The sequence below is a fragment of the Lepidochelys kempii genome, chromosome 4, assembly GCF_965140285.1.
Source record: "Lepidochelys kempii isolate rLepKem1 chromosome 4, rLepKem1.hap1, whole genome shotgun sequence".
NCBI lineage: Eukaryota > Metazoa > Chordata > Testudines > Cheloniidae > Lepidochelys > Lepidochelys kempii.
In genome coordinates this window covers 134,839,778-134,983,956 of record NC_136383.1, presented here as the reverse complement: position 1 = coordinate 134,983,956, position 144,179 = coordinate 134,839,778, and the positions used below count along the sequence as shown (strand labels likewise).

Below are 144,179 nucleotides of genomic sequence, written 5' to 3'. Positions count from 1 at the left end.
CTGTGTGTGTGTGTGTGTGTGTGTGTGTGTGTAATCTCCAAGCAATTGTTCCAGGCTCTCTGCAAACTCAGCCTTCTGCTATTGGGTACACTCTATTCCCATTTTCAGGGTTCTCCTTGGCACCATAACAGCTACGACTTTTTTTTGCTTTATATGAAAGCTGATATTCTGAAGAACCAGTCTGCAACTTGAGAGAAGTGCCGATGCACCATCCCACTGTGTACCAGTACAAGCCGAACCCTGCTCAGCTGCCTGCTTCCCTGCCATGGGGGTGTGTGACTTGATTAATTCATATTTGTCAGGCATTACTATACATTATTAATAACTGCAGCCAGCTCCCTCAGCATGTAGTCTCATCAGCACTGATGAGCTAAACAGGGCCAGGACTGGTTACTATTTGGATGATGAGTCTTCACAAAAGCCAGGCTCTGCAGGAAGTGATGCTGGTGATTTAGGAGCTCATGACCTTTCATCCAAGTCAGAATGGAGCCAACCTCCCACCCTGCTGTCAAGGGATACCAGGCTACTGGTGATGCTATCTTTTGAATGAACCATTCATCTGATTGCCAGACCACACCTGTGATCACTTCAGATGATGCGCTTTATGCATGTAACGCTGATGCCCCTGAGTGGGTCTATAGCCACTGGAATCGAACCTGGGACCTCTGGATCTTAGTGCATGAGCCCTGTGACATAGGTTGCCATTCTGAGGTACAATGTAACGCACGTATACATCCATATAGGGTTGTGATATGTCATTCAAAGCATACCATATGAGGTATCATATGAAAGGTCATTTTATACCTATTTGGACAGAACAGGTTTCAGTGGATATCATTAGTGTGTATAAAGTTATGAGATTTTTGCTGTATAGTTGTTACTGAAATATGTAAGTTTGCTAGTGACATACAAAGGACCCCTGCCCAGGAGGGCGCTCCACGACCATTAATCAGCAGCGGAGTTGTAATCAAGCCATTTACAATTCAGTGACAGTTGCCCAAGTCCACACAATGGGAGTTTACTCCATCACTGTGGCTCAGCAAAGTTCAGCGGGACACGTCTGGACAAGTGTCTCCCAGGCCCATGGATAGAAAGTATAAAATAAGGGACAGTTGCAGCATGCCTTTGCCTTTCTCCTCCCCCACCTACACTGGAAGCAACTGGAATGCTGAGAAGACGAAGGGCACCTGAGGTGACTGGCCCAGGTTTAAGGGGAAGCCTGTGGGTTAAGAACTGTAACATCCACTGGGGTGAGGAAAGTGCTGCTCTAAATACTGCCCAATGTAATAAGGTTTGAGATTTAGATTGTTTGTTTGTTTTTTTTCCTTTGGTAACTTCCTCTAATCTTTTATGCTTGCCACTTATTATCACTTAAAATCTAGCTTTCTGTAGTTAATAAATCTAGTTTTATACTTTACCTAAAACAGTGTGGTGTGATTGGGGAAACCCCTCCTCAGGTACAAAAGCTGCTGCCTGCCCTCTCCACGTTGGTTAACTAGTCAAGCCATGCACCCCCATGGCAGGGAAGCAGGCAGCTGAGCAGGGTTCGGATTGTACTGGTGCACAGTGGGATGGTGCATCGGCACTTCTCTCAAGTTGCAGACTGGTTCTTCAGAATATCAGCTTTCCTATAAAGCAAAATAAAAAGGCCGTAGCTGTTATGGTGCCAAGAAGAACCCTGAAAATGGGAACAGCGTGTACCCAATAGCAGAAGGTTGATCTGAGTTTGCAGAGAGCCTGGAACAATTGCTTGGAGAGGTGTGAGCTGCCCCTTTCATCTCAGTGAGGGACGGGGTGGATTGGGTCAAACTTAAGCTGGTTGGGCATTTGACCAGGGCAGGAAGGTACAGTTCAGGAGTGCAAGCCTGGGGAGCTGGGGGAAATTGGCTGAAGCCTCTCTATTGATAGTTCCTGAGTGGCTGGGAGAAGCATTCGCGTAACTCAGCTGAGTGTGTCCCTGATTGTGGATGACTGTGTAAGTGCAGGACCTACCAGAGGTTTGCAGCTTGTTACAGTGTGAGAGGGAGCCCAGGCTGGTGGGACAGAGGGCTCAGGGGTGCCCCAGTTCTAGGTTGCACCCCAAGGACCCTGTCACAAGCCCTACTAGCTGAGCTGAAAGACCCAGTCTCTCAGCCAAGGCTGTAGTAGGCTTGTCAGTCTCTAGGTGGCAGGGACAGAGCATCACACAAGTAGGCATGGCTTATGTCCACAAGCAGGTGCGTTTTTCCAGGTGTCCTGAGCAAATTTCAGTTTAGGTAACTTTTGCAATCTGTCCACCTAATCTTCCCTTGCATGTTTAACCACCTCCTGTATGCTCCACTGCCTGTCCTCAGCTGTTACTGTGTGTTGCTGTTCCACACCAGAAATGGCTGCACTGCAGGGCTGGGAGAGAAGTGTTGTCTGTATAGCTTGGCAGATCGCTTTGGGGAGCAAGGTGTGTGATATTTACATGAGATCATTGCTCTTCTCTGCTGGTGAACATCACATTTCTCACAGCCCTGGCTTGGGGCAGGCCTGACAGCTCGCCTGGCTGAAATGTTGGCGAAATGTGACGTGAGGGTTTAAGTACCGCATTGAAACATGCTGCAAAAAATCCTTCACAGGGAGAGAGGTTTTTAAAAACTGCTTTAAAAATTAATCTGAATGCGTCTCCCATCCAAGTGAGCCAGAGTCGTGGTGGCAGGTCTGGAGGCCTCCGTCGCCAGCTGTCCAGCTATCCTGGCTGTCGCAGCAGTGTGCTGTGATATAAAGGGATATTACTGAGCACAGAACGATGAACGAAGCTGGCCCCATGTTGCTCTTTGGTAGAAGGGCCAGGTGCTGGGGTGCCTGTGAGCGACTGGTCATGTGCAACTATCCCAGGAGCTTTGGGGGCAGTGGTGGCTGGCCCGGGTCCTAGCTCTCAAGCTCAAGGAATGAAAAGGCTTGAAAGGTCTGAGCACAAAATGCCTGGGGACACTGAGAAGTTCCCGTTTGTGGGGAAGGTTTGACTTCTACCCTGGGGGTGTGGAAAGAAGAGACCTGGTCTGGGGTTGAGAATCTTGGGGTCGAAGGCTGAGCAGCACACTAGGTCGTATTAGAAGTTTTGTTGATTTCTTATCTCCTTTTGGACAATAGGGCAAATCCTCCCCCCCCCCCCCCTCAGGGCAGCTATTCCGTACAGCAACAGACCCTGAGTGCATTTCACTGGGGCGAGGCAGCGGGAGAGTGCAGAATTGGATCAGTGTGACCCAAGTACTGGATCCCAGGGCGGAAGGTCCACAGCCACTGAGCTGTGCTGTGTTGCATCCCTGTCTTGAGGGTGGGACTTGGGGAATAGGTCAGGGGAGAAGCTGGGACATCATCCCCCCCCTGAGCACTCCCCTCCCTGCACTCTCGAACAGGCACTAGAGTCGGAGAGGCTACGGCAGCCTGGAGGGCACCTCGGCTACCTTGCAGTGTGGGGATGAGGAGCCCTGACCCATGTGAGCATCCTCAGCATGATTCCTGCTGGCTCAGCGTGGGCACCAGACCAGGATCTTACCCAATAAAAGCTTTAGTTGTCTCAGTATTTTGCTGCCGGTTCTGCCCCTGTGGTTGAGCCCCTCCTGGACTACATGGGACATAATGGAGAGGAAGGATAGGCCTATGCTGAGGGTGTCAGCTGAAGAACATAAGAATGGCCATACTGGATCAGACCAATGGTCCATCTAGCCCAGCTTTCTGACTTCCCACAGCAGCCAGTGCCAGGTGCTTCAGGGGGAACGACCAGAAAACAGCAATTTCAAATGATCCATCCCCTGTCATCCAGTCCCAGCTTCTGGCAGTCAGAGGTTCAGGGACACCCAGACCAAGGGGTTGCATCCCTGACCATCTTGCCTAGTAGCCATTGGCAGACATATTCTCCATGAACTTAGGATTTGGGAGTCCCTGCTCTGCCACAGACTGCCTGTGTGACTTTGGCTTAGTCTCTCCGTGCCGCTGTAAACCAGGGACTATAGCACTACCATGAGTAGGCCTTCGTATGTCTTCACTTAGCTCCACCCGGGTGGGAGCAGCCATGTTGGAAAGAACAACACAGGCTACTGGGTCTTCACTGGTCCTGTGCTCCCCCATCTCTGTTACTAGGGCTTCTGGGGCACATCTCATGGGTCTTTGTGGGACAGTAAGCTGAGCTGCTCTGTGATTCTTTCCCACTGAATTGTGGGAGAAGGTGTCAGTTCTCCAGGGCGCCAAGAAGGACAATCGGCACTTGAGTAGTTTACCCTGGGTCCCCACTGCAAAGTGTATAGGTTACCAGTACCACCTGGGCTTCAGCCTATACCCTACCTAGCCTGGGTTGAAAACACCTCCATACACAGGTGAGAGGATACTGTGTGTGGATGGGAAGGGGGTTTGGGGTAAAACCCATGTTAACTCAAGACACACACACAGATACTACAATAATGATGGCCATCTAAAGACCTGACTCATTCTATTCTAGTTATGGGACACTGAATTGGGTCCTCACGCCAAGCTCTGGTCAAACTTGGTGCAAAATTTCACATTCAAGCTGGCCCTGCAATAAAGTCGAACTTCCAAGTTTGACGCTGGGTATCTCCTATTCAGAGACTGTAGGTGTTTCACCGGCAGGCTTGCTAGATGCTGCTTTGCGAATTTACTCTGAATCTCTACTCCAAGGAAAACATATTGTGGTAGATAATGTACTCGGTGACATGCCAGGTGTCAAAACAACCCAGTATAGTGTTGCTGAAAGCCTCCACTGCTACGAAAGGCAAGTACAGGGATCACTGTTCACTCATTCGCAATCAAAGTTTGGTGGCACACCATTGTAATTGAAAGGGGCTTGTGAGCATTCAAAATACAGGGGGGGTGAAAGATCTCCCCTGACATTTTGAGGTACTGTTTAAAAGGAGAGGACTCCCCATTCCTGTCTGCTTTCTCCTTGAAGGTTCTGTTTTAAACAAGGTGATGTGCAGCGTTGTCATGAGCCCTGCCTACCTTCATAAGAGCCTGGAATGGTAGCTTGGGAAGTCACTCCTTTCACCAATGCTGTGTGATGTAAAAGCTGCCAGGTGGACAGTTGTGGTAGCAGAAGATGATCTGTATCAGACCATCGTATCTGATCACCTCACAATCTTTAATGTATTTCTCCTTGCAGCACCTCTGGGAGGGAGGGAAATGCTATTATCCCCATTTCACAGGTGGGGAAACTGAGGCACAGATCAACTGAAGTTTTGTCTTCACTAAACAGAAAAAAGGGTGTTCTTCATTTGCGTTAGCTAACTGTGGTTTTACCTTGGTGTGCTAACTGGTGCAAAACCAACAAACTGCCTTGTCATCACTAAAGTTTAACCTCAAGGGGTTTTTTTTGGTTTTAAAAAAAAAATCCAAAAAATAAAGTGAAGACAAGGGCTTATCTACACCTCGAAATTTACCAAATTAGCTATGCTGGAATAATTTCCCATGTAAATTCTTAGTGGAATGGCGGGGGTGTTATACTGAAATAACTTTTGTGGAATTTTGTTTGCAGCGTCACTGTAGCCGTGTTGGTCCCAGGACATGAGAGATAAGGTGGGCGAGGGATATCTTTTATTGGACCAACTTCTGATTGGACGGGACAAGCTTTCAAGCTCCACAGAGCTCTTCTTGAGGTCTGGGAAATGGAACCAGAGGGTCACAATACAAGGAGGGACTGGTTGTTATGCATAAGGGGTTAACACATGTTGCAAGAAACCACTTAAAATGAAATGGGCAATTAACACCTCTTCAGTCATAAGTAGGGTTGCCAGGCACTGCTGACTGGGCCACTAAAAGTCCAGTTGGCAGCGCAGCGGGGTAAGGCAGCCTCCCTGCCTGCCCTGGCTTCGCACGGCTCCCGGAAACAGCTGGCATGTCCGGCCCCTTGGCATAGGGGCAGCCTCGGAGGCTCAAAGCGCTGACTCCACCCCAAGCGCCGGCTCTGCGGTTCCCATTTGCCGGGAACCACGGACATTGGGAGATGCAGGGGTGGTGCCTGCAAGTGCAGGCAGCGCAAAGAGCGCCCCCGGTCCCTCCGCCTAGGAGCTGGACAGGCCGTCTGCTTCCGGGAGCCGCACAGAGCAAGGGCAGGCAGGGAGCCTGCCTTAGCCTGGCTGTGCTGCCAACCGGGAGCTGCCTGAGGTAATCACTGCCCAGCTGGAGCCCCAGCCCTGAGCCCCCTCCCACGCCCCAAACCTCTCATCCCTGGCCCCACTCCAGAGCCTGCACCCCCAGCCGCAGCCTGCACCCCTATTGTAATTCAAGCTAGATAATCAAAGCTACATGTCTACACTGCTGCAATTGCACCTCTGACTGCAGTGTAGACGTGATTCACAATGGGGGCGGGGAATGAAATTCTAAACCAGTATCCCATTCAGGAGCTTTAGGAGCTCTAGGCATCGTTGTTCAGCACAACATCACTTAGCACAAAAGGACACTAATGTTCTTGCCACCCGAGTAGGGTAGGCTACTATCATTCTCCCCATTTTGTGGATGGGAAAATTAGCACTGAGAGATTAGGTGACTTGCCCAACAGACCGTCTGTGTCAGCCAGGATTAACTCTGGCATTACTGGCTTCCCATCCTGAGCTCAGACCTCACCTCTCTAGCATGGAGCTTGCTCTCTGCCGCAAGATTTTTAGATGTTAAGGCCAAAAGGGATCATTAGGATCATTGAGTCTGACCTAACGTAGGCTAGAGAACTCCACCCAGACTGACTTGTATAAAATCCCACCAGGGCTATCCAAGAGCATTCCAAGCAGCATTAGCGTATGCAGTCCCAGGTGCTTGAGAACTGCCAAACAGAGGGCACCAAGGGGAAGTAATCATCCCTGTGCTATTGGCTCGGCTCTAGCTCTCTTTTGGTGGCTGAAAGGGAATTGTATTCCATGTAATATATGCTCAAATCCAACATGAATGTTGCCCACCTATATTATTAACCAACCTTGAATTTATATAGCATAATGTACAGAAAACCATGTTAAAATTGTAAGCTACACTTTAAATTCTCTGGGATTTTTCCTGGTCCTGTTTACAGGCTAAGGGGCTTTGTAGGGAAGTGTGCAATCTGGGTCTAGCAGCAGAAGAGCCAGTCTTGAGTAAGGTGAGGTGGGCTGTGCCCCTTTGCCTTAGGGAGCAGCCTGCTTTGTCTCACTCTGGTTTTGGTAACTGTGTGGATTTTAAGAAATGAAGAAGTGTTCCACTGCAACCTTCCAGAAACGTAAAACCAGGAGACTGGACTAGATCTACTGAGATCCCTTCCAGTCCTACAACTCTCTGAAATTTGGTTCCTTTAAGAAGCCTGGATATTAACAAATCAAATCAAACAGCAGCACAAATGCACATCTTCTGAGGGGCTTTGTTCTCCTACTTACTGAGTCCCTTTGTACCAAGTGGTGCTACCTTCTTTCTGAGGAAAAGGAAATAAAACACACATGTGATTTAAAAAATACAAACAACCTTAGCAGTCTGTTCAGCCTTTCTAAACTGAAATGCTTTGTTGGTACAGCTATACCAGCTTATTCCAGTTCCCCAAGCGAAATAAGCTATCCCAGCAAAAGGACTTGCTCATCATTTGACATTATAATATTACTATTTGTATGTCTGTAGCACCTATGGGCCTGGTGCAAGAGCAGGGCCCCTGTATAGACACAGAACAAAAACACAGTCCATGTCTCAGAGTTTACAATCTAATACAGTAGCACTTTGGATCTCCAGTTTGGCTGAGGCCTCTTGGTGCTGTACAAAGAGGGTGAAATCCTGTTGCCAATGAAATCAGTAGTTCCCTCTAATTTCATTATGGTCAGGATTTCACCCCTGTATCTTGCAAGAGGATGGCTGATTCTTCCTCACGGTTCTTCAGATTTGGCTTGTTCCCTTGGGTGTGGGTACAGTGATTCCCCACGTGATGCCTCCTCTGGATCATTGGACGGAGTGGACAGACGACTCATCCCATGGGTCCAGGACTCCTGTGTGACCAGCAAGTGTCTCCGGCGGCACCTCGGTACATGTTGTTTCCTGAAAAGCACCTCAGGAGATCTCGGCGTGTCAGTTTCACTTTTGACGCTCGCTGGGACCCGTATCCGTTGCAAGAGCCTTGAATTCTCCACCACACACTGAGGCCCTTGGCAGGGTGGTCATGGTGAGACATCCTGCCTTGCCTTGGCTTCCATGAGCCTCATTGACATCCTGCCTTGCCTTGGCTTCCATGGTTCTCCTCTTACCTCTCTGACTGTTCTTTCAGCATCTCTTCTTCTTCCCCACTTTGGAGCCTCTTGGGGTTTTGCCCCTGTATTTGTGTGGGCCAGCAGTCAGACAGCATCCGTTGGTGGGGTTAATTCAGAGGGAAGCACACCACCTCCTAAGTCATCAGCATTGCCTGCCCGCAGCAGCTGACTTCCCTTGGGAGTCTCCTACTCCAGTGTTGACGAGGACTGCTCCTGTTTAGCTGTGTAAGATCGCAGGCAGGGTAGCGCAGCTAGGGACTGTGAGTGTGGGGGTGGGGGAATTGGTGCAGCAGGGCAGGGAGTTGAGGGGGCCTGACTGGGAAATAAACAGCTCTCTTCCCCTCTGCTGCTCTGACTTTTAAAACCTCTTCTGTGCGTAGCCTTCAGCACGTGTCACTCTTCGCCCACACCGCCCCAAAGATAAAAGCAAATCGTCCAGATCATATTGAAAAGCCATTTCTCTGCTTTCAGAGACTGATAAATTAAAAGCTCCTTGGCCTCGGAGTGCAAGGAAGTTTCCCCCCACAGTATCTCAGATCACATTAAAGCATTGACAAGCAGCCACTTTGTGCTTCACTTAAAAATTAGCCAGGAGCAAAAATGTTACTTAGGGTGGAGGAGGAAACTGCCTTTAATTGGAACTTGCTCCATGCTGAATTGCTTTTGACAATTAGTTTTCAATTAGCAGTTCTCTAGGTTTGGGTTCAGCTCTAAAAGACAGTCTGTGAAGCGAAAATCAAAACTTTTGGCCTATCTCGGAGACATTCAACTAGATTCAATTTTCCCATTATTGAATTTAAAAATAACAGTGCTTTTGTTTTTCGCTAGCATTCTTCCCACTAGGACTGTGAAGCTTTTTACAACCCTCAGCCAATTTAAGCCTCACAAATACCTCTTTGAGATAGGTAAAGAATATAGATAAACATTCGGATTACTTAACCTGCACCGATAGTGAATCCACTTCTGAGGTAGAAAGTGCAGCTTTTCAACCACTCTCAGCAACACTGCACAACTGTTTAGGATAGGAAGTGAAGGAATGACTGAAACTGCAGGAGGAACGTAATGAGGCCCAATCTGTGTGGACTCAGGCCATGTCTACACTACAGCGGTTACAGCGTCACCATTATGGCATTGCTGCTGTAGTGCTATAATATAAGTTTCCCCCCCACCCCCACCCCCCCTTGACAGAAGGGTTTTTTCTCTCGATGTAGGTAACCCACCTCTCCAAGAGGCAGTAGCTAGGTCGGTGAAAGAGTTTTTCCATCAACCTTGCTGATTCCACAGTGCAGGTTAGGATAGAGTTTCCATTGGTCCTTCAATCTCCATCCAGGCAGATTTTTGAAATACGAACAAACGTCCCTGATTTTTCCTTGCTCGTCCTTTTTCCAATGTTGATTTTTGTAGAACGGCAATTCCCGACGTGCCCTAATAGCGACGTGCATGTTTACTGGTTTGCCACCCCTACGTCTGTGTCACCTTCAGAGCTGGGCGGCTGGAGAGTGGCGGCTGCTGGTTGGCCACCCAGCTCTGAAGGCAGCGCCGCTGCCAGCAGCAGCGCAGAAGTAAGGGTGGCCTGGTGTTGACTATTGAGTTGCAGAAACGGATCCTGCTGGTACAATGCAAAATATGTGCCTGAAGTTGTAATCAACCACTGCTGAGAAAGATACGTTCTACAGAGAAATATGCATGAGCACAACAGGAAGAAGCGCAGTAGGAAAGGACTGATTGCAAGTTAAAAGGTCCATTTAAATTTGATATACATTTATTTTTGAGGCCATTACAGTTGTTGTTCATAAATATTAGATATTCAAAGTAGAAAGAATCTGTCCCCTCTCCAACTCTCCCTCCCGCCGGCAGTGTCCTCCACTTGGCAATGTGATATATGGTAACCCTAGGTTAGGTCAACCTGTGTCACATGGGGATGAAATTTTTTAGAGCCCTGAGTGACATAACTAGGTTGACGTAAGTTTTAGTTGGAGACAAGACCTCAGTTATACATTAATCATAATATTATAAGATTGGAAGGGACCTTGAGAGGTCTTCTAGTCTAGTCCCCTGCACTCATGGCAGGACTAAATATTATCGAGACCATCCCTGACAGGTATTTGTCTAACCTGCTCTTAAAAAATCTCCAATGATGGAGATTCCACAACCTCTCTAGGTAATTTATTTCAGTTCTTAACTACCATGACAGTTAGGAAGTTTTTTCCTAATGTCCAGCCTAAGCCACCCTTGTTCTTGTCCTATCCTCAGAGGTTAAAAAGAACAATTTTTCCCCTCTTCCTTGTAGCAACCTTTTATGTACTTGAAAACTTATGTCCCCTCTGTCTTCTCTTCTTCAGACTAAACAAACCCAATTTTTTCAAACTTCCCCCATAGGTCATGTTTTCTAGACCTTTAATCATTTTTGTTGCTCTTCTCTGGACTCTCCCGTTCATCCACATCTTTCCTGAAATGTGATGCCCAGAACGGACACAATACTCCAGTTAAGGCCTAATCAGTGGGGAGTAGAGAGGAAGAATTACTTCTCATGTCTTGCTTACAACACTGCTGCTAATACATCCCAGAATGATGTTCACTTTTTTTTTTTTTTGCAACAGTGTTACACTGTTGGGTCATATTTAGCTTGTGATCCACTATGACCCCCAGATCCCTTTCCGCAGTACTCCTTCCTAGGCAGTCATTTCCCATTGTGTATGTGTGCAACTGATTGTTGCTTCCTAAATGAAGTACTGTGCATTTATTCTTCTTGAATTTCATTCTATTTACTTCAGACCATTTCTCCAATTTGTCCAAAACATTTTGAATTATAATCCTATCCTCCAGAGCACTTGCAACCCCTCATAGCTTGATATCCTCCACAAACTTTATAAGTGTACTCTCTGTGCCATTATCTAAATCATTGATGAAGATATTGAATGGAACTGGATCCAGACCTGATCCCCGCAGGACCCCACTTGATATGTTCTTCAGCTTGACTGAACCACTGATAACTACTCTCTGGGAATGGTTTTCAAACCAATTATGCACCCACCTTATAGTAGCTCCATCTAGGTTGTATTTCCCTAGTTTGTTTATGAGACGGTCATGTGAGACAGTATCAAAAGCCTTACTAAAGTCAAGATATACCACATCTACCTCTTCCTCCCCTCATCCACAAGGCTTGTTAGCCTGTCAAAGAAAGCTATTAGGTTGGTTTGACACAATTTGTTCTTGACAAATCCATGCTGACTGTTACTTATCACCGTATTATCTTCTAGGTTTTTGAAAATTGATTGCTTAATTATTTGCTCCATTATCTTTCTGGGTACTGAAATTAAGATCACTAGTCTGTAATTTCCTGGGATGTCCTTATTCCCCTTTTTATAGATGGGCACTGTATTTGCCCTTTTCCAGTGCTCTGGGATCTCTCCCATCTTCCATGACTTTTCAAAGATAATCAATCATGGCTCAGATATTTCCTTAGTCAGCTCCTTGAGTATTCTAGGATGTATTGTGAATGTAATTGTCTAATCTAAATATTAGAGTGGGGATTTGGCCAGGACTCTGTGATTAGCACCTTCATCTCTTGTAGAAAGGAGCACGCAATTTTTTTAAAGAGTCTTTAATCTCTCTGTGCCTCAATTTCCCCATCTCTATGTAACCCATGCCTGCTGGATGTGGTGCTCTGTCCCCCTCTAGTGGCACCTAGACCAGCTAGAGATTAATGAGTCTGCTACATCCTTAACTAAGAGCCACATGGCTTTTAGCTCATGCAGTAGAGACTCATACACTAAGCTTCAGAAGTCCCAGGTTCGAGGCGGCCCACCGATGACTGGGGTCTGTCGATGTTGCATATACATTTTGGAAACTGATAATTACCTACTTCACATGGTTTTGTGAGGTTTAAATAACGTATGGAAATCTCTTTGGCAGGCAGATAGGCAGAAGATGATATAGAAGAGCACAAAATTGTTGTCCTTCGCTACAATGTTAATGCTGCAGGAGCACAGTTTGAGGGGTTACCACTAGCCAGGCAGTGGCTGATAGGGCTTTTCACATAAGGTAAGTCGCTGTAGCATCACTAACTTCAAAGGAGTGATGCCGATGGAGCTGGGCCTGTAACCTTCCTGTTGAAGGAGATCCGAGCAGCCACTGGCTTCCTTTTGAAATCTCGCTCACATTTATTATCAAAGAGAAATGGAAGCAAAGCCCAATTTCTTGGCTGAATCCCCCGTTCAGAGACGCTGATTGGTGAGATGTAGCTGAGCCTTTCTTAATCTCATCTGCAGCTCCGAGAGGGAACAGACCAGTTCTTTCGCAGCCGGCAGAGGCCTTTCATAAAACAAGCGGGAGCTTCTCTTTCATCAGGCTAGATCTGACTGCTGAAAGCGAAAGCCATTTAAGAAGACAGTTTGCCTCCAATCTTGCCTCCTTTCCTGTCCCCCAGCAACTCACCCACACAATACAAGCAGGTGCCTATTTTTAGTTTATAACTGTGTGAGCCAACGGCACCCCTCTTGCAACGCAATGGACGTCAGCGGAGATGAATTTGGCCCCGGCGCGACAACGCATGTCCCGTGCCGAGACCAAAGCTGTGCGGCTGAGTGGTGTCGGTGTAGCACAGGGCTCGAGCGATAACCGGATTATTGCAGATGGAGTTATCAGGCAAGGACAGTCAGACCCGCTGGCTTTTTGCTTAAAGTGTTTTTTCTTCTCTCCACCATCCCAGCCTGCTGCCAGCCCTCACCCGCATCACTGCTGCTAATCCTGATGGAAGTGACTGGACTCGGCCCAGTGGCAGGCTTTCCTCTGTCCAGCCTGTCAGCTCTGGTTCCTGCAGCGTCAAGGACTGTCAGACTTGGGCTCAATTTACTGCAGGGCTCAAAGGTCAGAAACTCTTGCCGTAGGGGCCACCTGAGATGACGCTTCCTCCCAAGGAAGGCTTGTGGAGGAGGGGGCAGGATTCCTGCAGATCCCTCCCTCTACTGCCAGAGGGACCCCTATAGCCACAGAGCTGGGGGCCAGATTTGCCCCTCTGTGGACAGGACACTTGGACTGGGACTCAGGAGACTTGCGTTCCTTTCCCAGTGCTGCCAATAACCTTCTGTGTGCTCAGGACCCAAGCCCTGATCCAAACTTCTGCACTTTAGACTCCTCTCTATATTGGCAATGGCCCAAACCAGCAGCCCTCACTCGCAACATTCCCACACTTTGATAGGTGTTCAACCCCAAATCCGTACTCTTCTGCCTATGTTATCTCGAGTTTTCAAGGAAAAACAATGTGGTGCATGAAACGACCCCCAAACAGGGGGTAATACTTTGGCGGTAATAGAATCATGTATTTATATGCCGCAACTTTTATCCAGAATACTGTGAGGATGGGAATGCTTTATGTAACCCACACACCTTCTGGGTGTGGTGTTCAGGCCCATCTAGTGGCAGCAAGACCACTGAGGGAGAGGGAGGTAAAATCCCTCTTAGCCTTAGCTAAGAGCCAGTTGGCTTTTAACTCACGTGGTAGAGGCTTCTGCACTAAGATCCACAGATCCCAGATTCGATCCCACCCACCGACAACCAGGGTCTGTTGGCATTCCACTTGCACTTATAAAATACCTTTCATTCAAGCTCCCCTGAGCACCTTGCATGTATTAGTAAAGCTGGCTTCCAAAAACCCATTACCAGATCGGAAATATCACCACCGCCTTCTTTAGAGATGGGGGGGGGGGGGGAAACGGAAGCAGAAAGCTTAAGGTCGCATGGCTGAGTGTTGGAGGTAGAAAGGGAATGAGGGAGTGGTCGGGGGGGGGGCATAGTCTGTGATCGTGTAACAAAAGACACCTCATAATGCATATGCGCCAGGGGGGCAAAGGCAGGTTGCAAGGGCAATCTTAATTCTGGCATTTTGAATGCTTGACTCTGTAACCTTAAAGGGTTTGGCAGGTTTTGAATGTAATTTTCTAATTAAAAAAACAGGAAACTGAAATTCCAATAAGTAGAACCATATTGGCCCCTCCTCCCCCCTCATGGATCATTACCAGGATTCAGACCTATAGCTCCACAGCACAGACCTCTGCCGCTTAAGCTAACAGGATAACTGGTAGCAACAGCAAGCTGTTAACATCTGCGTGGAGCAGGGAAACAGATACACACTTGTCAAGGTTCCTCCCCCACTCTGAACTCTAGGGTACAGATGTGGGGACCTGCATGAAAAAACCTCCTAAGCTTATCTTTACCAGCTTAGGTCAAAACTTCCCCAAGGTACAAAATATTCCCCCCCATTGTCCTTGGACTGGCCGCTACCACCACCAAACTAATACTGGTTACTGGGGAAGAGCTGTTTGGACGCGTCTTTCCCCCCAAAATACTTCCCAAAACCCTGCACCCCACTTCCTGGACAAGGTTTGGTAAAAAGCCTCACCAATTTGCCTAGGTGACTACAGACCCAGACCCTTGGATCTTAAGAACAATGAACAATCCTCCCAACACTTGCACCCCCCCTTTCCTGGGAAATGTTGGATAAAAAGCCTCACCAATTTGCATAGGTGACCACAGACCCAAACCCTTGGATCTGAGAACAATGAAAAAGCATTCAGTTTTTTACAAGAAGACTTTTAATAAAAAATAGAAGTAAATAGAAATAAAGAAATCCCCCCTGTAAAATCAGGATGGTAGATACCTTACAGGGTAATTAGATTCAAAACATAGAGAACCCCTCTAGGCAAAACCTTAAGTTACAAAAAAGATACACAGACAGAAATAGTTATTCTATTCAGCACAATTCTTTTCTCAGCCATTTAAAGAAATCATAATCTAACACATACCTAGCTAGATTACTTACTAAAAGTTCTAAGGCTCCATTCCTGGTCTATCCCTGGCAGAAACCAGCATACAGACAGACACAGACCCTTTGTTTCTCTCCCTCCTCCCAGCTTTTGAAAGTATCTTGTCTCCTCACTGGTCATTTTGGTCAGGTGCCAGCGAGGTTACCTTTAGCTTCTTAACCCTTTACAGGTGAGAGGAGCTTTCCCCTGGCCAGGAGGGATTTCAAAGGGGTTTACCCTTCCCTTTATATTTATGACAACACTTTACCAGTGGGGGTCTCAGATATTTGCTGGCAGCAGGGGAATGCTGAGACTCGGGCGTTCTCTTGGGTCCCTTCCAGATTCTGGAGGGACTGTGCTGTCGTGGGTGGTAGGCCCTTTCCCCCCAGCTTGTGACAATCCCATTCTCCTCCTTTCCAGTCACTGCCCCCTGTGTTCTCTATTCCTGTCCAACCTCTGGAGCCTGCATCACTTCCCCTCTCCCCACCTTGCTCCTATTCTCTGGCTGTCCTCATCTCCCCACTTCCTCCCTCCTCCATGCTGCCTGGGCACCAGCAGCTGGAGCACTTAGCATACAGGAGAGACATGGAACTGCTCTAAGTTGTGATGCCCAGTTCCACACCGGCCCCCCAGCAACCAGGAGAAGCAATTGCATTAAAAATCCTCGTCCACTCCTTGCAGCCTTGAGATGGAGCATGCTCAGTGCAGATAGAATCTTCAGTGACTTAAGCTTCTAAACTCTGACAAGTCTCTCCTGAGCATGTGTGAACTGTGATTTTTTTTTCCTCCCCAGAGGCTCACACCTTGGCAAAACTGGGGAGAATTTTCACAGAAAAACCAAAAGGCACCTCCCTGACACTGGGGGCATAAGCTTCTCAATGAAATCATGGAGATGTAAGAGCTTCTCCGTGAAATATTGTTGGAAATGTTTCTCCTTGGGCAAAACAGTATATTTTCCCCTAATCTTGATCTCAGAAAAAGCTGAATCATTTTAGCTAAAAGTTAAAAAAAAGAAAAAAAAAATCACTGGGGCAGATTGCATAGAAAATTTTAGACCAAACAGGTAAAATCTGGCAAAGTTGATAAGCAACTAAAACCAGGGTCTTCTAAGGGAAAGCACTGGGCACCCTTAACTATGGGGATTGATACCAGCTCTGCCTATCGGTATGGTAGAACGTAGGAACCCTCATCAAGGATAAGATGAGAAACACAAAAGCCTCCGAATGCTCACAGTCTAGCGTCAGGCAGGAAGCCAGCGTGGGATGAACCAGATAAATGGGACAGGGGGTGGGGCGGGTGTTGCGAGGTGGTGTCAGATTGCTACATGCCACCTTGTCACTGTGCCTTCAGCTTAGCAGCGATGCCTCTCAAGAAGTCCCATCCACTTGGCCTCTTTGCTGATACTGCCATCAAAGATACAAATCAGGGTGGTGGTTTTTGCAACATGGACACTAGTCTGATGTAAAATGGGCCAAGACCCATTTCATATAAGCAGAGGCAATGCATCAGGGGGGTATACGGGGTCACATGTCCCTCCCCCCCACCCCAGTTTTGGTGCTTAGTTTGGGCTGAGCACACTCTGCCCTCACTCAGCCCTCACTCAGTCCCTCCTCCCCCCACTGTCGGCCGGCACGGGTCATCTCTGCACATCAGCCACAGAATAGGCTTCTGACGCGGAGAGCTGCTGATCCTTGATCGCTCTGGACTTAATTCAAGACTGAGACCTAGAGGCCAAAGGCACCGAATGCCATTAGCTTGAGCCAACCAGCTTCCCAGTGCTGCAGAGTTGTTCCCACTTTGTCAATGATTCAAGGATGGGAAGGAACCTATCATTTTGGCAACTTTCACTTGTGTCTGTGAGATCATAGGAGGGAAAGGGATTTTTTTTTTTTTTTGGTCTTGATTCTGGCTCCCTCCAACCATTGTGGGAGCCCAAGGGGAAACATGTCGTTAGCTTTCCTCCAGCTGAACCTTTTGAAGTTTGTCTAAAAGGCAGCTGCAGTTGGACTAGAGCCTATTGGATTTGGAGCAGGATACATGGAAAACACGGCCTGGGTTATACTGGAAGTCAAACTAGAAGATCAAAGGGGCTTTCTGGCCTATGAATTTAGTCCAGAGCTTCTGCTACTCATGGCTAATGAGTCAGAGCATGTGACTTGGAATCGGGTCTCCTGGGGCCTGATTCCAGACCTTCCCACTGTCCCAGGACTGTCTGGCTTTGGACTGTCCCCCAGAACCCTCTGTACCAGCTGAAGTGACCATCTCCCTCCTTCGGGGCTACCCAGCTGGAAGCAGTTTGTCCAGGGTCCCCTGTTCGATGGAGACCCCAAACTGAGTGGTGGTGTGATCTGGCGCATAGGGTCTTAGTGCCACTCGGATTTGTCCGGCCCTGCTCCCCCGTCTCCAAACCTACGTTGCGCTGCATCCTGCATCAGCCAAGCGAAATGTTGGGAGGTACGTGACTCTCCTTTGTCCCACACCTCACACTGACTTGCGTGTGACATTGAGACAATTGCTCAGCCTCTCTGTGCCTCAGTTTCCTCAAAAGGGCTAAGGCTTAACTAGTTCGCAGGTGTTGCATGGCTTAATTAATACCTGCAAAGCCCTGGCATGAAACGTGCTTTAAGATCAAAGACAAATGATCTGGTTGGCTTTGATCTACTTCCTGCTTTGACCACAGATGTGAAACGTGGCTGGGTGCTTCTGAAACTGAAATTCCTGCCCGTGACCTTGAGAGCCTCGCTGAGTCCTCCACCTTTTAGGCGCTAACCCGCTTTCCCCGCCCCCAGTAAGCAGGCTTGATTGGATGCAGCTGTCATGGACCCTCTCGCTTTCCTGAGAGTTTTCAGTGCAGGTTATGGTTTTCTCCAACCGGAAAAAAATCAATCTGATTTGGATTTAGTTTCAATCTCCTGACACAATGGAAGGTGGGAATGAGATGACTGCTCGTTTAAGGGCCTTTGAGAGAGGTATTTATAGCCAAAGAGCACAGTGTAGGTGAGAGACACACATTTGGGAAACTAGGGTCCTGATCCTGCAAAAACCTAGACAGACGCTAGTGTAACCATTGTGCCTACTAGGGAGATCTCTCTTTAAGAGACCTAGTGGAGAGAGGTAGGAGTGAGTTGTGTCTGGGTCACTGTTGCTAGGCAGATTTAGCACTCCACATCCCGAAGCTTCGGGAATTGGGTGTGGTAGTTTTGGGTCTGCTCCACTAGGTTCCCTGTGGCTGGGGTCAGACCCCATGAGGGTCAGCAGTCAGGGCAGCTGCTTTGCAGAAGGCCATGTGCCCTGTGTGGGCTGGGAGACGCTGAGCCCAGGAGCGGGAAGCAGGCTGGTGTCCCTAACGCTGAAGCATTTTGCAGTGATACTGTTAACCCTGTAGCCAGGAAGCCTGGGCGATGCTAATTATAGCCAGGGGAAATCGGGAGGGGAAAATAACTTCTTCTGATTTAATTGTATGCTTTGAATGAGGTTTTGATTTTACCCAAACTGTTCTGGTTACATTGTCTCAGCTAGTCTGAGTCACCGACTCTTCTTTAACTGCAGTAATGGGGAACGAGTCATTTCTAGTTTGCTAGTCTCGGTTTTGTATTTTCTTGTAACAGGGTTTTCTTTAAATCGGTACACGGAACGGAGTGGTGGGTTAATCAGTTCGCTAGCTGGCTGGCAGTGATTTCGGCACAGGAAGAGTCTGCCTGGATTCCAGCTGAAGAGCCCTACGAGCAAGGGGAGGTTGGGGGTTTTTAGGCACTGGAGGAGGGCAGTGAAGTGAACTCTAGCCCACCCAGAGGTTACACTAAGTTTCACTTATGTGACTAGTTCTCTTGAAGTCAATGGCTCTCTTGTGTGTGTAAAGTGAAGCATGTGCCTAAGTGTTTGCACAATCATAGCTTCAAAGACAACTATATTTCACTGTACCTAAATCTCACACCTACACACAAATCTCATACCTATATATCGTAGACAGAGCCCTGCGTGTCTCACACATGTGAAGTAACTAGAAATAAAACCCAAAAGAAGATAAAAAACGACATACAACGAAAAACTCACCCCACAGCAGCAGCTCCTGTCCCACGGAGGTGGGCCTGGCTCCCTACTCCAGGTGTTGTGGTCACAGCACCACTCACTCAAATTTGCCCCAGCCACACCTCTCCGCCATCAAGATGGCGGGGCAGCTGGGTCAGACCCAAGAGGCACTGTGACCCTGTGTGCTAGGTCGCAATGCCCGGAGCAGGGAGCCAGGCCCAGTCCTGTGGGACAGGAGCTGCCACTGTGGGGTGAGTGTGGGGCAGGCTCGCTCTGCAACATCTCTCCCCGGGCCTCTACCAGGGGCAGGACCCAATCCTCCCCTCTCAGAGCCTCCCCTCTCCTCTGGGAGCAGGACCTGATTTCCCCATGTCCATAGGGCCTCCCACCCCTGGGGTCAGGACCTGATCCTCTTACGCAGGGCCCCCCACCCCCCAGGGGAGGGGGGGTTAGTGGAAGGAGTTGGGGATCAGCAGTATTGCAAGTGCAAATGTTCAAAACTCATGAGATTATGTAAAAATGATAGTTTTGGGGTTCTTTTTATTTGCCTTCTGCTTTTTGAGCCTTCAGGGTGCACTGGGGTCACATTTTTGAAGCTTTCTGTACAGCCACAAGGGCTAGAAACTTTTTTTTTTCTTTTCAAGAATGAAGGGTGAAAGCATCCCATCTCCACTTGCCTCCAGGAGCTGGGGCTTTAAGGAAAACAAGAATTATCATGAGACTCATGACAAAGTCATGAAAGTTGTCAAGACTGGGAGGGGGGGTATGTAAGAATGGATAAAGGGGGGATTCCTGGCACTACACTGGGGATATGGGATGCTGGGGCTCAATGGGAGAGGGGAAATACTTAACAAGTGTTTCAATACCATGGAATAATGCCTAATAAAATGATGCAGTATAGATAAACTGGGAGTTCGACATTGGTTTTTATTGATATTTGAGGTATTGAATGAATGCAAATGTACTAAAAAGATATAAAACAAACATTTAATGGATAATAACAAGAAATCCCTGAAAAACAAAACAAAAAATGATTTAAAAAAATTAAAGAATTTCACGGGTGCAATCCTCATAGCCGAGCCTGCAGCCACCTCCATCAATGGTCTTACTGGCATTATTTAACTTACTGGAGCTGCCCGAGTGCTAGGCACTTTCCAAACACAAAGGAAAGCACAGTGCCCACCTGGCCCAGGGTTAAGGGCTTGTCTGCCCTGTGTGTTTGTACCACGGGCTAACAAACGCCTGTGAGCTCTCCTGCTGCAAAAAACAGTGATGACAAGGTACTTTACTGCAAGCAGGCTAGGCAAGGTTAACCACAGGAGGAGAGAAATACCATGGACCTTGCCTAGCTACTTTGTGGTAAAAACTACCGGGGCCGTGTCTCCAGCAGGATTTTATAGTGAGATAACTACCTTGCGTTTGTTATCTTGCTGTATAAAATCACCTTTATAAGCAGTGAAGAGAGAACCTAAAAAAGATAAAGCCAGACACAAAGTGCGTACGAAAGGGATCTATCATGCAAGCGAATGGATCCGTGTGCTTGCTGTAAGTGTGGCTGTTTCTAATTTGGCTTGGTTAGAAGTTTTTCAGAAACTCAGAAGCATAAGCAGGGCATAGCTTGGTCCAGTGCTTGAATGAGGGACCTTCCAGGACAACCTAGATGGTGCAGGGTAGCTCAATTTATATGTAACTAGAGAGCACGTCTCTGTGATGGTGGGGGGAAGGGCTTTGCAGGTGAATCTGGACCGGCATCATGTCCACCAGTTAAACACCCCACGGCAGCTTCCCAAGTAGAGGTGCTGGGTGAGATGTGAAAGGAAAGAGAGGTAGCTGGGGTTTGATTCGGACTTCAGCTCAGGGTCTGAAGTTGAGCTGGACAGAAGCTTTACACTGAAAACACACTTTGGTTGAAAACAGCATATTTTCTAACCTAATCCTTTGGTGCAAAGTCATTCCTTTGGGGCTTAAAGATTTTGTTTGTTTGTTTTTTCAATCAGAATGTGACGTTTTTAACCCAAAACATTTTGCTTCTTGATTTTCAAAAACCAACAGTTTTGTATCAGTTTGTCCTAGGGAGAAAAAAAAAAGTGGGAATTTAAATAAAATCACTCAAAATTTTCCAAGAAAAACAATTAATATTTTTTGACCAGCTCTAGTCTGAAGTAGCCCTGTGCATGCTATTCATCCGAACTGTCTTGGTGACAGGACAAGGAATCCATGCAATGGTAGATCCTCTGGTACCACTTCTACCCTCCCCAGAGGCTTCCCCGTCCATGCCCGTCTGTTCATTGCATGCTTTCTGCGCGTGGAGCTGGGTTCTGTGCCATGCAGGGATGCAGGACTCTTGCATACCACTCCCGTTATAAAAAGGTCGGCAGCCACAGAACTGGGTGTTGGATTTGCCTCTCTAGAAGCCAACAGACCTGGGTTTTAACCCCAGCTCTCCCACTGACCTCAATTTCCCCATCTGTGGAATGGAGATAATGACACTCGCCCTCTTTTGTGAAGCATTTTGAGCTCTGTGGATGAAAAGCTTCATCTCAAGGGCTCAGTACGGTTATTACTTCAAAAACCCTGTCATGTTTAAATAGCAGAGCCCACGTGCATAGTAATGAGAGGAGACTGCCCTCGCAAATAGTCCCAGCTCTTAGTCGATGATAAGAGTAAGATGCTGTTCTTTGCTAGCCACCATGTGAAACCCAGACAAAGGGGAACCGTACAGATATAAGTGCTCATGAAAACTGCTCCTTAAATGAGTTCTGGTAGCAAAGGGCATAGTAGCCTGCAGCCCACAATGTCTCCCAAGGATGTTAATCTTCTCATTACAGTCTGAGTCAAACTCTCTAACTTTTTTATTGTTTTATTATTTTGGTCCCTAAAGGTCAATCGAAATTGCTGCCAGTTTGGTGGGCAATTTATTTTATGGGCTACAATAACATTTAAATGGACCATAAAGACAAAACAAGAGGCTCAGTGTCTGAACATGTCTGGAGGCCATTTGTGTCTTTGGTAAGAAAGGCTTTGCTGTTCCAGCCCCCTCCAGTCTCCTCACTTTAATATGTTATCAGCCAGCCTAGCAGGAGATAAAGTGCAGCTTTGTCTTTGAAGTGTGTGAGGGGGCTGGGTGGGCGGGGGGAGATGATGGTTGGTTGGTTTGCTGCCCTCTGGAAAGGAATTACTTTGTTCAGTCAGCCTTCGAGAATGTGCCATTAAGGTTACATACAGTTAGAAATGTTAATACTTAATATTGACCTTGCTATTCATTGTACTTTTCGTTTCTCACTGTATTGTATGTGCGGGGAGTTCTGGGGGTCAGAGCGGGGGTCTGGGCATGAGCACTGCCCGGGCTATTCCCAGTGCTGCCAGGTTTGGAGACTCGCCATTGAGTAGTACCTTGCTCTGTGAATAAAGCCATCCGACTCGGGGGAGCCATTTGTGGACTAAAGTGTTACTCTCCAGGAGTAAAGGCAACAGAATCTGGCCTCGAACCTTAATTTACCCGTTGTAAAATTGGTGTTGTATTTATCCACCCCACAGTGGTGGTGCAAGGCGGAGGTAGCACGAGTAACGAGCTTTATTATTGCGTCGGATTGATAATGAGTGCACTGAAGGCGCCATTCAAGGAGAGCTCTGGTGATTAGCGCAGGGGTTCTCAAACTCTTTTTTGCTGGCCTCCCCTTTGAAAATATTTCAGGCTGTGTTGACCCCCCCCCCAAAAGTGATGCTCCCCCGCCCCTTCTATGGCACCCTTATTTCTCTGCTGCTGCTGGTGGTGATGCTGTCTTCAGCGCTGGGCACCCAGCCAGCAGCCATCACTCTCCAGCCAGCCCGCTCTGAAGGCAGCGCAGAAGTGAGGGTGGCAATACCACGCCCCCCCCTTGCAATCCCCTTTTGGGGACCCCCAGTTTGCAAAACACTGGATTAGCATGGTATCCTGGGACTTCGACTATGTGGGTTCATTTCTCTGCCCCTGGGTGACCTTGGGTAAGTCACTTAAGCCCAGATCCTCAAAGGTATCTAGGTGCCCAACTCCCAGGGGTTTCAGGATCTGGGACTTAGCTTCTCTGTGCTTCGCTGGGGGCTGCCGGCACGCCCCAGGCTCACAGGGTATTGTGCAGTCAAGAGGGGCACTGCGGGCCATGTTAGTTCCCGACACAGACAGGAGCCTGTGTGCTGCTTTTTGTACTTTGGGCATCATTTTAAAACGGCCACACAGCAAAACCAATCCCCAGCAGAACTCGCTCGGGGGGACTTCCACCACCCATTCCCCATCAATAACTGCCCTGTCGAGCCCCACCCTCTTCAGTCACCTGGGCAGAAAATGGCCCTGCAGCAGGTGGGGAAAGTCAGCAGTCCTGAACCATTCTGAGCCAAGCGCAGAAGCTTGTTCTACAGCTGAGGGCCACCTCACACAGAAGGCTCCGCAGCCCAGGTGCCGACTTTCAGCTTTCCCCGGGGGTGCTTCACCCCCACCTCTTCCCCCCCCCCCCACTCCACCCTCTCCCCCAAAGCTCCGCCCCATCTCTTCCTGCCCCCACTCTGCCCTTGCCCCCGAGCACGCCTTGCCCTCACTCCGCCTTCCTGCTCCCCACTCCTCCCTGTCCCCCCAGTGCCTCCTGCCCACCACCAAACAGCTGATCAGTAGCTGGTGGGAAGAGCGGGAGGAGCTGATTGGAGGGGTCCACCAATCAGCTGATTGGCAGGTGCCTGCTGATGGGTGCTGAGCACCCACTATTTATTTCTGTGGGTGCTTCAGCCCCGGAGCACCCACAGAGTCGGCGCCTAGGCTTGCAGCACACCCCTCTCTGTTAACTCCAGCACCTCTGCTGAGCGCTGACTGCAGCTGCAGGGTAACCCAGGCTAACCATTTGTTTCCCTCTAGTGACTAGACCACACAGAGAGATTTCCAAACTCCTGAGCCTGGTCCTTTAGCTCAAGCAAAATTCATGCTCTTAGGTCCCACATTCAGTCCCAGCAGCTGATCCATCCAGGAGTGTAATTATGTAACCCACTGCTTAGTGTGTGCCATGCACCCTCTATGACCTACAAAAGGTCTGTAGAGAGCTAGCCTTTCAGCTCGGGAGGCCACTGGATTAATATCCCTTGGATTGCCCAAGATGGCAGCTGCTATAATTACATATGTGAAGTGCTCTGAGATTGTTGCTATTTACACAGTGTGGTAAGTGTGTGTGGTGTCTATAGGCTAAAAAAATATGTGTCTGATCTATGCTAAATCAGACAAGTGAGGGCAAATAAGGAAAGGGGGCTGTGGGAGGAGAAGCATCCAGTGGAGGGCAACACAAACGATGGGGGGGCTGGAGCATGTGACTTATAAGGAGAGGCTGAGGGAACTGGGATTGTTTAGTCTGTGGAAGAGAAGACTGAGGGGGGATTTGATAGCTGCTTTCAACTACCTGAAAGGGGGTTCCAAAGAGGATGGATCTAGACTGTTCTCAGTGGTAGCAGATGACAGAACGAGAAGTAATGGTCTCAAATTGCAGTGTGGGAGGTTTAGGTTGGATATTAGGAAAAACTTTTTCACTTGGAGGGTGGTGAAGCACTGGAATGCGTTACCTAGGGAGGTGGTGGGATCTCCTTCCTTTGAGGTTTTTAAGGTCAGGCTTGACAAAGCCCTGGCTGGGATAATTTAGTTGGGGATTGGTCCTGCTTTGAGCAGGGGGTTAGACTAGATGACCTCCTGAGGTCCCTTCCAACCCTGATATTCCATGATTACAAGGGTGTAAGATCATGAGATGTGTTTAATGTACAAATGCATCCAGTTATCTCCTATCAGGAGATTTTCATTATGATCAATATAATATTGGTTACCTTTGTTTAACATTCTAGGGTTGGTATCCAGAATGAGTGGGTGAAGGTGACAGGGATAAGAAGCTTGCAAAGCCAAATGTAAGAATTAGAACTGGTCCACAGTTACAATTAAATATTGTTCTCTTTGGAGCCAGGACAGCCCCATGGTTAAAGGAGCTGTGAGGTGTGGGGTCTGTTCCCGGCCTGGCCATTAACTCACTGTGTGGTTTGCACGTTGATTGACTCAATTTGTGCATCTGCAAGAATATTGCAGTTCCTCTGTACAAAGTCAGGCCAGGGCTGCTCCTGTATCTCTGAGATTTCTGCTGCCCTGACTTTGCTGCCAGTAAAAGTTTGTTTTTAATGTGCCTTAAGCTAGAGATAATGGCAAACAACTGAGCAAAAGTTCTAGCACCAGTCAATGAGCTCTAATCTGTCAACCTGTGGGCGGACTAGACAATTTAATGATGGCTGCTAATGCATCACTACACAACAGCGAAGGTTGTTTCATCAGATCCGTGTTAGGCTCCCTGATTTTAAGGAACTGAGACCCAGAACTTTGCTCTGAGCTGAAACTAACGCTGCTCACGTCATGGTTTCCTTTACAGGACACGTTTGTGTGTGTGGGTACTCGGCCATTGACTGACACTGACAGTGTTTATTCGAGCATCCTTCACCCAGGAGCACAGGGCACTAGGCAAACTCTCTTTTTGTTCAAACAGTAGCAGCGGGTGTTGTTTTTACAGCACCCAAAAGTGGACAACGTATAGCCCACGCTGGGGTCTGCCTCCCACTTTAGTGGCTAGCCTGCATAAGAGGGCTGAGTCTGTTAACTGCTTCCCCTCAACAAGCTTAGTCCTTTAGCTCAAAGGATAAAGGCTGGTGCTCAGGTTCCAGCCCTGTTGTTGGCCCAAAAGCGTCAGTTACGTAGGCATTTTACTGAAACAAATAGAAATACCTGGCCCCTGCTTCCCAGAGCTGCCAATCTCCCCTGAGATGTGATGAGTGAGGGTAATAAACGGGAGGGGAGGTTTTGATGGTGAGGCAGGTTTTCCACCTCTTTTGGACGCTTCCCAGGAGCAGTGGCCAAGCTTTGGGCATGGCAGGAGGTCTGGGAGATACACTATGGTCACCCCCAGCCTCGTGCCAGGGCTTTACCTCCACACTGTTGGGCCACCTTTTCCCTCATTCTGAAAGATGTTCTGACTTAGATCAGATAGAGAGAGAGCCAGTCCAAATTGCCACCTGTCTCTCCCCTCTGGGGTAACCCCTGAAACCCAAACCTGTGGTACCTGCTATTGCCTTCCTCCAGTCTCAATGGCCTCCTCCCCCTTTCCTCTAAGGCCAGGTCTACAGACCTATATCAGTATAACTACTTTGGCTCAGGGGTGCGAAAAATCCACACCCCTGGGAGACGTCGTTACCTTCGCTGTAAGCATTACAGCGGGACAGCGCTGTAGCCGAAGACAACAAGCCTTAAAAGTCCAGCTTAGCCAGCCAGCGCAGATCTAACCTTGGAGCACTTTGCTCGGTCCAGCCTGGCAAATTAAAAACAAGTTCCAACAAGCTAGCTCTCAGTTGCAAAACAAGAACTTATCCCTCCCAGACGGGCCCGAAAGAAGTCAGAATATTTAAGCCTGGTGTTTCCCAGAGAGTGGGTGAGTTAAATCCAGGATGGCTAACAGACAGAAGCTGCATTTTCTCTTCTCTCTGGGTGGCGTGACAGCCACCCTCTCGGCTGACATACTGGGGACTGAACCAGGGACCTTGAAGCAGGAACTGCTATAGATTGAGCTGAAGAGCCAACTCTCTTTAGCCTGGGATTGTAAAAACCTCATACTGTCGTGGAGCAGCACAGAGGGTCCCTGTAGCACACACTCACCAGTGAGTTACATGTGCATTTGTCTTGAGAAAAAACAGGATCGAACGTTGGCAGCAAAATCTATGACCTACCACCTGAAATTGACTTTTGCCCCCACACAGGGACCTTTAACCCCATTTCAGAGACTGTCAGACTAGTCTATGTAGGTTGCAGAGCTTCTAGACAAGGGATTGTCTCTTACTACGGATACCTACAATGCCTGGCACAGGCCCCTGATCTCAGTTGGGGCCTATAGGTGCTACTGGGGTACAAATAATAATTACGACACCCGCTCCCCCAACAAGCTTCAGTCTCAAAAATCAAAGGACGCTACAACTGTATCCACCTCTCCAGGGGAGCCAGACCTCTGCCAAGCTTCTGACTTAGAATTTGCATTTTACAAGGGCAAATCTCCCTGCTCTGTGCAAGTAACAGGCCTATATAGGTCACCCTGTTCTCCACTTGCTTTTAGAGCCGTGGCTGTTCAAGTCACTTCACTTCAGCAGCAGCTTCTCATCAGGATGCCATCGCGACTGGCCATCCGTGAAGCATTCCCTGATCTTCCTTCTTCCATGGGCGATCTTCTGATCAGAAAAGCTCTTAGGAGAGAAATCAAAGAAGGCAGATGAATTCTGTCTTATTGAAGTGTGGAATGATTTGGATTCAGGTCAGACCGCGTTCTCTATCACACACCCAGCCCCAGAGTGTGAGCTGGGTTGGCTTGTGTTCTGAATAGGGGCCAGAGACAGGTTGGAAAATGACAACTTGTTTTATTCAGAGGGGGAGATTAGTTTGACTGAGAGCAAACTGGAGATGCTCTAATCAAGATGAGGGCACCACTCAGATATACTGCTATAAAATAATGCTCAGCTTCTCCTTGACTGGGCTGTTAAAGTGACCTCATGGAATGGGAAACTGAGGCAGGCCACAGCAGAGCCACACTCAGCTGCAAGGAGGGTGCTCAGGAGGTGAGAAGGCCTTTTAAAGGCTCGTGTAATTTAGGTTTGGGCCAGGCAGCTCCAATTAGGTTGAAAGTTTGGAGCCTCATTAATCTGGCAGGCTGAGTTGCATGCAATGATTTTGCAGAGACAAAGGATTGTTAAATTGTATCCCAGGTTGAAACGAGCAATGAGCAAATCAGCGATTTGGTCCGGGCTAACACCCAAAAGTTTGCATGCTGACTCGACCCATCTGAGCCTCTGGTGTCTGCAGATCTCTCTTAAATAACATTTCGTGCAGCATTTCTGCTTGCAATCCCAGCCAGAAACAAGCAGCACAGAAAAGCATACGGTCGCATTCAATCCCTGCAGAAGGCCCATCCAGAGATGTGCTTGCTTTTGTCATGGGCAAATTCCAGACTTCTTTGCACCTCTCAGGTAAGGCTCTAACGTACTGGCTTTTTGTAAGTGATGTTGCCATCTAGTGGCCAGCCTACAGAGAGGCTGGGGCATTTATAGTTTTCCTTTTGTGCAATAGCAATCAGCCATTGGCCTCGATGGAGCTGTATCTACGCACGCAGATTGAGGAGCTGACCCTTAGAGCTGAAGGATTTAGGTTCCAAGCCTTGCTCTGTGTGTGAAAAGAACAGGAGGACTTGTGGCATCTTAGAGACTAACAAATTTATTAGAGCATAAGCTTTCCTGGGCTACAGCCCACTTCATCGGATGCATAGAATGGAACATATAGTAAGAAGATATATATATATATATATATATATATATATATATATATATATATATATATATATATATATACAAACAGAGAACATGAAAAGGTGGAGTAAGAGGCTAATTAATTAAAATGAGCAATAATCAGCAGGAGAAAAAAAACCTTTGTAGTGATAACCAAGATGACCCATTTAGACAGTTGACCAAGAAGGTGTGAGGATACTTAACACGGGGAAATAGATTCAATACGTGTAATGACCCAGCCACTCCCAGTCTCTATTCACACCCAAGTTAAAGGTATCTAGTTTGCATATTAATTCAAGCTCAACAGTTTCTCGTTGGTGTCTGTTTTTGAAGCTTTTCCGTTGCAAAATTGCCACCTTTAAATCTGTTACTGGGTGGCCAGGGAGGTTGAAGTGCTCTCCTACCGGTTTTTGTGTGTTATGATTCCTGATGTCAGATTTATGTCCATTTATTCTTTTGCGTAGAGACTGATCAAACCGGAGAATGTACATGGCAGAGGGGCATTGCTGGCATTCTGTGTGTGAGACTCTTTTTTTTCTGTTGGTTGCAGCGCAAATGCTTGATGATCAGTTTGACCCTAAACATGTGCGCTAGAGTCATGAGCCTGGTAGGTAAGGCAAAGCATTCTCTGACCCACTTCAGAGCACTGATCCATATGTAAGTATGGTGTTACCAGCGGGGAACCAGTATGTAGAATTGATTAAGAGACCTGGAAGGTTTTGACAAAAGGGAAGGAGCTGGGATTTCCATTGGTGGACACCTCTTACCTGACCTCAGATACGCTGATGACAATGATGCTCCTTTGCTACAACCGCCAATGAAATGCAATGCAAATGAAATGCAACGAATGCAATGCAAATGAAATGCAACTAAAAAATAGTGACTGAGGAAATGGACTATCTGTGACCGTGGCAAAAATGAACCACATGCATGTTGACACAGAAAACAAAGAAAGGATGCAAGCAGACTCCATGATTAATAGGCAAGTTGTAGATGAATTCAATTATCTGAGATCATACATATCCACCCAAGGAGGCTCTTCCACAGAAATTGGAAGAAGACTAGGGATGGCTCGATCAGCCATAGACTCCCTTAGGAAAGACTGGGAAAACTGTGGCATCTCAAAATGTACAAACGTTCAACTGGTACAAGGCTCATTATTTTTCCACAGTGACGTATGGATGCGACCTTTGGGAAATCCATGCTGCTGATAAGAAAATGGAAGCTTTTGAGATGTGGTGCTGGTGAGGACTCTTGCATATCTCCTGACGGAAAATAAGATGAATACCTACGTGTGATGGGGTGAGCTCCCCACACTAGCCCTGCAAGAGTTGAGTTGGGCCAAGTGGGCCCAATCAGCTAATTAGGCTGCAAACTGAGGAGCTTTAGGCTGGAGGCAACTGGTTGGAGAGAGACTTACCTCTGCAGGAACAGACAGGGCCTATAAAGCCAGGTAGTGGGCTACAGACTGGAATGTTGCTGAGAAAGGGCAGTCATTCCCTGGGAGGAGTGTTTTGGGGCTGCTTGGAAAGGCTGCAGGAAGGCAGGCAGCAGTTACTCCTTGGGAAGAGGGTTCTTGGAGCTGGTACGAACCAGAGAGTACAAAGCAGTCCAGGAAAGGAGCAGTGAGGGCAGAGAGAGGAAGCCCAGAGTTGCTGAGCTGAGGGTCCATGGACTAGAATCCAGAGTAGAGCGCAGGTCCGGGTTCCCCTACCAGACACTGAGGGAGTAGCACCAGGGCAGCAAATGGGCAGACTGCCTAGGACAGTTGATGGACTGAACCCTGGAAGGGGAAACACTGAGTGACCTAGCCAGAGGTCTAAGTCACAAAGAGGATGCTGTGGGTCCTGGAGAAAGAGGAGCTGCAGACCACAGTCAGAGCGATAGCATGCAAACAGTGGAAGGGGGCATTAGTCTTGAAAACTTTTATCCCAAAGTGACCAGGAGGAGGCCCCAGCACAGTGGTGAGTGGAGCACCCCACGACACTACGTTAGAAATATTTTTGGAGAAGCAGACCCTGCTGTTGGAAATCAACAGGCATAAACTTATGTACTTTGGTCACATCAGGCGTGGAGATGGAAATAACCTTGAGAAAGTGAACATGGCAGAAATGGTGGTGGGTCATTGTAGCAGGAGACAAGCAGCAAGGAGACGGATAGATGGTGTGCAGCAGATCACTGGGAGGTCAGCTGAGGAATGCTTGAAGCTAGCAATGGATGGAGAAGGGTTCTGAAAACTATGCTATGATGTCACCAAAATTCAGACATGAATAAATGGACTTTACTTACTTACTTGGCTCAATGGCCAAGGATGGAGATGTTGCAGTGAAATGATCTGCCCTTAATCTTTTCTGTGCTCTACAGTGTGACCCTGTCTTTTGTGTTGGCCATTTGACGTTATGAAACATTTTGATTACTTTCTAAAATTCTGAGATTTTGGCTTCTCGTCCTGATTTGGGACAAAAACCAAATTTCAGAAATCTCAGGATCATAGAATATCAGGGTTGGAAGGGACCTCAGGAGAACATCTCGTTCAACCCCCTGCTCAAAGCAGGACCAATCCCCAATTTTTGCCCCAGATCCCTAAATGGCCCCCTCAAGGACTGAGCTCACAACCCTGGGTTTAGCAGGCTAATGCTCAAACCGCTGAGCTATCCCTCCCCACAGGATGGAAATTCTGTTTTTTGGTGAGCCGAAATTGAAACCTTCAAGTCAATATATCGCTGGTGTAAGGTGCCAGACAGGACAAGTGCATCTCAGGCAACAACGGGGCAAACTCTGGCCACGTCCCAGCCTGCCTTATCCTGACCTGGATGGATAAGCCACTGAGGGAAGTTCAGTCCCCCGGGCTCCCTCAGCCCTTGGAATCTCTACTGAGATTACCAGCAAGCAAAGGGGACTAATGAGTATCGGCTCTGTTGAACCTCTCTCTTCTTCCTAACTGAAGGCACCTCTGCTGTAAGGTGCTCTGTCTTCTCATGATTAAACAATTCCGAAAGTGCACAGTACCACCTGACTGTATCTACCTCATTTGTAGTGGGCTGGGTGTGGGAGGATCCATTTTAAAAGCCCATTTTCAGAGCGGCTGGCATGGTCACTGTTCCCTGAAATTGACATCTGAGGTATGTCTACATTGCAATTTAAGCCCAGGGTTAATCGTACACAAGTAAGCAGATCCTGCGCTTGTTAACCTAGGCTTGAGTGTCTACACTAATTTGTAACCCCAGGTTAAGAATTGTTGAACTTTAGATCCCAACTTGGGGCTTCAGTGTCTACACTGTGTTAATGCAGGCCTGAGTCCAACCACCGATATCCCAGTCTTCCCAATGCCCTTCCAAAATGAGGCTGCTCTAGCTCTTTATTTGTGGTGCCATGTGGGAAAACTTGGCTGTCCACCGAACCTGACTGTCCAGAGGACAAAGAAAGCCAGCCTGTGGGATTGTGGAATACTTTTGGCAGACTCCTAGAGCACGAATCTAGTGGTGCTGGGTCTACACTGCAAAGCGACAGGGTTCACTCTCAGACCCTCCCCTCCCATGGGGTCCTGGGACCCAGCCCTGGGTTAATGCAATTTGTGTGTAGCTGAAAGGAGGATTAGGCTTGAGAAGCCACAAACTAATTCCCACAGCATCCTAATTAGGCAGGTGTTGTTATCCCTTCTGTAAAATGGAGAAACTGAAGCACACAGTCCACTAGATTCAATTTGCAGGGCACTTTTTAAGACGTTCACAGGTGATGAATGTTTACAGATGCTGGAAGGGAAAACTGGCAGGCAGAAGAACAAGAGGCAGAAAAAGATCTTGGATGTGGTATCCTGGGTGGATCAAAAACTATTTATCCCCAGCGAGATTAGCAGACAGCTGTAGAATGGGCTACCATGGTTGCAAATCTCCAGGAATGGAGATGCCACATAAGAAGAAATCTCCCAGTCCTACAATCAGTCCACTAGATGTTGTTGCCCCTGGACCCCTCAGGCTGGATTTTTAAAGGTATGTAGGTGCCTAAAAATGCAGACAGGCACCTAGTGGGATTTTGCAAAGCATCTCTGTTTCCCATCTGTAAAATGGGGTAATAACCCTTTCTTTCCTTCACTCTGTCTTGTCTATTACAACCATAAGCTCCGTGTTTGTATGTGTGATGTTTGTACAGCATCTAGCACATTTGCGGGCCCCTGATCGTAATTGGAGTTTATAGGTACTACTGCAAAAAATATAATAATAATTAATCCTAAGTATATTGCAACTTTAATACTGGAAATGGCCATAAGATGGCAGCAGATTCAAAGCTTGGGAATTCATAGAATATCAGGGTTGGAAGGGACCTCAGGAGGTCATCTAGTCCAACCCCCTGCTCGAAGCAGGACCAATCCCCAATTTTTGTCTTTCTACTGCCCCAACTTGTAAAGCTACTTTTCTGCTATCAGAATCACAGCAGTAAAAATCAAGTGTGACTCTGTAAAGCGATTGCATAAAAGTGGGGCCTTCGTAGCTCTAGTGATCCACTCTGGTTGTGCAGTGATAGTCCGAGTTGCTGTCGTTGATACAGGCGGCAGCTATGGGAAGATCACAGAATATCCACACCTAGGAAGGCAGAGAATAGCGTTGCAATTGTGGTTTCACTTTAGGGCCCAATCCTGGAAAGTGCTGAGCACTTCGGAGAGGTGCTGAGCTTCCCCCACTTGGGTGTTGAGATTGCTCAGCCTTTTGCAAGAGTGAGTGGTAGAGAGGTGGTGTGGCCTAGTGAATAGCGCTCTGGACTGGGACTCAGGCTATATGGGGTTCTGGTTCCAGCTCTGCCACTAGCCTTCTGGGTGACCCTGAGTAAGTGGTGATGCTGCTCTGTGCCTCAGTTTCCCCCTCTGTAAAATGGGGATAATGATACTAATTTCCTTTGTAAAGTGCTTTGACATCTGCTGAGGAAAAGCACTGTGTAAGAGCTAGGTATTATCAATCCTTTTTATTAGCATGGCTCCAATGACCTGCCCTCCACTATACCATGTCATGCCTGAGTCTAACCTCCAGTAGGACTGGGGATAACTGGTCGGGGAAAATAAATTCCATGGCACATTTCAGAGGCTACACAAATACATAGTAATAGACCATCTCTTCCCCGCCCCCCAAAAAAAGTTTTAGTCTAAATAGTCAAGACAGACAAAGGCTAGGAGGGGAAACAGAGAGGGATAGAGAGATGGAGCGTCTTGCCCAGGTTCATATTGCAGGGGCAGGGGAAGAGAATCCAGGTGTCCTGCGTTCCAGTTCAATGGCCTGTCCACTGGACCAGACTTCTTCCTGTGTCTTCATCGTGCTGTCTGATTAGCCCTATCTCCCTTTATTAAAATAGATTTTGGCTGCAACTACAATCCACCTTTTCAAAGTAATTCTCCCACCATTGGTCTTGCACTGGGGGATGGGGTGTGTGAACCCACACAGGGTAGCAGGGGGTTAAGGAGCAGCTGTGGTCACAGGGGGCCACCCAGAGGTAGAGATTCAAAAGGCATGGCACCATAGGCGTTGACTTCCTTGCTTTCCCCTAGGTGCTCGACCCCCAACCCCGGTCAGCCTCCAGCCCCACCCCGACTCCACCCCTGCCCTGCTTCTTCCTGCCATGCCCCGCCCCCATTCCAACCCCTTCCCCAAAGTCCCTTCCCCAACTCCGCCCCCTCCCTGCCCCTATTCCAACTCCTTCCACAAATCCCCACCCTGGCCCCACCTCTTCCCCTGATCGTGCCGCGTTCCTGCTCGTCCCTCTCCCTCCCAGCGCGCCACCAAACAGATGTTTGGCGGTGGCCGGGGAGGAGTGCTGGGAGGTAGGTGAAGGATTGGGGATGCGGCGTGCTCGGGGTGGGAGGAGGAGGAGGAAGAAGTGGGGTGGGGGGTGAGGGGAGCTTGGCTGCCATTGGGTGCAGAGCACCCACTAATTTTTCCCCACAGGTGCTCCAGCCCCAGAGCACCCACGGAGTCGGTACCTATGCATGGCACAGATCAGTCAGTGCAAGAGAGTAGACTAGATTGAACTCAAGAACTGCAAGAATCCAGTGGGAGTCCCACTCCGCCTTGAAGCAGGCCCCAACTCGGAGCCGCACGCCACTGCAGATGACTCATGAGCAGGGAAGGGAATCTCCTGACCCCTTCCAGGGGGAGTCATTGCAGCGTATCACACAGTCACTCAGTGCCCACTTGTCTGCTGGCTGGGAGCATCCAGGTAGGGAGCTACAGCAGCAGAGCATTTTAAGTGCGTCACCCTTCCCCAGAAGAGAGCAGCGAGATGTCCTCTAGGCAGGCTAGAGTGGCTGCAGAGGAGCGGCCAATCAAAAGGGGCTGCTGGAGCAACCAATAAGGGGCCAGAAGGGCCAGATAAAAAGCAAGCAGCAGAGCAGAGTCTTCAGTTGCTGTAAAAAGAACAGGAGGACTTGTGGCACCTTAGAGACTAACCAATTTATTTGAGCACAAGCTTTCGTGAGCTACAGCTCACTTCATCAGACTCATCCGATGAAGTGAGCTGTAGCTCACGAAAGCTTGTGCTCAAATAAATTGGTTAGTCTCTAAGGTGCCACAAGTCCTCCTTTTCTTTTTGCGGATACAGACTAACAGGGCTGCTACTCTGAAACCGTTCAGCTGCTGTGTGGAGCTCGACCAGAGAGGATCAGGTGCCTGGGTGGCTGATGAGCAGCAGGACCGCGGACAGCTCACTGTAGAGAGCTCATCAGACAGAACTGAACCCAGAGAAGGCTGCCAAAGATCAGGTGCCTGGCTGGCTGGGTAGAATAGCAGCAGGACCATGAAAAGGTCAGGGCATGTAGGCTGAGCCCAGGGGACTGAGCACAGAATCTGGCCAGACCAGATGAGGGTATCAAGATGGGCCCTGCTGGTCTGGTTGCAGACTGAGCCCAGGGAGGGCTGTTGAAAAGGATATCACCTGTGGGTATCGAGATGGGCCCTGGCTGCATGGTTGAAGAAGACAGTGCCTCTGGGAAGAAGCCTAAGAGCTACGGCCCCATACCAGAACCGTGATATGAACTCAAGACTGTATACCTCAGAAGCAGGGACAGGGTATGCGGCTTGGCTGGATGGCTAAGTCACTGAAGACCTGCCGAGAGAACCATCATCCGCGGGGCACTCACGAGAGGCAAGTGCCACCCTATTGAAAGAACTAAAACCAAAAGCAGGCTCACACCCAACCAACCAGGGGGGCTGCCTGCAAGAAGTGGGAGCCACCCCATGAAAAAGACTGTGGTTGCAGGTATATTGGCCAAAGAAAGGGGGTGCTCATAAGAGACAAGTGCCGACCCCCTTACACAAGCAAATAAAAGGGAAAACACCCATCTAAAAGTCTAAAACTTAATCTATTAGGGCACAGTCTTTAAGATGTTTTTCCTCACCAATTACTCTTAGTCCAGCATGGCTGACTGTCTGTCAATCAGAACCTCCCACAGAATTATCAGAGGCCTGTTTCCCTTGTCTTCTGAGGTGAAAGATAATTTAGGGGTTCATTGCCCCTCTCTGGATAGTCCAATACACTTTTGAAAAGCATCTCTCAAAGTTTGACTCTGTTTCAAGAAGCAGGAAAGCTTCCTGGGAGCACAGCCTCCCTCTAACATTGATAGTTGAGTCATTACCTCCTCCCAGAGTTAGCTTGATGGCTTTGCTTCCCTTTTATGTAAACATACCTTCATTGGCTATGCCTGATGATGAGGTTGATTAGACAAGCAGTCTCCATGGGTCACAACTGAGAATACCAAATTCAGGACAAACTGCTGAGAAATAGGGCAGACACACCCCAAAACTGGTGGTTATTCTTCCATCAGATATACCAGACTAGCAACAAAAGTAAACTTCTGTTTCACCACACTGGCTAACAAGAAGACAGAAAAGCAGTCTCCTTAGGGATTCCAGTCCTTGTATCACCACTAAAAGCAGTAGACTTAATGATAAGTGGTTATTTAAAACCAATGTCATCAAACAAAGGACTCTTCTGATCCCAAAGGAGCAGCCGCGTACCCAGGTCAATATATAATTTAGGTGACTTAGATCTTACCCAATAATTATGCTGTTGCCAATCCTTTAGTATCTAATATCTAAAGGTTTATTTATAAAAAGAAAGAAAGGTGAGATTTAAAATTGGTTAAAGGAATCAAATACAAACAATAAATGCCAGGTTCTTGGATCAGAGTTGTAGCAGTGATGGAATAAACTCTGGGCTTGTTAAGTCTCTGGTTGCTTCCAAATCATTGCAAGGTCTTCAGTCCCTTGGTTAGAATGCTCCCATTAGTACAAGTTCATAGTGCAGAGGTTTGAGCAGGAAAGAGGCCAAATGAAGATGTTTCCAGGGACTTTTATAGCTTCTGCCAAGTGAAGGGAAACCCATTGTTCTAGTTTGTGGAAAATTACAGGTAACAAGATGGTGTTTGGAATCACATGGGCAAGTCACATGTCCATGCCTGCTTTGTTTAGTCATAGTAGAGGCCATTACCCATACCCTAGTTAAAACATTCACATGAAAGTCCATCCAGTGTGGATGGGCATCTTCCATTGTGGTCCATTGTGAGTTAAGTGTACCCGGATGGGCCATTCAGCTGGAATAGTCCTTTATGATGCGCTGGCTAACTACCTTGTGGGTGTTACCACATGAGCAAACACATTTGAAAGACAGGTACATAGATAATATTCATAATTTCAGATACCAAAATGATGCATGCATACAAATAGGATAATCATATTAAGTATATCGTAACTTTTCCATTTACACCTTACTTGACACACTTTGTACAAGATTTGTTGTGATTATATCACAGTGGTAGCAACAATGATCTACATGGTCATATTTTAATCCGATACTGTCACACAAGCAAATACACAATCCTTTATGATCCACACATGCTGACTCTCCAACCACCTTGTGAGCTTTGAAATATAGTGAGGCTAATGATAAAGTTGTATGAGAATTGGCAACAATGGGATTGGGCCCTTTGGACTTTCCCAGTCCATGTACTGACCATGTGTATGCAGAGCATGGATGCACTGTTGACACTAAAGCCAGGCAGACTGGCCTAAAGCACTGAGAACCACGGTGGTCTCTTTTTTTAAAAAAAAGTCTGCCTTTATTCTTAGAAGTTTATTTTTATTGACATCATCCACAGGATTCCCACCTGAACTTACTAGATATTTTTAATAGGCCAGTAGAAACTTTCTCCCTTTAAACAATTTTTCTATTAAAAAATAACTTTTCAAACAAAACAAAACATTGCACTGCAAATTTTCAGTTTGGTTGAAATTTTGGATGAAAAACAACCCACATTGGGAACTTTCTGTCCTTTCCCTCCCCTGCATTATATTTCCCCACCACCTCCACCCCTTTTTCAGAGGAAAGAAAAGTTTGTGGGAAAGGGAGGGAAAAAACAAAAAAAAGTTGTTTTCATTTGAATGGAAAGCCAAAAAAATCACCAAAAAACCTTGAACGAAATGAAAATGTTCAGATTTTATTTTTGGCAGCTGTGGCAGTTGGACCAAGCAATCCACCATCTCTTCAGTCTGTCTCCTACACCCAATGAATTGTTGCTTCCAAAGTAGTTGTCCTGTAAAGATGGTAATTAGTTGAAGTACCTTTGATATCCCAATGGTGTAGGACTCTTGATACAGCATAGATACGTGCCTTACTGCAGCTGTACACCAAACAGGTGTAATTCATAAAGTAAAAAAAGCTGAGAACTTAAAAATTGGAAGGCAGCAGACCATAAATCCCAGCGATAAGAACATAAGGCCATACTGGGTCAGACCAAGATCCATCTAACCCAGTATCCTGTCTTCTGATAGTGGCCAATGCCAGGTGCCCCAGAGGGAATGAAGAGAACAGGTCATCATCAAGTGATCCATCCCCTGTCGCCCATTCCCTGCTTCTGGCAAACAGAGGCCAGGGACACCATCCCTGCCCATCCTGACTAATAGCCATTGATGGACCAATTCTCCATGAACTTATCTAGTTCTTTTTTGAACCTTGTTATAGTCTTGGTCTTCACAACATCGTCTGGCAAGGAGTTCCACAGGTTGACTGTGCGTTGTATGAAAAAATACCTCCTTTTGTTTGTTTTAAACCTGCTGCCTATTAATTTCATCTGGTGACCCCTACTTTTACTGTTATGAGAAGGAGTAAATAACACGTCCTTATTTACGTTCTCTACATCAGTCATGATTTTATAGATCTCTGTCATATCCCCCCTTTAGTTGTCTCTTTTCCAAGATGAAGAGTCCCAGTCTTATTAATCTCTCCTTATATGGAAGCTGTTCCATACCCCAATCATTTTTGTTGCCCTTTTCTGAACTTTTTCCAATTCTAATGTATCTTTTTTTGAGATGGGGGACCACATCTTCACACAGTATTCAAGATGTGGGCATACCATGGATTTATATAGAGGCAATATGATATTTTGTGTCTTATTATCTATCCCTTTCTTATTGATTCCCAATATTTTGTTTGGTTTCAGAGTAACAGCCATGTTAGTCTGTATTTGCAAAAAGAAAAGGAGTACTTGTGGCACCTTAGAGACTAACCAATTTATTTGAGCATAAGCTTTCGTGAGCTACAGCTCACTTCATCGGATGCATACTATGGAAAGTTTAGAAGATCTTATTATATACACACAAAGCATGAAAAAATACCTCCTCCCACCCCACTCTCCTGCTGGTAATAGCTTATCTAAAGTGATCACTCTCCTTACAATGTGTATGATAATCAAGTTGGGCCATTTCCAACACAAATCCAGGTTTTCTCACACACACACCCCCCCACACACACACAAACTCACTCTCCTGCTGGTAATAGCTTATCCAAAGTGACCACTCTCCTTACATGGTGTATGATAATCAAGGTGGGCCATTTCCAGCACAAATCCAGGGTTTAACAAGAACGTCTGGGGGGGACGTAAGAAAAAACAAGGGGAAATAGGCTACCTTGCATAATGACTAAGCCACTCCCAGTCCCAAGCCTAAGTTAATTGTATCCAATTTGCAAATGAATTCCAATTCAGCAGTTTCTCGCTGGAGTCTGGATTTGAAGTTTTTTTGTTGTAAAATAGCGACTTTCATGTCTGTAATCGCGTGACCAGAGAGATTGAAGTGTTCTCCGACTGGTTTATGAATGTTATAATTCTTGACATCTGATTTGTGTCCATTTACTCTTTTACGTAGAGACTGTCCAGTTTGACCAATGTACATGGCAGAGGGGCATTGCTGGCATATATCACATTGGTGGATGTGCAGGTGAACCAGCCTCTGATAGTGTGGCTGATGTGATTAGGCCCTGTGATGGTGTCCCCTGAATAGATATGTGGGCAGTTGGCAATGGGCTTTGTTGCAAGGATAGGTTCCTGGGTTAGTGGTTCTGTTGTGTGGTATGTGGTTGCTGGTAAGTATTTGCTTCAGGTTGGGGGGGCTGTCTGTAGGCAAGGACTGGCCTGTCTCCCAAGATTTGTGAGAGTGTTGGGTCATCCTTCAGGATAGGTTGTAGATCCTTAATAATGCGTTGGAGGGGTTTTAGTTGGGGGCTGAAGGTGACGGCTAGTGGCGTTCTGTTATTTTCTTTGTTAGGCCTGTCCTGTAGTAGGTGACTTCTGGGAACTCTTCTGGCTCTATCAATCTGTTTGTTCACTTCCGCAGGTGGGTATTGTAGTTGTAAGAATGCTTGACAGAGATCTTGTAGGTGTCTGTCTCTGTCTGAGGGGTTGGAGCAAATGCGGTTGTATCACAGAGCTTGGCTGTAGACGATGGATCATGTGGTGTGGTCAGGGTAAAAGCTGGAGGCATGTAGGTAGGAATAGCGGTCAGTAGGTTTCCGGTATAGGGTGGTGTTTATGTGACCATCGTTTATCTTGGGAGACAAGCCAGTCCTTGCCTACTGACAGCCCCCCAACCTGAAGCAAATACTCACCAGCAACCACATACCACACAACAGAACCACTAACCCAGGAACCTATCCTTGCAACAAAGCCCGTTGCCAACTGTGCCCACATATCTATTCAGGGGACACCATCACAGGGCCTAATAACATCAGCCACACTATCAGAGGCTGGTTCACCTGCACATCCACCAATGTGATATATGCCATCATGTGCCAGCGATGCCCCTCTGCCATGTACATTGGTCAAACTGGACAGTCTCTACGTAAAAGAGTAAATGGACACAAATCAGATGTCAAGAATTATAACATTCATAAACCAGTCGGAGAACACTTCAATCTCTCTGGTCACGCGATTACAGACATGAAAGTCGCTATTTTACAACAAAAAAACTTCAAATCCAGACTCCAGCGAGAAACTGCTGAATTGGAATTCATTTGCAAATTGGATACAATTAACTTAGGCTTGGGACTGGGAGTGGCTTAGTCATTATGCAAGGTAGCCTATTTCCCCTTGTTTTTTCTTACGTCCCCCCCAGACGTTCTTGTTAAACCCTGGATTTGTGCTGGAAATGGCCCACCTTGATTATCATACACCATGTAAGGAGAGTGGTCACTTTGGATAAGCTATTACCAGCAGGAGAGTGAGTTTGTGTGTGTGTGGGGGGGTGTGTGTGTGAGAAAACCTGGATTTGTGTTGGAAATGGCCCAACTTGATTATCATACACATTGTAAGGAGAGTGATCACTTTAGATAAGCTATTACCAGCAGGAGAGTGGGGTGGGAGGAGGTATTTTTTCATGCTTTGTGTGTATATAATAAGATCTTCTAAACTTTCCATAGTATGCATCCGATGAAGTGAGCTGTAGCTCACGAAAGCTTATGCTCAAATAAATTGGTTAGTCTCTAAGGTGCCACAAGTTTCTTTTTGCCAATATTTTGTTTGTTTTTTTGACTGCCGCTCCACATTGAGTGGATATTTTCAGAGAACTTTCCACAATGACTCCAAGATCTCTTTCTTGAGTGGTAACAGCTAATTTAGACCCCGTCATTTTCTATGTATAGTTGGGATTAAAATGTTTTCCAATGTGCACTACTCTCCATTTATCAACATTGAATTTCATCTGCCATTTTGTTGCCCAGTCACCCAGTTTTGTAAGGTCCTTTTTTAGCTCATCGCAGTCTGCCTGGGACTTAACTATCTTGAGTAGTTTTGTATCATCTGCAAATTTTGCCACCTCACTGTTTACCCCTTTTTCCAGATCATTTATGAATGTGATGAATACCTTTTGTTTCCTAGTTTTTAACCAGTTACCAGTCCACGAGAGGACCTTCCCTCTTATCCCATGACAGCTTACTTTGCTTAAGAGCCTTTGGTGAGGGACCTTTTCAAAGGCTTTCTGAAAATCTAAATACACTATATCCACTTGATCCCCCCGTCCACATGCGTGCTGACCCCTTCAAAGAATTGTAGTAGATTGGTGAGGCATGATTTCCCTTTACTAAAACCATGTTGACTCTTCCCCAACAAATCATGTTAATTTGTGTGTTTGACAATACTGTTCTTTACTATAGTTTCAACCAGTTTGCCCACTTCTGAAGTCAGGCTTACCAGCCTGTAGGTGTCAGGATCACCTTTGGAGCCCTTTTTAAAAATTGGCGTAAGATTAGCTATCCTCCACTAATTTGGTACAGAAGCTGATTTAAATGACAGGTTACAAACTACAGTTAGTAGTTCTGCAATTTCACATTTCAGTTCCTTCAGAACTCTTGAGTGAATACCATCTGGTCCTGGTGACTTATTGCTGTTTAGTTTATCAGTTTATTCCAAAACCTCCTCTAATGACACCTCAATCTGGGACAGTTCCTCAGATTTGTCACATGAAAAGAATGGCTCAGGTTTGGGAATCTCTCCCTCACATCCTCAGTCATGAAGACCGACACAAAGAATTCATTTAGTTTCTCTGCAATGGCCTTATCATCCTTGAGTGTTCCTTTAGGATCTCGATTGTCCAGTGGCCCCACTGATAGTTTTGCAGGCTTTCCTATTTGTGATGTATTTAAAAAAAAATTTGCTATTACTTTTTGAGTCTTTGGCTAGCTGTTCTTCAAATTCTTTTTTGGCCTTCCTAATTATATTATTACTCTTCATTTGCCAGAGTTTATGCTCCTTTCTATTTTCCTCACTAGGATTTAACTTCCACTTTTTAAAGGATGCCTTTTTGTCTCACTGATTCTTTTACTTAGTAGTTTAGCCACGGTGGCACTTTTTTGGTTCTCTTTGGGGTATACATTTAAGTTGAGCCTCTGTTATGGTGTCTTTAAAAAGTTTCCATGCAGCTTGCAGGGATTTCACTTTTGGCACTGTACCTTTTAATTTCTGTTTAACTACCAACTAATTTTTATACAAAGAAAAGGAGGACTTGTGGCACCGTAGAGACTAACCAATTTATTTGAGCATAAGCTTTCGTGAGCTACAGCTCACTTCACCCTTTCTGAAATTAATTGTTACAGTGCTGGGCTGCTGTGGTGTTTTCCCTGCCACGGGGACGTTAAATTTAATTATATTATGGTCTCTATTACCAAATGGTCCAGCTATATTCACCTCGTCGACCAGATCCTGTGCACCACTTAGGACTAAATCAAGAATTGTCTCTCCTCTTGTGGGTTCCAGGACTAGTTGCTCCAAGGAGCAGTCATTTAAGGTGTCAAGAAACTTTATCTCTGCATCTCGTCCTGCGGTGAAATGTTTCCAGTCATAGAATCATAGAATATCAGGGTTGGAAGGGACCTCAGGAGGTCATCTAGTCCAACCCCCTGCTCAAAGCAGGACCAATCCCCAGCTAAATCATCCCAGCCAGGACTTTGTCAAGCCTGACGTTAAAAACCTCTAAGGAAGGAGATTCTACCACCTCCCTAGGTAACGCATTCCAGTGTTTCACCACCCTCCTAGTGAAAAAGTTTTTCCTAATATCCAACCTAAACCTCCCCCACTGCAACTTGAGACCATTACTCCTTGTCCTGTCCTCTTCTACCACTGAGAATAGTCTAGAACCATCCTCTCTGGAACCACCTCTGAGGTAGTTGAAAGCAGCTATCAAATCCCCCCTCATTCTTCTCTTCTGCAGACTAAACAATCCCAGTTCCCTCAGCCTCTCCTCATAAGTCATGTGTTCCAGACCCCTAATCATTTTTGTTGCCCTTCGCTGGACTCTCTCCAATTTATCCACATCCTTCTTGTAGTGTGGGGCCCAAAACTGGACATAGTACTCCAGATGAGGCCTCACCAATGTCGAATAGAGGGGGATGATCACGTCCCTCGATTTGCTCGCTATGCCCCTACTTATACATCCCAAAATGCCATTGGCCTTCTTGGTAACAAGGGCATACTGCTGACTCATATCCAGCTTCTTGTCCACTGTCACCCCTAGATCCTTTTCCGCAGAACTGCTGCCTAGCCATTCGGTCCCTAGTCTGTAGCTGTGCATTGGGTTCTTCCGTCCTAAGTGCAGGACCCTGCACTTATCCTTATTGAACCTCATCAGATTTCTTTTGGCCCAATCCTCCAATTTGTCTAGGTCCCTCTGTATCCTATCCGTGCCCTCCAGCGTATCTACCACTCCTCCCAATTTAGTATCATCCGCAAATTTGCTGAGAGTGCAATCCACACCATCCTCCAGATCATTTATGAAGATATTGAACAAAACCGGCCCCAGGACCGACCCCTGGGGCACTCCACTTGACACCGGCTGCCAATTAGACATGGAGCCATTGATCACTACCCGTTGAGCCCAACAATCTAGCCAACTTTCTACCCACCTTATAGTGCATTCATCCAGCCCATACTTCCTTAACTTGCTGACAAGAATACTGTGGGACACCGTGTCAAAAGCTTTGCTAAAGTCAAGATACAATACATCCACTGCTTTCCCTTCAGCCAGAGAACCAGTAATCTCATCATAGAAGGCGATTAGATTAGTCAGGCATGACCTTCCCTTGGTGAATCCATGCTGACTGTTCCTGATCACTTTCCTCTCATGTAAGTGCTTCAGGATTGATTCCTTGAGGACCTGCTCCATGATTTTTCCGGGGACTGAGGTGAGGCTGACTGGCCTGTAGTTCCCAGGATCCTCCTTCTTCCCTTTTTTAAAGATTGGCACTACATTAGCCTTTTCCCAGTCATCTGGGACTTCCCCCGTTCGCCACGAGTTTTCAAAGATAATGGCCAATGGCTCTGCAATCACAGCCGCCAATTCCTTTAGCACTCTCGGATGCAACTCGTCCGGCCCCATGGACTTGTGCACGTCCAGCTTTTCTAAATAGTCCCTAACCACCTCTTTCTCCACAGAGGGCTGACCATCTACTCCCCATGCTGTGATGCCCAGTGCAGCAGTCTGGGAGCTCTCCTTGTTAGTGAAGACAGAGGCAAAAAAAACATTGAGCACATTAGCTTTTTCCACATCCTCTGTCACTAGGTTGCCTCCCTGTTTCAGTAAGGGGCCCACACTTTCCTTGGCTTTCTTCTTGTTGCCAACATACCTGAAGAAACCCTTCTTGTTACTCTTGACATCTCTTGCTAGCTGCAGCTCCAGGTGCGATTTGGCCCTCCTGATTTCATTCCTACATGCCCGAGCAATATTTTTATACTCTTCCCTGGTCATATGTCCAACCTTCCACTTCTTGTGAGCTTCTTTTTTATGTTTAAGATCCGCTAGGATTTCACCATTAAGCCAAGCTGGTCGCCTGCCATATTTACTATTCTTTCGACACATTGGGATGGTTTGTCCCTGTAACCTCAACAGGGATTCCTTGAAATACAGCCAGCTCTCCTGGACTCCTTTTCCCTTTATGTTAGTCCCCCAGGGGATCCTACCCATCCATTCCCTGAGGGAGTCAAAGTCTGTTTTCCTGAAGTCCAGGGTCCATATCCTGCTGCTTACCTTTCTTCCCTGTGTCAGGCTCCAGAACTCAACCAACTCATGGTCACTGCCTCCCAGATTCCCGTCCACTTTTGCTTCCCCCACTAATTCTTCCCTGTTTGTGAGCAGCAGGTCAAGAAAACCTCCCCCCCAGTTGGCTCATCTAGCACTTGCACCAGGAAATTGTCCCCTCCACAGTCAATATGGGGATAGTTGAAATCCCCCTTTATTATTGAATTTTTTTATTTTTATAGCCTCTCTAATCTCCCTGAGCATTTCACAGGCCATAAGACTTTATTGAATGAACTGGTGTTTGAACTTGAGCAGATCTTTTAGAAAATCATCCACTCTTGATTCAAAGATTTCTAGTAATGGAGAATCCACCACCATCCTTGGTCAATATTTCCCTGGTTAATTACCTTGTCTATTAAAAACGTGCACTTTATTGCTAGTCTGAATTTATCTGGCTTCAGCTTCTGGCCATTTCTCTTCCCCATGTAGGTACCTAGACTGTGGTCAAGTCACCTCTTCAACCTTCTCTTTGTTAAACTAAACACCTTGAACTCTTTGAGCATTTCACTATAATGCATGGTTTCCAATCCTTTAATCATTCCTGTGGCTCTTCTCTGAACCCTCTCCAATTTATCAACATGCTTCTTGAATTGGGGACACCAGAATTGGGCACAATATTGCAGCAGCGGTTGCAGTCAGTGCCAAATCCAGAGGTAAAATAACTTCCCTATTCCTACTCAAGATTCCCCTTTTTATGCACCACAGGATCGCATCAGCCATTTTGGGCACCACAGATGATTATCCACCATAACAGTTGATTACAGTTGATTATCCACCATAATTCCCAAGTCTTTTTCAGAGTTGCTACTTCACAGGATAGAGTCCCCCATCCTATAAATACGTCCTACATTCTTTGTTTCTAGATACATCACTTTACATTTGGCTGTATGAAAATGCATATTGTTTACTTGTGCCCAGTTTATCATGCGATCCAAATTGCTCTGTATCAGTGATCAGTATCTGTCCCCTTCATTATTTACCTCTCCTCCAATCTCCGTGTCCTCTCCTAACTTTATCAGTGATGATTTTATGTTTTCTTCTAGACATTGGTAAAGCCGTGAAATAGCACAGGGCCAGGATCCTGCTACAAACACCTGCTCAGAGATGATTCCCCATTTACAGTTACATTTTGAAATCTGTCAGTTGGCCAGATCTGTCAGTTGGCCAGATATTTCTGAACGAACTCTCTCCTGACAGCTAGTTGGGGAGGGGGAGAGACTTCAGGAGCAAACTGTATTTACATGAACACACCTACTCTGCCTAGATGTCTAGCAGACAGGAGCTGTGTTGCTCAAAGTGGTCAACTTTGGCTGGTGTTGGTTACAGATCACGTTAGTACTGAATGCAGGGATAGTGAAATGTTATCAGTTCTTGTGTCTTTATTCTCTGAGTAAGGGGGAGCAGAACTGTGCTTAATTAATTTTTAATCCATTAAATATGTGCCATGTTAATTTTCTGTCATTCTAGTTTTTTAATCAAAATGTCCAGAGTTACTACTCAGATGAGACACAACAAGAGTCATAAGTAGACAAGGGCGTGGAATGAAAACAGATATTTCTGAAAATTCCTGGGAAAAAAAAGTGCCATGAACTTGTTGTTTGTTCTGTTGTTTCAGAGCTTGTTTGTATTAGCTGTTATATTACCTCTGCAGGATGTGGCCCTCCAGCTATCCTGCCCCCTCCCACCTCACATACACATACCTCACCCAGTATTTGTCCCTATATAAGCAGAAGGACAGACACATGTTGAACTGCTTTGCTGAACTGGGACCGAAATGAAGTGTAATCTGAGACTCCAAGGGCAAGTTACAACTATCAACACCACAGGGATGTTATGATGTAAACAAGCCGGGCCAATGGCCTCAACTGGCTGTGGGATTTATATAGGCCCAGATGTCTGGAAGTGAAGTTCGCGTGCAGTGGTATGATGCCTAGATGGGTACCTGCTTGGTGTATTACTCTGACGCTTAGCGACACAGGCATGGGAATAATCAGGGGACATGATGCAGCTGACTAAATAAATTTGAATGACAAGAATGAAAATTGTTTTCTAAATGAACCTTTAGACAGTCCTAACGTATTAATGGAGTTTGGTTTGAGCTCCCTTCAGGGCAAAGAACACACACTGAGGCATGTTCCCTGTAGTAGGCCAGTCTGTCCCCTTTCAGGGAGTAGTAGAGTTTGGGGCCAGCTGCCCCTGTTCCATGTCTTGGCCCCTTTAAGGAAACAGGTGTGTAAGAGAGCAGCAAACAAGCTGGGAACGGGGTGAGGGGGAAGGGGAGCAGGTGCTAATCAGGGAGCTCTCTCCTGAACAGGATGAAACCCAGCTTTTTGCTGACTTCTGGGGAGAGGAGAAAAGTTCCATGCAGTGGGCCTGCAACCTCCATACTGGTAGGTCAGGAAGCCTGCTTGAGTCAGTGCATGGCCCCATGAAGGAGGGTGTGGAATCCCTGCATCAGGGGGAAGGAGTTGTGGGACCAGGGCAGGAGAAGACCTATGAAAAAGATTCTCCCGAGAGGCCTGGGGCTGTAATGGGACTGGCAGAGCTTCCTCGCTCAGGGAAGGGAAAACCAGGAACCCGAAGCCCCGTATGGAGGATAAAATTGGAAACCCCGAGCGGGAAGGGTTTGGGCCTGAAAGGCCAGCAGAGACTGTATTTTACAGAGACTCAATACACTGAACCCCAGGAAGGGCACATTACTTAAAGTACTCTAGGTTGCCAACAAACTATTGGGGAAATTAGGAGGGCACTGTGGGCGAGGAGCCATGAGGGGGATATGCCATGGGATGAGACGCTTCCAATCTCCCTTCCCATCAGCGTCTCCCTCAGGAATTGTTTGTACCCAGATGTCTTATGGAAGATGTCATGGTTCAAAACCATCCTAAATCAATACCACTGAAAAGAGCTGTTCCACAGTGCCATGTTGGTTGAACAAGGACTGTATGGACTGGATTCCTGGTTTTCCAATTATTAAAAGGGATATTTAGGGCTGACATCAAACATGGTAAAATTTAGAAGAATGAAATAAAAGATTCAGCTGTTTGGATCTGAATTCAGTTTTTCCTCTCACTTTGGTTAAAATAGCTGATTTTCTTATCCATAGGCCCAAATTCTGTATTGTTTATGCAGGTAGAATTCCCATTAACTTCATCTGACTTCTTTTGTCTGTAAGCAGGGTCTGAATGAACTCTCTCCTGACAGCTAGTTGGGGAGGGGGAGAGACTTCAGGAGCAAACTGTATTTACATGAACACACCTACTCTGCCTAGATGTCTAGCAGACAGGAGCTGTGTTGCTCAAAGTGGTCAACTTTGGCTGGTGTTGGTTACAGATCACGTTAGTACTGAATGCAGGGATAGTGAAATGTTATCAGTTCTTGTGTCTTTATTCTCTGAGTAAGGGGGAGCAGAACTGTGCTTAATTAACCTGTCCCAAATGGGGGGTCACCCTCAGCTGAAAGGACCTCGTTAAACCAGGGGCTCAAATGCCAGACCCCTGTGAAAGTAGAGAGATGTGGGGACAGGTATCCCAGGTAAGAGGTGTGGACTCTCTTTAAGGATCCCCAGTCTGGTTTAACCTATTTCTCCCCACTGTTCAAAGATAGAGCTAAATAGGCTGCATTACGTGCATTCTATTATTATTAAGTATTCAATGAGAGCTGAAATCACTTGTGGTGGGGCAGTGTTTCTGCCCAGCCTACTAAAAGCTAAAAATCACTAAGAGACTGACCTGCAGAGGTCACGGCAGAAAGGCAGGTGGCAGCATAAGATGACTTGATGGGTGGCTGGTGAGAGAAAGTGGCAAGCAGTTGCCAGCAGGAGCAGCTGGTGAAAGTGGTGAGCAGTGGCTGGTGGGGCAGGCCAGGTGACGAGGAACTGCGGCTGGCGGGGCACGCAAGGTGCCTTCTTCCCCAGGTGAGAGGTGAATTCACAAAGATACACCTCTGAACCCTGGGTCCTCACTGACCAAGGACAACCACTGTGAGTGGGGTGTGGTGAGGGAGCAGAGGGGGCACAGAAAAGGAACTTTTGGTTATAGAACTCAAGAACATAAGGCAGAAGACTCTGCCCCTCACACTCTGGCGTGGGTGTCCTGCTCACAGTTTTATGTTTATGAATCCTGCTTGTAGCATTTCCCCTAATTAATGTTGGATGACTTCTCTCCTTTCATTTAAAAGTTTATTTTCTACACTCAGACTCCGAGCTTGCAAATGGAGAAGTATTGCCTCTCAGAGGTGCCCAGGGGTGGTGTGTAATTCTCCCAGGTTACTGGGTGGGGGCTTGAGCCGGTTCTGTGTTATATTGTTGAAAAAGAACCCCTAGATATTGAATCCAGCTCTGCTTGCTGCTGGCTTCACCTGGCAGAAGAGGTACATTTCTTATTAAGTGAGGATCATCAGGGTGCATAATATAGCTTACCTAGCACATGGTAGCTCTTATAATGTCAATTACATTATTTCAAAAATATATCATTAAGTTGTAGTCATCTTTACTATCATATGCGTGTTCCTGGGGATATTCTTCTGGTTCACAGAAGAATTTTGACCTTCATTTGTTAAATAGTAATTTGCAATAACTGGTGATCAGCTTATCCAATAACTTCTGCCAAAACCCATCAAATGTTGATAAATTAGGCAGATCTTTGTTAAACAGTGTTTTAATAAAGTGGAAGTCACTGGAATTAGTACATCCACTGCTTTGCATTTGGTATGCAGCAAGGGTGAAATCCTGGCCCAATGGAAGTCAATGACAAAACTCCCACTGATGTCCCTGGAGCCAGGATTTCACTCCAAATGTTTTTTTGAGCATCTGTGATTCTAGAATCAATCTTTTCTAGAGGAACAAGTTGCTCTTTCAGGTGCTGCTTTGCTCTTGGTCCAGTGACGCATGATACACTTTCTGGCTACCTACAAGATGATGACAGCCTTTTTCTTTCAATCTGTCCGCTCTTGCATTATTGTCTTGCTACACTCATGGCAGTTGCAAACCTCCAGCACTGACTCTCGCTGTCCTGCCATCTGACCACAGAAGTTCTAGGTCAATCTCTATGCCTACAGTTCACGACAGAAGGTTTCTATTTCAGGTACTCTTAGTAGTTGTTTCTATTGATTATATCATCTGTTGCTAATCTAGAATACCGAAGTTTTAAAAATATATGGTACTTTTGATATGGCTTAACTCCCATTAAGTCTCAGATGCGATTACACATATGCTGAGAAAAGATTATCCCCGCTCATGTTAGTCTACGTGAAATATTCTTGATAATTTTTAGTATCAGAGTTCTCCAAGGATTGACAGTCTCCGAGGATCCTCTCCTTTGAAATATTTAGTCTCTGCTATGGTGGTTCATGTTCTTCTGGCTGGCCCCATATGCTTTTATTAAGCACATTTTGTTAATTATAATCATTTTTAAAAATTCAGCACCACACGCTAATTAATGTCACATTTCCCAGCAGATCTTGACAAGATGGGAAGCACCTGCAGAGGTGGTGTGTGAATGTGTGTATTAAGTGGTGACTGGAGAGCCAGGGAATTGGGGCTCTTGTGGCTGTCTCAGGAATCTAATTAAAACAAATCCCAAAGCACTGAATTTTGAGGAGATACAAAAACTCTACATCTAGAAACAGGAGTAGGAAAAAGCCACCATCCATAACTTATTCAAACTCTTTCTAAAACATCCTTGGCCACAATTATGTATTAATTCTATGTTAGTGGCACATAGACACCGCAATCAAAAATCAGGCCCCCATTGTACTAGGTGCTGTTCAAGCATGTAACAAAGGCGACAGCTCCTGCACCAGAAAGCTCATAATCTAAGTGACGGACAAGATGCATCAGGAAGCTGATGGGTAGAAAGTTGGCTAGATTGTCGGGCTCAACGGGTAGTGATCAATGGCTCCATGTCTAGTTGGCAGCCGGTATCAAGTGGAGTGCCCCAAGGGTCGGTCCTGGGGCCGGTTTTGTTCAATATCTTCATAAATGATCTGGAGGATGGTGTGGATTGCACCCTCAGCAAATTTGCGGATGATACTAAACTGGGAGGAGTGGTAGATACGCTGGAGGGGAGGGATAGGATACAGAAGGACCTAGAAAAATTGGAGGATTGGGCCAAAAGAAATCTGATGAGGTTCAATAAGGATAAGTGCAGGGTCCTGCACTTAGGACGGAAGAATCCAGTGCACCGCTACAGACTAGGGGCCGAATGGCTAGGCAGCAGTTCTGCAGAGAAGGACCTAGGGGTGACAGTGGACGAGAAGCTGGATATGAGTCAGCAGTGTGCCCTTGTTACCAAGAAGGCCAATGGCATTTTGGGATGTATAAGTAGGGGCATAGCGAGCAGATCGAGGGATGGGATCGTTCCCCTCTATTCGACATTGGTGAGGCCTCATCTGGAGTACTGTGTCCAGTTTTGGGCCCCACACTTCAAGAAGGATGTGGATAAATTTGGAGAGAGTCCAGCGAAGGGCAACAAAAATGATTAGGGGTCTGGAACACATGACTTATGAGGAGAGGCTGAGGGAGCTGGGATTGTTTAGCCTGCAGAAGAGAAGAATGAGGGGGGATTTGATAGCTGCTTTCAACTACCTGAAAGGGGGTTCCAAAGAGGATGGCTCTAGACTGTTCTCAATGGTAGCAGATGACAGAACGAGGAGTAATGGTCTCAAGTTGCAGTGGGGAAGGTTTAGATTGGATATTAGGAAAAACTTTTTCACTAAGAGGGTGGTGAATCACTGGAATGCGTTACCTAGGGAGGTGGTAGAATCTCCTTCCTTAGAGGTTTTTAAGGTCAGGCTTGACAAAGCCCTGGCTGGGATGATTTAACTGGGAATTGGTCCTGCTTTGAGCAGGGGGTTGGACTAGATGACCTTCTGGGGTCCCTTCCAACCCTGATATTCTATGATTCTATGATTCTAAGCTAAAACAGTCAAATACGGAGGGAAAGAGTGGGAGGATAAGTCAAATGAACAGAGCTAAGCAGAAAGTTGCGTTCATAATAATTCTTTATAAAAAAACTTTATGAAAAGAGAGTTACTGGATTCCCCAATGCACGCTGGATTCTGTGTCTCCTTTATTCCACAGCTTCTCAAGCCAGGCGAAATGAATAGGTATCAGGAGTTATAATTCCCCTCTCTTTCTTTATGGGCTATAGGGAAAGGGATCTCCTGTGGGAGGGAGTTCTTGAACCTTTTCTCGGTTGTAATATGGGGTCATGGAGTGGGGAACATTGAAACTCACAGCTCAAGATAAGCTCTTGAGATCAGGGATTGTCTTTACCTTTATGTCTTGAACAAGAGCAAAGCACAGTGTCAGCACTAAAGAAATAATAAGTGTCTGGCGTTTTAGTCACACAACTGCTGTTAAAGTGAGGGAGAAATGCAGAATTGAAGCTGGGCATTGCTCAGGAAATGGATGGAAAGCAGTCAGAGCCCTGGGGCTGATCGTCTACTGTAGCAATAGCTCTAAAATGGTGCAGATTCTGAGCTGTTAACTTCCTCAGCACAGAAAGTGCAGCCCTGGGGCATTAAGGGCGAAGATGGCTTAGCCTCTGGGGCCTTAATTTATGGAAGCCTCCTTGAATCCCCATACTGTGTTCGGCACCATGGACATGGCCACTGCTGCCCTGATCCACCCAACCTCAACACTAGGCTTGCCACAGGGCAATATTGGGCTGTTCACATCCGCCTTGTGTTGTGGGAATTCTCTCCCAGGCCATTGTGGCTCCTTTGCAGCGTGGCCTCATCAGCTGGGCCCTACTAGGGCCGGGAGAAGTTGGTGGAAAATTGTTCACAGCATTTTGTTTTTAGAGGTTTGCCACATTGTTTCAGGCACCCATGGGGGGAAAAATTCACATAAAAATTCATACTTTTCTGCAGCTTAGCTGGCAAAATCCACTTTCAGTTGGAAATATCGGGTGTGGTTTACTTCCTACCTTGGCTTATACCGAGAAGTCATGGAAGGATAAATCAAAACACACATCTGTCGTGTAGTATCTAGCCAGAAGCACACAGCAAATGGAGACAGCAATGGAAACAGCCAGGGAGTCGCGTCTCACTTCCAGAGCTGGCACAGGGCTCTGTAATGGGTCTCACACCCTCAAAGCCCACCCCATGCTGCGGTCCAGCCAGGCCAGAGGGTAAGTCATGTTCAATAACATGTCAGCTAACAAGAATTAAACCTTATTGGGAGTAGGATGGATTTATTCTTGATGCCTGACATGCAGCCAAACTCCTTCCATGAGTAAGGCTGGCTTGTGTGAGTCAGGACAGGTAGAGTGGGTCCTCAGTCCTTCCCTATCTCATGTGGGTCACTGCAGTAAGTGACATCATGGGGAACAAAGCCGAGAGGAACAAAGCTATTGTGCTTTTTTGTATAATTTTATTTTCCTACAACTACCAGTGCACACGTGATTCCAGTCCTGCTGGAAGGGGTACTCTGGGCACTCTGCAATGACTAACACAGTGGCCACATAGATGCCAGTGTTGACAAACCGTACTATACGCTTCCTATCCAAATGCAATGGCCACCTGACTGCAGAAGACAGGCCGGTAACCGACAAACAAAACCCTCTCTGCCAGGGAAATCCTTTCCCCTTCACTTAGAACAGAGGAAGACTGAGTGCAGTGAGGGAGGGAAACAATGTGAGAAGAAGAGATGGTTGAAATGTTTCCCCCAAAATATTTGTTTGATGGGGGAAAAAGAAGATATTTTTGACAAATGACTTTTTGATAAAATGGAAAATTTCACATACAAAAATTTGCTGTAAGCTAACCCTGAAAGTGTTTTGGTTTTTGACAACTGAAAATGTTGGGGGTTCAGTTTTTTCCAACAAAAACCTGAAACCTTTGGGAAAAGCTTCTCAGTTAAAATGGGAAGGGGGTGGATGGCCTCGTTGAAATATTTCATGGGGAAAAAAATATTCTCCTGGCCAGCTGAACTTGAGGTTCTGTCTTGCAAATGGAATGTACCACACTGGCCTTGTAGCGGGGCAGTGGCCCTGCTCCTGAAAAAGGTAGGCTGATTGGGTGTGCTCCAGATAAAAGGGCTGAGAGAGAGAAGGACCTAGCTGTCTGAAGGAGCCAGGGTATCGGAGGCTGAGCAGGGCTGGGGAAGGGCAAGGGAGCTGGAGAGCTCCAGCCTGGCAACTCCCCAGGCTGAGGCCTTGGTTAAGGGCTAAGAAGGTACTGGGGCTGCAGAGGGGCAGCCCGGGGATAGGCAGAGGCAGCTGGTCCGACCCCCTTGCGGATGACGAGTGGCCATTACGAACTGCAGTTTGCCCCAGTGAGCAGGGGCTAGATGATGACTGGCAGTAGCCACTGAGGCAAGGTGGGGCTAGAGGGTTGGGGGTTCCCCAGGGAGGGGAGACTGCTGGGGCAGAACCCCAAGGAAAGGGGCACCAGGTTCTGGGAGGGACACGGGGCCTGAGGCAGGTGAGACACCAGCCAGCAGAGGGCGCTCCAGACGCTGGAGAGCTAATCTCCAAGACGACCAGCAGGAGGCATCATGCCAGTGAGTCCATCATGTCGCTACAGGCCTGAAACCAGCTTACGTTTAGCCCTGACTCAGGCAAAGCTTCCACTAAGTACAGTAGGAGTTTGCTTTAGTAAGGTCTACAGCTGTGTGAAAAAACAATTTTCTGGGTCAGTGGCTGAATCGAAGGAGTCCAAAAAATTTCATTTCAGGTGAAACTCAATGTTTCATTTGACCCAAAACCTTGTTTCATTTTTGAAGGTTTTTTAATCTTTTTTAAAAATGAATAAATTTAAGTAGCATTCAAAATGAAAAGCCAAATGTTTTGTTTCAAAAATGTCAATAAAAAAGACCATTTTTTCCCAATTGAAACAATCTGGCAAATTCATCACAAATTATTGAAGTGTCTCGGTCAACCCACATCTGTATCGTTTGTCCAAAAAAAGAAAAAAAAAATTTTTTGGCAGCAAAATGTTGCCTGGTTGTACAATGTCTAGTAGCTCTTTACAAAAAGGATTTAGGAGCAATCTAAATACTCCCACTATTGTTATCTGAATGCCAGATACAAAAGTGAGACTCACCTCTTTCCGATGGAGTGTGGAGCAGGGAGAAGTCAGAACATTGTGGGGTATTTACTCCTTTCTCTTCTTCACTGCCACGGCAGCTGGTTAGTGTGGGAAGGCTTGCGTCTTGCACTAGGTCGAGGTTCCTCAAATGGTTGGTGGTTCCTCTTCGGTGCTAGATGGGGTTCTGCCTCTCTCTCCATATTTACCCATCTACTTACCTATGGTATCCATCACTGTATTATCTTGGTGCTTGTAGCTAAGAGATGTGGCCACCCTTGGAGACTGACGGTGAGGGACGGCCAGACACCGCCAGGTGGGTGGAACCAGTACGGCCACGCTCACCACGCCGGAAGGTGAGTGGCGGGACAGGAACAGGAGGTATAAAAGGCGGGCCCTGTAGCTCAGTTGAGCACCAGCTGCCAAAGGAGAGGGATGCAGTCTCCCCACTGCTGATGTAGGAGCCCACAGGAGGCTTCAGTTACCCAGAGGACTCACCCGAGCTACCAGAGCAGCCAGACCCGACCAATGGTGAGGAGTTGCTGGGGTTGCCACTGGCGGTGTACCCTGAGGAGACACCAGACACTCAGTGCACCGAGGTACCAAACCTGGGGAGAGTAGGAAGTAGCCCAGGGAAACTAGACAGCAGTCTGATACAAGGTCAGCGTGTTGCGAGCAGATCCCCACTGTTAGGGCCCTGGGCTGGGACGAAGTAGAGTCGGGTGGGCCTCCCTCCCCCAAACTCTGCCACCCCACCCCTGGGGAGGCGGCCTCCCCACTTCGGCCAGGAGGCCAGTGTGAGTCTACCGTCCACTGAGCTACGACGCTTGACTGTGTTGAGTCCCCACCCCTTGCCTGAGCCCCTAGACTGTGTTGGACGTCCACCCCTGCCTGAAGGCCAGGCTCCTAGACTCTTACTTGCTCTACACTGCTTGAGGGCTGGAGATCTAGACTGCTGGGTACCCTGCCTTGCCTAAGGGCCTGGGCCCCTGAACTGTTCACTGTTCTACCCGCCTGTGGGTTTGAGCCCTAGAAACAGCTACTATCCCCCTTGCACAGACTGCTGTTCCAGGTGCATGACAGCAGAGAAGCGTGGCCACCCTCAGAGATTGTCAGTGAGGGACAGCCACACACACCTACCCGCCTACAGTACTAATCGGGCAAATTCCTCAGGCATCAAAGTTCATGCTACTTTGATGCTTGAGCCAACTGTAATGAGGGTGGAGCTGGCTACTAAGATCCACCCCAAAAGGGACTGGCAGGAGGTGGGACAGAGGCCTATGTCACCTCCAGGCACTTCCCCAGCAGGTCACCCCACAGCATAATTCCACATTTATCTGGAAGCTCTGGGGCCCCTTATGCTCTCACCCCCCCCCCCACCAGCCAGTGCAGCTGTTGTTATTATTTATTGTATTACAGGAGCACCTAGAGGCTCCAACCAAGATTGGGGCCCCATTGTGCTAGATGCTGTACACAGTGAGAGAGTCCCTTCCCCAAGGAACTCACAATCTACATAGAGAAGGGAAGCCAAGGGAATAACTGTGCCACAGAGAGAGGGGAAGTGACTTGCGAAAGATCACACAGTAGGCCAGTGGCCAAGCAGGCAGTAGAACCCCAGTCTCCTGGCTTCTAGTCCTGTGCCCAAACCACTGGACCATACCACCTCTGTTCCACTGGAGCCACGTGGTCAGGACTTCCCAGGAGAGGGGTGGCCCCTGGAGTCCCTCTATAAGTGGAGTTTGCAAGTGCAGAGGGGGCTCATGCTGGCTCCTGAGTGCCCGTTCTGCAGGGCTGGGAATGGGCGTGAAAGCATTTTTCCCCCATCTGCTCTGACACCTCTGGATCTCCGGGGAGTATCCCTTTTGCCCTCTATAGCCTTCATAAAGGCCAGGCAACCATAATATAACCCTTAATTAACATTGGACCACATCTTAAAGTCAAGCCCACCTCCTCTCTCACACACAAACACCCATCCCTATGCAGCTTCCTGTATAATTCTGCTTAACCTTTCATCCATGATCGCCTCCCCTAGGTAACCAGTCACAGCCGGTCTCTTAGCTGGGCACATAATGCAGGTTTCGTTCAGGCACAGTGTGAGCAATTTAGCTGTTCATATCCCATCACTCCTTGAAGTAGCCTTTTCATCCGAAAGCCTCTCTCATTACACAGGCAGGACTTTTTATCATGGCACATTTTCTATTAGTCATTGCTTAATCTATATTGCACCTGCCCTTTCTTAGCAGAATAAGATAACGGCTGGTAACACAAACAACAGAGTAATCACGCCCCTGAGCCTTTCATGAGAGGGACTATAAAACCGCTCGTCCATCAGCTGGGATTGCAGGAGGGAGGGGAAACAGGCCTGCTGAAAAAATAGAGGCTTGGTAGGATTGCTGTATTGTGAACACACTGCAGAGGGCAAGAGGCAGAGGTAATATGTTAAAGCAGCATAGACAAGAAGGGGGAAGGAAACAGGAGGAAGTTAAGAAACAAGCTGGGAAACTCAAAGCAAACTCTTCTCTCCATTGGTATCATTAGGATGTGTAACCCTACATATGTTGCGTCCATCCTCATTTATCTAGCGGCATTTATCGGCATGATCGGCAACCTCATCGTTGTCTTTGCCTTCGTCAGTAATGCTGTCCGGCACAGAGCCCTTCTACCCTTGGACAGAATCATTGTCAACATGGCCCTGGTGAACCTCTTACTCTGCTGCTATCAGGTAATCCCTGGGCTCATCTTCTTTGTCAGCGCCAAGGCTTTTGGAAAGCTGAGCTGCAGGATCCTCCTCTACACTTACCACACGCTGAGACTGATTAGCATCTGGTCAGTGGAGAATTTAAGCATCCTTCACCTGATCAAGATCCGAAGACCTAACCACTGCTGGTCAAAATTCATCTACAGGCACCAGGGGCAGTATGTAAATAGCGTCCTTGTGGGATGTTGGATCTTTACCATCGTTTTCCATATCCCTTACCTTCAACATGACGGAACGGCGGAGAAGATTAACAAGACCATAGAGTATCTGGCAATTACAACCTGCTTAAGCTACACAGGGACTTTCATCATGAAGTTCACCACCTACGCGTCGGTCAGTTTGGACCTCATCTTCATCGTCCTTGTGATTGTCTTAAATGGCTTCACCATCGACCTGCTCTGCAAGCACCGGAGAAAAGTCAGGGCCACTTGGACCACCGACAGCAGCTGGAACAAGCACACGGCCCAAGCCACAAAAATCTTGCTCTCATTGCTGTCCATCTATGTGGTTTGCTGGATCTCTAATGACATGGTCTGGATTGCCATCATTTCTGGGTTGTTCAAAAGCGATTTTGAAAACAGTGTCCTCAGCGGTGTCTATGGAATTCTGTCCTCCATTTATTACTCTGCCAGCTCCTACGTTGTGGTGTTTGGCTACAGAAAGGTCAGAGAATACCTGGCTGAAGCTTGCTGGTGCCTGAAATGTGAAAGGCCCACAGTCATTCAGAGCCTGGAGCTGTAGCCTGGTTGTGGTATGAACCAGCTCCTGGCTCCTTCATCCTCCAGAACATAAACACAGTTCTGCAACCATGGCTTTCTTTGGACCTTTACAATAGCCCTCAGATCAGCCTTTTGAAAACCTGCCTTGGATATTGCTTGAAATTCAGAAGGTTCCCATTTGCTTTCCCCGCCCCCGACCTTTATAGCAATATTCATACTGAAGCAGTGTCAAGCAGGGTGGGGAACTATTCAGATAGCAGGCCTATTAGGCACTACACAATGGATACAGCAAGGAGATCTGCCGCAGAAAACACCCAGCAGAAAGCGTATTTCAAAAGGCAAGCAGCAGGTAAACATTTGCCTTCAGTCAGCTGAAAGCAAATGGAAATACTCCAATCTTTACCAACCCACGGTGGCACCGATTTTAAACAAAAGACTGAGCACACACATGACCCTGAGCGTTCAGGTGTTTGATGTTCATTATCTTTTACAGCTGCAAAGGTGGCCGGGGAAGAAAGTCCTGTTTTTTTTTAAACATTGTCGCGGTCACCGAAGCAGTCTCTTTTCTGCAATAGATCATTGAAACAACAAATGCTCGCTGATGTTCCAAGCAGTCTCCGTGTACATGTTCAGCAAATGAAATAATTAAGGAAACTGGGAAAATTAACTGAAGAATTCTCTTCGAAACAGGTTCTTATACTGTGCTCATCAATGTAGTATCTTGAGCACTTTCTAGTGCGGTATTAAGCAACATGACTAACATCTGTTATGTGTTCGTTCTTTCATCCTCTCCCCAGGTGGAGAAGCGTGTGCCGTGGAGTTTCTTGTTTTGGTAGGGGTTTCTTTTTGGATGGGTGGAGAGTTTTGGGGGGTAGATTTGAAGTGGGAGTTGTTTTTATAAATATACCGGTTGCTCTGTATTTATGTTAGAGAAGGCAGATGAAAGCAATACACCTTGCACTTGCTGGTGAAGTCTACGATGGCCCTTAGTTTCTGGGGCAGTTCGTTCCATGGTCTCAGATTGGCCCCCAGGAAAGCTGTGTCTCCTGCACAGACAAGCTTTACTTTTATTGTACAGGGCTTCATTGTGTCAGAGTAGTGGAGCGGTCAAACACAGTCTTCATCCTGGAGCTTTAGGATGCGTCTACACTACAATTACACACCCATGGCTGGCCCGTGTCAGCTGACTCGGGCTTGTGCGGTCTAGATGTTCAGGCTGAGGCTGGAGCCCAAGCTCTGGGAACCTCCACCATCATGGGATCCCAGAGCCCTGGCTTCACTCCGAGCCCAAACATCTACACCATAGTTTTACGGTGCCACAGCACGAGTCCCACTAGCCCAAGTCAGTGACATGGGCCAGTGTGGATGTTTAATTGTAGTGTAGACATACCCAGGGTGCAGGCCATGGAGCACTTTGAAGATAAGCGAACCTGGTATCAGATGATGCTTTACACCTGAGAAAGCTAATGTGCGAACAAGTACCATTTTTTTTATTTCCCGAAAGAGTATAAAATGTGAAATGGCATCAAGTGTATTTTGTGCTTTTTTTCATTCCATATGACCATGGACTCACTACATATGGACCAGAACCTGAAATCCAAACCCTCACTCCCCTTCGTGCTCCAGCTCTAATCCTGGCCCTGACGTTTTATATCTGAGATGGATCCCAAATTGGACGGGGCCTGTTTTCTTTATGCATTTAGTCATGGTCCAAAATGGCTATAATCTCGTGAGAAGAGGGGAATGTGTGGGGTTTTCTTCATTCAAATCCTTTCTAAAAACACCCTTCTCCCATGGTGTACCCAAGAAAAGAGTCAATATACAATCATAAAATAAAAATCCACAGCTGAGTGATATTCTCACCTCTGAGATTTGTGGTGCATCCTGTCTGCTCAGTGTCTGTCTAGATTATGTGAGACTGCCCAAGTATTTTTGTCTGAACAATTGTTGTCTCTTCATAAATAATCAAATCATAATGATAATCAACTGATCACTCAAGATTTCTGCCCATTTGAGGCCAGACTCAAGAACAGCTCACAAGAGCTCAGCACCATCAAATCCAAACCTGACTTGTAACCCCACTTGGTTCTCAAACCCCAAACTTGCCCTACACCTCAATCTGGATAATAATTATTCCTGATTTCCATTGGTGCGAGTGGAAAATCAGGCCCATCTGTGTCTTAGCTGCTTCTTGCATGTGTTGTCTGACTCAGACAGCACTGCCCTGGTTTATTTCAAATGTAGATGATTGTGCCAAGAACGAGATAACACCTTTAATTAAAAAGGTTTTAATGGAAGCGAGTGGGTGGGCAGGTGAAATTAAAAAGGGGTTGAAATTGACAAGGCTCTTGACTGATGCTTTCTAAAATGGGTACAACTCACAGTTTGAAAAGATAAAGGAAGCTCATTACCGTGTTGTATAAACAGCTCGGAAGGCCTTACTGCTATCAAAGCACTGCAGAGAAAACATATTAAAACAATAAAAGAACCTATAGCCTTCTAATAAGCTTAGCAGAGCTCACCCCCTGACTCCAGCAAGGTCTTTGGCCACTCTCCCAGAGGTTTTCCTATCATCACAAGTTCATCACAGCTTCAGCTCAGAACAAGTAGCCTCAGTCTTATGGGCCTCAGTAGGCCTAAGGATCTGGGCCCCCTCAGTCCAGAGGTCCTTCCTTTGCTGGATCAGGAAGATGGCCCTGAGACGGTTTAAGTCCTTTCTTTCTTTGTTGGTCCCTGGAGGATCCAGTTTGAACCAGTACATGCAAATTTCTCTCCAGGAGGTGGTACCTCTGGGAGTGTTACAACCTTAGTGAATTTACCTAACATCCCCCTCTGTTCTTACATGCAATCCCTGGCCCACAATGATGCACAAACTCAATTCAGTCAGGTTTGTCCAGGATATTGCAGGAAATTGCCCTCTCTGTCACACTCTTCATTCCCCGATACTAGCTGTTCTGTTCCCCTCCTCTTGCAGGTACTTCCTTGGTGCTTGGTCTCTTTATCAATCCCTATTGCTTGGTTCCCTTCTCGTGTGCTTCCCTTGACATACTGCCCAGATATTTGATCCTCATCTCCCACTGTTCCCTTAGTCCCTTCTCCCAAGCATTCCTCTTGCTCTAGTTACTGGCAGCTCTTATTGTTATTCTTCCTCTTCTCACTTATAGATTAAAAGGGACCTTTATGATCAGCAAGTCTGATGTGCTGCACATCAGGCCATAGAACCTCACCCAGGAATTCCTGCATCAAGACCATAACTTGTGGTTGAACTAGAACATATATTTTATCTGGTCATCATCAATAGTTGTCAAAGAACTTTACAAAGGAAGTCAGTATAATTTTACAGATGGGGAAACTGAGGCATGGTGCTGCAGTGACTTACACAAGGTTGTCAGCATGCACAGAGCCAGGAATAGAACCCAGGTCTCCACTCCAGTGCCATATCTCTAGACCATACTACCTCCTCTAGGTCACATTGTCATGATTTAAAGACATAGAGTGATGGAGAACCTACCAAGTCCCTTGCTAATCTGTTCAAAGGATTAGTTGTCCTCACCTTTTGTACCTTATTTCCAGTCTGAACTTGTCTAGCTTCAGCTTCCAGCAAGGGCAGCTTGTTCTGCCATTGGAAGACCTTCTTTCTCCCTGATGGCTGGGAGTAATGGAACTTCAAACAGTGGCATTTCGAAAGGTTTGTGGTTCACGCTTCTCTTTGGAATTTTCTTAGTGCGGTAAGAATTAATGCCTCTATTCAGAGACAAGTGGTGTGAGATGTGCAGTGACTAGAAGTCGCTAGTTAGAATCTCAGTTTTATGTCTCCAACAAAAAGTGGCACCTCCAGCTGACCTATGTGCCCTACCCCACTCAGGCACTGGCAAAAGGGCCACCTGTCAAATCACTAAAATCTCCTACTGCAGCCCCCTAGAATTTTTCTCAGACATATCTCATCCAAGTATTGACCCCTACTGATCTTGCTTAATGGGAAGTAGCATAGAATGGGGGAAAATCAGGATGATTAAGGGCTTCAGGGGTTATGAGCGAGCAGAGGCCAGGAAGGTTTGGCTTGCATTTGTTAGAAGGCAGTGGGGGCTAAGAAATGAGGCAATTGCAGTGAGGTGACCATTCAGTGGAGTTTACAGAAAGTGGATGCCAAAAACGTGTTCTGAAGGTACCAGATGCAAAACCTAGAGAGTATGCATGAAAACCAAGAAAACACAGGTTGGTGCAGGAGCTCAGGAGAACTTGCTCTACAAAGAGAGTAATTCATGTAGGGAGAATAAGAGCACTCTGGGCCAGATATTCAAAGGGATTTTGGCACCTAAAGATGCAGATAGGTGCCTCGCAGGATTTGCTAAAATGCCTGAGCAGATTAGACACCTAACTCCAATGGAGTTTGAAAATCCCACAGGCATCTATCGGCTTCGTTAGGCACTTAAATAACTGTATGTAGATGTGGCCCTGTGCGCTTATACAGCAATTTCTGCCTGTGGATCTCCTCCTCAGAGGCCCAGTCCTGGGCATTTCCTGGAAGGTGCTGAAGGCCCTCAACGTCTATTGACTGTACAATTATGTAGAGGGTACTCTAGCTCTTCTAGGATAGTGCACCTCTGGAAGTCAACAGAGTTTTTTAGAAAGACAAACACTTGGAGGGAAGAAACATGACCAGGTACAAGTGCTAGGGAGGCAGGTGGACAGCACCGGAGAGGCTGCATGTCCTCCTTTCACCCTGAAATACCACTTGTTACATTCAGGGATACTGATTAGACTCTGATTGCTGTGTGATCAATAAGCTATGGTGTTTGTTTTGCAGTTACATGGAGATGCACTAGTTGCAAATTGTCAGAGATGGAGTATTGTATATTTACAACATTGATGGTGGGGGGAGTCATGCTCCAACAGAGCCACAAGGGGACTGAAGGTAACTATGGTATTAAAAGGATTATGAGAGTGAATCCTCCCCCACCACCCCAAAAATTCACCAGCACGCTTCATCCCCCATTAAAATCCTCACAAAGCTCCACCAGCAACCACAAAACACACGTGGTTCCTTGCTGCGAGCTCAACCCCCACCTCCTTTGAAACCTAGTTGGTTAGAAACCACAGCTAGTTTGGGGGGTTCCAAAGTGGGAAGAGGTTGAGCACCACTGGAATACAGTCCAACAGATCTTCAAATATCAAGAGACTTGCATCGTGTTTATGTGCTAGCCAAACTGAACAGAGGCATCCAATGCACCTTTATTTATCTTGTGTAAATCTTATCTCCTCTTTTCCAGTTGTGTTAATGTGGAAAAAGAGTGACACCTAGTGGTACGACTAGACGTTCATGAGTATATAACTTAGACAGGGTCTGATCCTGGGAATGAATACACACCTGTGTATTCCTCCCTGTGCACATGAGTAATCTTATTAATTTCACTGAAGGCTGCAGAGACTGTTCCGGTGGATGCAAATTGCTCATGTGGATACAGCTTGCAGGGTCAGGCCCAGAATCTGGGCTATCCAAAGGTATTTGTTCTGTTTCCTAATGGTAAAAGTGAATTTGACAGTGGTGTGTGCTACCGTACTGTGCCTTCATTGCACAGTACAGTCTAAATGGCCAGAGGAAAGTTAAAATGATAAGTAATAGGTAACTACAGGATCATAAAAATAATACAAAGTTCCATAAATCTCCTGCCAAACTAAAATTTCTACTTCGATAAAATAATGAGGTAGGTACAAAAATATGTGGAGGCCCTAGTATATCTCTCCTATTTAATGTTTAGTATTTTATATCTGGAGCAAACCTAACTGACTGAAAATATTTGATTTATGTAGATACCAGGAAAGGAGGGCATTTGTGAGGGGGATTCGAGAGGTTACAGGATGACATTCAGGAAGGGAACGGCTTTCTTCCGGCAGCTCGCAGAAGCTACTAGATCGCACGCCCTGGTTCTCATGGGTGACTTTAATTTTCCTGATATCTGCTGGGAGAGCAATACAGCGGTGCATAGACAATCCAGGAAGTTTTTGGAAAGCGTAGGGGACAATTTCCTGGTGCAAGTGCTAGAGGAGCCAACTAGGGGGGCAGCTTTTCTTGACCTGCTACTCACAAACTGGGAAGAATTAGTAGGGGAAGCAAAAGTGGATGGGAATCTGGGAGGCAGTGACCATGAGTTGGTTGAGTTCAGCATCCTGACGCGGGGAAGAAAGGTAAGCAGCAGAATACGGACCCTGGACTTCAGGAAAGCAGACTTAGACTCCCTCAGGGAACGGATGGGTAGGATCCCCTGGGGGACTAACATGAAGGGGAAAGGAGTCCAGGAGAGCTGGCTGTATTTCAAGGAATCCCTGTTGAGGTTACAGGGACAAACCATCCCGATGTGTCGAAAGAATAGTAAATATGGCAGGCGACCAGCTTGGCTTAACGGTGAAATCCTAGCGGAACTTAAACATAAAAAAGAAGCTTACAAGAAGTGGAAGGTTGGACATATGACCAGGGAAGAGTATAAAAATATTGCTCGGGCATGTAGGAATGAAATCAGGAGGGCCAAATCGCACCTGGAGCTGCAGCTAGCGAGAGACGTCAAGAGTAACAAGAAGGGTGTCTTCAGGTATGTTGGCAACAGGAAGAAAGCCAAGGAAAGTGTGGGCCCCTTAATGAATGAGGGAGGCAACCTAGTGACAGAGGATGTGGAAAAAGCTAATGTACTCAATGCTTTTTTTGCCTCTGTCTTCACTAACAAGGTCAGCTCCCAGACTGCTGCGCTGGGCATCACAACATGGGGAATAGATGGCCAGCCCTCTGTGGAGAAAGAGGTGGTTAGGGACTATTTAGAAAAGCTGGACGTGCACAAGTCCATGGGGCCGGACAAGTTGCATCCGAGAGTGCTAAAGGAATTGGCGGCTGTGATTGCAGAGCCATTGGCCATTATCTTTGAAAACTCGTGGCGAACGGGGGAAGTCCCGGATGACTGGAAAAAGGCTAATGTAGTGCCAATCTTGAAAAAAGGGAAGAAGGAGGATCCTGGGAACTACAGGCCAGTCAGCCTCACCTCAGTCCCCAGAAAAATCATGGAGCAGGTCCTCAAAGAATCAATCCTGAAGCACTTACATGAGAGGAAAGTGATCAGGAACAGTCAGCATGGATTCACCAAGGGAAGGTCATGCCTGACTAATCTAATCGCCTTCTATGATGAGATTACTGGTTCTCTGGCTGAAGGGAAAGCAGTGGATGTATTGTATCTTGACTTTAGCAAAGCTTTTGACACGGTGTCCCACAGTATTCTTGTCAGCAAGTTAAGGAAGTATGGGCTGGATGAATGCACTATAAGGTGGGTAGAAAGTTGGCTAGATTGTCGGGCTCAACGGGTAGTGATCAATGGCTCCATGTCTAGTTGGCAGCCGGTGTCAAGTGGAGTGCCCCAGGGGTCGGTCCTGGGGCCAGTTTTGTTCAATATCTTCATAAATGATCTGGAGGATGGTGTGGATTGCACTCTCAGCAAATATGCAGATGATACTAAACTGGGAGGAGTGGTTGATACGCTGGAGGGCAGGGATAGGATACAGAGGGACCTAGACAAATTGGAGGATTGGGCCAAAAGAAATCTGATGAGGTTCAATAAGGATAAGTGCAGGATCCTGCACTTAGGACGGAAGAACCCAATGCACAGCTACAGACTAGGGACCGAATGGCTAGGCAGCAGTTCTGCGGAAAAGGACCTAGGGGTGACAGTGGACGAGAAGCTGGATATGAGTCAGCAGTGTGCCCTTGTTGCCAAGAAGGACAATGGCATTTTGGGATGTATAAGTAGGGGCATAGCGAGCAGATCGAGGGACGTGATCGTCCCCCTCTGTTCGACATTGGTGAGGCCTTATCTGGAGTACTGTGTCCAGTTTTGGGCCCCACACTACAAGAAGGATGTGGATAAATTTGGAGAGAGTCCAGCGAAGGGCAACAAAAATGATTAGGGGTCTGGAACACATGACTTATGAGGAGAGGCTGAGGGAACTGGGATTGTTTAGTCTGCAGAAGAGAAGAATGAGGGGGGATTTGATAGCTGCTTTCAACTACCTGAGAGGTGGTTCCAGAGAGGATGGTTCTAGACTATTCTCAGTGGTAGAAGAGGACAGAACAAGGAGTAATGGTCTCAAGTTGCAGTGGGGGAGGTTTAGGTTGGATATTAGGAAAAACTTTTTCACTAGCAGGGTGGTGAAACACTGGAATGCGTTACCTAGGGAGGTGGTAGAATCTCCTTCCTTAGAGGTTTTTAAGGTCAGGCTTGACAAAGCCCTGGCTGGGATGATTTAATTGGGGATTGGTCCTGCTTTGAGCAGGGGGTTGGACTAGATGACCTCCTGAGGTCCCTTCCAACCCTGATATTCTATGATTCTATGGTGAATAAAAAGGAAAACATTCTGACAGAGAAATCTTATTCGTGGAATATTCTACTAAGGAACGTGGCAGAAGCCGCATTGCATTTGACTCCTTCACAAACCTCACAGTCAGCCTGTGGAACTCATTGCCAGGGGATGTTGTGAAGGCCAAAAGTATAACCGGGTTCAAAAAAGAATTAGAGAAGTTCATGGAGGATTGGTCCATTAATGACTATTAGCGAAGATGGTCTGGGATCCAACCCCATGTTCTGAGTGTCCTTAGCCTCTGACTGCCAGAAGTTGGGAGTGGATCACTTGATAATTGCCCTGTTCTGTTCCCTCCGAAGCATCTGGCACTGGCTACGGTCAGAAAACAAGATACTGAACTAGACTGACCATTGGTCTGACCCAGTGTGGCCGTTCTAATTTAATTTAAACCTAATTTAAAATTAGGTTGGTTAAGCATTAGCAAATATACTGCAGGGAAGCATCCTTCATGGGTAAGGCCTTCCAAGGACGCCCCTCATACGCTCTTCCATAAGGTGGGCATGTAGGAGCCGGACATGCCAGCCACTTCCAGGAACCGCCTGAGGTAAGCACCACCTGGCTGGAGAACGCACCCCATACCCCGTCCCGCATCCCAATCCCCTACCCCAGCTGTAAGCCCTCTCCCCCCACCCAAACTCCCTCCCAGAGCCTGCACCCCAACCCTCAGCCCCGAGCCCCCTCCTGCACCCCAAACTCCTCATCCCCAGGCCAGCAGCATAGCCAGCGGGACTGCGGCCGCTCCCCCACCGAGCAGAGGTGGCGCTTTTTTAACTCTTTGGTGCCTTTTAAATTGTTACTCACCCAGCGGCGCTCCAGGTCTTCAGCAGCACTTCGGCGGCGGGTCCTGCACGCGCTCCGGTCTTCGGCAGCATTGCGGTGGCAGCGGGGAGTGAAGGACCCGACACTGAAGTGCTGCTGAAGACAGTACTAGCAGGGGGGGGGGGTTCCTTTTTTTAATCTCCGCTCCCCCTGTTTTCTCCACCTGGCTGCGCCACTGCCCCAGGCCCAGCCCAGAGCCCACAAATGCAGCCGGAGCCCACACCCCCTCCCGCACCCCAACCCCCTGCCCAAGCCTTAAGCCCCCTCCTGCACCCCAAACTTCTCGTCCCTGGCCCCACACCGTGCCCCACACACCCAGCCAGAGCCCTCACCCCCTCCCGCACCCCAATCCCATGCCCTAGCCCAGGGAAAGTGAGTGAGGGTGGGGGAGAGCGAGCAGTGGAAGGAGGGGGAATGGAGTGAGCTGGGGTGGGGCTTCGGAGAAGGGGCAGGCCGGGGACGGGGCCTCGGGGCAGGGTAGGGGTGTTCAGTTTTGCGTGATTAGAAAGTTGGCAACCCATTTTAGTGTTTGGACTTTACGAAATACTTGTAGGTTGCTGCATGCATTAATATCACTTTTTATATCTGTATCCTACATCATAAGGTAATAGTTTTTGCTCTGTAACTACAGAAGTGTTTGCTATGAAACTGGAAAAGCTCAGAGTCAGGAGAGAGACCTTACCAAGTGTGACATACTAGTTTATCACAAGAGGTGGTGTCTCTGCCCAACGAAAAGAAGGCCTATAAACATCATTGTGGGACATCAGAGAAAAAAAGACTTTGTTGATGGCTCCCCCCACACCCATGAAGAGGAGACATTCATGAACACTCATCCCAGCAGTTTGAACTCTAGGGGAAGGGACTAAAAATGCCTGACCAGAAGGAACTTTATGCTCCTTGCACTCTGTGGGGCAAAGACATCTAAGCATAAGCAAGAGATTCCCCAGCTGGTTAGCCTGGGTTAGCCCTAAAGGACACATAGAGCTTGCTAACTATAGAAACTTCTATTAGGTTTTGGAACGTAAGACTGTAACTCATTTGTGTGTACGTTTACCTGCTTTAACCTTGTAAATATCTCTTACTTCTCTTTCTTAGCCAATAAATCTTTGGCTAGTTTACTATAGGATTGGCTAGAAGCATTGTCTTTGGTTTGAGATCTACGGTGCAATTGACCTGGGGGTAAGTGACTGATCCTTTGGGACTGGGAGTAACCTGAATATTATACTTGCCTACTGTATTTTCCACTCCATGCATCTGATGAAGTGGGTTTTAGCCCACGAAAGCTTATGTCCAAATACATTTGTTAATCTCTAAGGTGCCACAAGACCTCCTCGTTGTTTTTTCTGAATATTATTGTAATTTTTGGTATAAGGGACCATCCACCAGAAAGGCAAGATAGATCGGAGTACCCAAGGGGCTGGTCTGTGACCGCATGCTAAGGCTGCCATCGTGCCTAAAACGTTCACACTTGATGCTGGGTTGGTGAAATCAAAGTAGAGCTTGGCACAACCAATTTGGTGTTTGTGCCCTGCTGCTTCGTGGTCTGCCCTGAGATTGGGACTCAGGCTCGTGAGCCGCCCCGGACAGGAGCCAGGCCGAGAACGGCCGAACTCTCCCACTAGTTACAAAGGAGGAAGGGATCTTCCCTGCGGAGGGGGGGGATCCCCACCAGGAGTGGGGCTTTGGAGACAGCCATCGTGCCAAACCAACCTGATCTCCTTCTTTGAGAAAGTAACAGATTTTTTAGACAAAGGAAACGCAGTGGATCTAATTTACCCAGATTTTAGTAAGGCATTTGATACCATGCCACATGGGGAATTATTAGTTAAATTGGATAAGATGGGGATCAATAGGAAAATTGAAAGGTGAATAAGGAATTGGTTAAAGGAGAGACTACAACGGGTCCTACTGAAAGGTGAACTGTCAGGTTGGAGGGAGGTTACCAGTGGAGTTCCTCAAGGATCGGTTTTGGGACCAATCTTATTTAATCTTTTTATTACTGACCTTGGCACAAAAAGTGGGAGTGTGCTAATAAGGTTTGCGGATAATACAAAGCTGGGAGGTATTGCCAATTTAGAGAAGGACAGGGATACCCTACAGGAGGATCTGGATGACCTTGTAAACTGGAATAATAGTAATAGGATGAAATTTAATAGTGAGAAGTGTAAGGTCATGCATTTAGGGATTAATAACAAGAATTTTAGTTATAAGCTGGGGACGCATCAATTAGAAGTAACGGAGGAGGAAAAGGACCTTGGAGTATTGGTTGATCATAGGATGACTATGAGCCGCCAATGTGATATGGCTGTGAAAAAAGCTAATGCGGTCTTGGGATGCATCAGGAGAGGTATTTCCAGTAGGGATAAGGAGGTTTTAGTACCGTTATACAAGGCACTGGTGAGACCTCACCTGGAATACTGTGTGCAGTTCTGGTCTCCCATGTTTAAGAAGGATGAATTCAAACTGGAACAGGTACAGAGAAGGGCTACTAGGATGATCCGAGGAATGGAAAACTTGTCTTATGAAAGAAGACTCAGGGAGCTTGGCTTGTTTAGCCTAACTAAAAGAAGGTTGAGGGGAGATATGATTGCTCTCTATAAATATATCAGAGGGATAAATACCAGAGAGGGAGAGGAATTATTTAACCTCAGTACCAATGTGGACACAAGAACAAATGGATATAAACTGGCCACTAGGAAATTTAGACTAGAAATTAGACGAAGGTTTTTAACCATCAGAGGAGTGAAGTTTTGGAATAGCCTTCCAAGGGAAGCAGCGGGGTCAAAAGATCTATCTGGCTTTAAGATTAAACTCAATAAGTTTATGGAGGAGATGGTATGAAGGGATAACATGGTTTTGGTAATTAAATATTCATAAATAGGCCCGATGGGCTATTAGATGGGGTGAGATCCAAGTTACCAGTGTCAAGGTTCTTCCCCCACTCTGAACTCTAGGGTACAGATGTGGGGACCTGCATGAAAAACCTCCTAAGCTTATCTTTACCAGCTTAGGTCAAAACTTCCCCAAGGTACAAAATATTCCACCCGTTGTCCTTGGACTGGCCGCTACCACCACCAAACTAATACTGGTTACTGGGGAAGAGCTGTTTGGACACGTCCTTCCCCCCAAAATACTTCCCAAAACCTTGCACCCCACTTCCTGGACAAGGTTTGGTAAAAAGCCTCACCAATTTGCCTAGGTGACTACAGACCCAGACCCTTGGATCTTAAGAACAATGAACAATCCTCCCAACACTTGCACCCCCCCTTTCCTGGGAAATGTTGGATAAAAAGCCTCACCAATTTGCATAGGTGACCACAGACCCAAACCCTTGGATCTGAGAACAATGAAAAAGCATTCAGTTTTTTACAAGAAGACTTTTAATAAAAAATAGAAGTAAACAGAAATAAAGAAATCCCCCCTGTAAAATCAGGATGGTAGATATCTTACAGGGTAATTAGATTCAAAAACATAGAGAACCCCTCTAGGCAAAACCTTAAGTTACAAAAAAGATACACAGACAGAAATAGTTATTCTATTCAGCCCAATTCTTTTCTCAGCCATTTAAAGAAATCATAATCTAACACATACCTAGCTAGATTACTTACTAAAAGTTCTAAGACTCCATTCCTGTTCTGTCCCTGGCAAAAGCATCACACAGACAGACACAGACCCTTTGTTTTTCTCCCTCCTCCCAGCTTTTGAAAGTATCTTGTCTCCTCATTGGTCATTTTGGTCAGGTGCCAGCGAGGTTACCTTTAGCTTCTTAACCCTTTACAGGTGAGAGGAGCTTTCCCCTGGCCAGGAGGGATTTCAAAGGGGTTTACCCTTCCCTTTATATTTATGACACCCAGGAAAGAATTTTCTGTAGTATCTGGCTGATGAATCTTGCCCATATGCTCAGGGTTCAGCTGATCGCCATATTTGGGGTCGGGAAGGAATTTTCCTCCAGGGCAGACTGGAAGAGGCCGTGGAGGTTTTTCGCCTTCCTCTGTAGCATGGGGCACGGGTCACTTGCTGGAGGATTCTCTGCTCCTTGAAGTCTTTAAACTAGGATTTGAGGACTTCAATAGCTCAGACATAGGTGTGAGGTTTTTTTGTAGGAGTGGGTGGGTCAGATTCTGTGGCCTGCGTTGTGCAGGAGGTTGGACTAGATGATCACAACGGTCCCTTCTGACCTTAGTATCTACGAAAGCCGCTGCTGAAGGCGGGTAGGGAACCGGCCGAGGGTACCCCTCCGGGAAGAGGGAGAGCCACCAGCACCCCCTTCACAGCGGGGTGTCCAGGCCATCCTCTGCCAGGGCCCCCCACCCACCAGGCATGGGGCCCTCCAGGCTGCGGTGCCCCTGCTAGCACCCCTGATGCTGCTGAGCCCCACCGCTGCCCTGGACAGCTGCCCCGCAACGCTGTCACTGAGGTGGGCGCCATTACAGGCAGCACCTTAGCCACCCCCTGCCCTGCCCCGCCACTGGGACAGGCACCGAAGGGGCCACCCCTCATCGGGGGGCCCCCCCCTCACTTCCGGGATCGGAGGCGGAACGTACCAAGCGGCCCTCGCCCGCCCCCCCCCGTGAGCTGAGTCGCTGTGGAACCGCCCTCAGCGGCGTTCGGGAAGGAGGCGCGTGGGCCGAGGGGGCGGGGTCACGTGGGAAGATGGACCCGGTGCTGTACTTGTTGGCCGCGGCGCTGCTGGCCGCCCTCCTCGTCTTTGCCGCCCGGTTGCGGGGCCAGGTGCAGGCAGGTAAGAGGGCGGGGGCAAGAGTTCTCCCCTCGGTCCGCCCCTCGTGGGCGGGCCTGTCCTCACCTCGGTCCGGCTCTCAGCCTGGGAGCCGCCCCCCCCCCTCCCACCCCGGCTGCGTCCTCCGGGGGCCCCGCCACATTGAAGGGGGCAGCCAGGCCCCTGGGGGGAACAGGGGCCCGTGGGGGAGGATGGGAGTCGGGGGGAGGATGCGGGCAGACGGGGGGCAGCCGAGCCCCTGGGGAGAGGGAACAGGGACCCGTAGGGGAGGATGGGGGCGGCCCCCCTGCGGGCAGATGGGGGGGCAGCCGAGCCCCTGGGGAGAGGGAACAGGGACCCGTAGGGGAGGATGGGGGCGGCCCCCCTGCGGGCAGATGGGGGGGCAGCCTAGCCCCTGGGGAGAGGGAACAGGGACCCGTAGGGGAGGATGGGGGCGGCCCCCCTGCGGGCAGATGGGGGGGCAGCCTAGCCCCTGGGGAGAGGGAACAGGGACCTGTAGGGGAGGATGGGGGCGGCCCCCCTGCGGGCAGATGGGGGGGCAGCCGAGCCCCTGGGGAGAGGGAACAGGGACCTGTAGGGGAGGATGGGGGCGGCCCCCCTGCGGGCAGATGGGGGGGCAGCCGAGCCCCTGGGGAGAGGGAACAGGGACCCGTAGGGGAGGATGGGGGCGGCCCCCCTGCGGGCAGATGGGGGGGCAGCCGAGCCCCTGGGGAGAGGGAACAGGGACCTGTAGGGGAGGATGGGGGCGGCCCCCCTGCGGGCAGATGCGGGGGCAGCCGAGCCCCTGGGAGAGGGAACAGGGACCTGTAGGGGAGGATGGGGGCGGCCCCCCTGCGGGCAGATGGGGGGGCAGCCGAGCCCCTGGGGAGAGGGAACAGGGGCCTGTAGGGGGTGTGGCCCGGCCCCCCCCATGCGGGCAGACGGGGGGGGTAGCCTAGCCCCTGGGGAGAGGGAATAGGGACCTGTAGGGGAGGATGGGGGGCAGCTGAGTCCCTGGGCGGGGAGAGAGGCCCATGGGGGGACCTTGGCTCACTGATGGGGGGGAACCCGGGGCGGTAGAGGCTGGGGTTACTGGGGGGGCAGTTGGGGCAGGGCAGGCCAGTGGTCAGGACCCCATGAGGACGATGTAATGTGGCGTTTCCACAGCCTACTGTTCTGTGACACTGTTGTGGGGGTGGGCTGCATGGCACCTGGTTTATATCAACCATGGTGATCAGCGAAATGTGACTTTTTCATTTTGTGGGGACAACATTCGTGCTTTGCTTCTTCACTCTCCATTTCATTGGTGTCATTGGGATTGCAATAGCAGCTGCAGGCCGTGCTCCGGAATCAGGGCCCTGTTGCGCTAGGTGCTGTACACACGCACAGAATGAAGCCAGTTCCTGCCTCGAAGAGATTGTAGTCAGAGTATCTGCTGACTGTTTTCTGCAAGAATATGCAAAGAAAAAAAATCCTGGCTGGTCTTCTGCTATCAGGCTGGATGTCTTGACAGAAATTGACTCGAGGGCATTTCTGCTGCCTCCTCTGTTAGGAACAGGGCATTTCCCATGGCAGACACATTTACTGATCAGGTTTCAGAGGAACAGCCGTGTTAGTCTGTATTCGCAAAAAGAAAAGGAGTACTTGTGGCACCTTAGAGACTAACCAATTTATTTGAGCATGAGCTTTCGTGAGCTACAGCTCACTTCATCAGATGTTTACCGTGGAAACTGCAGCAGACTTTATATACACACAGAAATCATGAAACAATACCTCCTCCCACCCCACTGTCCTGCTGGTAATAGCTTATCTAAAGTGATCAACAGGTGGGCCATTTCCAGCACAAATCCAGGTTTTCTCACCCTCCACCCCCCCACACAAATTCACTCTCCTGCTGGTGCTAGCCCATCCAAAGTGACAACTCTTTACATAATCAAGTCGGGCTATTTCCTGCATAGATCAAGGTTTTCTCACATCCCCCCCACCCCCATACACACACAAACTCACTCTCCTGCTGGTAATAGCTCATCTAAACTGACCATTCTCCAGGTTTAAATCCAAGTTAAACCAGAACATCTGGGGGGGGGGGGTAGGAAAAAACAAGAGGAAACAGGCTACCTTGCATAATGACTTAGCCACTCCCAGTCTCTATTTAAGCCTAAATTAATAGTATCCAATTTGCAAATGAATTCCAATTCAGCAGTTTCTCGCTGGAGTCTGGATTTGAAGTTTTTTTGTTTTAAGATAGCGACCTTCATGTCTGTGATTGCGTGACCAGAGAGATTGAAGTGTTCTCCGACTGGTTTATGAATGTTATAATTCTTGACATCTGATTTGTGTCCATTTATTCTTTTACGTAGAGACTGTCCAGTTTGACCAATGTACATGGCAGAGGGGCATTGCTGGCACATGATGGCATAGATCACATTGGTGGATGTGCAGGTGAACGAGCCTCTGATAGTGTGGCTGATGTTATTAGGCCCTGTGATGGTGTCCCCTGAATAGATATGTGGGCACAATTGGCAACGGGCTTTGTTGCAAGGATAAGTTCCTGGGTTAGTGGTTCTGTTGTGTGGTATGTGGTTGTTGGTGAGTATTTGCTTCAGGTTGCGGGGCTGTCTGTAGGCAAGGACTGGCCTGTCTCCCAAGACTTGTGAGAGTGTTGGGTCATCCTTTAGGATAGGTTGTAGATCCTTAATAATGCGTTGGAGGGGTTTTAGTTGGGGGCTGAAGGTGACGGCTAGTGGCGTTCTGTTATTTTCTTTGTTAGGCCTGTCCTGTAGTAGGTAACTTCTGGGAACTCTTCTGGCTCTATCAATCTGTTTCTTTACTTCTGCAGGTGGGTATTGTAGTTGTAAGAAAGCTTGACAGAGATCTTGTAGGTGTTTGTCTCTGTCTGAGGGGTTGGAGCAAATGCGGTTGTATCGCAGAGCTTGGCTGTAGACGATGGATCGTGTGGTGTGGTCAGGGTGAAAGCTGGAGGCATGCAGGTAGGAATAGCGGTCAGTAGGTTTACGGTATAGGGTGGTGTTTATGTGGCCATTGTTTATTAGCACTGTAGTGTCCTGATCAGTTTCTTCAAATATCCTGCATGCATCCGATGAAGTGAGCTGTAGCTCACGAAAGCTTATGCTCAAATAAATCGGTTAGTCTCTAAGGTGCCACAAGTACTCCTTTTCTTTTTGCGGATTCAGACTAACGCAGCTGCTGCTCTGAAACCTTCAAATATCCTGCTTCAGCTGTTGATCATACTGGGTGCTCCAGATCCTGAAGAAAGCAGAATCTGTTTCCTCAGTGAAGCACTTGGCCCAAATGCTGAAATGCTCTTTGTGGGTTATATGTCGAGTAGGGCGACTCCTCAGACTGTGTTAGAAAGCAGTTCCCACCTCAGGTCCTCCCCTAGGAGATCCTGAGGGACAGAGTTCAAAGCCTTAAGTCTGCTCTACATTAGAAAATTAGGTTGACCGAGCTGACTCAATCAGGGATGTGAAAAATCTTCCTCTGAATGGTGTAGTGAAACCAACCATTGTAAACAGCATCAAGTGGACTGAATTCTTCCATCGTCCTAGTGACCGCCTCTCAGGGATGGGGATTACCTATGCCGATGGGAGAAACGCTTCTGTCAGCATAGGTCGTGTCTACACTGAAACGCTGTAGTTGCACAGCTGTGCCGCTGTAGCATTTTGAGTGTAGACAGACCATTAGGGTTTAACTTCACACACACACACACACAGCAGATTGGCCCCTGCTTTTGGCCTTGTCGCTAGGAGGAAGTTTTCACAAAAATTTCCCGCTGTTGCTACCACCAGGTCAGCTTGATTGGTGGTAGCATCAGGGAAGATGAGATGCTGGTAGCTAGCAGTGTTTTAGGCACCATGCTGTGCAGCCCTGCCCTGAGAAGGGTTTGGTGAGACAGCACCTTAAAATGGTGTTGGCTGCCTGTGGTTGCAATAGTGTAGAACTTCTGCTGCAATTTCCTTGCATCCCAAATGTCATAAGTGAAAGCCTAATGGAGCCATAAACTGTCCAGATCAGTGCATTTTAAAAGTGAAGGGAGAGGCTTCTTAGCTATGAAGACCCGAGTTGAGGTCTACACTAGAGACTTTTGCCAGCATAGTAATGTTAGTCAGGGCGTGTAAGTGACATTTTTCTGTCAACAAAATCACTAGCGTAGAGGCAATTACACCAGCATAAAAGTGGTTTGGTCAGTATAGCTTATGTCACTTGCTAAACTAGTATAAGCTATTCCGGCAAAAGCACTTTTTTGCCAGCATAAACTGTATCTACAACAGAAGGGTTTGCTGGTATAGCCGTACCTTTTCTAATGTAGACCTGGCCTTAGCGTTTCTTCTACAGCAGTTCAGGACCTTGCTGATACCTAAGGCAGAGCAGGCAGCTGCCTTGTCCCTACCTTAGATATTAACACATCGGTAACTCTTGCTGGAGAAATACCACTTCCTGAACTCAAGACTTTCAAGCTAGGGTGAAGCAAGAACTGTGTTTTGTCTTGTGCGGGGTTTTTTTGAGTGGGAGGGGGAGAGGGGGGAACAATTTTCTTCTGCAATCAACCTACGTTGAAGCTCATGCATCTATTTATTAATGATCTGGGATCCCAAATAGCCTTTTTTTTAAAAGGTGTTTTGTTTCAAATCAGTTTATATTCAGAATGTTTTAATTGTGTTGAAGCTTTTTTTAATGGCATTTTGTGACACCACGTGACTTGTCTTTGTCCTCAAACAGAAATGGTGTATTATTTAATGATTTATATTGACTTCTGTAGCCTGAAAGCACTTTACAGAATTGCAAACCTTGGGCTTGATTCTGGCCTCTGTGCACACCAAGAAGTTGTTTTCAAAACCACTGGGACTCCCGTGCAATCGATGATGGCAGTATGTGATCTGCCATGGGGGTCATTTCACTGCACTCTCTTCTTGAGTGGAAGGCAGCAGCTATTACAACTATGTTAAGAATTCTACATCCTGCTGTGAAAGGTGCTTTAGGCCAGGCGTCTTCAGCATGGGGGCTTGCAGATAGGTTTAGGGGATTGTGATAACCTCACAAAGGGAATTCTGGATGTCTGAATAGAGGTCCCAAAACTTCTCTGATGTGATGAGAGGTCACAGTAAGGAAGTGGCTGAGAACTGCTGTTTTAGAGTGTATAATGAGCACAGGTGCTTAGTGTCACAGTTTCAGGGTAACTGCATCTATATTTCTTTCTTTGTGGATGCCCTTCATGCACTTAAAGGTTTCCAGCTCCCAGCCATCACCTCTCATGGATGGAGACCTGTGCCTCGCTTCCTTGTGACTAGGGGGTTTTAACGCTGCACAGCTCCCTGATCTACACTGTACTAACCCCAGCAAACCAATCTCCCATCACCTCTGCTTTGCTTTCTCTCCGAGATATTGCCAGCAGTCACAAGTTACCACACAGCTCTTTCTAAGCAAGCAGGTTTATTCATAAGTAAGGCTAAGGTTTAGTCATGGGATTTTAGTAAAAGTCATGGACAGGTCATGGGCAATAAACAAAAATTCACAGCCCTGTGACCTGTCCATAACTTGTACTATATACCTGTGACTAAATCTTTGGTTTTCTGGGGGGCTCCGGGGTGCCCGCTGGTACTCGGGGTGGGGGCTCCGGGGTGCCTGCTGGTGCTTAGGGGGCAGGGGGAGTGATACGGGACCACCGCTGCTGGCAGGAAATGACCCCACCAGCCCGGGACCACCGCGCTGCTGCTGGCATGGGGCGGCTCAGAACTGTCGCTGTTACGGGGGTGGGGGGCGGTGCGGCTGGCCCTTGGGCTGCCCAAGCTGCTTGGGCAACCCTGGGGTCAACCACACCTGCCAGCTGCAGAAGTCACGGAATCCGTGACCTCCGTGACAGACTTGCAGCCTTATTCATAAGGGAAAAACATTGCAGTGAATGTATATAAAAACTATAAAAGAACCTATATACATGCTGAAAAGGTCACTCCCACCCCACACTCCTGCGCCAACATAGGTGTCAGTCCTTCAAATCCCACAAGTGGGTTTTCCCTGTGGTTACGAGTTCTCATCAGTCTTTAGATCAGGAACCAGATAGAAGGCCCTGAGTCAGTTTAAGATCAGGCTGTTTATCTAGATGTTCGGTTTTTTTTTTTTTTTTTTTTTCATGTTGGTCTCTGAAGAATCCAGTTCAAAGCAGAATATGTACACTTTCCCAGGAGGTGGTACCTCTCTGGAGGTGTTATAACCTGAATGATTTGCCTACTCATCCCTTTCTGTTTTCACTTCCTGCAAGAGCTGCGATAACCCTCCTCCCATGGAATGCGTGCAGTTCCTAGTCCACACTGATCCATGCCCTTAATGCAATGCAGTCTCCCAAATATATTGCAGAAACCGCCCATCTGTCACAGTCAGGACCTTGACTTTAACAACAAGCATCTGAAGAAGCGTTTTGTTTTTTTCACTCATGAAAGCTTATGCCTAAATAAATCTGTTAGTTTTTAAGGTGCCACTGGACTCCTTGTTGTTTTTGTGGGCACAGACTAACACGGCTACCCCCTGATACTTGACCTTGACTTTGTGTCTCCTTGGAAGGGCACAGGTTTATCCTGCTGGGATACTAGTGCAGTCCTACTGAGAGTAAAGAATGCTACCTATTTATGAAAACCAGAAATTACCCTATATCATTTGCTAGTGTTTGGTAAATTAAAGCTTGGGAGTGGGCAACCAAAGATCCCTTCTGGGCTAAATCATTCTATCCATCGGAGATGGCGGACAGCAAGAAGCGTCCTGCGGGTTGGCAGGATTTTTTTTAAAAGGCATGAAAATTATGGGATATGGATGGCATTATAGGATGAGGACAGTTGCATGTTGGGAACTTGTCTCCTAGCTCCCAGAGTTCCCTGCGTGACTCATTTCTACCCCATAACACATTGGGCAAGTCTCCCAAAAGGCTTTGCACTGGAGAAGGGCTTATGGCACACTGGGATACCTGTCTATCCATGATGCACCACACCTGGCATCAACACAGACACTCCTGGTGAGTACACACAGTGCCAGCACAAGGAGCCAAGTATGCGCATGAATGAGCTATCTACTAACTGTGGCAGTTCTATGCCAATGTAACTGGTGTTAGATGATTTGTTGTGCAGACGTGGCCTTGTTCTGTATGCCAAGACTGCTATGCAGTGTCATACACCACCTTGGTAAAACTACGTGTTCAACGTATGTATGGCTTTTTTTTAATGGTACGCCTGCAGCCATGCTAATTTGTGCTACCAGTTCCTTGGATGTCACAACCTGAGTTAGTTTGTGGATAGGAGAGAGAGGGTCTTGCAGGAAGTGCTGGCTTATTTGAAATGTATTTGTAAGGCCGTTGCTACAGTAGTCCTTATCGCTATGCAAATGTATAAATAAATGCAGCAGGTGGTGTTCTTTCTTCTGAGTCAGTACAAAGCTAGTGACCCAGGATAGCATTAGGGCAGTGTTGCAAAACTGTCATGAAAATCTGCCAGCTCAGGCACAATGTTGACTTGCCGACTTACCGTGCTATTAAAGATGATGATGTTATATGAGGAGAGAACATATATTACATGCTGATCAAAAAAATAAAAATTCTTTGCTGTGGGGCAAGTAAAATTGTGTAAAGTTGTGGTAGGGAGCACGCTTGGAGGTACCTTATTTGAGGTGAGATGGAAAACTGCCGCTCTAAGCGTTTTGGGACATGAAAGAACCCATGGCGCTCTGGGAATGGGTACCAGGGGATGGATCACTTGATGATTACCTCTTCTGTTCATTCCCTTTGTGGCACCTGCATTAGCCACTGTCGGAAGACAGGAGACTGGGCTAGATGGACTTACCCAGTGTGGCCGTTCATATGTTCTATAATGTTACAACCCCAATGCCTTTGCTAAATTCCAGTTTGGAAAACTGTTCTGCTTTCCTAGATCCACCTGCACTTTCTGTGGGTGGTTTGTATTCTTCTTTTCTCTTTTAGCTTTGTATAATGTTGCTTTGCGTGTTGTTTGCTGTGGAGCCAGGTAAAGTAATCAGTATATAAACACTTCCGTTTTTAAATGGTTTTAGGCCCTCTTAGGGTTTCTTGTTTTGCCCCATTCCTCTGGTGGTTTTCAGAAATCCAAAATGAAGCTAATCTTGCAGCCCACACGTAAGAAAATCAAATTTCCTGCTGATCCGAGGTGTCTGCTGGATGTAGAAACACTGAGTCATAAAACTGGAGCTATTGAAAACTTGGATAAAATTAAACATGCACTTCCAAGGTATCTCAGTTTTCCTGTTCCGCTTTTTTGTTTGTTTGTTTTTGGTGTTGTCCTTTAACTGAGGGGGGGTGGGGGGGTGTCATGCATTATTATATTTTGCTCAGGGTTTATAGTGTGCTCTGTTCTGAACAAAGCTGGGATTGATAAGGCCCAATCTGTCCATCTAAATAGACAAGCAATACAAGTCAGTGACTCTGTGCGTGCAGTAGCCATGAGAAGCATTAGTTTTCTCTTTTTGTTTTATTTTAATATACTAAATACTGCTTTCTTTGCTGGATTAACACTGATCGATTTGGGGACTAACTATGTCTTCTGGGGTGATTTGAGTCAAGGTGATGCAGTCACTGGGTTCACACATTTGTCCTTGTGAGGGCTGAGAGACAGGTTTGAAATGAACACACACTTTATAAATAGATTTATTTCTCATGAAATGTATAACGGTGTCTGTTTCTCAGGAATTGTATTCTGGGTATTTTTTTTTATTACACAAAAGAAATGAGCACTAGAATTTCCCAACTGATACGCTATGCGGGGATGTCTTTAAAATTTGATAGGCATGTTGAATCTTTTTAGATTAAAGGATACCAAGCCTTGAAGGGTGGGATTTTTTTTTAAGAGGCTAAGAAATACTATATATGTATTTTGTGTAGTGCCTCCATACGTACTGTATCCTAAAACACTTCTCAGAGTTTTTAATAATAATTACAAAGTGCCATAATAAATGATATTTGTAATATTCAGTATCTCATTGAATTATTTTAACCTCTCAGAAGCATGCTAGGCGCTTCACAGAAGATGAGACACATTCCCTTCCCTAACGAGTTTACTCTAAAAATTTTAGACCTGATACAATAAGTGAGGGTGCCAAACAGAAGGAGATGGATGGGGTGAGGAGGATGAGGGTTACTGCCTGAGCATATGGCAGTGAGTTCCTCAAGGATGTCGTAGTAAATATTATTCTCCTATGGTGGGCACCACAATAGAAGTGAGTTTCTAGCAAAGGGTTTCACAGAGGAGGGGGTAGTGACATGGCAGAGCAGTGTGTGGAGGGCACTCTGAGCTCAATCCGGCAAGCTGCTGGGCACATTGGTCCCAAGCCAACCAAGAACTTAACCACATACTTAAGCACGTGAGTAGTCCCCTCACATGCTTAAAGTTAAGACTTCAGTGAGACTATTTGCACATTAAAGTGAGCCATGTTTTTAAAAAGAAAAGGAGGACTTGTGGCACCTTAGAGACTAACAAATTTGAGTATAAGCTTTCGTGAGCTACAGCTCACTTCATCGGATGCATTCAGTGGAAAATACAGTGGGGAGATTTATATACAGAGAGAACATGAAACAATGGATGTTACCATACACACTGTAACAAGAGAGTGATCACTTAAGGTGAGCTATTACCAACAGGAGAGCGGCGGGGGGGGGGGGGGGGACCTTTTGTAGTGATGATCAAGGTGGGCCATTTCTAGCAGTTGACAAGAACATCTGAGGAACAGTGTGGGGTGGGGGGAATAAAGATGGGGAAATAGTTTTACTTTGTGTAATGACACCTCCACTCCCAGTCTTTATTCAAGCCAAAGTTTATTGTATCCAGTTTGCAAATTAATTCCAATTCAGCAGTCTCTCATTAGAGTCTGTTTTTTGAAGTTTTTTTGTTGAAGAATTGCAACTTTTAGGTCTGCAATCGAGTGACCAGAGAGATTGAAGTGTTCTCCGACTGGTTTTTGTTATAATTCTTGACGTCTGATATGTGTCCGTTCTTTTACGTAGAGACTGTCCAGTTTGACCCATGTACGTGGCAGAGAGGCATTGCTGGCACATATCACATTGGTAGATGTGCAGGTGAATGAGCCTCTGATAGTGTGGCTGATGTGATTAGGCCCTGTGATGGTGTCCCCTGAATAGATATGTGGACACAGTTGGCAACGGGCTTTGTTGCAAGGATAGGTTCCTGGGTTAGTGGTTCTGTTGTGTGGTGTGTGGTTGCTGGTGAGTATTTGCTTCAGGTTGGGGGGCTGTCTGTAAGTAAGGACTGGCCTGTCTCCCAAGTTCTGTGAGAGTGATGGGTCGTCCTTCAGGATAGGTTGTAGATCCTTGATAATGCGTTGGAGAGGTTTTAGTTGGGGGCTGAAGGTGACGGCTAGTGGCATTCTGTTATTTTCTTTGTTGGGCCTGTCCTGTAGTAGGTTACTTCTGGGTATTCTTCTGGCTCTGTCAATCTGTTTCTTCACTTCAGCAGGTGGGTATTGTAGTTGTAAGAATGCTTGATAGAGATCTCGTAGGTGTTTGCCTCTGTCTGAGGTGTTGGAGCAAATGCGGTTGTATCGTAGAGCTTGGCTGTAGACAATGGATTGTGTGGTGTGGTCTGGATGAAAGCTGGAGGTATGTAGGTAGGAATAGCGGTCTTAACTACTTAAGGTCTTAATACTGTTCTTAAGTGCTTTGCTGGTTCAGGTCCAGAGTGCTCCATGCCTCTCAGGATCGAGCCCACCACTCGTAGTTGGCAGCATGCAGAAAGACATGGACACACTCAGGGGACAAGTGGATGAAGCAGGTCGTGAGGGGTGGCATCACTGGAGCAGCAGAGGGGATGGGATGAAACGTGTGACTGTATGAGTAGGTAGGGGTGGAATTATGTAGTGACACAAGTATAGATATGATGCTGTGGATGCTTGACAAATCAGCCAATAGTCAGAGGACAGGAAGGTTGTGGGGGAATCGGAGATAGCTGCATCACTCTGTTACATACTCTTCATCCATGATATGTAACCTTTATGAGTAGGTAGGTGGACTCAAGCATGGTTGTATGTATCCTTGAAACATGATATAGGTAGCTTGTACCTTTTGCTAATTGTGATTCACCAGCACCCACTTCTGTACTTGTATATTCTGAGGATAACTGCGCTGAAGTCAGCATGGGAAAATGAGGAAATGCTGCATGCACAGATTGTGATCTGTAGTCCTTATTTGTCAACAAAGTTTTCCAAGTGCAGCAATAAGTGAAAAATACACACGCATTCGCACGTTTAAACAGGCCAGATGACGTCAGGTCTGAATAGCTGAAGTGCAAAAAAACAAAAAGATCTGAATCATCTGAAAGGAAGAAAAACACTTTTGGGTCCCACGTTCTGCTAACTCAGAAAGGACTGAACTGATTCTCTTACCAGATGCGAAGAGAAAAGAATCACTTATTGAGCTGAAAAACGGAAATTCAGCACAAAGGGTCCTCTCCCCGCCCCCCCCCCCGGAAAGTTCCAAGAGCTATGCGCCCATGATAGAATAACAGAGCCTTCTCATCTAGAGCTAGTTCATGGTCACAACACTATTTGAAGTGCCTGTCCATAGACACTACTTATGCCACCTTCCACTCTATTAACAGCAGTGCCTAGAGACGACAGTCAACATTGGAGGGCTATTGTTTTATGCTCCTCCTTCCCTCCAAGGAGACTGTGTGTGCCCCTAAGAGACTAGAGTCTAAATAAGCAAGGCAGATAAGAATCATCCCTGTTTTACTGGTGGGGAACTGAGAGCCAGAAGGCCAGGTTTTTAAAGACACTTAGGGCCCCGATCCGCCAAGGTATTCTGACTTCTAACTTGCATTGATTTCATTTGATTTCAATGGCCCTTTGGTGCCTCAATACCTAAAGGCGCAGAGAGGTGTCTAGTAGGATCAGTGGGAGTTAGGAGCCTTGAGTGCTTTTGAAAATCCCACTAGGCACCCAAGTGCCTTTCAAACTCTAACCCAGAGAGTTTAAGGATGGGGTTTTCCAAATCCTCAGTGCTTGCCTACCTCCTGCATAGATTAATCATGTTGATTCAGATATAATTTGCCTATTGTTTCTGCTCCTTTTCTCCCTACCTCTGCCCTGTTGTCAGATCCTTGGGCTATCCTTCTTGAATGTCGGGGAAGAGCCAGCATGTAGTCAGTGCTACCATACAGAAACATCATCATCATTGGGGTGGGGAGGGAATGACATTCTCTCTATGTGAAATATACCCAATCTAAACATTGCAAACCATCCCAACTGCTAGTGTGTATCTAATTGCCGGTCAGCTAGCTCCTTTCACTCTTGCGATGGGATGGCTGCAACAGATCAATATTAAATCTCTGATTTAAAATGTTCCCCTTTTCCAGCTGACGAGGAACACCAGCGAAATGTGGCAGCCGCAGTGGCCAGGCCTCGGCCTCACACCGATGAGCGGGGAGAAGGGATGCCCAGACGCCGAAGGAACATGGGCAGCAGGATGCTGGCCCAGAGGAGAGCGCAACAGGCAGAAGATGGAATGGAAGGTACCTTCTGATTCAGCTCTGCTTTTAAAAACGGATTGGGCTAGCAGATGAGCTTGGTTTGGGTTAGGAACAAGGTAAGTGTTCCCAGAATGTCCCATCTAGCTGCACTGACTGGAGACTGCATAGCCTGAAGCTGACCTAACTTAATGTCCTAATAATCTGAAGGTAAATTTACACACGACTTCCTCCAGTGTGTTAGATCTCATATCACTGAAATGCAGCCGCTTCTGTGATGGATTGTGGCAGCCCTTCTGTGCCAGTGACGCTGTTTCTAGGTTGAAGAATACTGGTTTTTTTTCCCCCAGCTTGAAACTACAAGGGGAAATTAGGAGGAAGGCAGAATGTAGGTAACCAGGTTAGAATGTGGCCCCTTCACCGGACTAACAGCTCAACCCTATGAAAAGTGCCAGGGGATCATAGGGTACAAACAGAATTGGTACTTTGGCGTTTATACCCTGCCCCAGCAGCACAAATCATTGGTTTAGTGCTGGCCTAGAGGAAAGAACACCACAAACTAAACCACCAGCTCCACTTCCTACAGCATCTGGGTTTCCCTTAGTGGGCTCCTGTCCAAATACTGATCAGGGCAGAGCAGACCCTGCTTAGTTTGAGAGTGTATCAGATTGGAACACTGTGTGGTGTAGCTGTGCGTCAGTGTGGACAGCGTCCCATAATTTTGTTTTGCATCTTGAGTTGGTAACCACGTTATCTTAGTGTGGTTGTGGGCAGGAAAGTGCCTATAAGTAACAGCATTTACAGGGAATAAAAAGGTATTTGCTGACTTTTCTAGCCAAACTACCTCTTTGTCACTCCACACCCATTAGCTCTGCAGAGCCAGTGTAGCTGTGGGTGAATGAGTAGGCTTGCAACATCAACAGCATTGTTCACTGAGTTACGAACCAAAAGGACACTGCTGGTGTCAAGCAAGCTTGACTCTCAGATCCTAGGTTGAGTCTGGAAGGCTCCTATCCAAGTGCTGGTCAGGGCAGACCCTGCTTTGCTTGAGATTGCAGCACTGGCTGATACAGTATTGTATTGGGTGGAAAGGGAATCTTGTCATTGATAAACAGAACATGATTGATCTGCAGTCGGTAAGACATAATAAACGTGGCACGGCGTGATACTTTGTCTTGGAGAAAATCCCACTTTACCAGCTTTTATTTTCCTACTGTTTTTAGTAGATGTTTGCATTTGCTTTGGCAGGTAAATGTGCTATCGAAGCTAATTATATTTAGCCATGTCACACATGGGAGATTGACAGGGCCTGAACTTGGCTGTTTCTTTTGATGTGCTGGCACACTTGAAAGACACTGAAATCTAAAAGTCTTTTGATGTCTGAAGCCTGGGCCACTCGCACTTTCTCCTGAGGAGCCAAATGTGAAGCTATCAAAGCACAGCTGCTTACGTTAGTTTGCACTTCAGCAGTGGAAGAATAAATGTCATCAGCCCATATAAATTCTTTTGTGGCTCAGTGCACACAAAGGCAAGTGACTTAGCCCTTATATAAAGTTGTCTTTAAATTGACATCTGTTTACTTTTTTTTTAGTCTATATCAAATTAAGACAACTCCTTTTTTACCTTTTCTCACTTCTATCTTGTGCTGCTGGTACACTCTTGAGTACATGAGCACAGTGCTAATGCCTCGTGGAGAGAGCACGGGCACCGAAAATTGTACAGTGGCTGGACTTGCAACCACTTTTTGTGGACTTGCTGCTCTCTTCTGCGGGCTGCCTTTAGATCAGTTGCAGGGCTGTAATTCAGGCATCCATGATTTCAGTTGGTGTGTGCTTAAAATAACCTGTTCCTCTGTCTGTTTTCTGTTTTGGACTTGTATTATGGATCAGATGCTCTGGTCTGGCTGAGCTGAGCTTTGTGCACAGAGCACCTTCTCAGTCCCCTGGTCCTGGGGCTGGTTCTGTGCTGGCCTGGTTCCTGACACAGACTTAAAGCAGACCTAAAACTAATCTACACCAGCTGCCAAAGTTCCCTTTCTCCCTAAGTACTCCCTTATGTTGAGAGCTGAGAACGCTTTGACATAGGAGTTGCTGCAGTCACCAGAGGATCCCCCTATGCCGGGTGATCCTTCTGGGGGAATATCTGCTTTGTCCTAGGAGACTGGTACGAAGCGACCCTAGCAGACCTGAGATTTGGGCCTTGTGTAATCTTTGTTCAGACCCTGGGTGTAGGTGGTGGAGATTTTTTTCCATCTTACAATTAAAGTTCCTTGCTAGAATAAGACCCCTTCAAGGGAGGAAGGGTGACCCTGTACTTTTGCTGACTCTGCTGCGTTAAAGATTAATTCAGAAGGTACCTTTGTGATCATCTGGTGTGATCTCCCGTATAACACGGGCTACGGAACTTCCCTGAAATAACTCTTGTTTGAGCTAGAGAATTCTATTATTATTATTTTTTTTTTTTATTATTATTATTATTTTTAAAGATAACCTTGATTTAAAAATCGCCAGTGGCGGAGAGTCCACCATGACCCTTGGTAAATCCTTCCAATGATTGATTACCGTCACTGTTAAAAATGTGCACCTTATTTCCAGGGTAGCTTCACCAGCCATTGGATTTTGTTATATCTTTCTCTTCTAGATGGGAAGAGCTCATTATCTAATATCTGTTCATCAGGTAGGTACTTATAGACTGTAATCAAGTCTCCCCATAACCTTCTGTTTGTTAAGCTAAAGAGATTGAGCTCTCTGGAGTCTCACTATAAGGCATGTTTTCTAATAATTTAATTATTCTTGTGGCACTTCTCTGAACCTTCTCCAATTTACCGTATGCTGCTAGGAACAGGATTCTTGTTCATAGCATCTAGTTGTCATTGCTTGATTCTTGTGTCCAGCCTGTTGAATTTGTATTTTAATCTCTATAGGTGCTTATAACAAGCTATCGAAATAAATTAGATGAAGGCTTAATTTTATTTACTGAACCAGATATCTAGATATTGAGGGTGTGGGGGGGAGGAATAATTAATAGAGAGATGGAAAATGATTATTTGGGGGCGTAAAATACCCATCCTTAGCAAGCAGAGCTAAATCAAGTTGAAATCTTTTTGTGGCTACTTCTTCCTGCAGTTGGGGTGGGGCAAGACATCTGAATAACTTGCAGATTGGCACAGAAAACAGGGCTGAAACACCTAACGCCAACGGTTTCCCCACAGACCCTTGACCCCTGGTGTGTAGGCAGGCTTCTTATTCAAGGGTTCCGTGTGGGCTGTGGCAGGTCATGCAGGCAGGCCTGTTAGCCAAGTGTCCCATGCGGGCTTCACCTGCTGAGTAAAATTGTCAGTGATTAGCTGACTACTTAAAGAAGGTCATCTCTTCTGAGACTAACCGGGTCTATTAATAACCTGCTCGGATCAAAATGGTGGGACAGACTTTTGACAGAGTGATTCTCAAAATGAGTAAACCCAGTGAGCTATTTTCTAACCTCCTTATTTCGAAATTGGCTTAGAAAAATAGTCTTGGACTGGCAGGTGTTGATCATCCAGACCACGGCAGTGACGGTGTTGCTGCTATTAATGCTAGTTGCATAGATCTACATGGTGCTGGACAAACAGATGACAAAGCTTGTGCTCTAGGGGGCTTTCAGTCTAAGTTAGGCATAACACAGCAAGATGGGCCACGGTTGGGGACCTTCCGGGGGCTGGCATGACAACGGTGAAGATAATGAATAAATGTATTGTTAGGTACTGAATGCTCCATGTTTGTGTTTAAAATATTGATAAGTTGGGGGCGGAGTAGAGTAGAGAGGAAGGATGACCCAGTGGTTAGGGCACTAGCTTAAGACTTGGGAGAGCTGGGTTCAGGTCCATGCTCCACCACAGACCTTCTGTGTGAATTTGGGCCAGTCACTGAGCCTTTCTGTGCCTCAGAAAGAACAAGGGAGGAATTTCAAGTAAGAATGTGTGTTTGCAAAGCTCAGGGTTTGCATGTGAGAGTGAATTTGCATGGCTCAGGAGCGGCATTAGCTGAAACCAGCTTTGAAATCTCTTTAGCTGGTTCAGGTGGAGGTGGCCTTTGTTGGCTCTGACTTTCACTGATTCACCAAAGGTTTGAGCTCATATCTCTGGTGGAGCCTGTTTGTTTTTAGAGTTTAACGGTTCTGCTGAAAGCTTTTATTCAGACATCAGATTGAGTGGCAGCCCTGTATTTAAGCTGGGTATGCAAGCCCAGAGTAGTGGCTCGTTGCCACTAAAATGCTAATAAATTTGTTAGTCTCTAAGGTGCCACAAATACTCCTTTTCTTTTAGCAGTGAAGTAGTTAACTTTCTGGGTGCTTTAATTTTCTTTAGCAAGTTCAGAAAAGTATCTAGCCTCCTATGGGTTTACTCAAATCTTCGGAGGCTTTGATTCCAAGTAAAATGACCCAGATCCCTCAAGAATGCACATAAAACCATACAGCGCCTTGCACAATGGGGCTGGGCCCTCTGAGTGTTACGGCAATAAGATAATTCTTATTGTTTATGCCACAGGACCCTCTGTTTATCTGGAGAATAATGGCTGCTGTTTGTTAATTGTAAAACCGTCACTTCAAATGAGATTAGAGCCCCATTTTGCTAGATGCTCTATAAAGTATAATGAAAGACGCTCCCTTCCCCAAAGAGATGATAATCTAAACAGACAAGCCAGATAAGGGTGGGAAGGAAAACCGGCACAGAGAGGTGAAATGACTTTTCCAGGGTTCATAGCAGGCCAGTAGCAGAGGTCTCCTGATTCTCACTGCAGTGCCCTAGCCCCCAAACCATGGAAAACATCATCATTTTGGGAGCTATGGGTTCATCTCTCTGTGCTACTGTTTGTGTGTCTGCAGACTTGGGAAGACAAAACTCAGTTTGCATTGGGTCACATCTGGAAGATTATCCTTGTGCCCCTCTACCTGTAATCAAATCGGCATAAACCAGTAGAGCCCCCAGAGAAATGCTGGCACAGCAAGGTGTGCCACTGAGCACCAGGACAATCTAGCTTTTAAAATATAAGGTAGTAAAAATCCCAAATTAAACATAGCTGATTAAACCATAATAGTTGACATTCAGTTCGTTTACTTACCTCCTGAGACCTGGTGCTCAGCATGGTATGCTTCCCCCAGAAAGCATCAAATGCCTAAAGCTTGCTGTCAAGTATCAGGGGGTAGTCGTGTTAGTCTGTATCCACAAAAACAGCAGGGAGTCCGGTGGCACCTTAAAGACTAACAGATTTATTTGGGCATAAGCTTTCGTGGGTAAAAACCCCACTTCTTCAGCTTGCTGGACGGTTTAGCTGCTTAGTTGTCAACTGCTGCCGGAAGCACATAGAAACTGCAACGAGGGCCCTTACAGGGCTTTTTCTGTTTGTTTTGTTTTTAAATCAGTTTGCTTTTTAAAATGCACAGGACTGATTTGTGTAGCACAGCGTTGCCCAAACTTTTCTGGCCACGGAACACTTTTTACCCTATTATGGAACACTTATAATATTATTTGGGTTTTCAAATAAAAAATGGCATTATTTATTCTCAAATGTATTTTATTTTATAAAACAAAGCAAAAATACAAATTTAAAATAACTTGAACTCACAATTTCTAACTGGAAAGCGCGTATAAAGTAGTACAAAAATCAAGTGCAAGAGTCAAAATTAAAAACAGTGTTCTACTTTAGAAAAACTGTTTTTATAGATACACAAACACCAAACAAATAGATTTTTACTGGGAAAATCTATTTTTATAAACAGAAATACTGATTTGGATTTAATGGGATTGGTGTTTCTGCTTTTTTCTATCACATTCACTTAATATTAGGAATAATGCTGGAAAGTTGAATCCTCATGTCAGGCGCAGCATCAAGTCTATTCCTATATTTTATTTTTGTTGCAGTATAATACGAAAATCTCGTCTCACACAAATAAGTTGTAGCAAAAGGAAGGAGCACTCGAACTGCACGTTTAGCCACATTAGGGTACTCTTCTATTTAGGCTGCTCCAAAAATTATTCAGCAGAAGAGCCTTAAACTTTTGTTTCCAATCAAAATCAGAAATTAAGTCAATTAGGCTTTCATAATCGTGTGCAGTAAAGTCGACTGGTTTGGCTTTAATTACAAACGGATTTCAAACCCAAGCATTATCGTCAGTAGTTGTAGGAAAATATTCTAATAAAGAGGCTTGCAAGTCACGAAAGTGCTGTAAAATGGTGCTGGAAACTTCTTCATGGACTGTAGAATTTACTTCAGTCAGAAATTCATGTAGTGTGGGGAAGCAGTCGAAGTTATTCTGTTCTACAGAAGATGCCCAGAATTCCAGTTTCTTTTTTAATGGCACAATTTTATCCATTGTAGTAAAAATGGTCACATTCTTTCCTTGCAGCGACAGATTAATTTCATTTAATTTTGCAAAAATGTCTGCAAGATACACAAGTCTCATTAGTCATGAGGAATTTGTCAGTCGTTAAATTTTTGTCCTGAAGTGAAGAATACCAGTAGTTCACTACGAAGCTCAAAAAGCCTCACAAGCACTTTTCCTCTGGATAGCCACCTCACTTCCATATGCAAAAGAAGCATTTTGTGCTGACTACCCATTTCCTCGTACAAACTTTTAAATAACCTGGATTGAAGTGGTTGAGGTTTGACAAAATTGATCATTTGTATTGCTTTATCGAGCACAATTTTCAGATATGCTGGTATTTTTTTTTAACAGCAAGTGCTTGTATGTGTAAAACACAATGGCTCTTAGTGCTTTCTGGTGCCACACTTACGATTCGCGTCACAGCTCCCTTCGTCTTCCCGATCATTGCCCGAGCACTGTCAGTACGTACATCGTGACGTTTTCCCCAACTAATTTCATGCTTTCTGATAAAATCGTTGATGCAGTTGACTATTTATTTCTTCTCCAGTCGCGTAGCTTTGCAGAGATTCACATAAGAGCAGCTCCTCTTCAATAACATTATTAAATCTATATCGGACAAATACTAGTAGCACGCCAAGTCCTGAAACGTCAGTGGACTCCTCTAGCTGCAATGAATACTCGTGGCAAATTTTCAGTCGGCAAACTAGCTCTTTTTCTGTGTCATCGGCAAGATCTTTAATATGGCGTGCAACAGTATTTGGCAAGTGTACAGCATCAGTTTTTTTTTACCAGACTGCTTGCTCAACATGCACGTTACGATATCTTTCGCGCAAGGCTTGATAAGCGTTTCTCCAATACTGTGAGCTTCTCCAGCAAGCACTAAACGGTAACTTACTCGATAAGATGCCTCTGTTGCACTTTCGTTGTCTGTTTTAGCAATTTTAATCATCCAAAGTTTACAATTTCCAAGTGAGTCATGCTGCCTCTTGAAAAATCTTATATCTTTGTCTTTGTATTCAGCATGCTTGGTTTCCAAATACCTACAAAGTTTAGCAGGAGCTAATGAACTGTTCGCTAGTATTTTGTTGCACACAACGCACTGCACATCAGGAACGTCTTTATTTCCAACACACGTAAAACCGAAAGACAAATAACTTTCATCATACCTTCGTTTCGGTCTTTTAACACCTGCTGCTGCTTGGTTTTTTTTATATACTTCGGTGGAAATTCTTTCACCTTGGATAACTTACTAGTACTAACAGATTTTGCGGCAACAAAAGACTGTGATTGTTCATCCTCACTTCGAAGTGTCGCAATATTTTGCTCGTTTATTTCGGCCACAGTTGGAGTACCAGAAGAACTTGCTTTTTGTTTCAAAGTTCCTTCTTTTAGCCACAAATCCATGGTGATTAGGTTTAGTGACAATATTTAGAAATACTGCTTTTTGTCAAATTTTGTCACAAATATTTATATTGTTTCGAGTGAAGCTAGTTTAGTTGTGCTTATCGCACACACAGTAAAGACCCACCGGTTTGAACGTGTTGAGTGAATGTTGTATTCAACATGGTGTAAAGAGAATGGTGTGTGCATACTGCTGCAGTTCGCAGCCTCGAGCGGAAGGGGTACGAGGTCACTAACTGAAACATGTCTGAAAGGGGTAGACGTCGACATGCCTGCGTGCCACGTTCTCTTTACGCCATGATATTCAATACGAGATCTGTCAATAACCGGAAAAAGAGTTTTATGTTAAATTATAGTCATTCAAAAATTTTTGTAAACCACGCTTCAAATATGCCAAATTTAAAATTGAAAAATAATTTAAAGACGCTTGTTTTTAATTACAATTCTTTCACGGAACACCTATTCGCATCATGCGGAACACAGTTTGGGAAACGCTGGTGTAGCATTTAAACCTGCAGCTGTTCATAATTTTGACATCTGAAACAGTGCCTACGTAAATTCACCTTGAATAATTCTCTGTTTTGAATGTATTTTAAATCCTATTGGTTTTTTTGAAATGCTCATTAAATAGTGGATCCTATGTACACCTTTTTGGGACGACTGAATTTATTCTAAGGTGGTAAATTGGGAAGTTGTGCGCTATTTTATTTGAAGGTCAACCTGCCGTGAATCACTGACCATTTTTAAATCAAGGATTGGATGTTTTTCTAAAAGATCTGTGCTAGGAATTATTTTGGGGCAGTTCTCTGGCCTGTGTAATGCAGGAAGTCAGACTAGATGATCATTGACAATGATCCCTTCTGGCCTAGAAATCTATCAGTCTGCCTGACTACTAACTAATAAATACTTCTCACTTATTCGCAAGAGTGCCATGCATCCACAGATACCTAACTACATTGTGCTATAAACGTTAATGATGCCTCACAAACTCTTGTGAGGCAGGAACTGTTAGAGCTCTGTTAATGGATGTAGTCATTGGACTGCGCTTCTAGTTTAAGCAAAATAAAACACCGTAAAACCTCTTCAGTGCACAATTAAACTTTGTGCTGTGCTTTCCATGACTACCATAGTCTTCATTAGAGAAGCACCTGTAAATAGTATACGTTTTGACCTGCATTTGTTGTCAGTCTGCATTTTTATAGCACTCTAGATTTCCTTTACATCAGTAAACAACGTGATGTGGTTTAGCACTGGCCATCTTTGTCCTTGAGACATTTCAAGCCCAGACATGAGTGAAGGAGGTAAGTGTGTGTGGTTTCTCAGTTATGCCATATGCGCTTGTTCAGAAAAGGAATTTCAAGTGGTTCGACTCTTTCTCGAAGGAGCCTATACCCTTTACGTACTGCACTTGGCTGTCATCAGCGTAGGCTGGTTTTGTGGCTGCAGATTAATAGGCCAGCATCTTGTTTGAGTCCTAAAATGGATCACTGATAAATCTTTTCTCTTAAAAATAAAATAAAAAAGCAGCTTGCATGACTGTCATGTTAGTCATCTTATTGCCCATGCTTTTCCATATGGTGGATTGATTTGTCCCAGTCAGTGGCCATGTGTAACAAAGATTCCTGTGTAATCAGGGTTGGATGGATTTCTGAAGCCAATATCTTAGTTGCTTCATGTGTTCATTATCATTTGTACTGCAGTTGTTTCTTGGAGCCCCAGTCATGGATCACGGTCCCATTGTGCTCGGCACTACAGATACATAACAAAAATATGCTTCTCACCCCCCCCCCCCGCCCCGAAGAACTGATAGTCTGTCAGTGGTTCTCAAACTTTTGTACTGGTGACCCCTTTCACACAGCAAGCCTCTGAGTGCGACCCCCACCCTTATAAATTATCATAGAATATCAGGGTTGGAAGGGACCCCCTGCTCAAAGCAGGACCAACCCCCAACTAAATCAAAATTAAAAACACTTTAAAATATATTTAACGTCATTATAAATGCTGGAGGCAAAGCGAGGTTTGGGGTGGAGGCTGACAGCTCGTGCCCCCTGAGGGGTCCCGACCCCCAGTTTGAGAACCCCTGGTCTTAGTAGTCAGAACTGAAGCTGTGGGGCTGGATTCTGCTTCAGGATTCACCAATATAAAACCGTTTACTTCAGTGGACTTACCACTTACATTAGTGGAACAGAGCAGTATTTGGTCCCTGATCTACAAATCCAGAGCCCAACAGCAAAAAACATTTGTTAGAGGAATACAAAGAAGTGCTGATGAGTCGCTCACTAAGTGCATCTGACTGCTGATGAATGTATTACTAAAAGGTTATTTGAAAAGGGGGCATATCTACAGTGTGTGTAGATTAAATGCAAAACAAAAAAAGAAAACCCCACAACCCCAAACCAGAAACGATGGAGAAACAGTCTTAAAATTTTGCCTGTACATCTGGGGAAGCTCAAAAATGCATGGCTCCTACATCAGAATTAACCTCCGTCCCCCTTGCGCACACACACACCTTTATCGTCTGTTGCTGTACATGCCTGAATAGGTGCGGCATGATTAACCTGTAGTGCTGTGGTGGTAATAGCTGTGTGTGAAATCTCAAAACGCGATGCTGCATTGAACATCTATTCTACCACTTTAATGAAGGCTGTAACTCAGCAAAGTACTTCAGCATGTACTTAAGTCCTATTAAGCACGTAGATGGGCACGGTGTTAACTTGAAGCACTTTGCTGAATCATGGGGCCCAACGAAAATGTCTAAAGAGAAATGTGCATTTCTAGCAACTGCACATTCAAGGAAATGTGCTGCTGTCTTGAGGAAGTGGGTCTTGTGGGATCCCATCAGACACTTCATACTGGGGGGAGGAAGATGTTAATGGTCAGGGACTTATTTTTGTCAGTCCCCCACAAGTGTTTAAACAGCATCTTCTCTGTCATAATCGCTAAACTACTAACATCAACATAGAAAGCATACTCACAATTAACAATTTTTTATATACTTTACCTCAATACTACTATCCCTCTAGACTCCAAATGAGAATTTCAATTAGACTTCTTAACCAGGATAAAATTTACTCTTTGCTAGACTGAGAGCCAAACACGGGTACAAATATCCCATATGCAGACAAGCCCTGAGGAGCCAGTAAGACATTTAGATCTGACGACACTATGCAAGCCTTTTAGGGCAGGGACTGTGTTTTCTTATTTGCTTCTGGAAAGCACCAGCCATGCATGTGGTGACTCCTAGAGAATTGTGAATCAGAAGGGTGTAATTCCATCCAGGGAGTCTGATGATGCGTCGCTGACTTTGATATTGCCATGTGATCCAGAGTCAAATTATTTTCACACTTGGCAGCAGCTTCTGAAATGTTACTATGTAAAATGTGAGTGGGCCTTGTGCTTTCTGTGCATGTGTGGGGGAGGGAGGGGGAACCCTTCTGAACATCTGGCTAGTACGATTTCACTCTTACTGAAACCTGGGCTGAGAAGTCTGCCTCGCGTTTATTTCCTTCCAGAGCGAGTGAACAGTGGTATAGTTCGAGAACAATTTACAGAAAACAAATTTAGTAGAGAAGGCATCTACTTTCAGTAGTCTGTCTACAGAAGTATGTGTTTCAGTTTGTGAAACGGGCTGTGTCTAACATGCCTCAGGATACACCTTCAAAACCTAATCCTATCAAAGAAGAAGGGTACCCATCCCTCAGCCACCCAAACATCCCCTCTGGCAAATGCCTGAGTAAATCTGGGCCTTGCCTCATGCCCTAAAGGTCAGCAGACTTCGGCTCTGTCAGACCAGGAAGTAAATTCCATTGGGGGGGAAGGGTCCCTTATTGAAAACAAACTGCAATCAAAACCTTTCACATTTCAGTGTAGTGACTGTCGTATCGCCAATTCCAAGCATTCAAAAATCTTGAGTTGGGCTCCAAAAGTTATGATTATATATCAAATCCCATGGGATTTATTTATTTTATTTATTTATTTATTTACATATTTATTTTTTTAAGATGGACGTGTTCTGGTTTCTGAGCCATCAGGATGCACTTGAGTTACATTTGGGGGTGGGTTTTCCCCCACAACCATGTAGGCTAGAAACTTTTTCAAATGAAAACTAAGATGACTCTGATTATTTGGGCTTTGTTTAAATATATAATATATATTAAAGCAAATATTGAAAGACTGGAAACAAAATTACAAGAGTTGAGAACGCTCTGTCTCAAGCAGCCCAGCTGAACTCAGAGTTTAGTAGATCAAAGTCAACACCTTGAATAATCGCATCAGGGATGTGCATAATACTTCACATATAAGTAGGGTCATGAGGTCCCTCTCACAAGGATTTTGCAGTCCAGGACTCCAGTCCTGCAGTTGATTTATGCCATGTAGAGTCCCAATGAATCTCTCCTTGAGCATAGGGGTCAGTCTACTCTGCCGGTGTTGCAAGATTGGAGCCCAAGTTAGGCAGGTGAATGAGTAATAAGACCAAACATGTGGCATGTGAAGAAACAAGGGGACAGAATATATGTTGGGGAGGGAGAATGTTCTTAGAATCATAGAATATCAGGGTTGGAAGGGACCTCAGGAGGTCATCTAGTCCAACCCCCTGCTTAAAGCAGGACCAATCCACAAGTTTTTGCCCCAGATCCCTAAATGGCCCCCTCAAGGATTGAACTCACAACCCTGGGTTTAGTAGGCCAATGCTCAAACCACTGAGCTATCTCTCCCCCCCCAGTCTTCCGAAAACTGCTGCTCATTGATCGCTTGATCAGCATATGTTTAGGTGTGCAAAAATGCATACACATTTGCACGTTAAATTATCATGATCCACAGTTGCAGAAATTGGACTTGCAAATGGCCAGTTTTGTTGTAGCAAGCCATTTGTTTGTGCAGGTCTGTGACTGTGCATGCAGGCTATTAAAGATCAAGCCCCTTATATGCATTATATTCCTTGGAGGGTTTTATATTTTTTCTTTAAAGGGTAGATGGGATGGTAGACAGCATCACAGTGTAGATTACTGATGGATAGAAAACCTCTAAATGCCATCTTTAAAATTGACGTAATTGTTGCACTAGGCTTGAGGGTAACAGGAAAACAAAATCCCTACAGCTGGATGTTAAATTGTAAAAGTAGGTGTGTGTGATAGGTGACTTTGTTCATATGTAATGAAAATTACGTTTAACGGGTGGAAAGCAGGAAATGTTGATGATAAACAGCCTTTCTTCAAAGGATCCAGTAAAGTTTACCTCTGACTTCACCATACATGTGCCTGCCTTGCAAATCTATTTTGTGGTTTGGCAGCCTCTTGTGAATGTCGTTTTTCCCCCCCTTTTTATTGGATCTTGTCAGAGCTTTGGCTGTCTTCCCATCTGCAGCTCATCTCTCTTCAGAAGCAGGGAATCCAATTTCCTGAGAGCTCTAAATTGTTCTTTTCCCCTTTCTAATGCAATGTTGCAGAGGAAGATGATGGAGACGAGGCTGCAGAATTTCAATTGTCCGGGAAAATCGGAGCAAAGAAACAGAGGAAACTAGAAGAGAAACAAGCCAGAAAAGCCCAGAGAGAGGTGAGTGTTTCCTGCCATGTCTAAAGCACAAAGCAAAGGGCCGATGATAGCTGCCCTAGAAGAGGCAGGAGTTGTTGTTTGGTCACAACAGCTGGGAGGTTTATCGGGGGAGGGGGAAAAACCCGCTTTGTCTCAGAAACACCCCCTCCCCCCCACACACACACATCTGGAAGAGCAGCTGACAGTTGTGATTGTGTAACACCGACAGACCGTGGTTGTCAGTGGGTGGGATCGAACTGGGGACCTCTGGAGCTTAGTGCATCAGCCTCCACCGCATGAGCTAAAAGCTGCTGTAGTAGCAGCTGTGGAATGTCTGTGCATTGCTCCATGCTCACCTGTAGGCAGAGGTTCCCCTTCCTACTCCAACCACTGTGCCGGTTCTCCATGCACATGTTCCTTCGGGATTGAATGAGAATTTGGTGACATAGGCAAGCTGTGTCCTTGCAAAGCTCGTTGAAGTGTGGGGAGCTGAGCATTCAGTCCTTGGGCCAGAATTCAGCAGAGAGCAAACAGAAAGCCTAGAAACCAGACATCTCTTTGCTATGAACATTCATCCGTTTCCTAAATTCTAGCTCTGCATATTAAATTACCAGTTGAATACTCTGGATTTTTCAGTTACACTTATTTAACTGCTGCAAGTCCAGGGGTAACTAATCAGCAACAGCAAACCCTCCTAAAGCCCATTAGTATATGACTCTAGTTTTTATACGTTAATTTCTTTTTCCTGTTCTACTTTACTGGCCTGCAATCTCCGTAACCTGGAGTATGGTTTGCAAAAGCTTGATGTAATTGCAACAGACTTTTGCATAACAGAGAAGATGCTCGCCACAGCACATAGTGAACAAAGTAATAATAAGAGCGTTAAACAAGTCTGTTGGGCTGAAATTGACCTCTGCACAGGGTCAACACAAAGCCACTCAAATCCCACATAAGTCCTGCTTTAAGAAATAAAGTGGTGCCTAGATCTTACACGCGGGGATTAAATTTACCTTGGCTGACTGTGGTGATAAGTGCTATAGGTAGCATATATTGTAACAAATACTACGTGATTATATATAGTCTTCCATTACGATCCTCTCTTCACTTGCGCATAACTTTAACCATTTTTGGTTTTTACTTTCCAAGTTTGATCTTTTATGAAAAGTTTGAGCAAAATCAATTAAGTTACTTTGGAGTTAAATCACTGGTTTTCAACCTGTGGTCCACAGACCCCCAGGGGTCCGCAAACTAAGATTTCCAAAGGTGGTCTGCACCTCTGTTTGAAAATTTTTATGGGTCCACAGATGAAAAAAGATTGAAAACCACTGAGTTAAATAAAGGGTGTGGGAGGGCAGAGGAGAAATCCTTTGTTCCATTTTCAAACAAGCTGATTTTCTCTTTTTTTTTGCCACACACTTAACTCAAAACCCCTGACAGTTAAAGCTGAAATGTTCCAGGTGGCACATTCTCAGTGAGGATGAGTCTCCTGGCTATTTAATTTAAAAAACACAAATTAGATCAAGTATTTTCTGGAATGGGGAGAAAGGGGAAATAATAAAGAAATCAATATAAAGATATTTTAAGCAATAGTCTAAATCATCCATTATGAATTATTTTTTTCTCCTTGGAACAATTTGTGTGTATTGGTGGCTGGTTATTTTCGGGGGAGGGAATGGCGGTGGATCTTGTGTTTTAAGTTAAATTTAATCTTCCTAATAGTAAGATTTCCATTCTTTGTCTAGGAGAGCAGTTTTTCCATTTTTAACTGTAAAATAATTTAAATGTGCTTTCATTGTATGAATCACTTCTTTAAAGGATGCCATTCAGATTAATAAGAACAAAATTCAAGGTACCTTATAAAGCATAAAAATTTTACATTTGCAAAGGGTTTTTTTTAAGATTTAAAGTGAAGGGAAAAGTCAGTGGTTTTACAGTATTCAATAGCAAAGCTACAAAAACAAGCTAATACATGCATTCAGTGGAGGTGAAAACTTCGACAAGGAAACTGATATTTTAAATCTCCATAGGGATAATTTGTAAACTGAGTGGAAATACTAAAATTTGAAACGAACAGAAAACCCTGATGATTATGACAAACGAGAATAGCTTCTCTTTTTAAAAATATCAGTTGTGTATTTCTGGACACAGAAGTCCAGGAAACTGATGAGAGATAACTGATGCTCGTAAATTATGAAACCAAAGATTGAGAGAGAATAATGTATTGCCTTTTTTTTTTTAGGCTGAAGAAGCAGAGCGTGAGGAACGGAAAAAACTCGAGTCAAAGAGAGAGGAGGAAAGGCGGAAAGAAGAGGAGAGAATACGCCTTGAAGAAGAAAGACAGGTGGGACTTGACTGAGTTTGCAGTTGGAAATTCTAAAGCAAATTTTGCCCTTTGTTACATCTTTAGTACAAAGAGGGCTGAATGCAACCTTGAACTGAGCTGAAACCCCTACTAGTGTTAGGTTCTCTCAGACAAGCCTGTGACTTTCGTTGGGTTATTATTTTGTTATGATAGTGCCTAGAGGTCCCAATCAAGATCAGGGCCTTGTTGTGTTAAATGCGCGACAGACACAGTCCTTACTCTCACAAGCTTACTATCGAAGTAGATAAGACAGACAAAGGGGAAGTGACTAAGCCCCAAGGTCACATCGCCGGTCGGTGGCTAAAACTCTCATCTTCTGATTCCCAGTCCAGATGGCTGTCCACTACTCCACACCGGTTCCTTTGTGTGATAACTTTGCCATTAAAGAGTTGTTTGGTCCACTTGCTGTGATAGTGAATGCTGACTTAGACAGCCGCCCAAGGGGCCAACAGGAAACTGCTTGGCCATGAGGGAGTATACTTAATGAAAGATGTCCTATGAAATTATAATGGGAACTTTGGTGAGGTACTCCAGATTGGTCTCTTAGGGGAGGGGGCTGGTTATCAGAAAAGCTTCTTAGCCCAGCGTTCACTGTAACTTTAAATCCATGTCGTGTAGGGAGTGACATATTCACCAAAGCTGGCGTGCTAGACTGCAGCAGTGCCTCCTGGGGCATTGCGGTGTGAATACTTTATTTTGGAAATCTTTAAAAATGAATATTAGTGTGTGTAGCAAAAGAGATTAGAAAAAGCAGATAGTGGGCATACATCAAAGCCACTGTTAAAGTATCCCTTCAGCTAGGAGGCTAGAAGGCAGGCAGTTCTTCCAAGGCTTCTCTGAGCAGAAAGGTCCACTCTGGTGACAGCTAGTGGCTAAAAACAAGCTTCATATTCTCTCAGGCACTTGAGCAAGCTGTACAGAGGCTTTAGGGCATGCATCCGGGGTGAGTCACTGTTAGATGTCATGCAGCATCATGCATTGCATTCGCACCTACCAAAGGGGCAAGAATACCCTCTGAGTTAATCAACTGGCATACAGGAACGAGGATGCTGATTTGTGTCTGCCTGCTTGCAGTAAGCCAGTTTATTTTAGTTGCTCAAAATTGGGATTGTGTATGTTGATATCAGAAAAGATGAGTCACTTGGCCTTTTAACATGCTGGGTTGAATGCACAGAACATAGAGTGTAGGAAGTCTTTTTTAAAAGAGTGTTCGTTTCCTTATGTAAAGTTTAGGAAAACAAACAGAGGACTCCTAAAATGCTCTCATTTTTCTGCAGAAACACAATGTTTCCGCTCTGGTTATCCATTGACAAATTCCTTCCTCGCTTCTGAGCTACTGTAATGTGCCAGTACATCAGTGGAACACTTCTGGGCTGTTAGTTTTTTATGAATGATGAGAGCATCAGCCAGAGTTATTGTAGCAGGGATTAAGAAAGCAAAAAACCAAGTGTTTTGGAAGGGGATATAAACCCTTGTATTTTTCAGGGAATAACCTCTAACTCCTGGGGTTTAGGAAGAAACATTCTCAGTGAGCAGGATATCCAATAACCATCCACTCCACAGTTTCTTTCACCTTCCTTGGAAACAGGTGATATTGGTCATTGAGAGAGATATGCTGTGTCTAGTCCAGTGTCACTGGTCTGAGTCAAACAAAACCTTCTGATTTCAAAATCTGTCAACAAATGCAACCACCACAGCAGGTGGATTTCTTGCCTGGACTGCAGTTTGCCCGGTACGTGCAAGCCGTCTGAGAACAAGCTTCCTTCGTGAGGGCAGGGCAGACGTGGTGGCAAAGGGTATATTGAAAAGTGATGTTTTTCTATGGCTTCCTTCACTCCCAGTGGCAATGACTTTAACTGGTATTAGCATTAAAGCTGCTTAATAGAGTCCAGCCAGTGTTGAGGAGCTGAGTAGTAGGTATGTGTGGAACTTTACACAATGATCTCTTCATAGAGACTTTGCCACATTAAAAGGAAAAGACCAAAGCAGTCTTTCCAAAATTCTACTCACCCAAAGTGAGTTATTTTATTATGGTTGAGTGAATCACATACCATTATTATTCTTTTTTTCATTGTCATTGTTCATGGTTAAGTGAGAGGGAGAATATTTTTGTGTCTGGGCTGGTTTTTTTGGCAGCTTTGCAAGGCTTGGGGGAAAGAAGATGAATAAAGACTCTCAGGCTCCTGAGAATCCCAGCCTAATCAGAACTACTATGGTTTTAGTTGTGTATTATTTAGAACAGTATCTTAATGGATCCTTTCAGCGCTTTCCTTCAATAGTCTTGTAACTTTAATGAGGACAACAGGTCTACCCACTAGGCTGGTGCGTCAAGGGTATTCTACCGCCTTATGGAACTCTCACACAGTTTTTAAGCAAATGAATTCCATTTCATATGAAAGAGTACAGTAGCCAAATAACCACCAAGTGCTCCGGCTCCTCCACAAAGCAAGCTGCTCTGGCCATATGTAGCCCATGAGTTGAGTTGGACATCTGTTATAATAACTTCTCTTCCCATTTGACTCTTCTCTGAATCTTTAACAGGAAGTGGGACTATTCTAGCACCCCACCTTTTTACCCAAGAGCTAGATTTGTTCATCAAAAGCTCCTGCTCCAGTCGGGACAGAGTAGCATTTACAGGGAGGATCACAGTAACAGGAATTTAACATGTTAGTATAGGAGAGTGTAAGACGCTGGCTGGCTTCCTCACCACCTGAGGAATTATCACCCACATCAAGCTAGTCTTCAGTTCTTGGTTCTGTGCTCCACTTATTGTCCAAATGGCCACAGACTCTCAAAAAGCAAACAAAACTCCCAGCTGGGTCTTTCTACCTAGCTGTGATGCCCAGGGCTTACCACCTGGAGTCTTCCTCCCTCAGGGAGCCGCTTGCTAGCCTTTATAGTCACCAACTCCCTTCACAGCAGAGTCTGATAATTGACCAAGCCAGGCTGGCCCTTAAAGGGGCGAGTCCGCCCTTTTACAGAGAGAATAAAAGGGTTAAAAATTGGGTGACTGTATATCCCAGTGCACATGTTGTGCTAACAGAGAGCGGTGTTCCATGCACAACACTGTAGCTTTCAGGTCCTTTTACAGACTTGGCCTATGACATCAAAGGTCAAAATATTAACCTGTTTGACGCCTTTATCTTTTGCAAGGGCCCAGGAGAGATGATGCTGTTTGCAGACTGCCTAAGCTAGAATGTGCCATTTATTTAAAAAAGGAGGAAAAAACCCTTAAACTATTGCTTACCAGAAACGTAATGTCTGGAACCAATTCTTGTGGGCAGCACACACACTGTTCCGAGCCGCCTACATCAATTAGAAAATGGAAGGGCCAAATTACTAAAGGTTTATGCAACCAGAGATTGATTAGTCATGAATTAAAAAAGGGAGAGAGGTCAGTTACGGAGCTTTGTATCTCCAGCTCTACGTTCTGTCTGAGGCGGGTGCTCTTGGTACTGACGCTTCTGTTGCAGAATCATAATCCCACAAAGCAGTAAATTCAGAATTAAAAGTTTAGCTAGAAATTGTACTGAGACTTCCTGATGTCCTGATCCTTGCCTCAAATCCATCCAGTTACTCCTGCAATTCAAAGTAGCTCAGTCATCTGCCCCTAGGGTTTTTGTGCTTTTCTTCTCATCAATTTCAGAGAAGATGTTTAGGAGCAGTGATGAAGGCAAGGAGCAGAGTCATGGATGTGAAAGGGCGGGGGTGGGTATTTTGTACATAGTGTTAATTCTAACATATGAACCCACTGTTTTTTCACATGGACACTGTCCATTCTGTAGGAGCACCATGATTTATTCATGCAAGAGAAGTTATTTCAAGACTACTATTCTCCAAAGTAATTAACAAATGAGCAGTAAAACTCAGTGAGCTAGCTGAGTTACCCTTCGAATTTCTTCCTTTTGTGCGTGTCTTGTAGAGAGCTACCAAAAGAAATTTCCTTTCCATAAGAGTCGACATTCACTTCCTGTAGGGGATGCTGTTCTTTTGGCCTGCCTAGAGAAATTAGTTGCACCCGAAACGAACAGCTAGATTCTCTCCAGTGATCCAGACAGTTTGATGGCCCAGGAAAGTTTGCCAAAAGTTAGGGTGATTCCTGATTGGGTTACTGTAGTTGCAATTTACAAAATTCAATAACTGGATTTACTTGGTTATAGATGTCCTTCAAAGTATTCACTTATCTCATCTTGTCTGTTAACCCACTACTCTGAGTGGTTTGAGACAGGCACTTTAATAAAAATTGAGACTCTTAAAGACAAGTGAAATCCCAGAGTCACTCTGGTTTACCTTTTGTAGGCGGATGGATAAATGCTGTCCATTCCTTCTGGGTAACTTTTCACAGCATTGCATAAAGCTTAGCTGTAAATGGAAACTGCTCTTTAATAGGAGTCCTGGGCACTAAAATCTCGAACTCTGAGAAAATGAGCTCACTGGTGCTATTTTAAATGTAATTATATATATATATATATATATATATATATATATAAATATAAATAAAATGTGGTTGCCCCTTGGCTGCAGTGTTGCAAACTAGAGAATATATTTTTAAATTTTATAAGTTTCCTTTCCAGTGTTCTGGTGACCTGATTGGCTGCGTCTGTGAAGAAGCTCCTTTATGATTGGTATTGGCTTTAGCGGTGCCTTACCATGGGGATTTCCCTTTTGCTCTTGGAGTTTTTTGGTGGTGAAATGGTTTACCGACCGACACCTTATCAATGAGAACGAACTTCCTCTGATGTTGCAAAACAGCACCCTTCGTGAGCAATCTGCAAAGCTTTTGTGTAAAGAGCTTGCGTTTCTGTGCACAGGGATTTTGTAGCCTTCGTTCCCTACAGCACCAGCAAATCTACGGTAGTTTGAAAAATTGCATACAGCGTGTGTGATTGAGACAGACATGTAACTTCATGCCTGTCCTGTAATGAAATATTGTATTGGAACAGGATGTGTTGCCTGAAAGCAAATTGCCTTTGAAACGCGGCTTGCTGTAATATAAAAAGAACCAAGGTTTGCCCCTCTTCCATTGACCTGGTTTTAATTGTGTATTTAAAAAAATGCACCACTGCAGGATTGGGGTGTTAGAATCAGTGCTGTAACTAAAAAACCATGCCCATATTGCACAGACAAGGCTTTGGTCAAAATATCTGGATGCCTAAAGTTAGGCTTCTAATGTCATATTTCAGGGCCTAAATAAAAATGGCCAGATTTTTTTCCCAAGTTGCAGCTGCTCCCACTGACTCACTGGGTTTTTTGGGCGCTCAGTGCTTCTGAAAATTGGGCCATTTAGATTTAGTCTCCTAACTTGATATCGAAGACCCTAATTTTAAGCACCTAGGTCTGAAAATTTCGGCCTGTATTTTTAGCCTGTGTAGTGCTGCTAGTGATATCTGCAACCCACTTAAATGTTGGCCTTATGCTTTATTTTGTCAGTATAAACTTTAATTTTAAAAAAGTGCAGCCTTCTTGTACAATTGTGGTGAGAGGATGTATTAAATTCACATGCATCTACGGCGTTCCCTTGGATGCTCACAAGCTGAGGCTGCAGTGCAGTTTCAGTTTGTGGCTATTTTCAAACATTCATAAATTTCTGAAAATTTCCCATGCTTAATGTTGGCAGGAAGGTAAAGTTATTTAGAAAGTTTGAACAAAATTCCTTTTGAGCAGTTCCAATTATTAGAGTTGGGAGAGAGGTTTTTAAAAGATTGATGCTGTGCATAAGCAGTGAAAATGTGAAATACAGAGGAACTCGGTTTGGGTTTCAAAAATATTTCTGGGTTTGAAAAATATTGTTTGACTCCTCATGTGTGCTCCCTGTTGAAACCCTTCCATCTCCTTGCAAATCCTGTACCATCAGGATGATAGACTAGATGATAATTAATAATACCTAGTTCTTTTCAGCCATAGATCTCCATGCGTTACAAAAGAGATCAGTACCATTATCCCTATTTTGCAATTGCGGAAACTGAGGCAGGGAGAGAGAGAAATGACTTGTCTGAGATCTCCTGGCAGGCCAGTGGCAGAGCCAGGAATTGAATCCAGGTCTTCCAAATCCCAGTCCAGTACTCTGCCCGATCGGCCATGTTGCCTTGTGGCTTCATTTCAACTTAAATGGTTTGCTGAAGAAGGGCTTAAGGGGGAGAGCTCGGGTTTGAAGTCTGCATTACTGGATGATGTCCCTCTTGCTGCCTCACTATCCAGTTACCATCATCATCAAACTAATCCTCTTGGGCCAGGATCCTCCCAGCACGTAGAGCATGGGGCGGGGTGATTTATATAGCACTGCAGAACTGTGCAGTGCTTCACAGGCCTGTAAGAGGCGAGAGGTCAGATTCTGTTCTCCCTTGTTGGTTACAAATCCAGGTGGACCCACTGACTTCAGGGGAGTTCATTCTCTGAGGGAGTGTGAATTTATACCAGGGTCTGAGAGACTTACTTAGAGGGCGGAGAGGATTGAAAAACTTCATAAGAAGGATAGGAATTGATCAGAAGAAATACTTTACACTTGTAGAGAGCCCAAACATGGTGTCATGTTGAGGTGGGAGAAGAGTAAGATGCGACTGCTTCACAGCAAAAAAAAAAAAAAAAAAAAAACCACCACCAATATAAGCAGCGGCAGTTACCAAATTTCCTTAGTGCTGGGGTTTCCCCACTCCCCACCCATCCTTTAAGGGAGGTGGCCCGTCTATTCTCTCTCCTGCACGTTCCCTGCAGCTTCACTTGTGAGCAATAGATCTGAGATCAGGCCGAAATAAACGACATAACCGTACTTTGCTTTTTTTCCCAGAGGTTTAATTTTGCTTTCCTCCCACATGCTCCCCGAAACATTTTCACTGGTTGCCCTCATGTTTCCTAAATCCTTGGGAGTGAGGCAGGCGGCAGCACCATAAATGGCTACTAAACCAAGTAGTTAAGGACTGATCTTAGAGCTATTTCATAACGTAGACCACTTCCACGGGTGGATAGATTCCCCTGTGGACACCTCCCGGCCTAGTCCTGAGTCCACGCTTTCCACACAGCAGCTGTAGTTCTTGGTGATATGAAAGAAGGACACAGTAGTAAGAGAGCCAGGTGAAAATACATGTGTGTTAATGTAATAGACAAACCTGCTTTACTATGTTTTTTTCCCCACATGTTCCATCTCTGCTGTTTATTGCCTCTCTCAGTGAATTTATTAGTATACAAGCTCCTCTTTTTCTCTCTTTACAGTTTGGGTCTGTCCTCAGGTTTGATCATGGTTGAATTTACACCAAAGAAATGCATGAAGCAGCTGACCAGGGAGTTGCTGGGTTTTTTTTATGTTCAGATTAGTTGTTCAACAAAGCCTCTGGAAATCCTGAGTGTCCTGCTAATAAAACTAACAAGCATTCAGGCTTGAAGGCTGACAGATGCTTCATTGTTCTTACTGAAGGTGCTGCTCAGACCCCCGGAAATGCTCTGCTGATCACAATATGAGAGCTGTAGGTCTGAGAAGTAAGTGTAGGTCAGCTTGCAATGAGTGACCAAAGAAAAAAGACGTGAGACCAAGAATGGCATGCTTTGTCAATCTCCTCGCACTGATGTGTTTCCTACAGTGTGCTGGATGTGGAAATACTGACACTAACATTGTGGCAGGTTTTAGTCCTACTGAAGTCAAAGGCACAGCTCTTTAGACGTGTGAGAGAGAGACTGGGTTGGTTGATTTGCTTGTCAGCCTCTTAGAAACAGGAAAATGATGTCTGATTGTTGTAAATGGGCCAGTTGTCTTTTGATTTTTGCAGAACAACCACCTGGAAATTTTGAAGGAGTCAACTCTTATCACTTCCCTTCGAAAGTGTTGTCAGGTTTTTTGTGCTTCAAAATTCTACATAGCATTTGAGTTACAGAGATGTGATAGGGACAGAGTTGTGAAGGACTTTGATGTGTCTCAGTGATTCTAGATCAAATTGGCTCAGTTTACAAGTGAAGAAGGGCTCTGAGAGCCAGGCTGTGTTCTTTCAGGCTCATGTGCTGCTAATAATAAAGATTCTGCAGCTGGATCTTAGTTAATAACCTTTTTGGTGAAGCAGGACCCAGAAAATAATCCCACTCCCTCTCAAAAGCTGTGTTAAATCTGCAGGAATAAAAAGCAGCAAAACTTCCCCATTTGACTCTGAATGCACAAAAGGATCAGATCTGGTAAGAAATTAGGTGCTTTTTTTCAGTCACTTTTTCACCATAATTACTCTTTAGGGCCACAGTCCCACAAGTTTCAGAGGGGCCACCGTGTTGGTCTGTATCAGCAAAAACAACGAGGAGTCCTTGTGGCACCTTAGAGACTAATACATTTATTTGGGTATAAGCTTTCGTGGGCTAGAACCCACTTCATCAGATGCATGAAGTGGAAAATACAGGAGGCAGGCATAAATACACACCCCTGAAAAGATGGGAGTTGCCCTACCAAGTGGGGGGCCAGTGCTAACGAGGCCAATTCAATCAGGGTGGATGCAGCCCACGAGTGACTCAGCCTGGGAGTGCTGAGGCATATAATAATTTTTTGGCTGTGTCTACTACAGGGCAGATATATCCATGCTGTGTTCTAAGGGCCCAATCCTGTCTCTTGTAGGGTCTGGCTCTGAACAGTGTCCCTTAATACATGTGTTCATGGATTATATTTCATGATAGGACCTGTTTTGTTTTGTTTTTTTCTGTGTACATTTTATTGATGCAATGGTTCAATTTCCCTCCCTTTAAGGAAGCAACTGCTATCGTTATTTCGGTGTGGAACGGAGGGGACAGCTCACCATTAGAAACAGGCAGAGCAGAATTTTGCTTCAACAATAGCTTACTGTGGTGGTGGCATTATTTCCTCCTGAGAACAGTAAGAAAAAATGCATAGAAAGCAGCAAACCAAGCACGTGCTTGGGGTGGCACATTTCAAGGGACGGTATTCCGGCCACCCTTTTCGCTTGGTCAGTTGCACTCTCGGAGCTTGGGGTGGCAAAAAGCCTAGAGCAAGCCCTGTCTCTGAGCACGAAACCCCTGCAATCCCATCCTGGCTGTGCCCCTGATTTTGCTAGGCAGCCTAGAGCAAGTCACTTAATATGTGTGCTTCTGTTTTCCTCTCTTGTTCGATGGTTGTGATGCCCCCAGCACAGGGCGGTTAGGAGATTTAATTACCGATTGTACCCAGCTTTGAAGATTTAAAATGCTTTATAAGGCACAGTTAGTATTAGTGACTACAAATGTTTGAAAGGCACCAGAATGCGCAGCTTTTAGCTAACTAGAGTGAACCGCTCACTGAAGAACTTTATTTCTCTCCTTATGGCCACCTCTTATGTTCTGTTCATAAACTAGGCAGTTAATACAGCTCCTTGTATCTTTTACATATAACCAGTTGAGTGGTCTGCCATCAAAAAAACTATTTTTTTGAAACCTTGTAATAGGCCTGATTTTTCTTTCTCACTTGTTTGCCACCAGTGTAACTCCACTGACTTCAGTAGTTACTCCTGTTTTACATGGGTATAAGTGAGAGCAGAATCAGGGTCAGTAACTGAAAATGGATAGGTTGCATTAATGTATGGTTTGGGGGCAGGGACTTCCTGTAGCTTGCACTGCAGAAGAAATGTGTTCATGCAAATTGAGGAAGCAGTTTGCTATATAAAAGTGTCTCTCTCCCCTTCATCAGATCTTTTCCGAGCCAGCCCAGGAAGGGCTGAACTGACTGAGACAATTACTGTATTAAAAGAAGGGCAGAGGCAGAGCTGCTTGTGAAATTAATGATGCAATCAAGGGAGAGACTGAAAGTTTCAGTTTTCAGAAAGTCCTTCTGTTCCTGGCCTGTCCCAGCGAACCCGATTGGCACCCAAATGATAAAGTAAGCAGGGTCTCCATTAAACTAAACCTGGTTTGGGGAGGAATGACTTGAGCACTTCATTTTTCTGCAGGAAGAGGAACAAAAGAAAGCAAAAGAAGAAGAGGAGCAGAGGGAGCATGAAGAGTACCTCAAGCTGAAGGAGAGTTTTGTAGTTGAAGAGGAGGGTGTTGAAGAAGCAATGACCGAGGAAGAGGTACGTTGTGCTGTCACTGCAGCCAGAATTCCTGACTTCCCACCCAGCTTCCTGGGACTGAAATTGTCCTGATTACATTTTATCCCCTTATTGTTGTAAAAATCAAAAAACCCATCCAAACCATTCTGAATTGAGTCCTGGGTGAGTTACTTGGGTGGTGTGTGCTGAGTGCATGTAAGGAATTTTTTTTGCCTTTTAAATGACAGATCTGGTATATAGTAAATGTGAACCTAGAGCATTTACTGGAGAACATTAGAAAGTTTTATACCAACCTTTGGATTTAGAGAGAAATGCGAAGGGGCAAATTCAGCTCACGTGGAAAGGAGTGCAAACCCCCAATGGGGTTCCGCCTGTTTACAGCATGGCTGAATTAGCCGAGGAGTTCTGTAATCCAAATGCCTTCCTAGGGTTAGAAACCCTGCGGTACAAGTGCAGAAAGGGCTGCTAGAAGGGCAGATAACAGTAGAAGAGCGCAATTCCGAAGGCAGGGTTTGATTCCAAAATAGCTGCCAAGTATGTTTTAAATCCAGCTTCAATATCTAAGGGGTTTAATTATCACTAATTTCAGGGGAATGAAACTGAACTAAAGCTGATTTTAAAAGTAATTTATTAAATGAAGCATTACAATGCCCATATCTCTGGTGTTTCTGGCTGTGTGTTGTTAGAACTGTACACTCTGCGATGGAAGCGACTTGCTAATTCCTTACCCTCTGCTTAGGACTGCGGCACTCTATTGTGGCTGCATACGAGCATGTCTTTTGGATGCTGCTGATAAAATGTGGTATTTCACATCATGGTACATGACTTTTTTTTTTTTAATGCTGCCACTGTGGAAGGCAAGATTCTCAAGACGAGATTCATAACCCATTAGAGGCTAAATGGTTTGCTTTGTTTTAATTTTAAGTGCTGTGAAATAATGAAGAGAATGGAGACCTCGTGCTCCAAACGTTTGCAGCTGAATGCATTTGATTTTAGCATAACATTTTTTTAAGTGTCAAAAATTCTTACACTGCTGCGACCCCAGTTTGTTCAGTGAGGTGGCATTGGTGTAAATCAGATTGGTAGTGGTGATTCCACCCCTCCTCCCCCGTCCCCCCCCCCCTCCCGTCCAGCCACCCACTCTAAACCAAAGAAGCATTCATCAAGGCTCTAAATTAGGACCAATGTAAGTCATGCCACGTTAGTGATGGTGGACTAGATCTTCAGAGGTACAAAGGGCAGTTTGGTGCCAAGCTCCCACTGAAAGTTAGTTTGACTAGGGTGGCTAACTTCTATCAGTTCCTTTGTAAATCTACCCTTATTGTGCCATTGGCATTTCTGAATGTTTGCGTAGCAGTGTCTTACAGCAGCAAAATGTGGCTAAAACAGACTTTTTCCATCTGTTTCAGTTACATGCAGTGTTAAGCCGCTGTGCCAGTTATACCACAGGTGCTCTTGGGAGATCAGTCACAGCTAAGACAAGATTGTCACATGATCAGCTTCCTTTAAACAGGAGTATATAACGTGGTCACATTAATTTGTTTGGGGGGAGGCAAAGGAATCTGGGGTGTATAAGATCCTAGACCAGGATGGTTATTGTATGTAAATGGGAGCGGAAAGGGGCTTTACTTGCTTAAGATGGGAGTTGGGGCCTTGTTCTCAACTTAGTGTATTTTTTTTATAAAGTACATATTTCAAATGCCTGTTAAACAAAGACATTCCAAGATACGCAGTTATACAGGGCTGCTGTCAGCGCTAACATGGCTGGAAGGCTGTCTGCTTTCTGCCTTGTGCTTTATGAGACATCCAGTATCCTGCTACAATCTAGGGTGACCAGACAGCAAGTGTGAAAAATCGGGATGGGGGCGGAGGGGGCAATAGGAGCCTATATAAGAAAAAGACCCCAAAATCGGGACTGTCCCTATAAAATCGGGACATCTGGTCACCCTACAGCAATCACATGCTCTGTCAGTAGTTATTGGCTACTCGTCAGTTATTGGTTACCAGCATTCTCAAGCTTGAGTGTCTAGAATTAGGCACCTAAATCTGTAGCTGGGCAACTAATATAAATGACTTAATAATTTCCAGAGACTCTGAGCACCAGCATCTTCCATTCACTTGAATGCAAATTTTGGTTGCGCAGCGCCTTCGATGATCAGGCAGCTTTTATTTAGATGCCTAACAATGGATTTGGATGCCTAATTTTGGGCATCCAAGTTTAAAAGAAATTGGCTCCACTTTCTCTTGTGCGATGATGATTCCAGGCTAAATTCTGCCCTTGGATGCATCTGAGCGGCCTCCCATTGATATCACTCCACGCCCCGCCCTTCCCACATGCGGAGGGCACGGTTTGGTCCTCGATATTGGTAACTGACTAGAAGGTGTAGAAAGTAACTTGGTCTAAACGTGAATGCAACACACTACCTCTGGCATAGACCTAAAGAAGATAGAAATTGGATATTTCTGCTCTAGTTGGACAGGTATAAAATATATACTTAATTTAAATACAGACACCTTGAGCCTTGTTTTGATTTTGGATAAATCCATGCAAATTCGTAGATGATATTAACTCCAGATTTACACTGGTGCAACAAATGAGAATCTGTCCCTCATACAGCGCCTTATACGATTAAGTCTATTTTATAACCCTTGTTTTTCCATCAATTTGCAGACACATTTGATTTGATTTCTATTCATTTGAATTAATAACAGTTTTCCTTGCTGTATCCAGTCCCATAGCTTTCTAACGGAATTTATCAACTACATTAAGGTAAGCTACCATTCCGCTTTCTTTATATCCAGTGTGTGTTCGTTTTATTTATTATTTTTTATTATGAAAACGTTTATTGGCGGAGAACTTTATAAAGAAGGGAACCCTTTTGTTAATATTAGGTGGATATTTAATAAAACAAGTATTCAAGCATTACATGGACCTGAACTTCAATGTATGTTTTGCTCTTGCAGCTCACAAATGTGTGAATAGTTGCTGGAGTAGTTCCTCCTCCTTTTATCTCGTGGCCATATTTTGGCACTTGTATGTCTATGGCTGTTGTACCCCAGTCACTGAAGTCAACACGTGCCCCCAGGAGTTGAATTGGTACCTTGGATACTTAAAGTAAAACCCTGGAAATGTTTACATAGAATTTTACTCTCCTGTTTGCTTTGGGATAGTGTTCTAGATATTCCAGTTTAAGCAGATCACTTTAGGAACATGTTATTTCCTTTTAGAAGTTATCAATAACTGAGCATTTCATTCCACCTTTAAAAGACCCTCATAGGGTAATCTGGACTTGGCAGCAACGACGTCTGTCTACACTGCAGTTGGAGGTGTAATTGGAGCACAAGTACACGCACCACAGTAGCATTGACCTAGGTAGCTCAAAGACCAGTAGCTATGAAGCCACAGCAGCAGGAGCTAGCTGCCGAGTAAGTACCCAGCACGGGCTTGTACAGCCCATGCTGCTGCTTCTTCACTGCTCTTTGCACTCGTGCTCGCTAGATCAGAGCTAGCTCGGGTGCTGAATTGCACCTCTGACTGCAGTGTAGACACACCCATAGTCCTTGTAGTAAAATTTCTGAGTCTTGACTAGAAAAGTTACTATATTTTTTAAAAAAAAAATTTACCTAGCCAGTTGCTTGGTGCCCAGTCCCGTGAGGTGGTGGTTGCCCTAAACTCACATAGAGGTCAGTGGTAGTTGAGGACACTCCATGCCTTACAAGATTCGGCCCTAAGTTTGCGAATGTTGAAGGCACAGTAATGATTATTATTTTTTATTTAATTCACTGGTTCCATTGCAGTTTTGTTCCCCTCCCCCCACCGCTGAATGAGAGTGAGGATTGCTGAATTTGTGTGGTATCTGTTGTACCACGTGCATTTTTTGATCCTCTTGAAACACAAGCACAATAAAGGTCACATAAACCTCTCACTTGATTTCCTCTCTAACTTCTCTACCCTTGAGATGCGTGGCCGTGTCTTAACCTTTAGAGAGGTGTTGTTGTAGAAAAGATCACTCATCAGGGTGTCTTAGGCTTCCTTTTAATAGCCTTGGGGAGCTTCATTTTTAAAGTTTGGGGTATTTGTGGTGGTTCACACTCTCCAGTTAAAATAGAAGCCTCAACTTACATTTTGACTGCCATATACATTGTCTGTCTGAAACTGGAGAAGCAATAACAGTGTGTGACTCTGAGACCTGAAAGCTAAGACAGCTTGATTCATGTGAAACCGTAAGCTCAGCAAGTGGGACATAAGCGTATGCAAAAGGCCCTGCTTCAGAAAAACATCCCAATTCAGGAAGGCACTTCAGCACATACGTTGCTGAATAGGGATGGATGGCAGAATTGGGAGCGTTATTTTCTTTAACATTTTTAACTTTCTCTCTAGCTTGAAAATATACTTGGTTTAGAGAAGACAAGGGCAGCATACAATCCCTCCTAGCTGGATATGTTGTTGCTTTTTCAGAAGGAATGACTTCTCTGCTGAAACAGTGCTAATCCGGCAGCATCAGTCTGAAAGCATCTGTCACGTGGTCTTAAAGAGCAGCCGATGCCTCAAAAAAAAAAAAGAATTGTAATTTAACCTTTCTGTTGAGGAAGCTGTTCTGACTGTGTCAGTTTTTGAGTGGAGGCAGCTTGCTTCCTATTTTATTCCTAGGTACATTTTACATGAAATGTAGACTCTTTGGTTTGTTTTTTGGGGTTGGAATTTTCTGATTAAGACTGGATTTACAAAGGACCCAAAGGGAGTGAAGCACCCAGATCCCAGTGAAATTAGATGGAGATTGAGTGCCTCATTCCCTCAGGCTCCTTTGAAAATCCCTTGGTTATTAAATTCATCTGCAGCTCCTAAAGTCTCAGGCCTCTGTGATCTTGCGTGTGTGTGTGTGTGTGAACTCTGTGCCAAAAGCATTTCCATTCCCCAGCAACCGATTGTGTCGTTACAAACTGGGGGCTCTGGCTTTTGAAAGAGATGCAGTGGAGCACCAGAAAAGCCGCTGGGTTTGGACATGGTGCCAGAGCTGTGTAGGCCACTTCACAAAAAGGATGACTCTGTGGGCCCAATCGGTACTTTACAAATTAATTGGCGGTTGTTTGAAAGCTGCAGGGAGGCTCGGGATCATGGGAAGTAGTCCCGCCGGAGAAGGATGAGTGGGCAAAGTGCTGGTGAGGCAGCCCAAAATGCAAAAAGAAACATACAGATGCACCTCAGACTGTGCCTCAGCCCATTAAATCATTTCCACTTGGACTCCCCATTTCAAACCTCTGAGCAGCTTCAGGTGGCTGCCAGTTTGTTTTTAAAAAGAACCTGTTGCAAAAATACCAAAAGGGGCTGAGGATTAAATCCAAAGTGCATGTAGACGCTCTCTCGGAAGTAAGGTCAAAATTCTGCTCCCCTTATTCACATGAATCCTCCCCTTGATTACAGTGGGATTCATTGTGTAAATAACCAGAGCAGGACTTGACCCTAAATTACAGTGTCTGGCCCCAGTTCAGCAAAGTACTTAAGCACATGCCGGCCTATTGAAATTAATGGAACTTCAGCGTGTGTTTTTGGAAGTTAAGCGCATGCTTAAGTGCTCTGCCATGAATCAGGCCTCAAGCTTCAGTGACTGTATTTCTGCAAAAGAGAGCCTTGAGTTCCTAGAATACCAGCCATGATAAGCGATTCACCTGGAAAGCTTCCAGTAAACTCTTTCAGTAGTTCGGGGATGACTGTTTTTAAGGGAAGATTTAAATCCTCTCTTCTCATTTCATAAAGGGGTGGGAGTTCGTTTGTTTGTTTGTTTGTTTTTGGTTGGGGTTTTTTTTGCCCCCTATCCTTTAAAATGAAGATGTGATGATCCATAGCAGTTCCCAGCTCTGAGAACTGAATTCCATGGACTGGTTTCAGTTCTGTATCTTCAGTCCATGGTAGTCAGTTCTCTAGCTTGGCTGTGTCTAACTTCACAACTAGTAAGTCTGTGGGGTTTTTTTTTTTTGTTTCTGTTTGTTTTTTTCCCTTAATGAGAGAGGGCATGACTGTGTACAACCTCTTTATTTCCCAGATGTCCATTCAGGTTAGAGTTGCTGTGTCCTTAAATCAGTCAAAACATAAACGTTCTCATTCTGAAATGGTTCTGTCCAATTCGAACGTAATACTTGCATCTGGAATTGTAAAGCTCCCCAAGATATTGCCGTACCACCATACTGGAAGGAATAGTGGCCTGGAACTAAAAGAGAATAATACTTAGCACCTCTATAGCCCTTTATATTTAGAGCTCCTCACAAGCATTAATGCATCTTTACAGTGCATTTAGATAAATGAGATATTAACCCATTTTACTGATGGGGAAACCACAGCATGGAGTGGTTGAGTTCCCGTTTCACCAGGGCATTGTACGACTCCAGTCTTCTTCTGTGTAAGTCCCTCTGGTTACATCAGTGTAAGACTAGAGTAAAGCAGTGGTGAATCAGATACTAAATGACTTGGCTAAAGTCACCCAGGGAATCCATGCCAAAGCCAATTAGAAAATTCAAGAGTTCTTTGCTCCCAGTTCTGTTCTTAGTCCATATCACACTGCTCCTCTGACAGAGCACTAGGAGTACATCTCTAACTATGAGAAATTAGATAAGGGATTAACTAGCTAAAGAAGCTCATTAAGGCAACAACATTTGTGTTAAAAAAAAAAAAACACGGGGAAAAAAAGCAGACAAACCACCCAAGAGCTTAATACACCAGGAGGTCTGGCCCAGTTTTTCTTTCTTTCTTTTTTTTTTAAACGTAATTTGCAGCATCCCAAACTGAAGTGCAAAGGAATAAACTGAATAAACTGTGCAAACTGAAAGCTTACCTTAATCCTGGCGGGGAAAGATACAGGTTGCAGGAAGAACAGTCAGGCCCTTCTATGAATATCTGCACGGCAGTAGTCCAAAATGTTTCTGCTTATCTTGCCTCTCTAAAATACGAGATTGGTCAGAACAGATCTCTAGAAACACATGCAGTGCTTCATCCGCAGGTGGAAAAGAGCCTCTAATTTCTCTGTAAGCAAAACTGATTTAAATAAATGATTCAACTCAGTTGTTTCCCAAGCAGGAGAGTTTGCTAGGAATTGTGAACTTGAATTCTAGTTTCTCTCCCACTAGATGCACCCTGCATATTTCTGTGGCCAAACAGATAAAAATCTAGTCCCCATTCTCATCAGCTGCTTATAACTCTTCTTTGTTTCCGTAGAATGCAAAGGTGGTTCTTCTGGAAGACCTGGCTTCCCATTTGGGGTTAAGAACCCAGGTAAGCATTACAAGCCAGACCTAATACACCAATACTAATAATGGGAGTGTTGGTAAAGTGGGTAATTTCCATGTGAATCTTGGTGGTCCTACTGAAAATACTTGGGTTTCGACTGAAGTTCAACAGAAGGGCCACCCTAAAGGAATTCATTGGAAGAGCCATCCAGCCAATAACTTCATCAGCCAATGAGTCCTTGCCATGAAGGAGCATACTCAGAATGTCTTGTACCCCAGCACTTCTTGTTGGCCACTGGAGCTGTAATCCCAGCCTTTCCTTGTATCCAGCACACGCTTGCGTGCTCTCTCCTTATTTACCAGTTTGGGTTATTTGGGCTACAGAGTCACCTAAAATATAGCTACGAGCATGGTCATTGTTGGATAGGGTGGAAGCTGCCCAGACGAGTGGGGAAAATTGCAACATTAGCCATACTGTTTCGTGTACAGTAAGAGAACAGATGTTAATTTTTTTGTCCCTAGACTTTCCTCCCACGCTGCCCCCTTCCCCAATTTATAGCCTGCTAAATTATTTTTAAATGGTTAAATGTTTTTAGGATGTGTTTTCTTATTAAAAACAAGCAACCTCACTCCTGCAAAAACTATAAAGAGCCTTCCAAGAGAAATCTTGACCTTACATTGTACCTTTTGGCCTCTGTCCTCCGTTTCTCTTTCTTCTCCCCCCGCTCCCCTCCCGGTCTACAGTTCTCTCTTCCTGTTCTGCCTTAGCTCTGTCTGCAGTTTGGGGAGGGGCCATGTATTTGATTTGATTCTGACACGCCTAGCACGTCACCTGCTCTATAAATAATCAAAGCCCATCTGGTCACATTGAGTCCTAGTGTAACCTTGGAGTTACCCCACGGATAAATTCGGCATGTTACCTTTTGGGCCAGTGGAGAACACAACAGACTTTAAGCAGAACAAATACATTTTCATTACTGTATTTGGGCCATATCCTCAGCTGGTGTACCTTGGCATAGTTGCATGGTCTGGCCCTTTTGTTTCTGTACACACACACCCTTCTTTGTCAATGCTCAAGAGGTGTCTATGCAATCCCCGTCCATTAAATATGTAAATCATACCTCTCACATTCAGATAAGTTTGCAAGAACAGCCTCTTGTGGGGAGGGAGCTATTTGCATACACCGGATTACAGAGGCTGACCGCATCCTGGCTAAAACAAAACCTTGTCCCGATAACAGGCTTATCACTTGCATTTGTGTAGAAATGCTGATATGCATGTTTCACCTAAATATTCTGCACTCGAGAATAAGACATGAAGCACAGTCTCTCTGATATGCCTGGAAATGTGAGATCTCTCTCCTTTTAACTGGTTCTTTTTCCCACCCCTCCAACAGGATGCAATTGGTAGAGTACAAGACCTGATGGCAGATGGCACTCTAACAGGTGACAGTGGAAATGTTACGGGTTTCTGTTGAGTTGTTCACTATGTGAATAGTTGATGCAGAAAATGCATCGAACCCCTCAGCCAAGTAGTAGGAAAATGCTTCTATTTAATTTATCCTGTAATCACCAAGGACTCCTACTTGACTTGATCAGTAGATATGTTAATTACCCTAATTTCAGCTTTGAAACTTGGGTGGTTTAAAATGGAGTGCCATCCTGGAGAGGTGCTCTAGCATTTTTGTACCTGACTGTTGTTGCGGTACAGAATCAAAATAACGCACCTTCACCCACTGAAGCACTTGAGCTGCATACAGGCATTGCTAGGCTGCACAGGTATGAATTTCACTCTCTCTGAGAGCTACATTATTTTTGCAATGAGAAAAATCTCATTGTGGGGGTTTTCCGGTAGTTTGCAAACCTGTTTTTAAAAAACATAACACCTAGAGCCTAGAAAAGGGACTGTCCCAGGGCACTAGACTTTGGGGTGCATACAGGCTATCCCAGTGCTCTTGTTACAGCTCTGAAGGCCTTTAAAACTGGGAGTAGCAGTTATGGATCACATGCCTGCTCTTAGTCATGTGCCCTACAGGAAATTGCATATGTGGCTTCCTGCCTCTTGGGCAGGGGAAGCAGACAGGAGAGATGGGGGTCAGGGAAGGACGTGGGTGGGGGCTTTCCACACCTGTCAGTAGGAGGTGAAGAGGGAAACAGCAGCAGAGAGCAGGAGCTGGCTTGGGGAAAGCCTCCCCAGGGGGGCTGGGAAGTGGTGGAGACAAGGACTAGACAAAACTGTTAGGGTTGCTTTGACTCTTTTTTGTTTCTAAGTTAAGAAAGAAAAACCCGAAGCGCCAAATAACCAAAACAAACCCAAAAAAGCCCTGGAACTGTGCATCTGTTTAGATTAGGATTTTCCTTTCCTCAGCTGGTAGAGGAGCCTACACACTCGACTGAGATGCTGCCAGCCTAAAATCTAATCCACTTGTAAAAATTAAGTTCAAATAGCTTCTAATTCTACAAGTGTCCATTAGGAATTGGGCCAGAGTTTGGCCTCAATCCATATGTTTAAGTCGATGCCCCCGAATAGATACAATCATGGTAATAGCAAGTGTTGTTCATTCCAGTCATCATTTGACGGGTAGGGAAAGGTACTGCCTATGTTCAAGGGAGCTAAATTATCTGAAGGACTGAAGAGGGTTTGCTAAAGGAGGCTCGATAACACAGGGGTTAGAGCACTTGCCTTGTAGTGCTGGCAACTTGGGCTACAGTTGTGAATGTGTTACTGTCTCATTACAGGTTTCAGAGTAACAGCCGTGTTAGTCTGTATTCACAAAAAGAAAAGGAGGATTTTTGGCTCCTTAGAGACGAACCAATTTATTTGAGCATAAGCTTTTGCGAGCTACAGCTCACTTCATCAGATGCATTCCGATGAAGTGAGCTGTAGCTCACGAAAGCTTATGCTCAAATAAATTGGTTAGTCTCTAAGGTGCCACAAGTCCTCCTTTTCTTTTTGTCTTTATTACAATAAATACTAGCAGTACACTCCTTTGATTTTATCATATGTGTTGTTTTACTGCCACTCAACCCAAGAGAGACTATTTTCCTGCAAGCCCCGGTGATAGGCCAGGACCCCGATGTGCTAGGCGCTGTACAAACAGAGAACAAATTGATGATCCCTGCCGCAAAGAGTTAACAATCAAAGTATAAAACAAGACAACAGGTGGATACAGGCAGATAAGGGGTACAGGGAAAAAAGGAGACAGTATTGATCAGATTGACAGGCTGTGGTCTCCGCACCCCAGCAGCCTAAATATTAAGTTCTTTGTAGGCATTGCAGCAAAGGAGTGTTTTAAGGAGGATAATGAAGTAGACTGGAGTCCCCTTGCACTAGGCACTATACAAATACCACGGAAGAAACACTCCCTACCCCCAAACCCTAGCAATTTAAATAGATGAGACAGACCAAGTAGGAGGGGAAGGCACAGAAGTGTGTTTCCCAAGGTCACCAGCAGGCCAATGGCAGAGTTAGGAATAGAAGAACCCAAGTCTCCTTGTTCCTAGGCCAGTGCCCCTGTCTGCTGGACCACAGCACCTTGCTAAATCTGGAATTTAGTTTGTGCTCTGTAAATGTAGTCCCTGAATTAACTAAAGGTGTGCGGTCATTAATGTCTATTGGGGAAATGTAGTTAGCTTTGAAGTATTGACTGGTCACGTTTGTCTTTTAGGTGTGATTGATGACCGAGGAAAGTTCATCTATATCACTCCAGAGGAGATGACCGCAGTGGCTCAGTTTATCAAACAGAGAGGACGAGTCTCCATTGCAGAACTGGCCCAAGCAAGCAATTCCCTCATCAACCTCCAACCTGAGAGCAGAGCTGTCACTCAGAGCACAGCATGATAATTCATTTCACAGTGTGGGAAGATACTGCAGTAGAGTAAATTAATAACACACAGGTCATTAAAAGTATCCCTGTCTATTCATAACCGTGAAAAAGAGATGTGGTGGTTACTTTTAAACATGAACTGCAAGACATTATCCAATGGTTTGCTTCTCAATTAATTAGAGTAGATAATCAGAATAAAATGGAGCCACATCCTCCCCCCGCCCCCCCAAGAAGACACTAAAAAAGAATCCAGGGCTAAACTACACTCTCTTGTGCATCTGTGGCTCCGTGATTTCAGTGACTTCCCTGTGCACGCATTAGAGGGTGGAATTTAGCCCCAAGTGCACATAAAAGCACAGCCAAAATTTTCAGTTTACTCTGAAAGCTCAGAGCCCTGTGTTGCTGTGAGATGGACAAGCATGCTGGGTAACTGTATGCTCCCTACCAATCAGACCATTTTGCTTCCAAATCTCGCGTCCATGTCACATTACAGTTGCTTTTGGAGCTGCAGTTGGTGTTACCCAGGCCAGCTATGCAGCTGTACTGTGTTATGCTCCTAGTTTTAAGGTCGTCTTCTGGGTGTGCTGGCTACAGGCTGAAACAGTAGATCTAAGCAGATGACATTTGCAGATTTTACTGTATTATCTAGAATTGTTGTAGAAGATAAAAAGAAAACTATATTAGATGTTTCTCTCTGTTCTGGTTGTAATGATAACTCTTTATATAGTACTTCACAGGTTCAAAGAACTTCAAACATTCTCTTGCTTAAAAGCATTTGCCAAGGAAATTCCTCTGTTTTCTTGTTTATATAATGCTAAAAGTGTGGCAAGCAGCCAAAGTGCACTCTTGTTGTGTCTGCAGCCAGAAAGAGAGAGAAACACAGAGCACAATGAACATCCCCAGCTTACTGTACAGATCAGTCCTAATTATGGTCACCCTTGTGTACCCTGTTATATCCTGACATGCCTTCCATGCGAATGCCCATGCCAAGTCAGTGAGACTGCACGTTTCAGACATGTAACTACTAAAAGGTTTGGGTGTTCTGGATTATTTTAAAAAATAACAACACAAAGGGGAGACTAACTTCCAGGACTTTCGAAGTGCAATTGCTACAACCAAGAGAATATTTCTAAGAGACTGTTGTGTCGTTGTAGCTTTAAATGTTTGGGAGGCGGGGGGATTTATTGCCTATGTGAGAATAATTTGCTATATAGTCAGATGGGTGCTTTGCTAATTATCTTTCTGCTATAAATACATTGTACTTGTGAATCTGACATACAGCACTTAGGCACTGGGTTTTGTCCTTACAAAACTTATTTTTACATGAAAAGTCCAGGTAGAACTGAGCTGAATGGAAATCTTGCTGTTCTGATTCACTGTAAATGTGATGATGTAGCAATAATACACAAATGAAATGTTTCTGTTAACAGTGTCATTCCTGCTAAACCTACCCGCTATGGGAGGCAACGTTCAGTTGTAACGCTGCCTCCTGTACCTGATGTGAATGCTGACACGTTTCACCACTCCGCAGAGGCAGTCAGTCACCACCAGATACATTGGTTGATTTAGGGCTTTTCAAAGTGTCTGAATTATTCAGAGTTAGGTTGGGGTTTATGCTGCTGCTATCTCTTTTGTTTTGTCCTGTCCTGATATGGACTGTTTTCCTAGTAAAATAAATACAGTGGAGAGAATTGCAGACTTTTGAGCGCATGTGAGTTGTTTTCGTTTTGTTTTTTTAAACAACTTGTGAGTTGATTTTTAAAGTTAAGAGGGTAAGTAACAGAGATCAGGTCAGATTTTAATACAGCAAAGTAACACCGTTGAATCCAGTAGTGCGTTGAAGTGTACATGCAGTTACTCAAGACGTAACAAATCAAAATCATGTCCATTGTTCAGTGCAAGCTTCCTTCTGCAGCTCCCCCTGCGTAACTTGTCTAATGGAAAGAGGCCTGTCTTTCTTGCATTGAATGACTTTGGAGCCAGTTAGTGGTTTTGTGAGGTGCACCATCTTCAAAACCTTCCCAAATATTACATAATGAATCTCTTAGATCACTCATATGTTTGGTATTGTAGTTTCCTGGCACATCTTTACCCAGAGGGAAATGTGCTGGAGGAGTGTGTTTCGGCGGCTGAGAAAGCCATGTCAGTGTGGCACTTCTAGCACACCACGGTCAGCAGGAGCAAACGTTTAAGATCATGTCTATTCAAATGCTAAAATTTCTTCCGAGAAGAGCAGATCTAAGAGCCGAGAGGTTAGTTGTTTAGGATGAAATGCATTGCACCACGGAGAGTCCAGGCAAGGTTCTCTGTGCCAGTTAACCCTCTCTTTAACCTCTTAATGTGGGGCTTAAATGGTGCCTGGCCTTGCTGCTTGAACTTTGCTCTTCACTGTTGTTTCCTACCACATTGAACAAGCGTGTGGTTGGTCCGAGTATTGTGTTCTCGGCTGTGATGCGTGCCACAGGGCCAGGAGCTTCAAACACCTCTGAGGAGCCATTTTTTCAGAGCCACTAAATTCATTGCAGTGGCTTTGTTCCAGAGAGAGTTTTCACTACTTCCCTGCCAGTATTCTGGCACTTGCATGGCCAGTGGATATCATTGCCACTGAATGCAGACAAGGATGTATACAGAGCATAAACAAGTTTGGCCCTGAAGTAATGAAGGAGTTTAAAAGTCTGTCTGTTATACGTATTTGATCTTACACCACCCCGGTTACAGCCTTGCTCAGACTAGGATATGACTGCCTATATACCCTTTACAAGTGGGTTTAGTTTTGGATTGTAGCACAATTAGCTTTGTCAGCTGAAATAGGTGTGTTGATGACCTACAGACCTAGTTTGCAGGGCTGCCAATCTTAGCCAAGACCTGGGGTGAGTCTGTGCAGTCTCTCCACTGAGGCCGTGCCTGGGGTCCAAGTTCTGTCCTGCGCTCCACAGACTACTTACAGAACGAGAGCAAAAAAACAAAAATGTTCTGTGCCCAGAACACCCCACCCCAGAGAGATTTAGGAGGAAAGAGGGTCTTGGGGATGAGGTGCTGGACTATGACTCAGGAGGCATGGGTTCAATTCCTAGCTCCCAGACTTTTTGAGTGCCTCTTTCATCTGTGTGCCTCAGTTTCCCCCCATCCATAGGCTATTTTGGCTCTTTGGGAGCTTGTTTAGAGATTGGGAGGCAATCCTGGCTGGTTTGGTACTAAGGAGCTCCAGAGGAGTGTCTCATTCATAATTTCCCCTCTCTAGGGAGAGGGGGAGGCCCTCGGTCAGGGATTCTGGTGGCTCCATCCAGAGGGGATGAAGGGGTGTCTGGGGATGGTGCAAGCCTGGCGTAGCTGAGGGGCTGTGAAGAGTGCCCAGGAACCCTGCTACAGCTGCACTCCTATTACATTCCATTTAAATAAAACTCTGACGGAAATTCACAGGTAAGAATCTTTGTTACCATGGAGTGGAGGCTGAAGGCTCCCAGCAGTGGCCGGCATGCCTTGTGCCCTTTAAACTCTTGTGTACTAAATTAGCAACCCTGGAAAACCAGGAAATCAATCAAGGTGACACTTCCCACACAAACCTGCATGTAGCTGTAACTCTGTTCCTGATGCAATGCCAAAGAGGAACTGTGAACATCGCAGTAGCTCACTGCCCCTAATAAAAACGGCCCTTTTCTCTGTCTCCACTGCAGTTCTAGGCCAGGATTTCCGTTCAGTATTCCAAGGGACATGCCGTGCACCACTATTACTTTGGGGGTACTTAACGCTGGCTGGCAGTGATTACTCTGAATACAAATGTTTAAGGAAGGGGTAAGGTTGTGGGGTCTCTCGATCTTTTCCCTCAAGCATCCCTCTGAAAGGGGCAGAGTTAAGGTTGCATGGCTGGATTGTGTGGGAAGTGTCACCTTACTGCATTTCCTGATTTTGCAGCGTTTGAGTTCTGAGGATTCAATTCTCACCGTCTGGAAGGTGCTCAAGTCACAGAGGGTGCGCCATGTTACCAAAGTCTGTCGTGTCTGAGTCATAAATACTGTACAGCTCTTCAGGGCAGTGCCTTTCTCTTCTCTTTCTCTCCGGGTTTGTGTGGCGCCTGGCAACAATGGGACCCCAAGCCTGATGGGATCTTAGTGCTCCCGTAATAATGACCAGTGTCACCTGCTGATTGGCATTGGCTGGTGAAAGATACAAGGCTTGGCCGGAAATGGGTAGCGTGTGATACCAGCCTGCCATGAGGTGCACGAGGTCTGGCTGGGGTAGGACTGGCAGGGCTGTTTTTGTGGAAGGAAGTGGGAAGGATTTGGAATGGGGAATGGAGTGAGAGGAACTCATCTCCCTTCTCCCCCCCACCCCTTTCTGTCTATCTTTCTTCCACTAAATCCACTCTCCACTTCTCCCCAAATCATTCATTTCCTCCCTCTCTAGGCTCTCCCTGTTTTCCCCCCACCCCCGACCTATTTTCCCTCCTTTTTCTTCTCCATTCTATAGTGCAAAGGGGGGAAAGAGATGGAGGGAGAGAGCATCTCTAAATGGGGGAGAGGCAACCCCCACCCCAGCAATACCCAATGTATTTTGCATGAATTAGAATACAAGGTGATGGTGTGGGGGCTTCCAGCATTTCCCCCTTGGTGTGGGTGGGGATCCCAATGGTTTGTGGCGTACATGACCGCTCATCACCATTGGTCAGAGCCCCTGTGCCATCAATAAACTACCTTATCTCCATTGTATGCAAAGATTCCAGATCTACTGTTCTTGGGCCCATTTTACAGGTGGAGAATCTGAGGCACAAAGGTTTGTCAGAGCAAAGTCCATAACAGAGATAGGAACAAGTGCCTGGTATCCTTGCCCGTCCTTTCGTCTAATCCTGCCTCCCTGGGAATTCTCCCTCCTAATATCCTTGAGCTGGCCCTACTCCTTCCTGGACATTGCCCGAATTCCACAGGGTAATCTGGGTTTCCCCTTGTCCTCCAACGCAGTTTGGAGGATGGTCAGTGAGCCCAGAAATGAGGTGAGGGGTGGGGATGTGCATGCCCCAGTGTGGGCCTGAGTAGTGTCGGCCAGCACAGGTACTTCTATACTGAAAGGAAAGGTGCGGGGAGTGGGGACTGGCAGCAAGTCTCAGAGACGGGTCAACTGACTTGAGCTCACACTGCATGGCTAAAAATAGCAGTCCGGATGTTCCTGCTTGGGCTGAGCCCAGACCCCAACCCCCACCGGCTTTCAGAGCCTAGGCTCCAGCCCGAGTGGGAACATCTACAGTGCCTCTGTTAGCCCCATAGCTAGGGTTAGCACTTGGCCAGTATTTGACCAGCCTGGCTGGGGGTTTTTTTATGGATTTGCCAGTTGCCAGAAAAATAATCTGCCAGGTTTGGGGGCTATCGAATGTTAAAAGTTTCAGTGTCCAGCTAAAGAAGCTGCAGTGTTCCCACTTCCTCAGCGTCAGCGCTAACCGATCAAAACTGGTGAAAATACGGCAGCTGTCTGCCCACCAACACGCAAGCGCGCCGTGTGTGAGAGAGACAGAGAGGGTTTGAGTCACTATACGTGGCTGTTGAAGGGGGTGTTGCAGTTGCCTTGGGGTTGGGGGTGTGGTGGGGGTTGCGGGAGGTGCTGGGTTTTTTGCATTTCAAAGGTGGTAACCCTACGCATTGCACCAGCTCGAGTCAGTTGACCCAGGCTCGGAGACACGCTGCCAGGGGTGGTATTTGGTACAGTGTAGATATACCCCAGGAGGCCTGGCCGCCTGGCTGTGCACGTAGCTAGCCCACACCCCTAGCCCTGTTACCCTCATCCGCCCTCTTGGTTTGTGACGCCCCCATGTGGCATCTCGACTCAAACAGGACGGTAAGCTCTTGGGGGCCGGGACCGTCTTTTGCCATGTGTCTGTACAGCCCCTAGCACACGGTGGTCTCCAGCCTGGCTGGGGCACTGCTGTGGGATCATTAATAAGGAGCAGGCAGGGGCCAGGCCCGCGGGACTGGCTGGTAACAGTTGCTATAAGGACTGGGGCAGCGGGGTAGCCTCTGACTGGTGTTAGCAGGCCTAGAGGGCGGGGCCGCGAGGGGCGGGGCTAAAGCCCCGGCAGCCTCCGCCATTGGTGGGCGGAAGGGGCGGGGCCTGCTGCGGAAGGGAGTGACACAGACGGTTGGGGGCAGAATGTAGCCAGCCTTGCTTTGTAAACCGGCCAGGGACCGGCTCCCCCTGGCGGCGGGTGGCAATGGAGGGGTGTTCGCCGGCCGTCAGCGACGACTCGGGACTGTTGGCCAGGGGCCACCTGCCAGCCCGCTCCGTCCATGAGCAGCTGTGGCAGCTGTCGATGGCCACGCAGCAGAGCCTGGCCGCAGCCGTCTGTCAGTGCCTGGGCATGGCAGGCGTGTGCATCGCCATCTCCAACCTGGCCTGGATCACGCTGGAGACCGACATGTCCTTTCATCAGCTGAGGTCAGAGTACTGGGCTGTCACCTATGTCTTTGGGGTGCCGGTCCGCCTCCAATCCCGGCAGTGGCTGAATGAAACTCAGTACGCAGGTGAGGCGGCCCTAGGGAGGCGGGATCGGGGTGCACAGGTGGGAAGAGGGATAAGGGGTCGGGGGTTTAAAGGGTAAGAGGTAGGCAACCCTGGGGAGAAGGAAAAAAGAGAGGCCTGGCGGCTGGGAGGGGGAGGGGTCTGGCACGGAGGATCATACGCTGGGGCGGGGGAGGAGAGACACTCTATTTGGTGATCCCAGGAGTAGGCTGGATTTCACAGTGGGGAGAGGGAGGGGCAGTGGGGGAGCTTGCCTGCCTCCAGTGAGTTGTTCGGGGGTGCAGAGGGGTGAACCGTAGTCTTTGAGAGGGGGAAGGGTGGTCTGGGCAGGGCTCCCTTGGGTGGGTTTGTTCAGGGATGGTCTCTGTCCTTTCGGCTGGTCCTTTCCAGAAGGTGCAGGGTACTTGAACTCTTGTGAGATGGCTGCCCTGTTATGGGGCAGAGTGTTTGCCAGACTGGATCCATCCCATGGGGTGCCCAATGCATCAGGAGAATAAGTAACAGCCAATATGGATTTGCCAAGAACAGACCATGCCACACCCATCTCATTTCTTTCCTTGACAGGGTACCTGGCCTACAGGGGAAAGGGACTGTAGTAAGGCTTCTGATACAACCCAACATTTTCATAAGCAAAGTAGGGAAATAGGCTCTAGATGAAATTACTATAAGTTGGGTGCACAACTGGTTAAAAGACCATATTCAGTATATGAATGGTTTACTGTGAAACTGAGAGGGCACATCACGTAGGGGTCTGTGACGGGCCGACAACTCACCAGCACGGCGCCTCCTGCTGGTTTGTCCAGGGAATTCGCTCTTTCCAGCCCTGGAGCGCCCTTTGCCGGCTGATGTCTCACCTGCCGCTGGCCCCCATGTCCCTCCCGGTGCCCTTTACCCAGGGGTTCTGCCCACCGCAGCAACCCCCGATCTGGGTCTCCCCACTCAGGGGAACCCCCATCCCCACCTCCCCTCGGTGGCTACTGCCAGCCACCATCTAGCCCCTGCTCACTGGGGCAGACTGCAGTCTGTCAAGACCGCTCATCATTGGCAAGGGTTTGGACCTGCTGCCTCTGCCTATCGTGGGCTGCCCCTCTGCAGCCCCAATACCCTTTGTGAGACCTTAACTCAGCCTGCGGCTTTGCTAGGCTGCAGCTCCCTAGCTCCCTCTGCCCTTCCCCAGCATTGCTCTACCCTAGGTACCCTCCTCAGCTTCCCAGGCAGCCAGGTCCTTTCCTCTAGAGCCAGAGAGAGACTGTCTGAGTCCTTCTGGCCCGCTGCCCTCTTACAAGGGCCAGCTGGGCCCTGATTGCCCTGGCTACAGCTGTGGCTGCTTTCCCCATCAGCCCAGCTTTTCTCTGCCACAGCCCTTTCCAGGGCTGCTTTAACCCCTTCGGGGCCGGAGCGGGGTGACCACCCCGCTACAGGGCCTGATGGGGGCCTGTCCAGGGTCCAGTACTTGTCAATATTTTCACAAACAACTTGGATGGTGGAGTGGAGAATATGGTCATAAAAACTGCAGATGACCCCACACTGGCAAGCAGTTTCATAGATTCATAGATATTTAGGCCAGAAGGGACCATTATGATCATCTAGTCTGACCTCCTGCACAATGCAGGCCACAGAATTTCACCCACCACTCCTAAAAAAGACCTCACACCTATATCTGTGCTATTGAAGTCCTCAAATTGTAGTTTGAAGACCTCAAGGAGCAGAGAATCCTCCAGCAAGTGACCCGTGACCATGCTACAGAGGAAGGCGAAAAACCTCCAGGGCCTTCCAATCTGCCCTGGAGGAAAATTCCTTCCCGACCCCAAATATGGCGATCAGCTAAACCCTGAGCATATGGGCAAGATTCATCAGCCAGATACTACAGAAAATTCTTTCCCGGGTAACTTGGATCTTACCCCATCTAAAAACCCATCACAGGCCATTGGGCCTATTTACCATGAATATTTAATTACCAAAACCATGTTATCCCATCATACCATCTCCTCCATAAACTTATCGAGTTTAATCTTAAAGCAAGATAGATCTTTTGCCCCCACTACTTCCCTCGGAAGGCTATTCCAAAACTTCACTCCTCTGATGGTTAGAAACCTTCGTCTAATTTCTAATCTAAATTTCCTAGTGGCCAGTTTATATCCATTTGTTCTTGTGTCCACATTGGTACTGAGGTTAAATAATTCCTCTCCCTCTCTGGTATTTATCCCTCTGATATATTTATAGAGAGCAATCATATCTCCCCTCAACCTTCTTTTAGTTAGGCTAAACAAGCCAAGCTCCCTGAGTCTCCTTTCATAAGACAAGTTTTCCATTCCTCGGATCATCCTAGTAGCCCTTCTCTGTACCTGTTCCAGTTTGAATTCATCCTTCTTAAACATGGGAGACCAGAACTGCACACAGTATTCCAGGTGAGGTCTCACCAGTGCCTTATATAACGGTACTAAAACCTCCTTATCCCTACTGGAAATACCTCTCCTGATGCATCCCAAGACGACATTAGCTTTTTTCACAGCCATATCACATTGGCAGCTCATAGTCATCCTATGATCAACCAATACTCCAAGGTCCTTTTCCTCCTCCGTTACTTCTAGTTGATGCGTCCCTAGCTTATAACTAAAATTCTTGTTATTAATCCCTAAATGCATGACCTTACACGTCTCACTATTAAATTTCATCCTATTCCTATTACTCCAGTTTACAAGGTCATCCAGATCCTCCTGTAGGGTATCCCTGTCCTTCTCTAAATTAGCAATACCTCCCAGCTTTGTATCATCTGCAAACTTTATTAGCACACTCCCACTTTTTGTGCCCAGGTCAGTAATAAAAAGATTAAATAAGATTGGTCCCAAAACTGATCCTTGAGGAACTCCACTGGTAACCTCCCTCCAACTTGACAGTTCACCTTTCAGTAGGACCCGTTGTAGTCTCCCCTTTAACCAATTCCCTATCCACCTTTCAATTTTCCTATTGATGCCCATCTTATCCAATTTAACTAATAATTCCCCATGTGGCACAGTATCAAACGCCTTACTAAAATCTAAGTAAATTAGATCCACTGCGTTTCCTTTATCTAAAAAATCTGTTACTCTCTCAAAGAAGGAGATCAGGTTGGTTTGGCACGATCTACCTTTTGTAAAACCATGTTGTATTTTGTCCCATTTACCATTGACTTCAATGTCCTTAACTACCTTCTCCTTCAAAATTTTTTCCAAGACCTTGCATACTACAGATGTCAAACTAACAGGCCTATAATTACTTGGATCACTTTTTTTCCCTTTCTTAAAAATAGGAACTATGTTAGCAATTCTCCAATCATACGGTACAACCCCTGAGTTTACAGATTCATTAAAAATTCTTGCTAATGGGCTTGCAATTTCTTGTGCCAATTCTTTTAATATTCTTGGATGAAGATTATCTGGGCCCCCCGATTTAGTCCCATTAAGCTGTTTGAGTTTCGCTTCTACCTCAGATATGGTGATGTCTACCTCCATATCCTCATTCCCATTTATCATGCTACCATTATCCCTAAGATCCTCTTTAGTCTTATTAAAGACTGAGGCAAAGTATTTGTTTAGATATTGGGCCATGCCTAGATTATCCTTGACCTCCACTCCATCCTCAGTTTTTAGCGGTCCCACTTCTTCTTTCTTTGTTTTCTTCCTATTTATATGACTATAGAACCTTTTACTATTGGTTTTAATTCCCTTTGCAAGGTCCAACTCTACTTGACTTTTAGCCTGTCTCACTTTATCCCTACATATTCTGACCTCAATAAGGTAGCTTTCCTTACTGATCCCTCCCTTCTTCCACTCCCTATATGCTTTCTGCTTTTTCTTAATTACCTCTCTAAGATGCTTGCTCATCCAGCTTGGTCTACAACTCCTGCCTATGAATTTTTTCCCCTTTCTTGGGATGCAGGCTTCCGATAGCTTCTGCAGCTTTAATTTAAAATAATCCCAGGCCTCCTCTACCTTTAAACCCATAAATTCTTCAGTCCAATCCACTTCCCTAACTAATTTCCTTAATTTTTGAAAGTCAGCCCTTTTGAAATCAAAAACCCTAGTTGCAGATTTATTTTTGTTAATCCTTCCATTCAGTTTGAACTGAATTAGCTCATGATCACTTGAGCCAAGATTATCCCCTACAACCATTTCCTCTATGAGGTCCTCATTACTCACCAAGACCAAATCTAAAATGGCATCCCCTCTAGTCGGTTCAGCAACTACTTGCTGAAGGAATCCATCAGCTATCGCATCTAGGAAAATCTGAGCCCTATTATTATTACTAGCACTCGTCCTCCAGTCTATATCTGGGAAGTTAGTCTCCCATGATCACACAGTTTCCATTAGTATTTACTTTATTAAAAACATTAAAAAGGGCTCTATCCATATCCAAATTAGATCCCGGCGGTCTATAGCACACCCCAAGCACTAGTTTGGAGGACAGGATTAGAATTCCGAATGATCTTGATAAATTGGAGAATTGGTCTGAAATCAGTAAGATGAAATTCAATAAAAATAAATGCAAAGTACTACACTTAGGAAGGAAAAAGCAAATGCACAAATACAAAGTGGGGAATAAGTATCTTGGAAGCAGCATTGCAGAAAAGTATTTGAGTGCTTACAGTGGATCACAAATTGAATATGAGCCAACAGTGTATTGCTGTTGTGAAGAAGGCAAATGTCATTCTGGGATATATTAACAGGACCGTGTATGTAAGATAGGGGAGGTAATTGTTCTGCTGTATCCTGCACTGGTGAGGCCTCATCTGGAAGACTGTGAACAAACTGGTGAGATTTCAGAGGAGAGCAACAAAAATAAGAGATTTCAAAGCCTATGAGAATGATTGAAAGAACGGGGCATGTTTAATTTAGTGTACAGAAGAGAAGGTGTGGAGGAAGATGAAAACAGTCTTCAAATATGTGAAAGGTAGCTTTAAAAAAAGGACTATGATCAACTGTTCTCCATGTCCACTGAGGGTAGGACCATAAGCAATCGACTTAGTTTGCAGAAAGGGATATTTAGGTTAGATATTAGGAAAAACTTTCAACTATTAGCACTGGAACAGGCTGCTGCTGGCTGTGGATCTGAAATCCTGGTGATTGGAGATTTTTAAGAACAGGTTAGATAAACACTTGTCAGGGATGGTCTTGATATATTTAATCTTCCCTCAGCAGGATTAAATACTCTATTCTGTGCTGAAAAGCCCTCAAATGCCTATTATCTTTGAAAACTCTTGGCGATTGGGGGAGGTCCTAGGCAATTGGAAAAAGGCAAATGTAGTACTCATCTTTAAAAAAGGAAAGAAGGAGAATCCGGGGAACTACAGACCAGTCAGCCTCACCTCTGTCCCTGAAAAAATCATGGTGCAGGTCCTCAAGGAATCCATTTTGAAGCACTTGGAGAGGAAGGTGATCAGGAACAGTCAACATGGATTCACCAAGGGCAAGTCATGCAAGACCAACCTGATTGCCTTCTATGATGAGATAACTGGCTCTGTGGATATGGAGAAAGCAGTGGACGTGATATACCTTGACTTTAGCAAAGATTTTTGTAACACTGACAGACCCCAGTCATCATCGGGAGGGATCAAACCTGGGACCTCTGGAGCTTAGTGCATGAGCCTCAAGCCATATAGCTATTAGCTAAGACTGTAGAGCAGGCTCATTAATCATTCTCTCTCTATGTGGTCTTGGTGCCATTAGATGGGACAGAGCACCCCACCCAGGAGGTGTATGGGTTACTTTTTGATACGGTCTCCCACAGTATTCTTGCCAGCAAGTTAAAGAAATATGGATTGGATGAATGGACTATAAGGTGGATAGAAAGCTACCTAGATAGTTGGGCTCAACGGGTAGTGATCAATGGCTCGATGTCTAGCTGGCAGCCGGTATCAAGCAGAGTGCCCCAGGGGTCAGTCCTGGGTCCGGTTTTGTTCAACATCTTTATTAATGATCTGGATGATGGGATGGATTGCACCCTTAGCAAGTTTGCGGATAACACTAAGCTGTGGGGAGAGGTAGATACGCTGGAGGGTAGGGATAGGGTTCAGAGTGACCTAGATAAATTGGAGGATTGGGCCAAAAGAAATTTGATGAGGTTCAACAAGGACAAGTGCAGAATCTGCACTAAGGACAGAAGAATCCCATGCACTGCTACAGGCTGGGGACCAACTGGCTAAGCAGCAGTTCTGCAGAAAAGGACCTGGGGATTATAGTGAACGAGAAGCTGGATGAGAGTCAACAGTATGCCCTTGTTGCCAAGAAGGCTAACAGCATATTGGGCTGCATTAGTAGGAGTGTTGCCAGCAGACTGAGGAAAGTGATTATTCCCATCTATTCGGCACTGGTGAGGCTATATCTGGAGTACTGCATCCAGTTTTGAGCCCCCCACTACAGAAAGGATGTGGACAAATTGGAGAGAGTCCAGTGGAGGGCAATGAAAATGATTAGGGGGCTGGGATACATGATTTTATGAGGAGAGGGAACTGGGTTTATTTAGTCTGCAGAAGAGAAGAGTGAGGGGGGATTTAATAGCAGCCTTCAACTACCTGAAGGGGGGTTCCAAAGAGGATGGAGGTCGGCTGTTCTCGGTGGCAGATGACAGAACAAGGAGCAATGGTCTCAAGTTACAGTGGAGGAGGTCTAGGTTGGATATTAGGAAAAACTATTTCACTAGGAGGGTGGTGAAGCACTGGAAGGGGTTACCTAGGGAGGTGGTAGAATCTGTACCCTTAGAGGTTTTTAAGGCCCTGCTTGACATAGCCCTGGCTGGGATGATTTAGTTGGGGTTGATCCTGCTTTGAGCAGGGGGTTGGACTAGAAGACCTCCTGAGGTCTCTTCCAACCCTAATCTTCTGTGAGTCTATGAATGGAGTACTGTGAGCAGTTCTGCACACCACATTTCAGGAAAGATATGGAGAAATTGGAGAAAGTTTCGAGGAAAACAACAAAAAGGATGAACGGTCTAGAAAACATGAGGAAAGATTGAAAAAACTGGGCTTGTTTAGTCCGGAGAAGAGAAGGCTGAGGAGGGACATACCAGTTTTCCAGAGAGTTTCCTAGTAAGGTCAGGAAGCTGAATGTGCAATTTATTAAATGGGACTTTAGTTTGTCACCAGGAAGATTTTTTTTTTTTTAAACAAAATACTCACCCATGTTATTAATGACTGCACCAGTAGGCTGTGAGGCCTCTGCTGAGACACTGAAGGCCTCTTTGTCACATTGGCATGCTTTTCTAGACTGATCCTAGACAAGATATAAAGATGACAGACAACCAAAGCATAGACTGGTTAAAAATCATTTCTATAGAAAGTCTCCACAGCAACATTATTTGTGGCTGATGTACCTACTGAGACCCAAAAGTTCCTTCCAATGTCTATTGTGTCTAGTCCCATGTAGAGAAACATACCTGGAAAGTAGCCGTGAATATTAAACATCTGCTGGCCGCACTAAATGGCTAGCCAATATTCAGGGTTCTGAGGGTTGTTTCTGTAGGAGGAGAAATTGATAATAGATCATTTATTTGATGCAGACCTGTTCATTTACAAAGAATGTGCAGCAAAGTTGTGTTTCAATGAACACAGCAGGAATCAAACACAGGAGCCTATTTCTTTGCTCACAATTCCAAGCTCCTCTCAAGCCAGCACTTAGCCCAAAAGCTATCTCAGCTTTTTGTCAGGGTCATGCTGAAGAAACTGGAGAAATGGTCTGAAGTAATTAGGATGAAATTCAATAAGGACAAATGCAAAGTACTCCACATAGGAAGGAACAATCAGTTCCACCATACAAAGTGGAAAATGACTGCCTAGGAAGGGGTACTCTGGAAAGGGATCTGGGGGTCATAGTGGATCACAAGCTAAATACAAGTCAACAGTGTAACACTATTGCAAAAAAAAGCAAACATAATTCTGGGATGTATTAGCAGGAGGGTTGTAAGCAAGCCATGAGAAGTAATTCTGCTCTACACTGTGCTGATTAGGTTTCAGCTGGAGTATTGTGCTACATTTCAGGAAAGATGTGGGCAAATTGGAGGAAGTCCGGCGAAGAGAAACAAAAATTATTAAAGGTCTAGAAAACGTGACCGTTGAGGGAAGATTTAAAAAATTGGGTTTGTTTAGTCTGGAGAAGAGAAGACGGAGGGGGGACATGTCAAGGCTGATTTCCCCACTCTAGCACTTTGAGTGCAGAAGATAGGGGCCCGCAAGGATTTTAAAAATTAATACTGGCCACTCCAGGCTTATATTAAACTCCCAAGGTTACAGCTTTTCTCTGACCTTAGATAGGTAGATGCTCCCACCACCCAAGTGCAAAAAACCTCTTTTAGAAACCAAGAAGGTGCACTTGGGAATTCCTTCCTGTGGGGTACCCTCAAGCCCTTTCATCCCCCCTCCAGGGAACAGCTGAGAGAGAAAAACCAAGGAAATCAGCTGTTGCCACCAGCTAAACAAACAACATGTGCACAAACCTCTTAGGACACAGAAATCCAATTGTGTTCTTAAAAAAGGTTAATTTTTATTAAAAACAAAAATAAAGGAAATACATCTAAAAACTCAGACTTATTGCTAGATTTTAAAAAGAACCACTTACAAGGATTAAGCGTCAAAAAAACTATCTTGAGGTCCAGCTTAAAGGTTACAAGCAAAACAAAAGCACCTGGGGTTAGCACAGAGGAGCCCACAAGCCATAAAGAAATAAAAGAGATAAACCTAATTGCATCTTTCTAGACATTTTCTGATCTACTTACATATCTGGGCTTTCAAATGAGTAGTTTCTCAAACGAGTGCCCCACCTTTCCTGTGAGAGTGGGCAAAGACAGGCTAGAGAGGCTGCGCAAAGTGGCAGCCAATCAGGGTTGGGCAAGAGGTGGCCTATCAGGGCCGGGCTCAGCCCTATATAAAAGCTGCCCTTGAGAGGAGCAGGTAGTCTCTCCCAGGCCTCCAGCAGGGGAGGTCAGTCTCCTGAGCAAGGAGACCAGCACTTAGGACAGCGCAGTGTTGGGCAGACTCAGGGGAGCATAGGAAAGCTCCAGCCTGTTACCTGCCAGGCTGCAGGCCCTGACCAGAAGGGCCTAGAGGGTGCAAAGGGGTCAGAGGGGAAGTGACCCAGGGAGAACAGACAGAAGAGGGGAGAGAAGGAAGGCAGAGAAGCTGTTGCTAGAGGGTCCCTGGGTCGGGACCCAGAGTAGTGGGCTGGCCTGGGTCCCCTTCCCCCTTATCTTGCACGTGGCTGTGGGAAGTGACCATAAAGGACGGCACCAGACTCCTGAGGGAAGGGTTTAGACTTTGGGGTGTGGTTGGCCACTGCGGCAGGGGTGAACCAGGAGTCTTCTGTTAGTCTTCCCCCACCCTCGCCCCCCAGAAGGGGGTGAGCATGGACTAAGGGGCACTGCCGCAGGGCAGTGTCCTGAAGAGGACACCGCCGAGCAGAGCAACGCGGGTCCAGACACCAACAGAGGGCGAGAGACTGATGGGACACCACCGGTGAAGGGCGTTCCACGTGGACTGAGCTAATTCCCGGAGTCACCAGCAGGAGGTGCCACGGTGGTGAATCCCAACCCCCTCACAGTATGATCTGATGATTTTTCATACCTGGCTCAAAGCTTCTTACAGCATTGCTGCTCTGTCTCTCCGGAGAACAACAGACAGACAAAAGGGGAGTCCTGTTTCAATTTTAAAAAGTTCTAGCCTTCCCATTGGCTCTTTTGGCCAGGTGCCCACTCACTTCCTTTTACCTATGCATGCAGTCAGACTTTTTAACCCTTTACAGGTAAAACAAGTAGAGGACAGCTAATAAAAGGGATTTTGTAGCTAACTGGCTGGCTGGGTGTCCATAAAAGGTAGATACCCCCAGCCCCTTCATTTATCATAGAACATAAGTTTTCAAGTGCATAAAAGGTTGTTACAAGGAGGAGGGAGAAAAGTTGTTCTCCTTAACATCAAAGGATAGGACAAGAAGCAACGGGCTTAAACTGCAGCAAAGGCAGTTTAGGTTGGACATTAGGAAAAACTTCCTAACTGTCAGGGTGGTTAAGCACTGGAATAAATTGCCTAGGGAAGTTGTGGAATCTCCATCATTGGAGATTTTTAAGAGCGGGTTAGACAAACACCTGTCAGGGATGGTCTAGAGAATACTTAGTCCCGCCTTGAGTGCGGGGGACTGGATTAGAAGACCTCTCGAGTCCCTTCCAGTCCTTTGTTCTATGCTGCCAGTGCTTCCGTGTGTGTGGTGTGTTCCTTATTGTCTTCTCCGTGCCTCTGTCTCTGTGGTGAATATCTCACAGTCACACAGCTCCGCCAATCAATGCCCAAGCCCCTGTGTGTCTAAAATTACCAAGTACGTTTTCTCTCCTGTCTTCATAAAACAGGATCTGAATGCAAGTTTTCAGAGATGAAATCAGGACCCACTGTCTTGTAACAGTGGCTCTGACATTTTATCCCCTCTACGTGGAGCACAGGCCAAGCTCATGTTAATGTCTAGCAAGGTGTGTTGGATCGCTTAAGAATGAAAACTAGGGCAGTTGTTTCAACTGATACCTATAGGCGTATCCTCTTTGATACGTTTCAGAGTAACAGCCGTGTTAGTCTGTATTCGCAAAAAGAAAAGGAGGACTTGTGGCACCTTAGAGACTAACCAATTTATTTGAGCATAAGCTTTCGTGAGCTACAGATGAAGTGAGCTGTAGCTCACGAAAGCTTATGCTCAAATAAATTGGTTTGCCTCTAAGATGCCACAAGTACTCCTTTTCTTTTTCCTCTTTGATACGATACTCACCCACTTGTTCTTCTAACAGAACAGCTCTCTTATATCTTTTCTTGAATCCATATTGACTCTCTCTGAGTGCTGCTCTCAAATTTACAAAATCTGGTGGCCTTTTGGCTGGTCTCTATGGATATAAGTTGCAATGGATCATCTCCCATTCTCCCCAGAGAGTCCAGGGGTTTGTAACTTTATATGTCTATCTTTTTTTTTTTTAAAGGTCTGTTAAGCCCCTTTTGAAGTCTTTCCATTGGCTTTAGATCAATGGAAATCTGTAGTGCGTATCCCAGGCTCTAGGGTCCCCAGCCATAAATCATAAACACAAACACAATTGAACTATTCACAGAGCCCCAAATTTGCCTTGCCACCACAAATCTGATTTCCCACTGACTTCTTGGCATTGCCACCAGCCAGTTGGGTGACCTTAGGCAAACAACATTGTTGTTCCCTGCTTCACTTTCCTCATTTGTAAAATGGGATGATGGTTACCCCTTTTGTAAAGTACTTTAAGGTCTGCTGCTGAGAAGCACTATAAAGGAGCTAGGCATTATTTATTATTATTCAATGGGACTTAAGCATGTACTTAAGTCTTTTGCTAAAGAAGGATGGACTTGAGAACATGCTTTAAGTTCTTTGCTGAATCAGGGCCTTGGTGAGTTGTTAACCATGTAGTGTTAGTGGGCTAGAGAGTTGAAAATGCCAGAGCCAGTTTGAATAACTTGGGTTACCAGGCGTTCCATTCTGGCTTTCTTATTCCCTCTGCTCACCAGGCTGAACAGGGGTAGCACCCATGCTTATGACATCTGCTTAGATGGGATGCAACAGGAGGACTTTCACCCCCAATCCAGAGAAGGAAGAATGGGAAGGATATTCTTTCTAGCCTGGAGGGATTCTGAAGATAGAAGTGTCAGGACTCAACTCTCTCTTGTTCATATTATTATTTGTATCATGATAGTGCAGAGAGGCCAGAACCCCATTGTACTGTACATATATAAAAAAGAGAGAGCCCCTGCCCTGAAGGTCTTACAATCTAAATACAAGGCAAGAGATAGATACAACTCAGAGAGATAATGAGTTCGTCACTGAATGTTCTAGGTGCATCCTGCCGCAGATCTATATGCTCAATATATGGTGTCGTCAGCCTGAATCTACTGGCTATAGAAGTCCATTAGTTTCAACAATGTTGATGGCCAATGGCTGCACAGCATGTGGAAAGGGCCCGGGATACAGGAAGAGTTCTCTTAACTCTTTCCAGGCACTGTTGTCTTGTACTTATTCATTCAATTTAATTTCATGTTGTCCTGTATTCATTCTGCTTTTCTTGTTTTGATTGAAGAAATTGTTCTCCTGTCTACGGATCAGTGGGTCTTCGCGGATTTGATGATGGGTTCTTGTTTCCTGAGTGTGTTGGCTGGCTTCATTGCTTTCTTCCTTGACTTCATAGAGATAAAGAAGCTAGGAGTGGCACGTCTAATCATTGCAACAGTCCTACATATTTTGTCAGGTAACTTTGTTAGTTGAACAGTAACCTACATTAAAGAGGTACTTTCAACTTAATTTAAACCACCAAATGTTCTGTCTTAAGAAAGTATATTGGGTTTTTGTAAAACTTAATACGAATACAAGAGTTTTCCTGTTTGATTTTTTTACAAAATGTTCCTTCATTTTGAATACATATAAGTTTTCCTCAGCAGGCTTGAAATCCTAAACAGCAGCAGCATTGGGCTACTGCAGGAGAACCAGAAGGTGAACGCCACTAGATTCAAAAGTGAAATTTACCAGCCTGGTAACACACACAGGTTGCTCACTCCTGGGCCAGTTGAGTTGTGCTGGTTCCTCTATTGTTTTGGAATGCTGCTTCTAATGGATTTCTATAAAAACGTTCATATTAAAAAGTCGTCGTCCCAAAGGAATCAAATGCAATAAGTAAACAGCCAGCATGAAAAGCAACTAGCTGATCACAGTGGTCCCTGATGGCCTTAAAATCGATGCATCTATAAATCAGCCATTGTTCATTTTCAGTTTTAATAGCTTATGATGAAGTTTTTTTTGTTTTGACCATGCCCTTTTAAGGAAACTGCTCTTAAGCAGAAACTGATCTCAGAATGTAGTCCTGCAACAGAAGAAAAAGAATCCTCTTGTGGCCCATGTAACTGGCACAGTATCATGGCAGGAGCGAATACAGTTGTAGAGAGACGCCTGGTACTGCGAAATCTGGAGTGTAAATAGAGGTGTGTTTTATAGAAGGCTGTGTCTCATTTCTTCAAACACCCCTAGGCAAGATGGGTTCCAGGTCGTTGCAAGTGTATGAGAGAGTTCTATTAAATTAAAGCTTCCATCGATATCCTGTTAGATTCTTTAGTCGGAGGAAAAAAGGATGGTTTTGTGGTGAAGGTACTTGTTTGAGACTCAAGTGGTTGAGGTTCAGTTCCCAGGATTATTGTACAAATTTAGGCAAGTCACATAATTGCCCTTTGCTCTTCCCTACCTCACAGCGGTATTATGAGGATAAACTCATTAAAGTTTGTGACCAGAGCTGATTTAAAGAAAAAATAGAATTTCTGACCTGCAGTATGAAATGTTTTGTTTCAGGTCAAGCTGACGTAACTCTCTGTGGCTGCCCCATTGGAGTTCCAGGTTCCTCACGCCCCCATTTTCCCTTATTGGCCCTGTTTTCTGGCCTGAGGACATCTCTTGTGATGCATTGTGGTCTCTACCTGTGGATGAGCCACTACCGTGTATCATGGTACTCTTACAATACACTGGGGGGGGGTCTCAGTGACAGCCAGAGATCTCAGTGCATCATGGGAAATGTAGTCCAGGCCGGGAGCTGGGCCCACAGGGGAGAATGGAGGCATTAGGGACTCAAAACTCCAACACTCATGAGGCACCATCGTGGCTCAGGCAGACCCAGCAATTGGGACCAACACAGCTACAACACCTCATGCAGAAATTAACGTTGACTCAACCAGAAGTGAAACATTTCATTTTGACTTTCCCTGACAGACATTTTTGGTGCAATCGATCATTTCCAGCAGAAAATTTCAATTTGGATGAAACCCTATTGTCCAAATTTTTTCCATCAAACCTGTATGTGAGGCACTCTGACGCTATATCAATGGAGATCATAAAGTACCTAGACAGACGGCGATGGACGCAGTTTGGTTGATGAAATAGCCGCATTTGTGTTTATTATTATTATGTATTTTATTATTAATAACAACAATAATAATAAATCATAGCAATGTTCTTGGGATGGTTATCTACAGAATATTTTTAAACTGGGCACCTGGAAAGCACATCCTTACATTACAGATGGCCATTGCATCAACAGCTTGCTGTCCTGTGGTCCTCATGTTGATACGTGTGCCATCCACAGCACCCAGAACAAAGAGGAAGTGGGCAGTTTTGTAGACTCCCCTGAAGCTGCATTTCTGGGTCACACTCTTGGTGAAGAAATTGATCTCGGATACAGTCTTTTCATAGGAGAGCTACTAGGCAGTGCCCCATGGCGGGGGAAGTGGCAGCCTGGCTGACCCCCGTTGTCTGGTCAATGACTCACTGAAAGGACCCAGGAGCTGTGGTCACCTTCAGCACAACACACAGGGGTCCTAGTTCTGCCTGTTAATAGCTATGAGGGTGCAGGTCAGGGTTTGTTCTCTTTGTCTGTCTCTCTCCCACCTGTCTGTCAGGGGACTGGGTGGGGCATAACATTCTTTGCATAAAGAAGTATATATGCCGAACTGATCAAGGTGCCTAACTCATAAATACCTTTTGAAAATCCCCTCTGCTCCCAGGTCTCAAAGACTAGTTCTCTTTGTGCTGGTATTGCTCACATAAAGGAGCTACAAGGTAAAAGCCAGGAGCTGCGTTCATCTTGTCCTCTAGCATGTTTGTGCCTAATGGCTTCAGAGTGAAAATCTTGCCAGGCATTGTAAAATGTACTAGCAAAGTGACCAGGCTCATCATGCTCTTATCCTAATCTGGAACTGGGGTAACGGGGGAGGCTCACGTCTGCAAACAGAAACAAACTGATCATACACTTCCAGCTCCCAAATCCTCTCAGTCCTGCAGGTCCCTCACTCCCTACCAGGTCCAGCCCAATTAAGCCTCTTCCAAAAAGGAGGAAAGCTCTGTCCTCTTCAAATGGAGGATTATCACAATCCTAGCCCAACCCCGCTCTCCATTGAGTTGGAGAATGGAGAGGCTACATAACCAAACAATCCTTAACCACCCGTACGCTCCCTGATCTGCACTGTAGCTTGGGCTACTCCACATGTGCTGCTTTGGAGGACAGAACTGAATGAGAAGCAGGCAGTGTGATGTTGCTTTGGGAGTTGGCACTCGGGGGCTTCAACGACCTGAAGGGGACGTTCCAAAGAGGATGGAGCTCGGCTGTTCTCAGTGGTGGCAGATGACAGAACAAGGAGTAATGGTCTCAAGTTGCAGTGGGGGAGGTCTAGGTTGGATAGTAGGAAATGCTATTTCACTAGGAGGATGGTGAAGCACTGGAATGGGTTCCCTAGGGAGGTGGTGGAATCTCCATCCTTAAGTTTTTAAGGCCTGGCTTGACAGAGCCTTGGCTGGGATGATTTAGTTGGTGTTGGCCCTGCTTTGAGCAGGGGGTGGGACCAGATGACCTCCTGAGGTCTCTTCCAACCCTGGTCTTCTGTGAGTCTAACTCGGGAGGGAGGGAGGGAGGGAGGCTGGTGAACTAGCAGTACCGCGACAGGTATCCTCGGTTGCGAATCACTGCCATAAAGTCACTGTTTTTCTTTTCTTTGCTCTCTCTTCACAGCCATTCTTTGTGCACTAGTTCTGGGGTTTTGTACTTGGATCTTTACAATCATCCAGAAACCTAGCATCAAAAATTTGTTAAATAAGCACCACTACGCAACGTCCCTGGGAGAAAGTTTCTACTTAACCATCGCAGCCTTTATTTTAGAAAGCCTCGCGTCCATATTTAGCATCTG

At 45.8% G+C, this 144,179-nt stretch overlaps 2 protein-coding genes across 3 annotated transcripts; both read left to right on the top strand.

Moving 5' to 3' along the window:
• The first annotated feature begins 57,919 nt into the window (after nucleotides 1-57,919).
• On the top strand, nucleotides 57,920-58,822 carry LOC140910999 (olfactory receptor class A-like protein 4). Its single transcript, XM_073343211.1, has one exon. It carries the CDS (start codon nucleotides 57,920-57,922, stop codon nucleotides 58,820-58,822), a length of 903 nt encoding a protein of 300 aa, XP_073199312.1.
• Nucleotides 58,823-72,523: 13,701 nt separating this feature from the next.
• DDRGK1 (DDRGK domain containing 1) lies at nucleotides 72,524-123,641 on the top strand. Of its 2 annotated transcripts, XM_073342962.2 has the most exons (9): nucleotides 72,526-72,757; nucleotides 85,129-85,284; nucleotides 98,450-98,556; nucleotides 100,775-100,876; nucleotides 110,800-110,922; nucleotides 113,633-113,671; nucleotides 118,109-118,165; nucleotides 119,516-119,564; nucleotides 121,787-123,641. In XM_073342962.2, exons 1-9 carry the CDS (start codon nucleotides 72,670-72,672, stop codon nucleotides 121,957-121,959), a joined length of 894 nt encoding a protein of 297 aa, XP_073199063.1. In that variant the 5' UTR covers nucleotides 72,526-72,669; the 3' UTR covers nucleotides 121,960-123,641. The 2 variants fall into 2 exon arrangements, with proteins under 2 accessions (XP_073199064.1, XP_073199063.1); XM_073342963.2 differs by lacking the exon at nucleotides 113,633-113,671 and having other exon boundaries at nucleotides 72,524-72,757.
• Nucleotides 123,642-144,179: the final 20,538 nt, after the last annotated feature.

Bases quoted from the DNA above. Each gene is read 5' to 3' on its own strand.
- LOC140910999 (XM_073343211.1), top strand. From the start codon at position 57,920: ATGATCGGCAACCTCATCGTTGTCTTTGCCTTCGTCAGTAATGCTGTC.
- DDRGK1 (XM_073342962.2), top strand. From the start codon at position 72,670: ATGGACCCGGTGCTGTACTTGTTGGCCGCGGCGCTGCTGGCCGCCCTC. The intron at 110,923-113,632 runs GTACGTTGTGCT...TGCTGTATCCAG, and splicing joins AAGCAATGACCGAGGAAGAG to TCCCATAGCTTTCTAACGGA. The intron at 118,166-119,515 runs GTAAGCATTACA...CCCCTCCAACAG, and splicing joins ATTTGGGGTTAAGAACCCAG to GATGCAATTGGTAGAGTACA.